General features: G+C 39.3%; 4 protein-coding genes and 1 long non-coding RNA gene across 7 annotated transcripts; 2 read left to right on the forward strand and 3 right to left on the reverse strand.

Annotated features, from left to right (window-relative positions):
- Window positions 1–9,138: 9,138 nt before the first annotated feature.
- LOC139561715 (endonuclease domain-containing 1 protein-like) lies at window positions 9,139–11,404 on the reverse strand. Its single transcript, XM_071378973.1, has 2 exons — window positions 11,012–11,404; window positions 9,139–10,803 (listed from the first exon to the last, which is right to left on the reverse strand). Exons 1-2 carry the CDS (start codon window positions 11,336–11,338, stop codon window positions 10,228–10,230), a joined length of 903 nt encoding a protein of 300 aa, XP_071235074.1. The 5' UTR covers window positions 11,339–11,404; the 3' UTR covers window positions 9,139–10,227.
- A 19,344-nt stretch (window positions 11,405–30,748) lies between these two features.
- LOC139561359 (endonuclease domain-containing 1 protein-like) lies at window positions 30,749–79,654 on the forward strand. 3 transcript variants are annotated; one of them, XM_071378390.1, is made up of 7 exons: window positions 30,749–30,969; window positions 31,385–31,486; window positions 31,910–32,262; window positions 35,852–35,972; window positions 75,444–75,564; window positions 77,951–78,207; window positions 78,772–79,654. In XM_071378390.1, exons 4-7 carry the CDS (start codon window positions 35,931–35,933, stop codon window positions 79,495–79,497), a joined length of 1,146 nt encoding a protein of 381 aa, XP_071234491.1. In that variant the 5' UTR covers window positions 30,749–30,969; window positions 31,385–31,486; window positions 31,910–32,262; window positions 35,852–35,930; the 3' UTR covers window positions 79,498–79,654. The 3 variants fall into 3 exon arrangements, with proteins under 3 accessions (XP_071234491.1, XP_071234490.1, XP_071234492.1); XM_071378389.1 differs by having other exon boundaries at window positions 30,749–31,486; window positions 35,910–35,972; XM_071378391.1 differs by lacking the exon at window positions 75,444–75,564 and having other exon boundaries at window positions 30,750–31,486; window positions 35,910–35,972.
- A 136-nt stretch (window positions 79,655–79,790) lies between these two features.
- On the reverse strand, window positions 79,791–80,646 carry LOC139561360 (uncharacterized). The gene is made up of 2 exons (XR_011672114.1): window positions 80,260–80,646; window positions 79,791–79,831 (listed from the first exon to the last, which is right to left on the reverse strand). It is a non-coding gene; the product is annotated as an uncharacterized lncRNA (long non-coding RNA).
- A 16,697-nt stretch (window positions 80,647–97,343) lies between these two features.
- LOC139561484 (endonuclease domain-containing 1 protein-like) lies at window positions 97,344–101,190 on the reverse strand. The gene is made up of 2 exons (XM_071378611.1): window positions 100,486–101,190; window positions 97,344–100,114 (listed from the first exon to the last, which is right to left on the reverse strand). Exons 1-2 carry the CDS (start codon window positions 100,810–100,812, stop codon window positions 99,542–99,544), a joined length of 900 nt encoding a protein of 299 aa, XP_071234712.1. The 5' UTR covers window positions 100,813–101,190; the 3' UTR covers window positions 97,344–99,541.
- A 12,610-nt stretch (window positions 101,191–113,800) lies between these two features.
- LOC139561514 (endonuclease domain-containing 1 protein-like) lies at window positions 113,801–124,460 on the forward strand. The gene is made up of 2 exons (XM_071378694.1): window positions 113,801–114,159; window positions 118,494–124,460. Exons 1-2 carry the CDS (start codon window positions 113,833–113,835, stop codon window positions 119,277–119,279), a joined length of 1,113 nt encoding a protein of 370 aa, XP_071234795.1. The 5' UTR covers window positions 113,801–113,832; the 3' UTR covers window positions 119,280–124,460.
- The last annotated feature ends 19,719 nt before the right edge of the window (window positions 124,461–144,179 follow it).

Consider the following 144,179-nt stretch of genomic DNA (forward strand, 5'->3'; position numbering starts at 1 on the left):
ATCGGCCTCAAGGCCTTCGTCAGAGCTTTGTGAGTGTTAGTCGTTTGCACCCTTATGTGGACATTGCATCGAATGGGGTTGGAGTCGAGGGGAAATAAACATGCGTTACCAAATATAACAATGTGCATTTCATAAGTATTCTAATAAAGTGTGTACATAAAACGTATTAAACACGTCTAGGACCGGACCTGGACGTTCTGCCCCGGACCTGGACGTTCTGCCCCCCCCCCCCCCCCCCAATGTGTTTGGGTCCATTTTTTTCTCAGCTAAAAGTCGGAGGAACAGAACATAATAGCAGCCCAATTAATAGTCCTCTGCTACAAATTAAACACCATTTTAACACATCTGGTTAGTCGGGTATATAATCAGTTCAATGTCAGTAAAATAGCCTTGTATTTTCAATCTGATTACATTGATAAAATCACCAATGGCCTGGATGTTCTGCCGCTCAGGACGAGACAAAAATAATTACATCTTAGACATCCTCATGGATCTAAACTTGGCACTTTCAAAAGTGACCTTTCCACCCAGACAGAGGCTCCACTGACGCAGAAAACTGTAAGCTTCAACCGCTGGCTTCTCGTCCCTTGTAAAACCCAACAACAGAAGTGCTTCACTAAAAGCTGCCTGTGATTAAACAAATATATTCTCTTTTCAGAAAGAGAAAAGCTCAATTAATAGGGACAGAATAGTAGAGTCAGGTTTTTTGTATCTCTTCGAATATTATAGGCTGCAGCTCAGCTTCAGATTGTCATAGAGAGGAATCAATATATCTCCATATGCATCGGAGTCCCGTCTTTCTCGGGCATTTCAGAGCTTGTTTCTACTATAAGACGTCACAGAGTTAAGCATTGTTATAGAACGCTTGATATAATCTGGATACGTTTTATGTATTTATTTACAAATATAAAGAAAACTATAGATATAGATACAGACACGGAGGTATTTAATCAGTACATGCAACAGTATTGTAGTATTTGTCTATACCGACATCTATGGAGGATAATTGTGTCCGTCAAACAGGAAGTCTTACCACTTATTTATTGGAGGATGAAGAAATAATCTCCAATTATCTGTGTAATTGTGTGTTTCTGACCGTTAACATGTTGGGTGGACGCGTGTACATATAGGAGGTTCCTTACCAGGCAGAAGGGAGTTTCACTTTAACCGCTGCATCGGAGAGTTACAATGTTGCTGTCACTATGTAACCTACTACCTACAGTAGGAAAACGAGTTTCTGATTAATAATATCACACCTGTTATCACACATGGGCCTCGTTATGAATGCATGGCGGCCGCGTTCTTGTCCAGCCAGAGAGCTGTCATCATCGGTGGAAGTGCATGGCTCGGACTCCTCCGGTTTGTCCTCTTCGCTGCTAGAATCAGCTAACGGGGGCTCGTCGTTCTCGGTGAATGAATGTCCTGTCCTCGTAGGCTTGTAATTCTCCACACCGGCTGATGGACATTGCTGCACACTGATACATTTCACCAGAGAATGTCTTTGGTTTAGAGATTGTGTCCTCACACAGACACTTAAACAAAATACAATTATTTATTTGGCAGATTCATTTATTAATGTTTCACAATAGTATAATCCCATATAAAGACACACCTCTCCATTCCTACCAAGGATAGTGTGAGTGAACTTTGGGAGAAGGGGGAATGGGGTGGGGGAGGGAACTGTAGCAGCACTATGAGCTGGTGGCTGGGGCGCCGCGGGCGGTGTAGTGACCGAACAGGGGCGCCGCGGGCGGTGTAGTGACCGAACAGGGGCGCCGCGGGCGGTGTAGTGACCGAACAAGGGCGACGGAGGGCGGTGTAGTGACCGAACAGGGGCGACGGAGGGCGGTGTAGTAACATGGGTGGTGTTTACCTACATAACACAACCCACATGGACATTTAATCATGAAGATAACATGGGTGGTGTTTACCTACATAACACAGCCCACATGGACATTTAATCATGTAGATAACATGGGTGGTGTTTACCTACATAACACAGCTCACATGGACATTTAATCATGTAGATAACATGGGTGGTGTTTACCTACATAACACAACCCACATGGACATTTAATCATATAGATAACATGGGTGGTGTTTACCTACATAACACAACCCACATGGACATTTAATCATGTAGATAACATGGGTGGTGTTTACCTACATAACACAGCCCACATGGACATTTAATCATGTAGATAACATGGGTGGTGTTTACCTACATAACACAACCCACATGGACATTTAATCATGTAGATAACATGGGTGGTGTTTACCTACATAACACAACCCACATGGACATTTAATCATGTAGATAACATGGGTGGTGTTTACCTACATAACACAGCCCACATGGACATTTAATCATGTAGATAACATGGGTGGTGTTTACCTACATAACACAACCCACATGGACATTTAATCATGTAGATAACATGGGTGGTGTTTACCTACATAACACAACCCACATGGACATTTAATCATGTAGATAACATGGGTGGTGTTTACCTACATAACACAACCCACATGGACATTTAATCATGTAGATAACATGGGTGGTGTTTACCTACATAACACAACCCACATGGACATTTAATCATGTAGATAACATGGGTGGTGTTTACCTACATAACACAACCCACATGGACATTTAATCATGTAGATAACATGGGTGGTGTTTACCTACATAACACAGCCCACATGGACATTTAATCATGTAGATAACATGGGTGGTGGAACACGTAATAATGTCATTTATTTGGAACCGTTCTCCTGTATGTGGGTGGCAGAAACGTTCACACTTCATCATATTGTTGCACTGGGCTCTACATCTGCATTTTTAGCTACCAATCAGAAGAGGGCGTTAAAGAGCCTGGCTCGGTTTCTTTTGTGGCTGGAGGTATGTGGTATAGGTATTTGGTATGTACCAATTTGTCGCGTAAATTGCGACCTCTCCTATATACAATACGGGGTGGGTTCTTCAATTTAACCGACCTCTCCTATATACAATACGGGTGGGTTCTTAAATTCAGCCGGCAGAGCAGGGTCCGATGATAAAACATGACAATGGTTCTTGACAGCATCTCCCTCTTTGCCCGAGTTCAAAGTCTATGTGGTGGTGAACATTACAGAGTTCTTTACCTCTAGTGGCTCTATGTTGTAGCAGTTCATCTGGTGTTTCCCCTAATGCCACATTAAGAGCTTCATCCACACATTGTGGAGAGGAGCCTCTTAGAAACGTATTGCACATCTCAGCTGCTGTTTCTACAGAGTCCTCTGTGGAGTGGCATATACCACGCAGTCTGAAACACTGGCTTCTTGGAAGTTCTCTGTTTAATGTCTCAGGGTGGAATCTGTCTCCCTGTAATATAGTATTGTCTCAGGGTGTAATCTGTCTCCCTGTAATAGAGTATTGTCTCAGGGTGAAATCTGTCTCCCTGTAATAGAGTATTGTCTCAGGGTGGAATCTGTCTCCCTGTAATAGAGTATTGTCTCAGGGTGGAATCTGTCTCCCTGTAATATAGTATTGTCTCAGGGTGGAATCTGTCTCCCTGTAATATAGTATTGTCTCAGGGTGGAATCTGTCTCCCTGTAATAGAGTATTGTCTCAGGGTGGAATCTGTCTCCCTGTAATATAGTATTGTCTCAGGGTGGAATCTGTCTCCCTGTAATATAGTATTGTCTCAGGGTGGAATCTGTCTCCCTGTAATATAGTATTGTTTCAGGGTGGAATCTGTCTCCCTGTAATATAGTATTGTCTCAGGGTGGAATCTGTCTCCCTGTAATATAGTATTGTCTCAGGGTGGAATCTGTCTCCCTGTAATATAGTATTGTCTCAGGGTGGAATCTGTCTCCCTGTAATAGAGTATTGTCTCAGGGTGGAATCTGTCTCCCTGTAATATAGTATTGTCTCAGGGTGGAATCTGTCTCCCTGTAATAGAGTATTGTCTCAGAGTGGAATCTGTCTCCCTGTAATATAGTATTGTCTCAGGGTGGAATCTGTCTCCCTGTAATATAGTATTGTCTCAGGGTGGAATCTGTCTCCCTGTAATAGAGTATTGTCTCAGAGTGGAATCTGTCTCCCTGTAATAGAGTATTGTCTCAGGGTGGAATCTGTCTCCCTGTAATAGAGTAATGTCTCAGGGTGGAATCTGTCTCCCTGTAATATAGTATTGTCTCAGGGTGGAATCTGTCTCCCTGTAATAGAGTATTGTCTCAGGGTGGAATCTGTCTCCCTGTAATAGAGTATTGTCTCAGAGTGGAATCTGTCTCCCTGTAATATAGTATTGTCTCAGGGTGGAATCTGTCTCCCTGTAATATAGTATTGTCTCAGGGTGGAATCTGTCTCCCTGTAATAGAGTAATGTCTCAGGGTGGAATCTGTCTCCCTGTAATATAGTATATTCTCAGGGTGGAATCTGTCTCCCTGTAATATAGTATTGTCTCAGAGTGGAATCTGTCTCCCTGTAATATAGTATTGTCTCAGGGTGGAATCTGTCTCCCTGTAATAGAGTAATGTCTCAGGGTGGAATCTGTCTCCCTGTAATATAGTATTGTCTCAGGGTGGAATCTGTCTCCCTGTAATATAGTATTGTCTCAGGGTGGAGTCTGTCTCCCTGTAATATAGTATTGTCTCAGGGTGGAGTCTGTCTCCCTGTAATAGAGTATTGTCTCAGGGTGGAATCTGTCTCCCTGTAATATAGTATTGTCTCAGGGTGGAGTCTGTCTCCCTGTAATATAGTATTGTCTCAGGGTGGAGTCTGTCTCCCTGTAATAGAGTATTGTCTCAGGGTGGAATCTGTCTCCCTGTAATATAGTATTGTCTCAGGGTGGAATCTGTCTCCCTGTAATATAGTATTGTCTCAGGGTGGAATCTGTCTCCCTGTAATATAGTATTGTCTCAGGGTGGAATCTGTCTCCCTGTAATAGAGTATTGTCTCAGGGTGGAATCTGTCTCCCTGTAATATAGTATTGTCTCAGGGTGGAATCTGTCTCCCTGTAATAGAGTATTGTCTCAGGGTGGAATCTGTCTCCCTGTAAAAGAGTATTGTCTCAGGGTGGAATCTGTCTCCCTGTAATAGAGTATTGTCTCAGGGTGGAATCTGTCTCCCTGTAATATAGTATTGTCTCAGGGTGGAATCTGTCTCCCTGTAATAGAGTATTGTCTCAGGGTGGAATCTGTCTCCCTGTGAAATAGTATTGTCTCAGGGTGGAATCTGTCTCCCTGTAACATAGTATTTCTGTCTGTTTGTTTTCTATACAGAGTTGTAAACAGGGTTCCATGTGATTTATCAATCCACATATCGAGGTAATGAACATGTCTAGTGTCACATTCAATAGTGAATTTAAGATTGGGGTCAATGTCATTGTGAAATGCCATGAATTCTGACAGATCTTTTCTGGTTCCTCCCGTTATGCAAAACATGTCCTCAATATATCAATACAACTTCCGGGTTTAATTCTAGAATGGATATTCAGTTTAATTATTAGTGGAACCAAAAGAGATGCTGGTTTCATTAACTAGTGGAACCAAAAGAGATGCTGGTTTTATTAACTAGTGGAACCAAAAGAGATGCTGGTTTTCATTAACTCGTGGAACCAAAACAGATGCCGGTTTTCATTAACTAGTGGAACCAAAAGAGATGCTGGTTTTCATTAACTAGTGGAACCAAAAGAGATGCTGGTTTTCATTAACTAGTGGAACCAAAAGAGATGCTGGTTTTCATTAACTAGTGGAACCAAAAGAGATGCTGGTTTTCATTAACTAGTGGAACCAAAAGTGATGCTGGTTTTATTAACTAGTGGAACCAAAAGAGATGCTGGTTTTATTAACTAGTGGAACCAAAAGAGATGCTGGTTTTCATTAACTAGTGGAACCAAAAGAGATGCTGGTTTTCATTAACCAGTGGAACCAAAAGTGATGCTGGTTTTATTAACTAGTGGAATAAAAGAGATGCTGGTTTTCATTAACTAGTGGAACCAAAAGAGATGCTGGTTTTCATTAACTAGTGGAACCAAAAGAGATGCTGGTTTTATTAACTAGTGGAACCAAAAGAGATGCTGGTTTTCATTAACTAGTGGAACCAAAAGAGATGCTGGTTTTCATTAACTAGTGGAACCAAAAGAGATTCTGGTTTCATTAACTAGTGGAACCAAAAGAGATGCTGGTTTTATTAATTAGTGGAACCAAAAGAGATGGTGGTTTTATTAACTAGTGGAACCAAAAGAGATGCTGGTTTTCATTAACTAGTGGAACCAAATGAGATGCTGGTTTTATTAACTAGTGGAACCAAAAGAGATGCTGGTTTTCATTAACTAGTGGAACCAAAAGAGATGCTGGTTTTATTAACTAATGGAACCAAAAGAGATGCTGGTTTTCATTAACTAGTGGAACCAAAAGTGATGCTGGTTTTCATTAACTAGTGGAACCAAAAGAGATGCTGGTTCTATTAACTAGTGGAACCAAAAGAGATGCTGGTTTTATTAACTAGTGGAACCAAAAGAGATGCTGGTTTTATTAACTAGTGGAACCAAACGAGATGCTGGTTTTCATTAACTAGTGGAACCAAAATATATGCTGGTTTTCATTAACTAGTGGAACCAAAAGAGATGCTGGTTTTCATTAACCTCAGTGTCAGGTCAGTGTCAGGGAAACTTTTGGTATTTATTTTTACAGCAGCTCAACCAGTGACACTTTGATGAGAAATAATAGTATTTATTGTTTGTGGACTTGGACAAAAGGGGAACATTTCCTGGTTCAAGTGTGGCTGAAAGTGGGATGAAAATTCTGACAATCTGTTTTTAGTCTGCTGGTTTAGCATAACTGAATGCAAATATGCAAATTATAAATGATATGGATAATAGATCTAAAACACAGATGATGGAGACTAATTGGAAATATATTTATCAATCAATCAATCAATTGAAACCTGTCCTGTTCACAGAGGTCATGGATTGGAGGTTTGATAACTGGAACAAGGCTGCCACCTGCTGGTGAGATGATTCTACAACACTGCTTGAAAATCATTTTTTCAAAATTTTGTTTAACTTTTATTTAACTAGGCAAGTCAGTAAAGAACAAATTCTTATTTACGACGACGGCCTACCCCGGCCAAACCTGGACGATGCTGGGCCAATTGTGCGCCACCCTATGGGACTCCCAATCACGGCAGGATGTGATGCAGCCTGGTAGCTTCTTGACCAGCTCCAGGTATGTTTAGAGACATGGTAGCTTCTTGACCAGCTCCAGGTATGTTTAGAGACATGGTAGCTTCTTGACCAGCTCCAGGTATGTTTTGAGACATGGTAGCTTCTTGACCAGCTCCAGGTATGTTTTGAGACATGGTAGCTTCTTGACCAGCTCCAGGTATGTTTTGAGACATGGTAGCTTCTTGACCAGCTCCAGGTATGTTTAGAGACATGGTAGCTTCTTGACCAGCTCCAGGTATGTTTTGAGACATGGTAGCTTCTTGACCAGCTCCAGGTATGATTTGAGTCATGGTACCTTCTTGACCAGCTCCAGGTTTGTTTTGAGACATGGTAGCTTCTTGACCAGCTCCAGGTATGTTTAGAGACATGGTAGCTTCTTGACTAGCTCCAGGTATGTTTTGAGACATGGTAAATCTTGACCAGGTCCAGGTATGTTTTGAGACATGGTAGTTTCTTGACCAGCTCCAGGTATGTTTTGAGACATGGTAGCTTCTTGACCAACTCCAGGTATGTTTTGAGACATGGTAGCTTCTTGACCAGCTCCAGGTATGTGTTGAGACATGGTAGCTTCTTGACCAGCTCCATGTATGTTTAGAGACATGGTAGCTTCTTGACCAGCTCCAGGTATGTTTTGAGACATGGTAGCTTCTTGACCAGCTCCAGGTATGTTTAGAGACATGGTAGCTTCTTGACCAGCTCCAGGTATGTTTAGAGACATGGTAGCTTCTTGACCAGCTCCAGGTATGTTTTGAGACATGGTAGCTTCTTGACCAGCTCCAGGTATGTTTAGAGACATGGTAGCTTCTTGACCAGCTCCAGGTATGTTTTGAGACATGGTAGCTTCTTGACCAGCTACAGGTATGTTTAGAGACATGGTAGCTTCTTGACCAGCTCCAGGTATGTTTTTAGACATGGTAGCTTCTTTACCAGCTCCAGGTATGTTTAGAGACATGGTAGCTTCTTGATCAGCTCCAGGTATGTTTAGACATGGTAGCTTCTCTACCAGCTCCAGGTATGTTTTGAGTCATGGTAGCTTCTTGACCAGCTCCAGGTATGTTTTGAGACATGGTAGCTTCTTGACCAGCTCCAGGTATGTTTTGAGACATGGTCGCTTCTTGACCAGCTCCAGGTATGTTTAGAGACATGGTAGCTTCTTGATCAGCTCCAGGTATTTTTAGACATGGTAGCTTCTCTACCAGCTCCAGGTATGTTTTGAGTCATGGTAGCTTCTTGACCAGCTCCAGGTATGTTTTGAGACATGGTAGCTTCTTGACCAGCTCCAGGTATGTTTAGAGACATGATAGCTTCTTGACCAGCTCCAGGTATGTTTTGAGACATGGTAGTTTCTTGACCAGCTCCAGGTATGTTTTGAGACATGGTAGCTTCTTGACCAGCTCCAGGTATGTTTTGAGACATGGTAGCTTCTTGACCAGCTCCAGGTATGTTTTGAGACATGGTAGCTTCTTGAACAGCTCCAGGTATGTTTAGAGACATGGTAGCTTCTTGACCAGCTCCAGGTATGTTTTGAGACATGGTAGCTTCTTGACCAGCTCCAGGTATGTTTAGAGACATGGTAGCTTCTTGATCAGCTCCAGGTATGTTTAGAGACATGATAGCTTCTTGACCAGCTCCAGGTATGTTTAGAGACATGGTAGCTTCTTGACCAGCTCTAGGTATGGTTAGAGACATGGTAGCTTCTTGACCAGCTCCAGGTATGTTTAGAGACATGGTAGCTAGCTGGTATGCTGGAGCTGGTTGGACACATAGTTATGGCAAAGTTTGAATGAATAACTGACAACTAAAATAGTGCTTTCAATAATTTATATGTTTAGCTCAAATAACGTGGTTTAATGTTGAATTGGAACATTTTGGAGTCACATGGTTACATTTAAACAGCATGAGAACAAAACACCAGACTCTCACAGGCTTCATTCATTATAAATGTTTATTCCTTCAGATGGGAAGAAGATGGATACATACAGTGATAGAATTACATTCAGAACATATAATAGTATCTCTATGGTAACAGTGATAGAATTACATTCAGAACATATAATAGTATCTCTATGGTAACAGTGATAGAATTACATTCAGAACATATAATAGTATCTCTATGGTAACAGTGATAGAATTACATTCAGAACATATAATAGTATCTCTATGGTAACAGTGATAGAATTACATTCAGAACATATAATAGTATCTCTATGGTAACAGTGATAGAATTACATTCAGAACATATAATAGTATCTCTATGGTAACAGTGATAGAATTACATTCAGAACATATAATAGTATCTCTATGGTAACAGTGATAGAATTACATTCAGAACATATAATAGTATCTCTATGGTAACAGTGATTAGAATTACATTCAGAACATATAATAGTATCTCTATGGTAACCGTGATAGAATTACATTCAGAACATATAATAGTATCTCTATGGTAACAGTGATAGAATTACATTCAGAACATATAATAGTATCTCTATGGTAACAGTGATAGAATGACATTCAGAACATATAATATTATCTCTTTTTATATTTGATAGAGTATAGACTATAGATATATATAGACTTAGAAGAGATGGACAGAGATGGGAGAGTATAGACTATAGATATATATAGACATAGAAGAGAAAAGTATTACAATTGAAAGTGTACATATGTTGACATGTAACCATTACAACCCTTACTACCATTATAACCCTCATTACCATTATAACCCTCATTACCATTATAACCCTCATTACCATTACAACCCTCATTACCATTATAACCCTCATTACCATTACAACCCTCATTACCATTACAACCCTCATTACCATTATAACCCTCATTACCATTATAACCCTGATAATCATTACTCTAACAGTAATGATAGTTTGTTGATATGGTGAGAGCATCTGGACCCAGATCACCCAAAGAACCTTCCAGAACTATTTCTCATGGAATTGTAAAGATTCCTCACTACGGAAGGAATTCTTCCAACTGGGTTGGGGGGGGAAGTGGTAGGTTAAGGACCTCTTGGACAATCTTTTGGGAACACCTTGACAGGACCATCTTTACCTTTGTGATATTTGTTCAACATGATTTCGAGTGCTCCCAAGGTTTCTGGTTTCAATGTTTTCCCCACGTCTTCCTTCTGGTTCCACCCCCAGTGTGCTTCAGCCATCCACCCTTTCTTCTTGTTGTTGTAACAGCAGTAGGCTGTCCACAGGAGATCTGGGATGTTCACTCGGTCGTTCAGTTTGTTCTTCGCACTGGGAACTGCTCCAGTCACCACATAGGCTTTTATCCCGTTGTTACTAATACAGTCCGTCTCAAGCTTTTCTCTGACATTTCTCTCCATATCATTCCAGCTGCCCCCGTTGAAGGTGCTGTCCTGGGGAACGATGTTGGTCAGGGTAAAGGTGGACGTCTGAGTATCAAGGTCATGAGCATGTGAACTTGGGAAGAGGTGACCTCTGCTCACATCTTTATAATCTGTTGGGTTTTTTCTTATTACTTTAGCATAGTCGTTGTTCCCAGACTGGTGGTCGTAAATGCCTCCTCCCATTTTCTCCATTTCAGTGTTCTTTTCCCCATTGAGCTGCAGAAAACAACAGTCATACAGTCATTCACTAGTTTTCTGTACAGTAACCTCTATTTTCAGGGGGGGGTTCACAATCCACAATCAAGATAATCAAGTCTCTACACCCTCCATAGTGGTAGTTCTATATTCTGTAACATAACTGTCTGTGATATATACCAGTAAACAAATACAAATGTTATGTTATATGAATAAACATTAGTCCTACCTGGGGCTCCATCATCCAGGTTTCATCTGGTCGACCCGGTATATAACCAGTGAAGGTGTAGGCTGAGAACACAGGGATCCTGTTGGTCGTGTCGTAGAGAGTTGCAAACCTGTAGAAGTTTTTGAACAACTGGCAGATCGGCTTGTAGCGGTTCTGATCCTTGACTATCCCATCATACAAAATACCTGGGAGATTTGGAGTTGTCTCCTCCAGGAAGAACTTCTTGCACTGCGGAACATCACTGAACTTCTCCACTACATGAGAGAGAGCAGGAGGAAGGAGAGAGAGGAGGAGGAGAATAGAGAGATGATTCAATGCCCCCATCATCACCTGAAGACTGTACACCACAGAGACAAAGATGAAGTTACAGAGACCAGTTGGTAGACTGGAGACTGTTGAGCTGAGTCAGGACTGACTGCTTTAAATATTTATTTCAGAGACTCCTCCTTCAGATGTCAAAACAGAAAGGGTTGATTTGCATAAACTCCTCTGTACGTTTCTACGGAAAATGCTGTAACTAATAAAATGTGACTCACCTCCTGTAGGTCTATTCCATGGGACTGACTCACCTCCTGTGATCACACCTCGGGGCCTTTTCACAAGAACCACCACAGACATTTTTATTTACTTCATCTGAATTAAACATTTGCCCTAAATCTGCCATTGAGAATGTCATGTCTTGACTTTTCCTAGATAAGTGTTTTAAAGAAATGGGGAGACTTGGGTATTTGTTTTTGATTCGAAGCTGTAGAGATCAGTCAGGAATTGAACTTCTAATTCATCCATTAAATGACCGGGTATGATGGTACATTGATCAGCCGTACAGTTTCAAGCTGTTATTTTTGCGTTCTTGCCCAAAGTGAACCTTAAACACATTGACATTGTTTGACCATGATTTCATAAACTAAATCTTAGCAGGACAAATCATTTTGAATGTTTTTAACCCTCTGCCCTTCCTTCTCCTGATGGTTGTCTGGCCAACTGATGATCAAATTCCCCAGATGAACCTTGACTTGTTAGTTTAATGCAGAATGAATGTACCCTCTCTGTTCTCCTAGATGCTGAACCCGGATGTAGTGACTGTGTACACAGAGTTTTTCTTCCTCTCTCATGATCTATCAATGCCTCAAGATGTCACTGAGTAAATATTATCTTACTGAATGAGGAACTCTTCTGTCATGATATCTGGGAGAAGGTGTGTCTGAAGTAAACAGAGCACCCGGCCTGCAAGCAGTCAACTTCCTTTTCAGTTTGTTTATTACATTGACCAGATCAACATGTACTTGGTTGTTTAAATGAGTCCTGTCTGGCATAATTATCTTACTTGCAAGCAGTCATTTGCTGACTTAGTGGCCTTGTGGGTAGAGTGTCCACCCTGGTAGGGGATTGGGGTTTGATCCCTGGTTGAGTCATACCAAAGACTGTAAATAATGGGACCAGATGCGTCTCTGCTTCAACATTAAGGAGATGATGGGGTACAAGGCCTTCTAACAGACTAGCTTCCTGTCCAGTACTTGTACATCAATCTGCTTCATGCTACAGAAACAAGAGGCTCTTGCCCTTTGGGCCGTTCTGGTTTCGGACAAGACTTACTGAAGTAGTCAGTTGACAATTAAAACGTTATTTCACTCATTTTGTTTCCAAAGAAACAGGTAAAGGTTGATCTTGTGAATTTGATGAATGAACTGAAATAAAATTGAAATAAATTAAGCTAAATGGTCAATTGACTTTTGAGGATTGTCTTTTGGAGAACAAAAACACACAAAATACAAAGACACAATTCTGGTGCTTCCACAGTGTTAGAATAACAATATTTCAGGAAGTAAAATGATGGTTCTACTTTAGAATGTGGAACACACAGCCAATAGGGAGGTTTGATTGCTACACATGATAAATAGTCACACCTGTTCCACATACAGAGGAGTTCATTATTTCAGGGAAACACACACACACACACACACACACACACACACACACACACACACACACACACACACACACACACAGCCCACCCCCCCTATACACACCGTGGAGTTGGAAGCAATGGGTCGTCCAAAGAGCACCACCGTTATGAATGATGCTGAATACCTAAATATCTGTTAGGAAGGTCGTTGTGAATGATACTGCAACACTCATGAAGGTGTTATGGCTGGTTACATAAAGGTGTTATTACTGGTTACATAAAGGTGTTATGACTGGTTACATAAAGGTGTTATGACTGGTTTCATAAAGGTGTTAGGACTGGTTTCATAAAGGTGTTATGACTGGTTTCATAAAGGTGTTAGGACTGGTTTCATAAAGGTGTTAGGACTGGTTTCATAAAGGTGTTAGGACTGGTTTCATAAAGGTGTTAGGACTGGTTTCATAAAGGTGTTAGGACTGGTTTCATAAAGGTATTAGGACTGGTTTCATAAAGGTGTTAGGACTGGTTTCATAAAGGTGTTAGGACTGGTTTCATAAAGGTGTTAGGACTGTTTTCATAAAGGTGTTATGACTGGTTTCCTAAAGGTGTTAGGACTGGTTTCATAAAGGTGTTAGGACTGGTTTCATAAAGGTGTTAGTACTGGTTTCATAAAGGTGTTAGGACTGGTTTCATAAAGGTGTTAGGACTGTTTTCATAAAGGTGTTAGGACTGGTTTCATAAAGGTGTTAGGACTGTTTTCATAAAGGTGTTATGACTGGTTTCATAAAGGTGTTATGGCTGGTTTCATAAAGGTGTTATGGCTGGTTTCATGAAGGTGTTATGGCTGGTTTCATGAAGGTGTTATGGCTGGTTTCATAAAGGTGTTAGGACTGGTTTCATAAAGGTGTTAGGACTGGAGGGAGGGCAGGGGGGAAAACAAACAAAATTATGTCAAAGGGAGTCCTCTTAACACACATGTTGATTGTGGTATTGAAATTCTAAAAACATCAGTGTATTAACCTCTAATTCCTCCCAATCCCGGATCCGGGAGCACCCCCATCAGTAAAAAAGCTGACTAACATAGCCTAGCATAGCGTCACAAGTAAATACTAGCATCTAAATATCATTAAATCACAAGTCCAAGACACCAGATGAAAGATACACATCTTGTGAATCCAGCCATCATTTCTGATTTTTAAAATGTTTTACAGGGAAGACACAATATGTAAATCTATTAGCTAACCACGTTAGCAAAAGACACCACTTTTTTTACTCCACCATTTTTTCCCTGCATAGGTAGCTATCACAAATTCGACCAAATAAAGGTATAAATAGCCACTAACCAAGAAACAACTTCATCAGATGACATAACATATTTATTGTATAGCATATGTTTTGTTAGAAAAATGTGCATATTTCAGGTATAAATCATAGTTTACCATTGCGGCCACCATCACAACTCTCACCAAAGCGACTAGAATAACTACAGAGAGCAACGTGAATTACCTAAATACTCATCATAAAACATTTCTGAAAAATACACAGCGTACAGCAAATTAAAGACAAACATCTTGTGAATCCAGCCAATATTTCAGATTTTTTAAGTGTTTTACAGCGAAAACACAATATAGCATTATATTAGCTTACCACAATAGCCAGAAACACAAGCCATTTACCAGCAGCAAAGGTTAGCGATCGTAACAAGCAAGCAAAAGATATCTAATTTTTGACTAACCTTCATAAACTTCTTCAGATGACAGTCCTGTAACATCATATTACACAATGCATATAGGGTTTGTTCGAAAATGTGCATATGTAGCGGCACAAATCGTGGTTATACAATGTGAGTAGTGGCCAAACTTCAAGCAATCTCTCCGGCGCCATCTTGGAGAGGCACCTAATCTAATCGATAACTATTCATAAACTTGACTAAAAAATACAGGTTGGACAGCAAATTAAAGATACATTAGTTCTTAATGCAACCGCTGTGTTAGATTTTTAAAATGAACGTTACTATGCATACAGCGTGCGCTAAAGCGAGACCGCACCGAAATTCATGGCGGAATTATTGTTTAACATTTGTCAACATAAATACGAATTAACAGCATAAAGACTTCTTACTATTTGCTGAGCTTCCATCAGAATCTTGGGCAAGGTGTCCTTTCTCCAGAACAATCGTCTTTTGGTTGAAAGATGTCCTCTTCTCCTGTAGAAATAGCAGCTAACGCTAGCCATGTGCCGGAGAGGTGTCCAACTAGCGATAGCGCGTGACAAAGAAATTCCAGAAAATCGCAATAAACTGATATAAACTGCTATAAGTCGGTTTAAATTAACTACCTTATGAAGTTTTTAAGACAAAAATCTAATTAAATCAGAGCCGGAGATATAGAACTGCTAAAACGAAAGCTTTTCAGGACGCCATTGTGATGTCCCTCCTGCGTCAGGCGCCCCGTTGAAAAGAACGGACCTTCCGTTCCAAGAGCTTTTATAGTGCCCCAGATGGTCCACTCCATTCAAATTCTCACCGCTTACTGACATCTAGGGGAAGGCGTATGCAGTGCATGTAGCCCCATAGCTTACATGGGAATTTATAAACTGACCCTAGAACAGAGACCTCGATTTCAGAAATCTCACTCCTTGACAGGAAGTGTGCTGCAGAATGAGTTCTGTTTCACTCAGAGCAATAATTCAAACGGTTTTAGAAACTAGAGAGTGTTTTCTATCCAATAGTAATAATAATATGCATATTGTACGAGCAAGAATTGAGTACGAGGCAGTTTAATTTGGGAACAAATTTTTACAAAGTCGAAATGGCGCCCCCCTATTGACAAGAAGTTTTAAAACACTCATAGAAAAAGTCCAGGAATGGGGACATGTCATTCTCAATGAGTCATGGACCATTATAATCTGAAATTAACATGAATTATATTAAAACGTCTGTGGTGGTTCTTGTTAAAAGGCCTGAAGGTCTGATTACCAGGCAGTTTCCATGGAATCGGCCGACAGTTACAGCAGTTTCCATGGAATCGGCCGACAGTTACAGCAGTTTCCATGGAATCGGCCGACAGTTACAGCAGTTTCTATGGAATCGGCCGACAGTTACAGCAGTTTCCATGGAATCGGCCGACAGTTACAGCAGTTTTCATGGAATCGGCCTGAAGTTACATCAGTTTATATGGAATAGACCTATAGTTACATCAGTTTATATGGAATAGACCTATAGTTACATCAGTTTATATGGAATAGGCCTATAGTTACATAAGTTTATATGGAATAGACCTATAGTTACATCAGCTTATATGGAAAATACCTATAGTTACATCAGTTTATATGGAATAGACCTATAGTTACATCAGTTTATATGGAATAGACCTATAGTTACATCAGTTTATATGGAATAGACCTATAGTTACATCAGTTTATATGGAATAGGCCTATAGTTACATAAGTTTATATGGAATAGACCTATAGTTACATCAGCTTATATGGAAAATACCTATAGTTACATCAGTTTATATGGAATAGACCTATAGTTACATCAGTTTATATGGAATAGACCTATAGTTACATCAGTTTATATGGAATAGGCCTATAGTTACATAAGTTTATATGGAATAGACCTATAGTTACATCAGCTTATATGGAAAATACCTATAGTTACATCAGTTTATATGGAATAGACCTATAGTTACATCAGTTTATATGGAATAGACCTATAGTTACATCAGTTTATATGGAATAGACCTATAGTTACATCAGTTTATATGGAATAGGCCTATAGTTACATAAGTTTATATGGAATAGACCTATAGTTACATCAGCTTATATGGAAAATACCTATAGTTACATCAGTTTATATGGAATAGACCTATAGTTACATCAGTTTATATGGAATAGACCTATAGTTACATCAGTTTATATAGAATAGACCTATAGTTACACCAGTTGATATGGAATAGACATATAGTTACACCAGTTTATATAGAATAGACCTATAGTTACAGCAGTTTATATGGAATAGACCTATAGTTACATCAGTTTATATGGAATAGGCCTAAAGTTAAAGCAGTTTATATGGAACAGGCCTAAAGTTACATCAGTTTATATGGAATAGACCTATAGTTATATCAGTTTATATGGAATAGACCTATAGTTACATCAGTTTATATGGAATAGGCCTATAGTTACATCAGTTACATGGAATAGACCTATAGTTACATCAGTTTATATGGAATAGACATATAGTTACATCAGTTTATCTGGAATAGACCTATAGTTACATCAGTTTATATGTAATAGACCTATAGTTACATCAGTTTATATGGAATAGACCTATAGTTACATCAGTTTATATGGAATAGGCCTATAGTTACATCAGTTTATATGTAATAGACCTATAGTTACATCAGTTTATATGGAATAGACCTATAGTTACATCAGTTTATATGGAATAGGCCTATAGTTATATCAGTTTATATGGAATAGACCTATAGTTACATCAGTTTATATGTAATAGACCTATAGTTACATCAGTTTATCTGGAATAGACCTATAGTTACATCAGTTTATATGTAATAGACCTATAGTTACATCAGTTTATATGGAATAGGCCTATAGTTACATCAGTTTATATGTAATAGACCTATAGTTACATCAGTTTATATGGAATAGACCTATAGTTACATCAGTTTATATGGAATAGGCCTATAGTTATATCAGTTTATATGGAATAGACCTATAGTTACATCAGTTTATATGGAATAGACCTATAGTTACACCAGTTTATATGGAATAGGCCTAAAGTTAAAGCAGTTTATATGGAATAGGCCTAAAGTTAAAGCAGTTTATATGGAACAGGCCTAAAGTTACATCAGTTTATATGGAATAGACCTATAGTTATATCAGTTTATATGGAATAGACCTATAGTTACATCAGTTTATATGGAATAGGACTATAGTTACATCAGTTTATATGTAATAGACCTAAAGATGGTATGAATAAAAAAATACAAAATAACTGTTGGTTGTCTTCTTTGTATGATCTTTTACCAGATCTATTGTGTTATATTCTCCTACATTCCTTTCACATGTCCACAAACTTCAAAGTGTTTCTTTTCAAATGGTACCAAGAATATGCATATTCTTGCTCCAGGGCCTGTGCTACAGACAGTTAGATTTGGGTATGTCATTTTAGGCAAACACGTTAAATAAAGGGGCGGCTCTTTAAGAGGTTTTAAAATGGGTTCATAGGTAAAATTATTAGTTCCCTGGGGTTATGGTCTTTGGGTAAATACACAAATGTGCTTTGTTCATTCTGCATATAAAAGTGAGGAAAGTTACTCCAAAGGGTTTATTGGAGTGTGGGTTTCTGTGAGGGTTATGTTGATAAATACATAATCTGTAACTCGTCTGAGAGATCATCAGTAGAATAAGGGAGTTATCATGGAAGGTGACGTCAGAATGCTTTAAGGCATGGGAGAGAATATCACCACAAGTGGGTGTGGATCTCAAACCCACCCTGACCGACTGAATAGTAAGGGACAACTGTGTCTGATGACCTGTGAACTGTATCTAAAAATAGACATGCTGAAATTATATTTGCTGGGAGAATAATGACTTAAAGGAATTGGGGTACTGACCTTTTATTACCAGGCCACTCATGAGAGAAAAACTGAGACAAAAGGGCTATTGGGAAAATAGATATTACTGGTAATGAAAGTTTTTGGTATAAATGTTAATTATTAAAGGGATGATGTGTATTGAATAGATAAGGTCAAATTTGAGTTAAAGTAAACACTAAGGACTGTTATCCTGAATATTGGATTGGAAAAAGTATTTAAAAAAGAACTGTTTAGTTATTTGGATATAGAACTGTTTAACGTTAATAGGCCTAGGGAAGCTCTGGAAACTAATCCTGAGACAAGGTGGTTGACAAAACTTACAGAACATTAGATTAAAGGTTTTTTTGTTTCTTTTTGTTTTATAATGTCATTGGAATTGTAATGATAAATTGTAATATTATAAGTAATTTAATTAAAGGTATAGTCTGTTGTGCGATGACACCCAAGGATGAAGAAGAAAGAGACCAACAATAACATTGGCATAGATTGAAACAGATGGACGTTTTCCCCAGGTTTAATTACATTACAAATAGTGGTAATTTATTGCAAAGGTGCAGTTATTATATTTTATTTTTCTCTTTTTCTTGTTTGGTCAATTTATTTGTTTTAAGGAACATATATTGTTCCAGAGGAGGGAATGATATAAATTGATTAAAATTGAATTGAGAATGTTTAAGTATGTATCAAACTATGGAAGGAAATTAGGAGTAGTGACTCATGTGTTATGGGTTAGAAAAACTGGGACTACATTGGGGATATGAGGGGACTCAGAAATGAAGGTTATGGTAGTGAAGGGGTGTTATTTCTAGAAACTATGTATAAAATTAGAGGAGATAACTCACAGAAAAGGAAAGACAGCTGGCTGTGTAAAATATAGGGACAATTCTAAAGTAAATAGAACAATTCACATACCTAGATTATGGTAAAAGTAATAAGTGGTGACATTTGGAACACTAGAGCAAAAGTTTAAGAAACTTATGACTTAGTTTTGTGAGGATTGGATATTCTTCCAACTGGAAGACACTTGACTGATTACATGTTATTTTACAGCAGTTGCTGAAGGGACCATCATTTGACTATCATTATGAATATTTCTGTGGCAGGAGGCCAGGTATTTGAGGCAGAATGTTTACATAGGGCTGTTATTTAAAAATTAAGATTTAGTGATCTTGCTATAAGAAGAAAGTCTGTTGTCAGGAAATAACCCATGTGTTAGTGTGTATGTCCTCAGGAAAAAACAGCCAGAAATGGAAGGGTTTGGGCTGCATTCTGGAGACTGAGTGTACATTAAGATACACCAGGCTGGTGGTATACTTCTTACAGCACTGCAGTGGTAAAGATCTTCATGTCTCTCTTTGGTGGGTACATAAGTCTCACGAGAAGTGAGGTCCAGCTGAATAATGGGTGAGCTTGAAAACACCATGACAGAGGACGTGGAACCAGAGAGAGAGAGAGAGAGAAAGACTAGATTCCACTATAGACATACTGGGTTGAGTTTGGGGGCTACTTGTTTTATTTGTTAAAACGTAATGGAGCGTTCAGTTGAATAGAAATGGTGCCGTACTGAACAACCAGCTGAAGAAACGAGGAGCGGGGAACGGTTGGGTTGTGGGGTCAAAATGCACCGTTTCCCTTTAAAAACGTCACTCAATGCTTCCAGCCACACCAGGCAGACCCCCTGGAAGGAGCACATTTATCTCAAAGTCTGATCAAGAAAGTACAAAAACATTTTGAGAGAACTTGTCGTTGAGCACAACTCATTCCACAACGTAGCAAACGTTCCAGCAAACTGAACGTACCCCTGGACACTAGAGCTGCCTTTACACAGACACACCAATTCTGATATTTTTTACACTATTTGGTATTTTGAACAATCAGATCAGCTCTCAAAAAGAGCAGATGTGAAACGATCTGATGTGAAACGATCTGATGTGATTGGTCAACAGATATCTGAATTGGGGGGCCTGTGTTAAAACAGCCCAATTTGACTGAGTGAAACAGAGAAAGAGGAAAGATTGAGTGAAATATAAAGAGGGATGGGAAGCCAAAATTCTAACTTGCTTTGTCATTACTGGTTTTTAACCTAAACATTCCTGAAATCTGATCATTACTTTCAATTGATTAGGGACCTGCTTTGTGTACTGAACAAGACTCATATTGTCTAACGATGATCACATTTTCAATCCCTGTTCAACCTCACTTGAACCAGGAAACACACATTTTAATCTTCCCCTTTTGTTCCAAGTTCAAAGACAACAAAGAGCCCCATTGTTGAGCTGCTGTCCACCAACAACTAAATGAAATAGATGTTTCTGCACTTCAGTGGAAGAAATAAAGACAGAGCTGATCCTCACTACCAGGGTAGCAGGTTAATGTCCACTACCTGCTGCTGACAGAGCTGATCCTCACTACCAGGGTAGCAGGTTAATGTCCACTACCTGCTGCTGACAGAGCTGATCCTCACTACCAGGGTAGCAGGTTAATGTCCACTACCTGCTGCTGACAGAGCTGATCCTCACTACCAGGGTAGCAGGTTAATGTCCACTACCTGCTGCTGACAGAGCTGATCCTCACTACCAGGGTAGCAGGTTAATGTCCACTACCTGCTGCTGACAGAGCTGATCCTCACTACCAGGGTAGCAGGTTAATGTCCACTACCTGCTGCTGACAGAGCTGATCCTCACTACCAGGGTAGCAAGTTAATGTCCACTACCTGCTGCTGACAGAGCTGATCCTCACTACCAGGGTAGCAGGTTAATGTCCACTACCTGCTGCTGACAGAGCTGATCCTCACTACCAGGGTAGCAAGTTAATGTCCACTACCTGCTGCTGACAGAGCTGATCCTCACTACCAGGGTAGCAGGTTAATGTCCACTACCTGCTGCTGACAGAGCTGATCCTCACTACCAGGGTAGCAGGTTAATGTCCACTACCTGCTGCTGACAGAGCTGATCCTCACTACCAGGGTAGCAGGTTAATGTCCACTACCTGCTGCTGACAGAAGGTCTATTCTCTTTCACAACACATTCAAATGTTATTTACTTATTTTTAATAAGAAGGATGAAATATAAATGTTATAATAACATTGGATTCACATGCAAAGTGAGTCTAGGCTAAGCAGTAAATAATTCAGATATTTGTTTCAAAATACATTTTGTAGGAAGTTGATCCTGAGATTAACATGATATATGTTATTGAATTATCACGTATGATGTCGATCACAGCTTGAATTTCAGATCAGGTCAAATCTAATATCAACACTTAAAACCAAATCAGCTACTGGGTTATATCTTTAAGAATCAATGGGTACAAATCATTCATTTAAAAGTCCAAATGGATACAACAATCACAGATTGACCCTTTAACAAGAGATATAGACTTAATACCATACAGAGTAAATTCATAAAAAATCCCAAAATACAATAAGCAGGGTAGTACAGTAGTCTACATTAAACAGGGTAGTACAGTAGTCTACATTAAACAGGGTAGTACAGTAGTCTACATTAAACAGGGCAGTATAGTAGTCTACATTAAACAGGGTAGTACAGTAGTCTACATTAAACAGGGTAGTACAGTAGTCTACATTAAACAGGGTAGTACAGTAGTCTACATTAAACAGGGTAGTACAGTAGTCTACATTAAACAGGGTAGTGCAGTAGTCTACATTAAACAGGGTAGTACAGTAGTCTACATTAAACAGGGTAGTTCAGTAGTCTACATTAAACAGGGTATTACAGTAGTCTACATTAAACAGGGTATTACAGTAGTCTACATTAAACAGGGTAGTACAGTAGTCTACATTCAACAGGGTAGGTCAGTAGTCTACATTAAACAGGGTAGTACAGTAGTCTACATTAAACAGGGTAGTACAGTAGTCTACATTAAACAGGGTAGTACAGTAGTCTACATTAAACAGGGCAGTACAGTAGTCTACATTAAACAGGTCAGGTCAGTAGTCTACTAAAGCAGGTCAGGTCAGTAGTTTACTAAAGCAGGTCAGGCCAGTAGTCTACTAAAGCAGGTCAGGTCAGTAGTCTGCTAAAGCAGGTCAGGTCAGTAGTCTACTACAGCAGGTCAGGTCAGTAGTCTACTAAAGCAGGTCAGTAGTCTACTAAAGCAGGTCAGGTCAGTAGTCTACTGTGCTAATAGTTCAGAAAGTATTGTCATTAATAGTGAATGTTGATCACAGTGTGAAACTCAGGTCAGACTAAACCAGGTGCATTATTACCTGCTTGACCTGATGATGTCACAGGTTCCTGGTGGTTATGTCACTACATCATCATCACCAGCACAGAAACAAATACAACAGGTAGGTAATAACCTTTGACCCCAACAGAGACACAGTCATCATCATAGACACAACGATCACGTACATCCCGATCCTTGAGGAGAAGCGCTCTCGGAATATCACCTTTTGGACACTGATCTGGGGGGTTATGGGTTAGTGGTAGGGAGTAGGGGGTAGTGGTAGGGTTAGGGGTTCAAATCAAATCAAATCAAATCAAATCAAATTGTATTAGTCACATACACATGGTTAGCAGATGTTAATGCGAGTGTAGCGAAATGCTTGTGCTTCTAGTTCCGACAATGCAGTAATAACCAACAAGTAATCTAACCTAACAATTCCACAACTACTACCTTACACACACACACAAGTGTAAAGGGATAAAGAATATGTACATAAAGATATATGAATGAGTGGTGGTACAGAACGGCATGGCAGATGCAGTAGATGGTATAGAGTACGGTATATACATATGAGATGAGTACTGTAGGGTTTGTAAACATAAAGTGGCATAGTTTAAAGTGGCTAGTGGTACATGTATTACATAAAGATGGCAAGATGCAGTAGATGATATAGAGTACAGTATATACATATGAGATGGGTAATGTAGGGTATGTAAACATTATATTAAGTGGCATTGTTTAAAGTGGCTAGTGGTACATTTTTACATAATTTCCATCAATTCCCATTTTTAAAGTGGCTGGAGTTGAGTCGGTATGTTGGCAGCGGCCGCTAAATGTTAGTGGTGGCTGTTTAACAGTCTGATGGCCTTGAGATAGAAGCTGTTTTTCAGTCTCTCGGTCCCTGCTTTGATGCACCTGTACTGACCTCGCCTTCTGGATGATAGCGGGGTGAACAGGCAGTGGCTTGGGTGGTTGTTGTCCTTGATGATCTTTATGGCCTTCCTGTGACATCGGGTGGTGTAGGTGTCCTGGAGGGCAGGTAGTTTGCCCCCGGTGATGCGTTCTGCAGACCTCACTACCCTCTGGAGAGCCTTACGGTTGTGGGCGGAGCAGTTGCCGTACCAGGCGGTGATACAGCCCGACAGGATGCTCTCGATTGTGCATCTGTAGAAGTTTGTGAGTGCTTTTGGTGACAAGCCGAATTTCTTCAGCCTCCTGAGGTTGAAGAGGCGCTGCTGCGCCTTCTTCACAACGCTGTCTGTGTGGGTGGACCAATTCAGTTTGTCCGTGATGTGTACACCGAGGAACTTAAAACTTTCCACCTTCTCCACTACTGACCCGTCGATGTGGATAGGGGGGTGCTCCCTCTGCTGTTTCCTGAAGTCCACAATCATCTCCTTTGTTTTGTTGACGTTGAGTGTGAGGTTATTTTCCTGACACCACACTCCGAGGGCCCTCACCTCCTCCCTGTAGGCCGTCTCGTCGTTGTTGGTAATCAAGCCTACCACTGTAGTGTCATCCGCAAACTTGATGATTGAGTTGGAGGCGTGCATGGCCACGCAGTCGTGGGTGAACAGGGAGTACAGGAGAGGGCTCAGAACGCACCCTTGTGGGGCCCCAGTGTTGAGGATCAGCGGGGTGGAGATGTTGTTACCTACCCTCACCACCTGGGGTCGGCCCGTCAGGAAGTCCAAGACCCAGTTGCACAGGGCGGGGTCGAGACCCAGGGTCTCGAGCTTGATGATGAGTTTGGAGGGTACTATGGTGTTAAATGCTGAGCTGTAATCGATGAACAGCATTCTCACATGGGTATTCCTCTTGTCCAGATGGGTTAGGGCAGTGTGCAGTGTGGTTGCGATTGCGTCGTCTGTGGACCTATTGGGTCGGTAAGCAAATTGGAGTGGGTCTAGGGTGTCCGGTAGGGTGGAGGTGATATGGTCCTTGACTAGTCTCTCAAAGCACTTCATGATGACGGAAGTGAGTGCTACGGGGCGGTAGTCGTTTAGCTCAGTTACCTTAGCTTTCTTGGGAACAGGAACAATGGTGGCCCTCTTGAAGCATGTGGGAACAGCAGACTGGGATAAGGATTGATTGAATATGTCCGTAAACACACCAGCCAGCTGGTCTGCGCATGCTCTGAGGACGCGGCTGGGAATGCCGTCTGGGCCTGCAGCCTTGCGAGGGTTAACACGTTTAAATGTTTTACTCACCTCGGCTGCAGTGAAGGAGAGCCCGCAGGTTTTGGTAGGGGGCCGTGTCAGTGGCACTGTATTGTCCTCAAAGCGGGCAAAAAAGTTGTTTAGCCTGTCTGGGAGCAAGACATCCTGGTCCGCGACGGGGCTGGTTTTCTTTTTGTAATCCGTGATTGACTGTAGACCCTGCCACATACCTCTTGTGTCTGAGCTGTTGAATTGCGACTCGATTTTGTCTCTGTACTGGGACTTAGCCTGTTTGATTGCCTTGCGGAGAGAATAGCTACACTGTTTGTATTCGGTCATGCTTCCGGTCACCTTGCCCTGGTTAAAAGCAGTGGTTCGCGCTTTCAGTTTCACGCGAATGCTGCCGTCAATCCACGGTTTCTGGTTTGGGGATGTTTTAATCGTTGCTGTGGGTACGACATCGTCAATGCACTTCCTAATGAACTCGCTCACCGAATCAGCATATTCGTCAATATTGTTGTTGGACGCGATGCGGAACATATTCCAATCCGCGTGATCGAAGCAGTCTTGAAGCGTGGATTCAGATTGGTCGGACCAGCGTTGAACAGACCTGAGCGCGGGAGCCTGTTGTTTGAGTTTCTGTTTGTAGGCTGGAATCAACAAAATGGAGTCGTGGTCAGCTTTTCCGAAAGGGGGGCGGGGGAGGGCCTTATATGCGTCGCGGAAATTAGTATAACAATGGTCTAGGGTTTTTCCAGCCCTGGTAGCACAATCGATATGCTGATAGAATTTAGGGAGTTTTGTTTTTAGATTAGCCTTGTTAAAATCCCCAGCTACGATGAATGCAGCCTCAGGGTGTGTGGTTTCCAGTTTACAAAGAGTCAGATAAAGTTCGTTCAGGGCCATCGATGTGTCTGCTTGGGGGGGAATATATACGGCTGTGATTATGATTGAAGAGAATTCCCTTGGTAGATAATGCGGTCGACATTTGATTGTGAGGAGTTCTAGATCAGGTGAACAGAATGACTTGAGTTCCTGTGTGTTGTTATGATGATCACACCACTTCTCGTTAATCATAAGGCATACCCCCCCGCCCCTCTTCTTACCGGAAAGATGTTTGTTTCTGTCGGCGCGATGCATGAAGAAACCAGCTGGCTGCACCGACTCCGTTAGCGTCCCTTGAGTTAGCCATGTTTCCGTGAAGCAGAGCACGTTGCAATCCCTGATGTCTCTCTGGAATGCTACCCGTGCTCGGATTTCATCAACCTTGTTGTCAAGAGACTGGACATTGGCGAGTAGTATGCTAGGGAGTGGAGCGCGATGTGCCCGTCTCCGAAGCCTGACCACGAGACCGCCTCGTTTGCCCCTTTTTCGGCGTCGCACAGGGTCGCCGGCTGGGATCAGATCCATTGTATTGGGTGGAAGGCAAAACACTGGATCCGTTTCGGGAAAGTCATATTCCTGGTAGGAACGATGATGAGTTGACGTTAATCGTATATTCAGTAGTTCCTCCCGACTGTATGTAATGAAACCTAAGATTACCTGGGGTACCGATGTAAGAAATAACACGTAAAAAAACAAAATACTGCATATTTTCCAAGGAACGCGAAGCGAGGCGGCCATCTCTTTTCGGCGCCGGAAGTCAAGTTAGTGGTAGGGTTAGGGGTTAGTGGTAGGGTTAAGGGTTAGTGGTAGGGAGTAGGGGGTAGTGGTAGGGTTAGGGGTTAGTGGTAGGGTTATGGGTTAGTGGTAGGGTTAGGGGTTAGTGGTAGGGTTAGGGGTAGTGGTAGGGAGTAGGGGGTAGTGGTAGGGTTAGGGGGTAGTGGTAGGGTTAGGGGGTAGTGGTAGGGTTAGGGGTTAGTGGTAGGGTTAGGGGTTAGTGGTAGGGAGTAGGGGGTAGTGGTAGGGTTAGGGGGTAGTGGTAGGGAGTAGGGGTTAGTGGTAGGGAGTAGGGGGTAGTGGTAGGGTTAGGGGTTAGTGGTAGGGTTAGGGTTAGGGGTTAGTGGTAGGGTTAGGGGTTAGTGGTAGGGTTAGGGGTTAGTGGTAGGGAGTAGGGGGTAGTGGTAGGGTTAGGGGTTAGTGGTAGGGTTAGGGGTTAGTGGTAGGGAGTAGGGGGTAGTGGTAGGGTTAGGGGGTAGTGGTAGGGTTAGGGGTTTGTGGTAGGGTTAGGGGTTAGTGGTAGGGTTAGGGGTTAGTGGTAGGGTTAGGGGTTAGTGGTAGGGAGTAGGCGTTAGTGGTAGGGTTAGGGGGTACTGGTATGGTTAGGGGATAGTGGTAGGGAGTAGGGGTTAGTGGTAGGGAGTAGGGGTTAGTGGTAGGGAGTAGGGGTTAGTGGTAGGGTTAGGGGTTAGTGGTAGGGTTAGGGGGTAGTGGTAGGGTTAGGGGTTAGTGGTAGGGTTAGGGGTTAGTGGTAGGGTTAGGGGGTAGTGGTAGGAAGTATTGGTTAGGGGTAGGGTTAGGGGGTAGTGGTAGGGTTAGGGGTGGACTGGACACCCCCACCATAATGATGGTTCAGCATGTTATTCAGGCTGTCCACAGGAGATCTGGGACTCTGTTGTTCAGATCGTTGTTGATGTTGTTGAGAACTCCTCCAGTCACCATAGACTGTTGTCTGGTCGTTAACATCCTTACAGTTCTTCACAAGAGCTTCTCTGACTCTCCATTTTGCACCATCTGCCTCGGTTGAAGGATCTTTCCTGTGGGGAACGGCGTTTGTCAGGGTGAACGTGGACTTCTTGGTATCATCATCATGTACTAACATGGGAAAAGGTGACCTCTGTCCATATCCATGTTGTTTTATTGTAGTCTGCATCCGCAGCCTGGTGGTCGACTCTTACACCTTTATAATCTACCTCCATGTCACCTTGACTCTTACACCTTTATAATCTACCTCCATGTCACCTTGACTCTTACACCTTTATAATCTACCTCCATGTCACGTTGACTCTTACACCTTTATAATCTACCTCCATGTCACGTTGACTCTTACACCTTTATAATCTACCTCCATTTCACGTTGACTCTTACACCTTTATAATCTACCTCCATGTCACGTTGACTCTTACACCTTTATAATCTACCTCCATGTCACGTTGACTCTTACACCTTTATAATCTACCTCCATGTCACGTTGACTCTTACACCTTTATAATCTACCTCCATGTCACGTTGACTCTTACACCTTTATAATCTACCTCCATGTCACGTTGACTCTTACACCTTTATAATCTACCTCCATGTCACGTTGACTCTTACACCTTTATAATCTACCTCCATGTCACGTTGACTCTTACACCTTTATAATCTACCTCCATGTCACGTTGGGCATTTATATCTTCAAGCTGCAGAAACATCAGTCAGACATTAAAACTTTTTTTTTAAAGTTCATACGTTTAACTCACACAAAAAGTCACAATTTCACAATCCAGACTTAAGATATGTTTCAAAAAGGAGTGTACATATTTGACAAGGCGGTTTTATGCGCTGACAGATGGAAGATGATAATTAGGAGTTTTTAAATTATGAGTCCTCACTGTCCGACGCCTAGTCAAGACCGAGACACTCAAAATGTGGTCTCGATACTGGACTCCGAGTACTACAACACTGGCTTGCACTAAACCAGGAAATGCAGTTATCGGGAGAATGTTATTGAATTGTGACTAGAAAAACAAATTTAGTTCACTTCAGAGAGTTTTCACTTATACAAAGTATCAGGAGTCGACTGTCAATCATCACCTCCCAAAATATTCCAATATCACGAATGAGTAGAATTAGACGAGAATGGATGAGAAACAGTCTTGGACAGATGGAAGCAAATGTATCCGACACCAAGACACTCATTATGTGGTCTGGAGACGGAACAGGAGTCCTACAACACTGCTTCATCACAATGTAAGATAAATGTGTTGGATACAAAACAAACCCTGGCATATTATAAAGGAGAACATGTCCAAATTAATTATATGCATGCATATCAAACAGGAATATATATTAAATGAATACATTATGTGGTAAAACCGTGTTGTGTTTGTGTGCACAGAGACAGAACCTCCCTATCAGAAAACACCTTTACTTGACATCATAAAATAAACATGACAACATAACTTAGGGTCGGCTCGATCCTTCTTCAGGGCGCCTCCTCGTATTCGGTTCCGTACCCCGGGAGCTTCTCGCCCTCCTCTCTTTTCCTCCCCCGCAGCGCTCCATTTAGGCGGCCTGCACGGCTGGTTGGTACTCTCCCCTAATTGCTGCCATCAGCGTCTCCATTCCGGGTACTCCCAGCAGAGGGAGCCAACGTCACGGCACGTACCTCCCCTCTATCACCAACCCCCGGGGCAGGAAAGAACACTTGTACACAGTGCAGTACCCTGGGACAGAAATCACCCACATCTGTATTTTACAATGAGCTTTATGAGTTATAATGAGCGGACAATTCTGCATGATAGAGAACAATGTGTGGATCTACTTCCATCTAACCACAGTGATGCTGCTGATTAAACTCCTGACTAACTCCTGGGAGAGGGTGATGTACCTGTTGGACCGGAGGTTCCCAACTTCTTTACATCTGTCTGGGTGATGGGGTGGGATGTGCTTCAACCTGAGGAGAACAGAAACATAAGGGGGGAATTAACCTTACTGCTCAAATGTCAGTGTTGGTTCAAGTTGCTGAGAACCTCCAACTACCTTTATTAATGTGCAATGGTTTTGTAAACAGTTTTGCATATTCATAGGCTTGATCAAGTTGTAGTCATTGTATGTAATCAGCTATACACTCGTGGTGGTGGAAAACGGTGTTTCATAAAGTAGGCATATCTTTCCGTTTTTATCCGCCTTCGACATTAAATCGAGTTCTGTAGAAAATCGACGCCTTGCAGCAGAATGTTTTCACGTACGAACCGGTCCACGGGGAATACGAATATAGACGGCTGCTTGCAATGCCTTTGGGTGGTAAGATGAAACAACTATATCGCCATCTGTATTGACTGATCATGTAATAATGTACAAATAACTTGGCTGGCTAACATGCCTAGATTGAACAGAGTACAGCTGGTTAGCTGCATTTCCAATGTTCCAAGTCGAAGATCGGTAGGATGGTCAGTTTTACGAGGGTATGTTTGGCAGCATGAGTGAAGGATGCTTTGTTGCGAAATAGGAAGCCGATTCTAGATTTAATTTTGGATTGGAGATGTTTAATGTGAGTCTGGAAGGAGAGTTTACAGTCTAACCAGACACCTAGGTATTAGTAGTTATCCACATATCTGAATTATTTTTTATAGATTTGCTACATTTGTCATTAGCTGACTAGCAAGTTCCTCAATTCAGGGTTAAAAAATGTCTGGGTCTTCACAATTGCCACATTGCTGACTTTATACTTGGTCAGTTTTGTTCATCTCTTAACAGCTGATATGCAGGAAGAGATCGCCTGCTAACTAGTTTTTGGATTCGATGCCAATTTAGCTTGGCTAGCGGGATGATAAAAAGCACTGACTCAACATTTGAATAGAAAATTCACATGAAAGTCATTTGTTGAGCATTTAAACAATTTGGTAAATAAATAAACGTAAATTTCAAAGATATTCGCTATGTTCGCTCTGGGACATTTTCTCCAATTCAGACATTTTTTTAAATTATTATTTCCGCTACTTGTCGCAAGGTGTTATGGGATAGCCTCCCCGGTGAAGGAGACATCGACGAGGCCTTCAAAATTAATAAAATAACGACACCTTAAATCAGCAGTTTAATTGGGATTAAAACACGCCAATTCTGACATATTGCCTTGAAGTTTTAGGTCTAAAAGAACCAGGGGAGAGACAAAATAAGGATGCTTCACGAATTTGCTATAATCTTTTGCGCATTATTTTCCTGTTTAAGGCCAACCGGATGTCTAGCCAGTCTCAACTAGCGATAATCCACCAATGGCAATGCGAGACAGTCTCAAAGAACCGTATCCAACCACGTGTGGTCCAATCATATTCGCCCTTTGACCTTAGCTCCGCCCCAAAAGCAAACGGCGGCCATGACACTTTCCCCTCATCGGATCATTGTTTACATCAAACGGAGAGTTACAGAGGAAGTATCTTTAATAAGGTTGGATGAAATGGATTGTAATCTTATTGCTACATCTGTGAAGTTGTAAGAAGAACGGAAAAGTGAATTGAAAACATTATACAGTTCTATCTCTGCAGTCATCTACCTATGATACCCGTAGCATTGGTTTGGTATCGGTAACTACCGGTACAATCAGCGGACACTTGTCTGCATTTTCAATACTATTTTTACGATCGTATCTATTTTAATGCATACTATCGCTTATATTCGTGCTTTGTTGTAAGTTGTAAGACGTCTGTGAAGTTGTGAAATAGTGTTTACGTGATGCAGGCTACAGTACAGTAACTTTAGCATGCTACTGTACAGTAGTTTATTTTCGGTTCCAGTGTATAACACAGTTTTATTCAACATGTATCAGTCATGGATTAGCTAATACATGTATTATGTTATCTAGTTTAATGGCGTAAAAATCGTGATATTTGCTGTTACGTACGTCTCTTGGAGGAGGGAACGCAACACCCTGCTACAACTCAACTCCCCGTGAAATGTGAAAAAGGTATGTGATCGTAGGTGCGGGGAAGGACGGCAGGGAAAAATACCTTGCATTTCAATCTACACATGAATATGGTTCTGCAATGTATTGCAATGTTAGGTAGGCTATTCAATTCCCTTGGCATTCTGCAAGCATGAATACTTTACAATAATGGAAGATATGCATTGTGTTAATCTTACTATTTGTCCATGTATTGAATGATACACAGCTTTCCATAAATGCAGTGTGGACTTTTTACAGATGAAACCCCTTCCATTATTACACTCCTTCCTGTATCTGTCATAAAGGCCTATGCATTCTTTGTCCTTTAGTTACACAACTAAATCTAGTATCTGTCACTTACCTTTCATGCTGTAGATCTGCTGTCATGGTGCTGAGAATGCTTAGTACTGTAGCTGTCACTTATGTATTCTCTGTATGTATTAGGTATGAACCCTTGGACGTACAGGTACCTCCAGCACTCCCTCCTGCCTCACTTTCAGCCCCTGTCCCTGGTGATCTACCCCAGGCCCCCTTGTATCCACCCCAGGCTTCTGAACTTGCCCCAGTGGGGTGAAGACCAGAAGAGGGTGATGTCCTTCCTGCCTCTCTCTCTCCCTTAAATGCAGCTGGTGATTCCAGAGAGCCGGCGGGCATCTCTCAACAAGAAGCAGCAGTGGATTGACCGGATGCTGTTTACCAGGAGCCTCCTACAGAGCTCACAGTCCATCACTGTCCTTTCCCCAGTGGGGTGAAGACCAGAAGAGGGTGATGTCCTTCCTGCCTCAGAATGTGCTGGGGTGAGTTTTTTCATAATAAATGAGCAGCTTAGAAATGGTAATTTAATATTTTCTTCTCTCATGATCTATCAATGTCTCAGGATGCCACTGGGTAAACATTATCTAACTGATTAACTTTTACGTGATGATATGTGGAAGAAGATGTGTCTGAAGTAAACAGAGGAACTGGCCTAGAGTTAGTCCTGTCTGGTATAATTAGTGTTCAAGACTGGACAAGGAGGGTTGGATAAACTCCTCTGTATGAAGATGTGTCCTGTCTGGTATAATTAGTGGTCAAGACTGGACAAGGAGGGTTGGATAAACTCCTCTCTATGAAGATGAGTCCTGTCTGGTATAATTAGTGGTCAAGACTGGACAAGGAGGGTTGGATAAACTCCTCTGTATGAAGATGTGTCCTGTCTGGTATAATTAGTGGTCAAGACTGGACAAGGAGGGTTGGATAAAGACCGTCAATATATTATTGTCAGGAAATACAATTCTTCAGGAAAGGGAATATGAACTAGAACTGGTGTGACAAATCAAATGTAAACCTACTGTCGTCCTACTTCCTGGGACTGGTGTGACAAATCAAATGTAAACCTGCTGTCGTCCTACTTCCTGGGACTGGTGTGACAAATCAAATGTAAACCTACTGTCGTCCTACTTCCTGGGACTGGTGTGACAAATCAAATGTAAACCTGCTGTCGTCCTACTTCCTGGGACTGGTGTGACAAATCAAATGTAAACCTACTGTCGTCCTACTTCCTGGGACTGGTGTGACAAATCAAATGTAAACCTACTGTAGGCCTACTACCTGGAACTGGTGTGACAAATCAAATGTAAACCTGCTGTCGTCCTACTTCCTGGGACTGGTGTGACAAATCAAATTTAAACCTGCTGTAGGCCTACTTCCTGGGACTGGTGACAAATCACATGTAAACCTGCTGTAGGTCTACTTCCTGGGACTGGTGACAAATCAAATGTAAACCTACTGTAGGTCTACTTCCTGGGACTGGTGTGACAAATCAGATGTAAACCTACTGTAGGTCTACTTCCTGGGACTGGTGACAAATCAAATGTAAACCTTCTGTAGGTCTACTTCCTGGAACTGGTGTGACAAATAAAATGTAAACCTACTGTAGGTCTACTTCCTGGGACTGGTGACAAATCAAATGTAAACCTACTGTAGGTCTACTTCCTGGGACTGGTGTGACAAATCAAATGTAAACCTACTGTAGGTCTACTTCCTGGGACTGGTGACAAATCAAATGTAAACCTACTGTAGGTCTACTTCCTGGGACTGGTGTGACAAATCAAATGTAAACCTACTGTAGGTCTACTTCCTGGGACTGGTGACAAATCAAATGTAAACCTACTGTAGGTCTACTTCCTGGGACTGGTGTGACAAATCAAATGTAAACCTGCTGTAGGTCTACTTCCTGGGACTGGTGACAAATCAAATGTAAACCTACTGTAGGTCTACTTCCTGGGACTGGTGACAAATCAAATGTAAACCTACTGTAGGTCTACTTCCTGGAACTGGTGTGACAAATCAAATGTAAACCTACTGTAGGTCTACTTCCTGGGACTGGTGTGACAAATCAAATGTAAACCTGCTGTAGGTCTACTTCCTGGGACTGGTGATAAATCAAATGTAAACCTACTGTCGTCCTACTTCCTGGGACTGGTGTGACAAATCAGATGTAAACCTACTGTAGGTCTACTTCCTGGGACTGGTGACAAATCAAATGTAAACCTACTGTCGTCCTACTTCCTGGGACTGGTGTGACAAATCAAATGTAAACCTACTGTAGGTCTACTTCCTGGAACTGGTGTGACAAATCAAATGTAAACCTACTGTAGGTCTACTTCCTGGGACTGGTGTGACAAATCAAATGTAAACCTACTGTAGGTCTACTTCCTGGGACTGGTGACAAATCAAATGTAAACCTACTGTAGGTCTACTTCCTGGGACTGGTGACAAATCAAATGTAAACCTTCTGTAGGTCTACTTCCTGGAACTGGTGTGACAAATCAAATGTAAACCTGCTGTAGGTCTACTTCCTGGAACTGGTGGTGATCAGACCTCCAGGCCTTTTAACAAGAACCATTACAGATGTGTTTGAGGAATTTAAAATAGGCCCTAACTCTGTCATTGTAAAAGTATTTTCCCCGACCCCATTTCTCCGACCCCATGCCCCCCTATTATACAACAGAAATGTGCACTTCTACTACCACAGTACCCAACCCTCTGATAAGTGTATTTAAACTACCACAGTACCCTCTGATATGTGTATTTATACTACCACAGTATCCTCTATGTGTATTTATACTACCACAGTACCCTCTGATATGTGTATTTATACTACCACAGTACCCTCTGATATGTGTATTTATACTACCACAGTACCCTCTGATATGTGTATTTATACTACCACAGTACCCTCTGATATGTGTATTTATACTACCACAGTACCCTCTGATATGTGTATTTATACTACCACAGCACCCTCTGATATGTGTATTTATACTACCACAGTACCCTCTGATATGTGTAGTTATACTACCACAGTACCCTCTGATATGTGTATTTATACTACCACAGCACCCTCTGATATGTGTATTTATACTACCACAGTACCCTCTGATATGTGTATTTATACTACCACAGTACCCTCTGATATGTGTATTTATACTACCACAGTACCCTCTGATATGTGTATTTATACTACCACAGTACCCTCTGATATGTGTATTTATACTACCACAGTACCCTCTGATATGTGTATTTATACCTCCACAGTACCCTCTGGTATGTGTATTTATACTTCCACAGTACCCTCTGATATGTGTATTTATACTACCACAGTACCCAACCCTCTGATATGTGTATTTATACTACCACAGTACCCTCTGATATGTGTATTTATACTACCACAGTACCCTCTGATATGTGTATTTATACCTCCACAGTACCCTCTGGTATGTGTATTTATACTTCCACAGTACCCTCTGATATGTGTATTTATACTACCACAGTACCCAACCCTCTGATATGTGTATTTATACTACCACAGTACCCTCTGATATGTGTATTTATACTACCACAGTACCTTCTGATATGTGTATTTATCCTACCACAGTACCTTCTGATATGTGTATTTATCCTACCACAGTACCCTCTGATATGTGTATTTATACTACCACAGTACCTTCTGATATGTGTATTTATACTACCACAGTACCTTCTGATATGTGTATTTATACTACCACAGTACCCTCTGATATGTGTATTTATAATACCACAGTACCCTCTGATATGTGTATTTATACTACCACAGTACCTTCTGATATGTGTTTTTATAATACCACAGTACCTTCTGATATGTGTATTTATACTACCACAGTACCCTCCGATATGTGTATTTATACTACCACAGTACCCTCTGATATGTGTATTTATTCTACCACAGTACCCAACCCTCAGATATGTGTATTTATACTACCACAGTTCCCTCTGATATGTGTATTTATACTACCACAGTACCCTCTGATATGTGTATTTATACTACCACAGTACCCTCTGATATGTGTATTTATACTACCACAGTACCCAACCAGGAGCCTCCTACAGAGCTCACAGTTCATCACTGTCCTTTCCCTGGTAGGGAGAAGACCAGAAGAGGGTGATGTCCTTCCTGTCTCCAAGTTCTGCCTCAAAATGTGCTGGGGTGAGTTTTTACACAATGAATGAGAAGCTTAGAAATGGTATTTTAATATTTTATTCTCTCATGATCTATAAATGTCTCAGATGCCACTGGGTAAACATTATCTTACTGAATGATGAACCTTGAAATAAAGGATTTCTATTGTTTCATGAAATAAGAAATTATTGATAGTATTTCATGTTATACAAGCCAACATTCAAGGCTACACTTTATGTAAACAATTATCAAATAAACGTCCACATCTTTAAATCACAACTACAAAGGTACATTTACAAGAAGTAAAATTGTGTGACCTGCTTCAGCTGTTTAACATTTTTATGGTCATTGAAGTAACATTTTGTTTTACTTAAGTGAAGCAGTTACTTTAAATATTATCCATGAAGGTAGGGTAGACTGGGGAACAAAGTAACACAGGGTCAGTTGTAACAGATAAATAAGTCCAATTAGAAACCAGGTAGAAATATCTTATTCAATGTGATAATGGTTGGTTAGTGTCTCTACATGACCAAGAGGTTTTGTTTAAATCCATTGATGACTTTTAGTTTTATTGAAGAAGAAAAAGGGTTTTGAGTCCCTGAAGTAAATATACTTGCTGCTTCTCTTTTTGTTAAATTATTGACCTGTGGAACATTCACCTACTGGGTCAATTGTAACATTTAATATCCGCCACTCGGTTGAATTGTAAATGACTGGTACGTCCTAGAAACATACATAGTGTGTAATGGTAGCTGAGATATGTATGTTTGTATAAAAATATTCATAATAAACTAAAGTCTAAAAGTGTTAGTTTGTTCTCCAGTCTCCTCTACTCTTACTGAGAAAAGGCCTCAACTGAAGAATCTACAGCTGCTGAGTCTGAGGTGTTAAACAGTCCAGTGCTGCTCTGACCACAGTGTTGTTAGGAACCACATTTTCTAACTCTACATACACAGCCTTGTGTCCGCTCTTACTGTGAACTACTTCAGTTTCTGGAAATATACTCAGCAGTTCTGAGTTCTGCCTCAGAATGTGCTGAGGTGAGTTTTTACATAATAAATGAGAAGCTTAGAAATGGTATTTTAATATATTCTTCTCTCATGATCTATGAATGTCTCAGGATGCCACTGGGTAAACATTATCTAACTAAATTATTAACTTTTATGAACTTTTCTGTGATATGTTGAAGAAGATGAGTTCTGTCTGGTATAATTAGTGGTCAAGACTGGACAAGGAGGGTTGGATAAACTCCTCTGTATGAAGATGAGTCCTGTCTGGTATAATTAGTGGTCAAGACTGGACAAGGAGGGTTGGATAAACTCCTCTGTATGAAGATGAGTCCTGTCTGGTATAATTAGTGGTCAAGACTGGACAAGGAGGGTTGGATAAACTCCTCTCTATGAAGATGAGTCCTGTCTGGTATAATTAGTGGTCAAGACTGGACAAGGAGGGTTGGATAAACTCCTCTGTATGAAGATGAGTCCTGTCTGGTATAAATAGTGGTCAAGACTGGACAAGGAGGGTTGGATAAACTCCTCTCTATGAAGATGAGTCCTGTCTGGTATAATTAGTGGTCAAGACTGGACAAGGAGGGTTGGATAAACTCCTCTCTATGAAGATGAGTCCTGTCTGGTATAATTAGTGGTCAAGACTGGACAAGGAGGGTTGGATAAAGACCGTCAATATATTATTGTCAGGAAATACAATTCTTCAGGAAAGGGAATATGAACTAGAACTGGTGTGACAAATCAAATGTAAACCTACTGTCGTCCTACTTCCTGGAACTGGTGTGACAAATCAAATGTAAACCTACTGTCAGTCTACTTCCTGGAACTGGTGTGACAAATCAAATGTAAACCTGCTGTCGTCCTACTTCCTGGGACTGGTGTGACAAATCAAATGTAAACCTACTGTAGGTCTACTACCTGGGACTGGTGTGACAAATCAAATGTAAACCTACTGTCGTCCTACTTCCTGGGACTGGTGTGACAAATCAGATGTAAACCTACTGTAGGTCTACTTCCTGGAACTGGTGGTGATCAGACCTCCAGGCCTTTTAACAAGAACCATCACAGACGTGTTTGAGGAATTTAAAATAGACCCGAACTCTGTCATTGTAAAAGTATTTTCCCGACCCCATTTCTCCGACCCCATGCCCCCCTATTATACAACAGAAATGTGCACTTCTACTACCACAGTACCCAACCCTCTGATATGTGTTTTTATACTACCACAGTACCCTCTGATATGTGTATTTATACTACCACAGTACCCTCTGATAAGTGTATTTATACTACCACAGTACCCTCTGATATGTGTATTTATACTACCACAGTACCCAACCCTCTGATAAGTGTATTTATACTACCACAGTACCCTCTGATATGTGTATTTATACTACCACAGTACCCTCTGATATGTGTACCCAACCCTCTGATATGTGTATTTATACTACCACAGTACCCTCTGATATGTTTATTTATACTACCACAGTACCCTCTGATGTGTGTATTTATAGTTCCACTGTACCCTCTGATGTGTGTATTTATACTACCACAGTACCCAACCCTCTGATAAGTGTGTATTTTACTACCACAGTACCCAACCCTCTGATATGTGTATATTTACTACCACAGTACCCAACCCTCTGATATGTGTATTTATACTACCACAGTACCCTCTGATATGTGTATTTATACTACCACAGTACCCAACCCTCTGATAAGTGTGTATTTATACTACCACAGTACCCAACCCTCTGATATGTGTATTTATACTACCACAGTACCCAACCCTCTGATATGTGTATTTATACTACCACAGTACCCAACCCTCTGATATGTGTATTTATACTACCACAGTACCCAACCCTCTGATATGTGTATTTATACTACCACAGTATCCAACCCTCTGATATGTGTATTTATACTACCAAAGTATCCAACCCTCTGATATGTGTATTTATACTACCACAGTATCCAACCCTCTGATATGTGTATTTATACTACCACAGTACCCTCTGATATGTGTATTTATACTACCACAATAGCCTCTGATATGTGTATTTATACTACCACAGTACCTTCTGATATGTGTATTTATACTACCACAGTACCTTCTGATATGTGTATTTATACTACCACAGTACCCTCTGATATGTGTATTTATACTACCACAGTACCTTCTGATATGTGTATTTATACTACCACAGTACCCTCTGATATGTGTACCCAACCCTCTGATATGTGTATTTATACTACCACAGTACCCTCTGATATGTTTATTTATACTACCACAGTACCCTCTGATATGTGTATTTATACTACCACAGTACCCTCTGATATGTGTATTTATACTACCACAGTACCCAACCCTTTGATATGTGTATTTATACTACCACAGTACCCAACCCTCTGATATGTGTATTTATACTACCACAGTACCCATCCCTCTGATATGTGTATTTATACTACCACAGTACCCTCTGATATGTGTATTTATACTACCACAGTACCCTCTGATATGTGTATTTATACTACCACAGTACCCAGCCATCTGATAAGTGTGTATTTTACTACCACAGTACCCAAACCTCTGATATGTGTATTTATACTACCACAGTACCCAACCCTCTGATATGTGTATTTATACTGCCACATTACCCAACCCTCTGATATGTGTATTTATACTACCACAGTACCCTCTGATGTGTGTATTTATACTACCACAGCACCCAACCCTCTGATAAGTGTGTATTTTACTACCACAGTACCCAACCCTCTGATATGTGTATTTATACTACCACAGTACCCAATCCTCTGATATGTGTATTTATACTACCACAGTACTCTCTGATATGTGTAGTTATACTACCACAGTACCAACCCTCTGATATGTGTATTTATACTACCACAGTACCCAACCCTCTGATATGTGTAATTATACTACCACAGTACCCAACCCTCTGATATGTGTATTTATACTACCACAGTACCCTCTTATATGTGTATTTATACTACCACAGTACCCTCTGATATGTGTATTTCTGCTACCACAGTACCCTCTGATATGTGTATTTATATTACCACAGTACCCTCTGATATGTGTATTTATATTACCACAGTACCCTCTGATATATATATTTATACTACCACAGTACCCTCTGATATGTGTGTTTATACTACCACAGTACCCTCTGATATGTGTATTTCTACTACCACAGTACCCACTGATATGTGTATTTATACTACCACAGTACCCAACCCTCTGATATGTGTATTTCTACTACCACAGTACCCAACCCTCTGATATGTGTATATTTATACTACCACAGTACCCTCTAATATGTGTATTTATACTACCACAGTACCCAGCCCTCTGATATGTGTATTTATACTACCACAGTACCCAACCCTCTGATATGTGTATTTATACTACCACAGCACCCAACCCTCTGATATGTGTATTTATACTACCACAGTACTCTCTGATATGTGTATTTATACTACCACAGTACCAACCCTCTGATATGTGTATTTAAACTACCACAGTACCCAATCCTCTGATATGTGTATTTATACTACCACAGTACTCTCTGATATGTGTATTTATACTACCACAGTACCCAATCCTCTGATATGTGTATTTATACTACCACAGTACTCTCTGATATGTGTATATATAATACCACAGTACCCAACCCTCTGATATGTGTATTTATACTACCACAGTACCCTCTGATATGTGTATTTATATTACCACAGTACCCTCTGATATATATATTTATACTACCACAGTACCCTCTGATATGTGTATTTATACTACCACAGTACCCTCTGATATGTGTATTTATACTACCACAGTACCCTCTGATATGTGTATTTATACTACCACAGTACCCAACCCTCTGATATGTGTATTTATACTACCACAGTACCCTCTGATATGTGTATTTATACTACCACAGTACCCTCTGATATGTGTATTTATACTACCACAGTACCCAACCCTCTGATATGTGTATTTATACTACCACAGTACCCAACCCTCTGATATGTGAATTTATACTACCACAGTACCCTCTGATATGTGTATTTATACTACCACAGTACCCTCTGATATGTGTATTTATACTACCACAGTACCCTCTGATGTGTATTTATACTACCACAGTACCCTCTGATATGTGTATTTATACTACCACAGTACCCTCTGATGTGTATTTATACTACCACAGTACCAACCCTCTGATATGTGTATTTAAACTACCACAGTACCCAACCCTCTGATATGTGTATATTTATACTACCACAGTACCCTCTGATATGCGTATTTATACTACCACAGTACCCAACCCTCTGATATGTGTATATTTATACTACCACAGTACCCTCTGATATGTGTATTTATACTACCACAGCACCCAACCCTCTGATAAGTGTGTATTTTACTACCACAGTACCCAACCCTCTGATATGTGTATTTATACTACCACAGTACCCAATCCTCTGATATGTGTATTTATACTACCACAGTACTCTCTGATATGTGTATTTATACTACCACAGTACCAACCCTCTGATATGTGTATTTAAACTACCACAGTACCCAACCCTCTGATATGTGTATTTATACTACCACAGTACCCTCTGATATGTGTATTTATATTACCACAGTACCCTCTGATATATATATTTATACTACCACAGTACCCTCTGATATGTGTATTTATACTACCACAGTACCCTCTGATATGTGTATTTATACTACCACAGTACCCTCTGATATGTGTATTTATACTACCACAGTACCCTCTGATATGTGTATTTATACTACCACAGTACCCTCTGATATGTGTATTTATACTACCACAGTAACCTCTGATATGTGTATTTATACTACCACAGTACCCTCTGATATGTGCATTTATACTACCACAGTACCCTCTGATATGTGTATTTATACTACCACAGTACCCAACCCTCTGATAAGTGTGTATTTATACTACCACAGTACCCTCTGAAATGTGCATTTATACTACCACAGTACCCTCTGATATGTGTATTTATACTACCACAGTACCCAACCCTCTGATATATGTATTTATACTACCACAGTACCCAACCCTCTGATATGTGTATTTATACTACCACAGTACCCAACCCTCTGATATGTGAATTTATACTACCACAGTACCCAACCCTCTGATATGTGTATTTATACTACCACAGTACCCTCTGATATGTGTATTTATACTACCACAGTACCCTCTGATGTGTATTTATACTACCACAGTTCCCTCTGATATGTGTATTTATACTACCACAGTTCCCTCTGATATGTGTATTTATACTACCACAGTTCCCTCTGATATGTGTATTTATACTACCACAGTACACTCTGATATGTTTATTTATACTACCACAGTAACCTCTGATATGTGTGTTTATACTACCACAGTACCCTCTGATATGTGTATTTATACTACCACAGTACCCTCTGATATGTGTATTTATACTACCACAGTACCCAACCCTCTGATAAGTGTGTATTTATACTACCACAGTACCCTCTGATATGTGTATTTATACTACCACAGTACCAACCCTCTGATATGTGTATTTAAACTACCACAGTACCCAACCCTCTGATATGTGTATTTATACTACCACAGTACCCTCTGATATGTGTATTTATACTACCACAGTACCCTCTGATATGTGTATTTATATTACCACAGTACCCTCTGATATATATATTTATACTACCACAGTACCCCCTGAAATTTGTATTTATACTACCACAGTACCCTCTGATATGTGTATTTATACTACCACAGTACCCTCTTATATGTGTATTTATACTACCACAGTACCCTCTGATATGTGTATTTATACTACCACAGTACCCTCTGATATGTGTATTTATACTACCACAGTAACCTCTGATGTGTATTTATACTACCACAGTACCCTCTGATATGTGTATTTATACTACCACAGTACCCAACCCTCTGATATGTGTATTTATACTATCACAGTACCCTCTGATATGTGTATTTATACTACCACAGTACCTTCTGATATGTGTATTTATACTACCACAGTACCCAACCCTCTGATATGTGTATTTATACTACCACAGTACCCAACCCTCTGATATGTGTATTTATACTACCACAGTACCCAACCCTCTGATATGTGAATTTATACTACCACAGTACCCAACCCTCTGATATGTGTATTTATACTACCACAGTACCCAACCCTCTGATATGTGTATTTATACTACCACAGTACCCTCTGATATGTGTATTTATACTACCACAGTACCCTCTGATATGTGTATTTATACTACCACAGTTCCCTCTGATATGTGTATTTATACTACCACAGTACCCTCTGATGTGTATTTATACTACCACAGTACCCTCTGATATGTGTATTATTACTACCACAGTACCCTCTGATATGTGTGTATTTATACTACCACAGTACCCTCTGATATGTGTATTTATACTACCACAGTACCCAACCCTCTGATAAGTGTGTATTTATACTACCACAGTACCCTCTGATATGTGTATTTATACTACCACAGTACCCTCTGATATGTGTATTTATACTACCACAGAACCCTCTGATATGTGTATTTATACTACCACAGTACCCTCTGATATGTGTATTTATACTACCACAGTACCCTCTGATATGTGTATTTATACTACCACAGTACCCTCTGATATGTGCATTTATACTACCACAGTACCCTCTGATATGTGTATTTATACTACCACAGTACCCAACCCTCTGATAAGTGTGTATTTATACTACCACAGTACCCTCTGAAATGTGCATTTATACTACCACAGTACCCTCTGATATGTGTATTTATACTACCACAGTACCCAACCCTCTGATATGTGTATTTATACTACCACAGTACCCAACCCTCTGATATGTGTATTTATACTACCACAGTACCCAACCCTCTGATATGTGAATTTATACTACCACAGTACCCAACCCTCTGATATGTGTATTTATACTACCACAGTACCCTCTGATATGTGTATTTATACTACCACAGTACCCTCTGATGTGTATTTATACTACCACAGTTCCCTCTGATATGTGTATTTATACTACCACAGTTCCCTCTGATATGTGTATTTATACTACCACAGTTCCCTCTGATATGTGTATTTATACTACCACAGTACACTCTGATATGTTTATTTATACTACCACAGTAACCTCTGATATGTGTGTTTATACTACCACAGTACCCTCTGATATGTGTATTTATACTACCACAGTACCCTCTGATATGTGTATTTATACTACCACAGTACCCAACCCTCTGATAAGTGTGTATTTATACTACCACAGTACCCTCTGATATGTGTATTTATACTACCACAGTACCAACCCTCTGATATGTGTATTTAAACTACCACAGTACCCAACCCTCTGATATGTGTATTTATACTACCACAGTACCCTCTGATATGTGTATTTATACTACCACAGTACCCTCTGATATGTGTATTTATATTACCACAGTACCCTCTGATATATATATTTATACTACCACAGTACCCCCTGAAATTTGTATTTATACTACCACAGTACCCTCTGATATGTGTATTTATACTACCACAGTACCCTCTTATATGTGTATTTATACTACCACAGTACCCTCTGATATGTGTATTTATACTACCACAGTACCCTCTGATATGTGTATTTATACTACCACAGTAACCTCTGATGTGTATTTATACTACCACAGTACCCTCTGATATGTGTATTTATACTACCACAGTACCCAACCCTCTGATATGTGTATTTATACTATCACAGTACCCTCTGATATGTGTATTTATACTACCACAGTACCTTCTGATATGTGTATTTATACTACCACAGTACCCAACCCTCTGATATGTGTATTTATACTACCACAGTACCCAACCCTCTGATATGTGTATTTATACTACCACAGTACCCAACCCTCTGATATGTGAATTTATACTACCACAGTACCCAACCCTCTGATATGTGTATTTATACTACCACAGTACCCAACCCTCTGATATGTGTATTTATACTACCACAGTACCCTCTGATATGTGTATTTATACTACCACAGTACCCTCTGATATGTGTATTTATACTACCACAGTTCCCTCTGATATGTGTATTTATACTACCACAGTACCCTCTGATGTGTATTTATACTACCACAGTACCCTCTGATATGTGTATTATTACTACCACAGTACCCTCTGATATGTGTGTATTTATACTACCACAGTACCCTCTGATATGTGTATTTATACTACCACAGTACCCAACCCTCTGATAAGTGTGTATTTATACTACCACAGTACCCTCTGATATGTGTATTTATACTACCACAGTACCCTCTGATATGTGTATTTATACTACCACAGAACCCTCTGATATGTGTATTTATACTACCACAGTACCCTCTGATATGTGTATTTATACTACCACAGTACCCTCTGATATGTGTATTTATACTACCACAGCACCCAACCCTCTGATAAGTGTGTATTTTACTACCACAGTACCCAACCCTCTGATATGTGTATTTATACTACCACAGTACCCAATCCTCTGATATGTGTATTTATACTACCACAGTACCCAATCCTCTGATATGTGTATTTATACTACCACAGTACTCTCTGATATGTGTATTTATACTACCACAGTACCCAACCCTCTGATATGTGTATTTATACTACCACAGTACCAACCCTCTGATATGTGTATTTAAACTACCACAGTACCCAACCCTCTGATATGTGTATTTATACTACCACAGTACCCTCTGATATGTGTATTTATACTACCACAGTACCCTCTGATATGTGTATTTATATTACCACAGTACCCTCTGATATATATATTTATACTACCACAGTACCCTCTGAAATGTGTATTTATACTACCACAGTACCCTCTGATATGTGTATTTATACTACCACAGTACCCTCTTATATGTGTATTTATACTACCACAGTACCCTCTGATATGTGTATTTATACTACCACAGTACCCTCTGATATGTGTATTTATACTACCACAGTAACCTCTGATATGTGTATTTATACTACCACAGTACCCTCTGATATGTGTATTTATACTACCACAGTACCCAACCCTCTGATATGTGTATTTATACTATCACAGTACCCTCTGATATGTGTATTTATACTACCACAGTACCTTCTGATATGTGTATTTATACTACCACAGTACCCAACCCTCTGATATGTGTATTTATACTACCACAGTACCCAACCCTCTGATATGTGTATTTATACTACCACAGTACCCAACCCTCTGATATGTGAATTTATACTACCACAGTACCCAACCCTCTGATATGTGTATTTATACTACCACAGTACCCAACCCTCTGATATGTGTATTTATACTACCACAGTACCCTCTGATATGTGTATTTATACTACCACAGTACCCTCTGATATGTGTATTTATACTACCACAGTTCCCTCTGATATGTGTATTTATACTACCACAGTACCCTCTGATGTGTATTTATACTACCACAGTACCCTCTGATATGTGTATTATTACTACCACAGTACCCTCTGATATGTGTGTATTTATACTACCACAGTACCCTCTGATATGTGTATTTATACTACCACAGTACCCAACCCTCTGATAAGTGTGTATTTATACTACCACAGTACCCTCTGATATGTGTATTTATACTACCACAGTACCCTCTGATATGTGTATTTATACTACCACAGAACCCTCTGATATGTGTATTTATACTACCACAGTACCCTCTGATATGTGTATTTATACTACCACAGTACCCTCTGATATGTGTATTTATACTACCACAGCACCCAACCCTCTGATAAGTGTGTATTTTACTACCACAGTACCCAACCCTCTGATATGTGTATTTATACTACCACAGTACCCAATCCTCTGATATGTGTATTTATACTACCACAGTACCAACCCTCTGATATGTGTATTTAAACTACCACAGTACCCAATCCTCTGATATGTGTATTTATACTACCACAGTACTCTCTGATATGTGTATTTATACTACCACAGTACCCAATCCTCTGATATGTGTATTTATACTACCACAGTACTCTCTGATATGTGTATATATAATACCACAGTACCCAACCCTCTGATATGTGTATTTATACTACCACAGTACCCTCTGATATGTGTATTTATATTACCACAGTACCCTCTGATATATATATTTATACTACCACAGTACCCTCTGATATGTGTATTTATACTACCACAGTACCCTCTGATATGTGTATTTATACTACCACAGTACCCTCTGATATGTGTATTTATACTACCACAGTACCCTCTGATATGTGTATTTATACTACCACAGTACCCAACCCTCTGATATGTGTATTTATACTACCACAGTACCCTCTGATATGTGTATTTATACTACCACAGTACCTTCTGATATGTGTATTTATACTACCACAGTACCCAACCCTCTGATATGTGTATTTATACTACCACAGTACCCAACCCTCTGATATGTGAATTTATACTACCACAGTACCCAACCCTCTGATATGTGTATTTATACTACCACAGTACCCTCTGATATGTGTATTTATACTACCACAGTACCCTCTGATGTGTATTTATACTACCACAGTACCCTCTGATATGTGTATTTATACTACCACAGTACCCTCTGATGTGTATTTATACTACCACAGTACCAACCCTCTGATATGTGTATTTAAACTACCACAGTACCCAACCCTCTGATATGTGTATATTTATACTACCACAGTACCCTCTGATATGCGTATTTATACTACCACAGTACCCAACCCTCTGATATGTGTATATTTATACTACCACAGTACCCTCTGATATGTGTATTTATACTACCACAGCACCCAACCCTCTGATAAGTGTGTATTTTACTACCACAGTACCCAACCCTCTGATATGTGTATTTATACTACCACAGTACCCAATCCTCTGATATGTGTATTTATACTACCACAGTACCCTCTGATATGTGTATTTATATTACCACAGTACCCTCTGATATATATATTTATACTACCACAGTACCCTCTGATATGTGTATTTATACTACCACAGTACCAAACCCTCTGATATGTGTATTTATACTACCACAGTACCCTCTGATATGTGTATTTATATTACCACAGTACCCTCTGATATATATATTTATACTACCACAGTACCCTCTGATATGTGTATTTATACTACCACAGTACCCTCTGATATGTGTATTTATACTACCACAGTACCCTCTGATATGTGTATTTATACTACCACAGTACCCTCTGATATGTGTATTTATACTACCACAGTACCCTCTGATATGTGTATTTATACTACCACAGTAACCTTTGATATGTGTATTTATACTACCACAGTACCCTCTGATATGTGTATTTATACTACCACAGTACCCTCTGATATGTGTATTTATACTACCACAGTACCCAACCCTCTGATAAGTGTGTATTTATACTACCACAGTACCCTCTGATATGTGTATTTATACTACCACAGTACCTTCTGATATGTGTATTTATACTACCACAGTACCCAACCCTCTGATATGTGTATTTATACTACCACAGTACCCAACCCTCTGATATGTGTATTTATACTACCACAGTACCCAACCCTCTGATATGTGAATTTATACTACCACAGTACCCAACCCTCTGATATGTGTATTTATACTACCACAGTACCCTCTGATATGTGTATTTATACTACCACAGTACCCTCTGATGTGTATTTATACTACCACAGTTCCCTCTGATATGTGTATTTATACTACCACAGTTCCCTCTGATATGTGTATTTATACTACCACAGTTCCCTCTGATATGTGTATTTATACTACCACAGTACACTCTGATATGTTTATTTATACTACCACAGTAACCTCTGATATGTGTGTTTATACTACCACAGTACCCTCTGATATGTGTATTTATACTACCACAGTACCCTCTGATATGTGTATTTATACTACCACAGTACCCTCTGATATGTGTATTTATACTACCACAGTACCCTCTGATATGTGTATTTATACTACCACAGTACCCTCTGATATGTGTATTTATACTACCACAGTACCCTCTGATATGTGTATTTATACTACCACAGTACCCTCTGATATGTGTATTTATACTACCACAGTAACCTTTGATATGTGTATTTATACTACCACAGTACCCTCTGATATGTGTATTTATACTACCACAGTACCCTCTGATATGTGTATTTATACTACCACAGTACCCAACCCTCTGATAAGTGTGTATTTATACTACCACAGTACCCTCTGATATGTGTATTTATACTACCACAGTACCTTCTGATATGTGTATTTATACTACCACAGTACCCAACCCTCTGATATGTGTATTTATACTACCACAGTACCCTCTGATATGTGTATTTATACTACCACAGTACCCTCTGATGTGTATTTATACTACCACAGTTCCCTCTGATATGTGTATTTATATTACCACAGTACCCTCTGATATATATATTTATACTACCACAGTACCCTCTGATATGTGTATTTATACTACCACAGTACCCAACCCTCTGATATGTGTATTTATACTACCACAGTACCCTCTGATATGTGTATTTATATTACCACAGTACCCTCTGATATATATATTTATACTACCACAGTACCCTCTGATATGTGTATTTATACTACCACAGTACCCTCTGATATGTGTATTTATACTACCACAGTACCCTCTGATATGTGTATTTATACTACCACAGTACCCTCTGATATGTGTATTTATACTACCACAGTACCCTCTGATATGTGTATTTATACTACCACAGTAACCTTTGATATGTGTATTTATACTACCACAGTACCCTCTGATATGTGTATTTATACTACCACAGTACCCTCTGATATGTGTATTTATACTACCACAGTACCCAACCCTCTGATAAGTGTGTATTTATACTACCACAGTACCCTCTGATATGTGTATTTATACTACCACAGTACCTTCTGATATGTGTATTTATACTACCACAGTACCCAACCCTCTGATATGTGTATTTATACTACCACAGTACCCAACCCTCTGATATGTGTATTTATACTACCACAGTACCCAACCCTCTGATATGTGAATTTATACTACCACAGTACCCAACCCTCTGATATGTGTATTTATACTACCACAGTACCCTCTGATATGTGTATTTATACTACCACAGTACCCTCTGATGTGTATTTATACTACCACAGTTCCCTCTGATATGTGTATTTATACTACCACAGTTCCCTCTGATATGTGTATTTATACTACCACAGTTCCCTCTGATATGTGTATTTATACTACCACAGTACACTCTGATATGTTTATTTATACTACCACAGTAACCTCTGATATGTGTGTTTATACTACCACAGTACCCTCTGATATGTGTATTTATACTACCACAGTACCCTCTGATATGTGTATTTATACTACCACAGTACCCTCTGATATGTGTATTTATACTACCACAGTACCCTCTGATATGTGTATTTATACTACCACAGTACCCTCTGATATGTGTATTTATACTACCACAGTACCCTCTGATATGTGTATTTATACTACCACAGTACCCTCTGATATGTGTATTTATACTACCACAGTAACCTTTGATATGTGTATTTATACTACCACAGTACCCTCTGATATGTGTATTTATACTACCACAGTACCCTCTGATATGTGTATTTATACTACCACAGTACCCAACCCTCTGATAAGTGTGTATTTATACTACCACAGTACCCTCTGATATGTGTATTTATACTACCACAGTACCTTCTGATATGTGTATTTATACTACCACAGTACCCAACCCTCTGATATGTGTATTTATACTACCACAGTACCCAACCCTCTGATATGTGTATTTATACTACCACAGTACCCAACCCTCTGATATGTGAATTTATACTACCACAGTACCCAACCCTCTGATATGTGTATTTATACTACCACAGTACCCTCTGATATGTGTATTTATACTACCACAGTACCCTCTGATGTGTATTTATACTACCACAGTTCCCTCTGATATGTGTATTTATACTACCACAGTTCCCTCTGATATGTGTATTTATACTACCACAGTTCCCTCTGATATGTGTATTTATACTACCACAGTACACTCTGATATGTTTATTTATACTACCACAGTAACCTCTGATATGTGTGTTTATACTACCACAGTACCCTCTGATATGTGTATTTATACTACCACAGTACCCTCTGATATGTGTATTTATACTACCACAGTACCCTCTGATATGTGTATTTATACTACCACAGTACCCAACCCTCTGATATGTGTATTTATACTACCACAGTACCCTCTGATATGTGTATTTATACTACCACAGTACCTTCTGATATGTGTATTTATACTACCACAGTACCCAACCCTCTGATATGTGTATTTATACTACCACAGTACCCAACCCTCTGATATGTGAATTTATACTACCACAGTACCCAACCCTCTGATATGTGTATTTATACTACCACAGTACCCTCTGATATGTGTATTTATACTACCACAGTACCCTCTGATGTGTATTTATACTACCACAGTACCCTCTGATATGTGTATTTATACTACCACAGTACCCTCTGATGTGTATTTATACTACCACAGTACCAACCCTCTGATATGTGTATTTAAACTACCACAGTACCCAACCCTCTGATATGTGTATATTTATACTACCACAGTACCCTCTGATATGCGTATTTATACTACCACAGTACCCAACCCTCTGATATGTGTATATTTATACTACCACAGTACCCTCTGATATGTGTATTTATACTACCACAGTACCCAACCCTCTGATATGTGTATTTATACTACCACAGTACCCAACCCTCTGATATGTGTATTTATACTACCACAGCACCCAACCCTCTGATAAGTGTGTATTTTACTACCACAGTACCCAACCCTCTGATATGTGTATTTATACTACCACAGTACCCAATCCTCTGATATGTGTATTTATACTACCACAGTACTCTCTGATATGTGTATTTATACTACCACAGTACCAACCCTCTGATATGTGTATTTAAACTACCACAGTACCCAACCCTCTGATATGTGTATTTATACTACCACAGTACCCTCTGATATGTGTATTTATATTACCACAGTACCCTCTGATATATATATTTATACTACCACAGTACCCTCTGATATGTGTATTTATACTACCACAGTACCCTCTGATATGTGTATTTATACTACCACAGTACCCTCTGATATGTGTATTTATACTACCACAGTACCCTCTGATATGTGTATTTATACTACCACAGTACCCTCTGATATGTGTATTTATACTACCACAGTAACCTCTGATATGTGTATTTATACTACCACAGTACCCTCTGATATGTGTATTTATACTACCACAGTACCCTCTGATATGTGTATTATACTACCACAGTACCCAACCCTCTGATAAGTGTGTATTTATACTACCACAGTACCCTCTGATATGTGTATTTATACTACCACAGTACCTTCTGATATGTGTATTTATACTACCACAGTACCCAACCCTCTGATATGTGTATTTATACTACCACAGTACCCAACCCTCTGATATGTGTATTTATACTACCACAGTACCCAACCCTCTGATATGTGAATTTATACTACCACAGTACCCAACCCTCTGATATGTGTATTTATACTACCACAGTACCCTCTGATATGTGTATTTATACTACCACAGTACCCTCTGATGTGTATTTATACTACCACAGTTCCCTCTGATATGTGTATTTATACTACCACAGTTCCCTCTGATATGTGTATTTATACTACCACAGTTCCCTCTGATATGTGTATTTATACTACCACAGTGCACTCTGATATGTTTATTTATACTACCACAGTAACCTCTGATATGTGTATTTATACTACCACAGTACCCTCTGATATGTGTATTTATACTACCACAGTACCTTCTGATATGTGTATTTATACTACCACAGTACCCAACCCTCTGATATGTGTATTTATACTACCACAGTACCCAACCCTCTGATATGTGAATTTATACTACCACAGTACCCAACCCTCTGATATGTGTATTTATACTACCACAGTACCCAACCCTCTGATATGTGTATTTATACTACCACAGTACCCTCTGATGTGTATTTATACTACCACAGTACCCTCTGATATGTGTATTTATACTACCACAGTACCCTCTGATGTGTATTTATACTACCACAGTACCAACCCTCTGATATGTGTATTTAAACTACCACAGTACCCAACCCTCTGATATGTGTATATTTATACTACCACAGTACCCTCTGATATGCGTATTTATACTACCACAGTACCCAACCCTCTGATATGTGTATATTTATACTACCACAGTACCCTCTGATATGTGTATTTATACTACCACAGTACCCAACCCTCTGATATGTGTATTTATACTACCACAGTACCCAACCCTCTGATATGTGTATTTATACTACCACAGCACCCAACCCTCTGATAAGTGTGTATTTTACTACCACAGTACCCAACCCTCTGATATGTGTATTTATACTACCACAGTACCCAATCCTCTGATATGTGTATTTATACTACCACAGTACTCTCTGATATGTGTATTTATACTACCACAGTACCAACCCTCTGATATGTGTATTTAAACTACCACAGTACCCAACCCTCTGATATGTGTATTTATACTACCACAGTACCCTCTGATATGTGTATTTATATTACCACAGTACCCTCTGATATATATATTTATACTACCACAGTACCCTCTGATATGTGTATTTATACTACCACAGTACCCTCTGATATGTGTATTTATACTACCACAGTACCCTCTGATATGTGTATTTATACTACCACAGTACCCTCTGATATGTGTATTTATACTACCACAGTACCCTCTGATATGTGTATTTATACTACCACAGTAACCTCTGATATGTGTATTTATACTACCACAGTACCCTCTGATATGTGTATTTATACTACCACAGTACCCTCTGATATGTGTATTATACTACCACAGTACCCAACCCTCTGATAAGTGTGTATTTATACTACCACAGTACCCTCTGATATGTGTATTTATACTACCACAGTACCTTCTGATATGTGTATTTATACTACCACAGTACCCAACCCTCTGATATGTGTATTTATACTACCACAGTACCCAACCCTCTGATATGTGTATTTATACTACCACAGTACCCAACCCTCTGATATGTGAATTTATACTACCACAGTACCCAACCCTCTGATATGTGTATTTATACTACCACAGTACCCTCTGATATGTGTATTTATACTACCACAGTACCCTCTGATGTGTATTTATACTACCACAGTTCCCTCTGATATGTGTATTTACACTACCACAGTTCCCTCTGATATGTGTATTTATACTACCACAGTTCCCTCTGATATGTGTATTTATACTACCACAGTACACTCTGATATGTTTATTTATACTACCACAGTAACCTCTGATATGTGTGTTTATACTACCACAGTACCCTCTGATATGTGTATTTATACTACCACAGTACCCTCTGATATGTGTATTTATACTACCACAGTACCCAACCCTCTGATAAGTGTGTATTTATACTACCACAGTACCCTCTGATATGTGTATTTATACTACCACAGTACCAACCCTCTGATATGTGTATTTAAACTACCACAGTACCCTCTGATATGTGTATTTATACTACCACAGTACCCTCTGATGTGTATTTATACTACCACAGTTCCCTCTGATATGTGTATTTATACTACCACAGTTCCCTCTGATATGTGTATTTATACTACCACAGTTCCCTCTGATATGTGTATTTATACTACCACAGTACACTCTGATATGTTTATTTATACTACCACAGTAACCTCTGATATGTGTGTTTATACTACCACAGTACCCTCTGATATGTGTATTTATACTACCACAGTACCCTCTGATATGTGTATTTATACTACCACAGTACCCTCTGATATGTGTATTTATACTACCACAGTACCCTCTGATATGTGTATTTATACTACCACAGTACCCTCTGATATGTGTATTTATACTACCACAGTACCCTCTGATATGTGTATTTATACTACCACAGTACCCTCTGATATGTGTATTTATACTACCACAGTAACCTTTGATATGTGTATTTATACTACCACAGTACCCTCTGATATGTGTATTTATACTACCACAGTACCCTCTGATATGTGTATTTATACTACCACAGTACCCAACCCTCTGATAAGTGTGTATTTATACTACCACAGTACCCTCTGATATGTGTATTTATACTACCACAGTACCTTCTGATATGTGTATTTATACTACCACAGTACCCAACCCTCTGATATGTGTATTTATACTACCACAGTACCCAACCCTCTGATATGTGTATTTATACTACCACAGTACCCAACCCTCTGATATGTGAATTTATACTACCACAGTACCCAACCCTCTGATATGTGTATTTATACTACCACAGTACCCTCTGATATGTGTATTTATACTACCACAGTACCCTCTGATGTGTATTTATACTACCACAGTTCCCTCTGATATGTGTATTTATACTACCACAGTTCCCTCTGATATGTGTATTTATACTACCACAGTTCCCTCTGATATGTGTATTTATACTACCACAGTACACTCTGATATGTTTATTTATACTACCACAGTAACCTCTGATATGTGTGTTTATACTACCACAGTACCCTCTGATATGTGTATTTATACTACCACAGTACCCTCTGATATGTGTATTTATACTACCACAGTACCCTCTGATATGTGTATTTATACTACCACAGTACCCAACCCTCTGATATGTGTATTTATACTACCACAGTACCCTCTGATATGTGTATTTATACTACCACAGTACCTTCTGATATGTGTATTTATACTACCACAGTACCCAACCCTCTGATATGTGTATTTATACTACCACAGTACCCAACCCTCTGATATGTGAATTTATACTACCACAGTACCCAACCCTCTGATATGTGTATTTATACTACCACAGTACCCTCTGATATGTGTATTTATACTACCACAGTACCCTCTGATGTGTATTTATACTACCACAGTACCCTCTGATATGTGTATTTATACTACCACAGTACCCTCTGATGTGTATTTATACTACCACAGTACCAACCCTCTGATATGTGTATTTAAACTACCACAGTACCCAACCCTCTGATATGTGTATATTTATACTACCACAGTACCCTCTGATATGCGTATTTATACTACCACAGTACCCAACCCTCTGATATGTGTGTATTTATACTACCACAGTACCCTCTGATATGTGTATTTATACTACCACAGTACCCAACCCTCTGATATGTGTATTTATACTACCACAGTACCCAACCCTCTGATATGTGTATTTATACTACCACAGCACCCAACCCTCTGATAAGTGTGTATTTTACTACCACAGTACCCAACCCTCTGATATGTGTATTTATACTACCACAGTACCCAATCCTCTGATATGTGTATTTATACTACCACAGTACTCTCTGATATGTGTATTTATACTACCACAGTACCAACCCTCTGATATGTGTATTTAAACTACCACAGTACCCAACCCTCTGATATGTGTATTTATACTACCACAGTACCCTCTGATATGTGTATTGATATTACCACAGTACCCTCTGATATATATATTTATACTACCATAGTACCCTCTGATATGTGTATTTATACTACCACAGTACCCTCTGATATGTGTATTTATACTACCACAGTACCCTCTGATATGTGTATTTATACTACCACAGTACCCTCTGATATGTGTATTTATACTACCACAGTACCCTCTGATATGTGTATTTATACTACCACAGTAACCTCTGATATGTGTATTTATACTACCACAGTACCCTCTGATATGTGTATTTATACTACCACAGTACCCTCTGATATGTGTATTATACTACCACAGTACCCAACCCTCTGATAAGTGTGTATTTATACTACCACAGTACCCTCTGATATGTGTATTTATACTACCACAGTACCTTCTGATATGTGTATTTATACTACCACAGTACCCAACCCTCTGATATGTGTATTTATACTACCACAGTACCCAACCCTCTGATATGTGTATTTATACTACCACAGTACCCAACCCTCTGATATGTGAATTTATACTACCACAGTACCCAACCCTCTGATATGTGTATTTATACTACCACAGTACCCTCTGATATGTGTATTTATACTACCACAGTACCCTCTGATGTGTATTTATACTACCACAGTTCCCTCTGATATGTGTATTTATACTACCACAGTTCCCTCTGATATGTGTATTTATACTACCACAGTTCCCTCTGATATGTGTATTTATACTACCACAGTACACTCTGATATGTTTATTTATACTACCACAGTAACCTCTGATATGTGTGTTTATACTACCACAGTACCCTCTGATATGTGTATTTATACTACCACAGTACCCTCTGATATGTGTATTTAAACTACCACAGTACCCAACCCTCTGATATGTGTATTTATACTACCACAGTACCCTCTGATATGTGTATTTATACTACCACAGTACCCTCTGATATGTGTATTTATATTACCACAGTACCCTCTGATATATATATTTATACTACCACAGTACCCTCTGAAATGTGTATTTATACTACCACAGTACCCTCTGATATGTGTATTTATACTACCACAGTACCCTCTTATATGTGTATTTATACTACCACAGTACCCTCTGATATGTGTATTTATACTACCACACTACCCTCTGATATGTGTATTTATACTACCACAGTAACCTCTGATATGTGTATTTATACTACCACAGTACCTTCTGATATGTGTATTTATACTACCACAGTACCCAACCCTCTGATATGTGTATTTATACTATCACAGTACCCTCTGATATGTGTATTTATACTACCACAGTACCTTCTGATATGTGTATTTATACTACCACAGTACCCAACCCTCTGATATGTGTATTTATACTACCACAGTACCCAACCCTCTGATATGTGTATTTATACTACCACAGTACCCAACCCTCTGATATGTGAATTTATACTACCACAGTACCCAACCCTCTGATATGTGTATTTATACTACCACAGTACCCAACCCTCTGATATGTGTATTTATACTACCACAGTACCCTCTGATATGTGTATTTATACTACCACAGTACCCTCTGATATGTGTATTTATACTACCACAGTTCCCTCTGATATGTGTATTTATACTACCACAGTACCCTCTGATGTGTATTTATACTACCACAGTACCCTCTGATATGTGTATTATTACTACCACAGTACCCTCTGATATGTGTGTATTTATACTACCACAGTACCCTCTGATATGTGTATTTATACTACCACAGTACCCAACCCTCTGATAAGTGTGTATTTATACTACCACAGTACCCTCTGATATGTGTATTTATACTACCACAGTACCCTCTGATATGTGTATTTATACTACCACAGAACCCTCTGATATGTGTATTTATACTACCACAGTACCCTCTGATATGTGTATTTATACTACCACAGTACCCTCTGATATGTGTATTTATACTACCACAGCACCCAACCCTCTGATAAGTGTGTATTTTACTACCACAGTACCCAACCCTCTGATATGTGTATTTATACTACCACAGTACCCAATCCTCTGATATGTGTATTTATACTACCACAGTACTCTCTGATATGTGTATTTATACTACCACAGTACCCAATCCTCTGATATGTGTATTTATACTACCACAGTACTCTCTGATATGTGTATATATAATACCACAGTACCCAACCCTCTGATATGTGTATTTATACTACCACAGTACCCTCTGATATGTGTATTTATATTACCACAGTACCCTCTGATATATATATATTTATACTACCACAGTACCCTCTGATATGTGTATTTATACTACCACAGTACCCTCTGATATGTGTATTTATACTACCACAGTACCCTCTGATATGTGTATTTATACTACCACAGTACCCAACCCTCTGATATGTGTATTTATACTACCACAGTACCCTCTGATATGTCTATTTATACTACCACAGTACCTTCTGATATGTGTATTTATACTACCACAGTACCCAACCCTCTGATATGTGTATTTATACTACCACAGTACCCAACCCTCTGATATGTGAATTTATACTACCACAGTACCCAACCCTCTGATATGTGTATTTATACTACCACAGTACCCTCTGATATGTGTATTTATACTACCACAGTACCCTCTGATGTGTATTTATACTACCACAGTACCCTCTGATGTGTATTTATACTACCACAGTACCCTCTGATATGTGTATTTATACTACCACAGTACCCTCTGATGTGTATTTATACTACCACAGTACCAACCCTCTGATATGTGTATTTAAACTACCACAGTACCCAACCCTCTGATATGTGTATATTTATACTACCACAGTACCCTCTGATATGTGTATTTATACTACCACAGTACCCAACCCTCTGATATGTGTATTTATACTACCACAGTACCCAACCCTCTGATATGTGTATTTATACTACCACAGCACCCAACCCTCTGATAAGTGTGTATTTTACTACCACAGTACCCAACCCTCTGATATGCGTATTTATACTACCACAGTACCCAATCCTCTGATATGTGTATTTATACTACCACAGTACTCTCTGATATGTGTATTTATACTACCACAGTACCAACCCTCTGATATGTGTATTTAAACTACCACAGTACCCAACCCTCTGATATGTGTATTTATACTACCACAGTACCCTCTGATATGTGTATTTATATTACCACAGTACCCTCTGATATATATATTTATACTACCACAGTACCCTCTGATATGTGTATTTATACTACCACAGTACCCTCTGATATGTGTATTTATACTACCACAGTACCCTCTGATATGTGTATTTATACTACCACAGTACCCTCTGATATGTGTATTTATACTACCACAGTACCCTCTGATATGTGTATTTATACTACCACAGTAACCTCTGATATGTGTATTTATACTACCACAGTACCCTCTGATATGTGTATTTATACTACCACAGTACCCTCTGATATGTGTATTTATACTACCACAGTACCCAACCCTCTGATAAGTGTGTATTTATACTACCACAGTACCCTCTGATATGTGTATTTATACTACCACAGTACCCTCTGATATGTGTATTTATACTACCACAGTACCCAACCCTCTGATATGTGTATTTATACTACCACAGTACCCTCTGATATGTGTATTTATACTACCACAGTACCCTCTGATATGTGTATTTATACTACCACAGTACCTTCTGATATGTGTATTTATACTACCACAGTACCCAACCCTCTGATATGTGTATTTATACTACCACAGTACCCAACCCTCTGATATGTGTATTTATACTACCACAGTACCCAACCCTCTGATATGTGAATTTATACTACCACAGTACCCAACCCTCTGATATGTGTATTTATACTACCACAGTACCCTTTGATATGTGTATTTATACTACCACAGTACCCTCTGATGTGTATTTATACTACCACAGTTCCCTCTGATATGTGTATTTATACTACCACAGTTCCCTCTGATATGTGTATTTATACTACCACAGTTCCCTCTGATATGTGTATTTATACTACCACAGTACACTCTGATATGTTTATTTATACTACCACAGTAACCTCTGATATGTGTGTTTATACTACCACAGTACCCTCTGATATGTGTATTTATACTACCACAGTACCCTCTGATATGTGTATTTATACTACCACAGTACCCAACCCTCTGATAAGTGTGTATTTATACTACCACAGTACCCTCTGATATGTGTATTTATACTACCACAGTACCAACCCTCTGATATGTGTATTTAAACTACCACAGTACCCAACCCTCTGATATGTGTATTTATACTACCACAGTACCCTCTGATATGTGTATTTATACTACCACAGTACCCTCTGATATGTGTATTTATATTACCACAGTACCCTCTGATATATATATTTATACTACCACAGTACCCTCTGAAATGTGTATTTATACTACCACAGTACCCTCTGATATGTGTATTTATACTACCACAGTACCCTCTGATGTGTATTTATACTACCACAGTACCCAACCCTCTGATATGTGTATTTATACTATCACAGTACCCTCTGATATGTGTATTTATACTACCACAGTACCTTCTGATATGTGTATTTATACTACCACAGTACCTTCTGATATGTGTATTTATACTACCACAGTACCCAACCCTCTGATATGTGTATTTATACTACCACAGTACCCAACCCTCTGATATGTGAATTTATACTACCACAGTACCCAACCCTCTGATATGTGTATTTATACTACCACAGTACCCACCCCTCTGATATGTGTATTTATACTACCACAGTACCCTCTGATATGTGTATTTATACTACCACAGTACCTTCTGATATGTGTATTTATACTACCACAGTACCCTCTGATATGTGTGTATTTATACTACCACAGTACCCTCTGATATGTGTATTTATACTACCACAGTACCCAACCCTCTGATAAGTGTGTATTTATACTACCACAGTACCCTCTGATATGTGTATTTATACTACCACAGTACCCTCTGATATGTGTATTTATACTACCACAGAACCCTCTGATATGTGTATTTATACTACCACAGTACCCTCTGATATGTGTATTTATACTACCACAGTTCCCTCTGATATGTGTATTTATACTACCACAGAACCCTCTGATATGTGTATTTATACTACCACAGTACCCTCTGATATGTGTATTTATACTACCACAGTACCCTCTGATATGTGTATTATACTACCACAGTACCCAACCCTCTGATAAGTGTGTATTTATACTACCACAGTACCCTCTGATATGTGTATTTATACTACCACAGTACCTTCTGATATGTGTATTTATACTACCACAGTACCCAACCCTCTGATATGTGTATTTATACTACCACAGTACCCAACCCTCTGATATGTGTATTTATACTACCACAGTACCCAACCCTCTGATATGTGAATTTATACTACCACAGTACCCAACCCTCTGATATGTGTATTTATACTACCACAGTACCCTCTGATATGTGTATTTATACTACCACAGTACCCTCTGATGTGTATTTATACTACCACAGTTCCCTCTGATATGTGTATTTATACTACCACAGTTCCCTCTGATATGTGTATTTATACTACCACAGTTCCCTCTGATATGTGTATTTATACTACCACAGTACACTCTGATATGTTTATTTATACTACCACAGTAACCTCTGATATGTGTGTTTATACTACCACAGTACCCTCTGATATGTGTATTTATACTACCACAGTACCCTCTGATATGTGTATTTATACTACCACAGTACCCAACCCTCTGATAAGTGTGTATTTATACTACCACAGTACCCTCTGATATGTATATTTATACTACCACAGTACCAACCCTCTGATATGTGTATTTAAACTACCACAGTACCCTCTGATATGTGTATTTATACTACCACAGTACCCTCTGATGTGTATTTATACTACCACAGTTCCCTCTGATATGTGTATTTATACTACCACAGTTCCCTCTGATATGTGTATTTATACTACCACAGTTCCCTCTGATATGTGTATTTATACTACCACAGTACACTCTGATATGTTTATTTATACTACCACAGTAACCTCTGATATGTGTGTTTATACTACCACAGTACCCTCTGATATGTGTATTTATACTACCACAGTACCCTCTGATATGTGTATTTATACTACCACAGTACCCTCTGATATGTGTATTTATACTACCACAGTACCCTCTGATATGTGTATTTATACTACCACAGTACCCTCTGATATGTGTATTTATACTACCACAGTACCCTCTGATATGTGTATTTATACTACCACAGTACCCTCTGATATGTGTATTTATACTACCACAGTAACCTTTGATATGTGTATTTATACTACCACAGTACCCTCTGATATGTGTATTTATACTACCACAGTACCCAACCCTCTGATAAGTGTGTATTTATACTACCACAGTACCCTCTGATATGTGTATTTATACTACCACAGTACCTTCTGATATGTGTATTTATACTACCACAGTACCCAACCCTCTGATATGTGTATTTATACTACCACAGTACCCAACCCTCTGATATGTGTATTTATACTACCACAGTACCCAACCCTCTGATATGTGAATTTATACTACCACAGTACCCAACCCTCTGATATGTGTATTTATACTACCACAGTACCCTCTGATATGTGTATTTATACTACCACAGTACCCTCTGATGTGTATTTATACTACCACAGTTCCCTCTGATATGTGTATTTATACTACCACAGTTCCCTCTGATATGTGTATTTATACTACCACAGTTCCCTCTGATATGTGTATTTATACTACCACAGTACACTCTGATATGTTTATTTATACTACCACAGTAACCTCTGATATGTGTGTTTATACTACCACAGTACCCTCTGATATGTGTATTTATACTACCACAGTACCCTCTGATATGTGTATTTATACTACCACAGTACCCTCTGATATGTGTATTTATACTACCACAGTACCCAACCCTCTGATATGTGTATTTATACTACCACAGTACCCAACCCTCTGATATGTGAATTTATACTACCACAGTACCCAACCCTCTGATATGTGTATTTATACTACCACAGTACCCTCTGATATGTGTATTTATACTACCACAGTACCCTCTGATGTGTATTTATACTACCACAGTACCCTCGGATATGTGTATTTATACTACCACAGTACCCTCTGATGTGTATTTATACTACCACAGTACCAACCCTCTGATATGTGTATTTAAACTACCACAGTACCCAACCCTCTGATATGTGTATATTTATACTACCACAGTACCCTCTGATATGCGTATTTATACTACCACAGTACCCAACCCTCTGATATGTGTATATTTATACTACCACAGTACCCTCTGATATGTGTGTATTTATACTACCACAGTACCCTCTGATATGTGTATTTATACTACCACAGTACCCAACCCTCTGATAAGTGTGTATTTATACTACCACAGTACCCTCTGATATGTGTATTTATACTACCACAGTACCCTCTGATATGTGTATTTATACTACCACAGAACCCTCTGATATGTGTATTTATACTACCACAGTACCCTCTGATATGTGTATTTATACTACCACAGTTCCCTCTGATATGTGTATTTATACTACCACAGAACCCTCTGATATGTGTATTTATACTACCACAGTACCCTCTGATATGTGTATTTATACTACCACAGTACCCTCTGATATGTGTATTATACTACCACAGTACCCAACCCTCTGATAAGTGTGTATTTATACTACCACAGTACCCTCTGATATGTGTATTTATACTACCACAGTACCTTCTGATATGTGTATTTATACTACCACAGTACCCAACCCTCTGATATGTGTATTTATACTACCACAGTACCCAACCCTCTGATATGTGTATTTATACTACCACAGTACCCAACCCTCTGATATGTGAATTTATACTACCACAGTACCCAACCCTCTGATATGTGTATTTATACTACCACAGTACCCTCTGATATGTGTATTTATACTACCACAGTACCCTCTGATGTGTATTTATACTACCACAGTTCCCTCTGATATGTGTATTTATACTACCACAGTTCCCTCTGATATGTGTATTTATACTACCACAGTTCCCTCTGATATGTGTATTTATACTACCACAGTACACTCTGATATGTTTATTTATACTACCACAGTAACCTCTGATATGTGTGTTTATACTACCACAGTACCCTCTGATATGTGTATTTATACTACCACAGTACCCTCTGATATGTGTATTTATACTACCACAGTACCCAACCCTCTGATAAGTGTGTATTTATACTACCACAGTACCCTCTGATATGTATATTTATACTACCACAGTACCAACCCTCTGATATGTGTATTTAAACTACCACAGTACCCTCTGATATGTGTATTTATACTACCACAGTACCCTCTGATGTGTATTTATACTACCACAGTTCCCTCTGATATGTGTATTTATACTACCACAGTTCCCTCTGATATGTGTATTTATACTACCACAGTTCCCTCTGATATGTGTATTTATACTACCACAGTACACTCTGATATGTTTATTTATACTACCACAGTAACCTCTGATATGTGTGTTTATACTACCACAGTACCCTCTGATATGTGTATTTATACTACCACAGTACCCTCTGATATGTGTATTTATACTACCACAGTACCCTCTGATATGTGTATTTATACTACCACAGTACCCTCTGATATGTGTATTTATACTACCACAGTACCCTCTGATATGTGTATTTATACTACCACAGTACCCTCTGATATGTGTATTTATACTACCACAGTACCCTCTGATATGTGTATTTATACTACCACAGTAACCTTTGATATGTGTATTTATACTACCACAGTACCCTCTGATATGTGTATTTATACTACCACAGTACCCAACCCTCTGATAAGTGTGTATTTATACTACCACAGTACCCTCTGATATGTGTATTTATACTACCACAGTACCTTCTGATATGTGTATTTATACTACCACAGTACCCAACCCTCTGATATGTGTATTTATACTACCACAGTACCCAACCCTCTGATATGTGTATTTATACTACCACAGTACCCAACCCTCTGATATGTGAATTTATACTACCACAGTACCCAACCCTCTGATATGTGTATTTATACTACCACAGTACCCTCTGATATGTGTATTTATACTACCACAGTACCCTCTGATGTGTATTTATACTACCACAGTTCCCTCTGATATGTGTATTTATACTACCACAGTTCCCTCTGATATGTGTATTTATACTACCACAGTTCCCTCTGATATGTGTATTTATACTACCACAGTACACTCTGATATGTTTATTTATACTACCACAGTAACCTCTGATATGTGTGTTTATACTACCACAGTACCCTCTGATATGTGTATTTATACTACCACAGTACCCTCTGATATGTGTATTTATACTACCACAGTACCCTCTGATATGTGTATTTATACTACCACAGTACCCAACCCTCTGATATGTGTATTTATACTACCACAGTACCCAACCCTCTGATATGTGAATTTATACTACCACAGTACCCAACCCTCTGATATGTGTATTTATACTACCACAGTACCCTCTGATATGTGTATTTATACTACCACAGTACCCTCTGATGTGTATTTATACTACCACAGTACCCTCGGATATGTGTATTTATACTACCACAGTACCCTCTGATGTGTATTTATACTACCACAGTACCAACCCTCTGATATGTGTATTTAAACTACCACAGTACCCAACCCTCTGATATGTGTATATTTATACTACCACAGTACCCTCTGATATGCGTATTTATACTACCACAGTACCCAACCCTCTGATATGTGTATATTTATACTACCACAGTACCCTCTGATATGTGTATTTATACTACCACAGTACCCAACCCTCTGATATGTGTATTTATACTACCACAGTACCCAACCCTCTGATATGTGTATTTATACTACCACAGCACCCAACCCTCTGATAAGTGTGTATTTTACTACCACAGTACCCAACCCTCTGATATGTGTATTTATACTACCACAGTACCCAATCCTCTGATATGTGTATTTATACTACCACAGTACTCTCTGATATGTGTATTTATACTACCACAGTACCAACCCTCTGATATGTGTATTTAAACTACCACAGTACCCAACCCTCTGATATGTGTATTTATACTACCACAGTACCCTCTGATATGTGTATTTATATTACCACAGTACCCTCTGATATATATATTTATACTACCACAGTACCCTCTGATATGTGTATTTATACTACCACAGTACCCTCTGATATGTGTATTTATACTACCACAGTACCCTCTGATATGTGTATTTATACTACCACAGTACCCTCTGATATGTGTATTTATACTACCACAGTACCCTCTGATATGTGTATTTATACTACCACAGTAACCTCTGATATGTGTATTTATACTACCACAGTACCCTCTGATATGTGTATTTATACTACCACAGTACCCTCTGATATGTGTATTATACTACCACAGTACCCAACCCTCTGATAAGTGTGTATTTATACTACCACAGTACCCTCTGATATGTGTATTTATACTACCACAGTACCTTCTGATATGTGTATTTATACTACCACAGTACCCAACCCTCTGATATGTGTATTTATACTACCACAGTACCCAACCCTCTGATATGTGTATTTATACTACCACAGTACCCAACCCTCTGATATGTGAATTTATACTACCACAGTACCCAACCCTCTGATATGTGTATTTATACTACCACAGTACCCTCTGATATGTGTATTTATACTACCACAGTACCCTCTGATGTGTATTTATACTACCACAGTTCCCTCTGATATGTGTATTTATACTACCACAGTTCCCTCTGATATGTGTATTTATACTACCACAGTTCCCTCTGATATGTGTATTTATACTACCACAGTACACTCTGATATGTTTATTTATACTACCACAGTAACCTCTGATATGTGTGTTTATACTACCACAGTACCCTCTGATATGTGTATTTATACTACCACAGTACCCTCTGATATGTGTATTTATACTACCACAGTACCAACCCTCTGATATGTGTATTTATACTACCACAGTACCCAACCCTCTGATATGTGTATTTATACTACCACAGTACCCTCTGATATGTGTATTTATACTACCACAGTACCCTCTGATATGTGTATTTATATTACCACAGTACCCTCTGATATATATATTTATACTACCACAGTACCCTCTGAAATGTGTAGTTATACTACCACAGTACCCTCTGATATGTGTATTTATACTACCACAGTACCCTCTTATATGTGTATTTATACTACCACAGTACCCTCTGATATGTGTATTTATACTACCACACTACCCTCTGATATGTGTATTTATACTACCACAGTAACCTCTGATATGTGTATTTATACTACCACAGTACCCTCTGATATGTGTATTTATACTACCACAGTACCCAACCCTCTGATATGTGTATTTATACTATCACAGTACCCTCTGATATGTGTATTTATACTACCACAGTACCTTCTGATATGTGTATTTATACTACCACAGTACCCAACCCTCTGATATGTGTATTTATACTACCACAGTACCCAACCCTCTGATATGTGTATTTATACTACCACAGTACCCAACCCTCTGATATGTGAATTTATACTACCACAGTACCCAACCCTCTGATATGTGTATTTATACTACCACAGTACCCAACCCTCTGATATGTGTATTTATACTACCACAGTTCCCTCTGATATGTGTATTTATACTACCACAGTACCCTCTGATGTGTATTTATACTACCACAGTACCCTCTGATATGTGTATTATTACTACCACAGTACCCTCTGATATGTGTGTATTTATACTACCACAGTACCCTCTGATATGTGTATTTATACTACCACAGTACCCAACCCTCTGATAAGTGTGTATTTATACTACCACAGTACCCTCTGATATGTGTATTTATACTACCACAGTACCCTCTGATATGTGTATTTATACTACCACAGAACCCTCTGATATGTGTATTTATACTACCACAGTACCCTCTGATATGTGTATTTATACTACCACAGTACCCTCTGATATGTGTATTTATACTACCACAGCACCCAACCCTCTGATAAGTGTGTATTTTACTACCACAGTACCCAACCCTCTGATATGTGTATTTATACTACCACAGTACTCTCTGATATGTGTATATATAATACCACACTACCCAATCCTCTGATATGTGTATTTATACTACCACAGTACTCTCTGATATGTGTATTTATACTACCACAGTACCCAATCCTCTGATATGTGTATTTATACTACCACAGTACTCTCTGATATGTGTATATATAATACCACAGTACCCAACCCTCTGATATGTGTATTTATACTACCACAGTACCCTCTGATATGTGTATTTATATTACCACAGTACCCTCTGATATATATATTTATACTACCACAGTACCCTCTGATATGTGTATTTATACTACCACAGTACCCTCTGATATGTGTATTTATACTACCACAGTACCCTCTGATATGTGTATTTATACTACCACAGTATCCAACCCTCTGATATGTGTATTTATACTACCACAGTACCCTCTGATATGTCTATTTATACTACCACAGTACCTTCTGATATGTGTATTTATACTACCACAGTACCCAACCCTCTGATATGTGTATTTATACTACCACCGTACCCAACCCTCTGATATGTGAATTTATACTACCACAGTACCCAACCCTCTGATATGTGTATTTATACTACCACAGTACCCTCTGATATGTGTATTTATACTACCACAGTACCCTCTGATGTGTATTTATACTACCACAGTACCCTCTGATGTGTATTTATACTACCACAGTACCCTCTGATATGTGTATTTATACTACCACAGTACCCTCTGATGTGTATTTATACTACCACAGTACCAACCCTCTGATATGTGTATTTAAACTACCACAGTACCCAACCCTCTGATATGTGTATATTTATACTACCACAGTACCCTCTGATATGCGTATTTATACTACCACAGTACCCAACCCTCTGATATGTGTATATTTATACTACCACAGTACCCTCTGATATGTGTATTTATACTACCACAGTACCCAACCCTCTGATATGTGTATTTATACTACCACAGTACCCAACCCTCTGATATGTGTATTTATACTACCACAGCACCCAACCCTCTGATATGTTTATTTATACTACCACAGTAACCTCTGATATGTGTGTTTATACTACCACAGTACCCTCTGATATGTGTATTTATACTACCACAGTACCCTCTGATATGTGTATTTATACTACCACAGTACCAACCCTCTGATATGTGTATTTAAACTACCACAGTACCCAACCCTCTGATATGTGTATTTATACTACCACAGTACCCTCTGATATGTGTATTTATACTACCACAGTACCCTCTGATATGTGTATTTATATTACCACAGTACCCTCTGATATATATATTTATACTACCACAGTACCCTCTGAAATGTGTAGTTATACTACCACAGTACCCTCTGATATGTGTATTTATACTACCACAGTACCCTCTTATATGTGTATTTATACTACCACAGTACCCTCTGATATGTGTATTTATACTACCACACTACCCTCTGATATGTGTATTTATACTACCACAGTAACCTCTGATATGTGTATTTATACTACCACAGTACCCTCTGATATGTGTATTTATACTACCACAGTACCCAACCCTCTGATATGTGTATTTATACTATCACAGTACCCTCTGATATGTGTATTTATACTACCACAGTACCTTCTGATATGTGTATTTATACTACCACAGTACCCAACCCTCTGATATGTGTATTTATACTACCACAGTACCCAACCCTCTGATATGTGTATTTATACTACCACAGTACCCAACCCTCTGATATGTGAATTTATACTACCACAGTACCCAACCCTCTGATATGTGTATTTATACTACCACAGTACCCAACCCTCTGATATGTGTATTTATACTACCACAGTTCCCTCTGATATGTGTATTTATACTACCACAGTACCCTCTGATGTGTATTTATACTACCACAGTACCCTCTGATATGTGTATTATTACTACCACAGTACCCTCTGATATGTGTGTATTTATACTACCACAGTACCCTCTGATATGTGTATTTATACTACCACAGTACCCAACCCTCTGATAAGTGTGTATTTATACTACCACAGTACCCTCTGATATGTGTATTTATACTACCACAGTACCCTCTGATATGTGTATTTATACTACCACAGAACCCTCTGATATGTGTATTTATACTACCACAGTACCCTCTGATATGTGTATTTATACTACCACAGTACCCTCTGATATGTGTATTTATACTACCACAGCACCCAACCCTCTGATAAGTGTGTATTTTACTACCACAGTACCCAACCCTCTGATATGTGTATTTATACTACCACAGTACTCTCTGATATGTGTATATATAATACCACACTACCCAATCCTCTGATATGTGTATTTATACTACCACAGTACTCTCTGATATGTGTATTTATACTACCACAGTACCCAATCCTCTGATATGTGTATTTATACTACCACAGTACTCTCTGATATGTGTATATATAATACCACAGTACCCAACCCTCTGATATGTGTATTTATACTACCACAGTACCCTCTGATATGTGTATTTATATTACCACAGTACCCTCTGATATATATATTTATACTACCACAGTACCCTCTGATATGTGTATTTATACTACCACAGTACCCTCTGATATGTGTATTTATACTACCACAGTACCCTCTGATATGTGTATTTATACTACCACAGTATCCAACCCTCTGATATGTGTATTTATACTACCACAGTACCCTCTGATATGTCTATTTATACTACCACAGTACCTTCTGATATGTGTATTTATACTACCACAGTACCCAACCCTCTGATATGTGTATTTATACTACCACCGTACCCAACCCTCTGATATGTGAATTTATACTACCACAGTACCCAACCCTCTGATATGTGTATTTATACTACCACAGTACCCTCTGATATGTGTATTTATACTACCACAGTACCCTCTGATGTGTATTTATACTACCACAGTACCCTCTGATGTGTATTTATACTACCACAGTACCCTCTGATATGTGTATTTATACTACCACAGTACCCTCTGATGTGTATTTATACTACCACAGTACCAACCCTCTGATATGTGTATTTAAACTACCACAGTACCCAACCCTCTGATATGTGTATATTTATACTACCACAGTACCCTCTGATATGCGTATTTATACTACCACAGTACCCAACCCTCTGATATGTGTATATTTATACTACCACAGTACCCTCTGATATGTGTATTTATACTACCACAGTACCCAACCCTCTGATATGTGTATTTATACTACCACAGTACCCAACCCTCTGATATGTGTATTTATACTACCACAGCACCCAACCCTCTGATAAGTGTGTATTTTACTACCACAGTACCCAACCCTCTGATATGCGTATTTATACTACCACAGTACCCAATCCTCTGATATGTGTATTTATACTACCACAGTACTCTCTGATATGTGTATTTATACTACCACAGTACCAACCCTCTGATATGTGTATTTAAACTACCACAGTACCCAACCCTCTGATATGTGTATTTATACTACCACAGTACCCTCTGATATGTGTATTTATATTACCACAGTACCCTCTGATATATATATTTATACTACCACAGTACCCTCTGATATGTGTATTTATACTACCACAGTACCCTCTGATATGTGTATTTATACTACCACAGTACCCTCTGATATGTGTATTTATACTACCACAGTACCCTCTGATATGTGTATTTATACTACCACAGTACCCTCTGATATGTGTATTTATACTACCACAGTAACCTCTGATATGTGTATTTATACTACCACAGTACCCTCTGATATGTGTATTTATACTACCACAGTACCCTCTGATATGTGTATTTATACTACCACAGTACCCAACCCTCTGATAAGTGTGTATTTATACTACCACAGTACCCTCTGATATGTGTATTTATACTACCACAGTACCCTCTGATATGTGTATTTATACTACCACAGTACCCAACCCTCTGATATGTGTATTTATACTACCACAGTACCCTCTGATATGTGTATTTATACTACCACAGTACCCTCTGATATGTGTATTTATACTACCACAGTACCTTCTGATATGTGTATTTATACTACCACAGTACCCAACCCTCTGATATGTGTATTTATACTACCACAGTACCCAACCCTCTGATATGTGTATTTATACTACCACAGTACCCAACCCTCTGATATGTGAATTTATACTACCACAGTACCCAACCCTCTGATATGTGTATTTATACTACCACAGTACCCTTTGATATGTGTATTTATACTACCACAGTACCCTCTGATGTGTATTTATACTACCACAGTTCCCTCTGATATGTGTATTTATACTACCACAGTTCCCTCTGATATGTGTATTTATACTACCACAGTTCCCTCTGATATGTGTATTTATACTACCACAGTACACTCTGATATGTTTATTTATACTACCACAGTAACCTCTGATATGTGTGTTTATACTACCACAGTACCCTCTGATATGTGTATTTATACTACCACAGTACCCTCTGATATGTGTATTTATACTACCACAGTACCCAACCCTCTGATAAGTGTGTATTTATACTACCACAGTACCCTCTGATATGTGTATTTATACTACCACAGTACCAACCCTCTGATATGTGTATTTAAACTACCACAGTACCCAACCCTCTGATATGTGTATTTATACTACCACAGTACCCTCTGATATGTGTATTTATACTACCACAGTACCCTCTGATATGTGTATTTATATTACCACAGTACCCTCTGATATATATATTTATACTACCACAGTACCCTCTGAAATGTGTATTTATACTACCACAGTACCCTCTGATATGTGTATTTATACTACCACAGTACCCTCTGATATGTGTATTTATACTACCACAGTACCCAACCCTCTGATATGTGTATTTATACTATCACAGTACCCTCTGATATGTGTTTTTATACTACCACAGTACCTTCTGATATGTGTATTTATACTACCACAGTACCCAACCCTCTGATATGTGTATTTATACTACCACAGTACCCAACCCTCTGATATGTGTATTTATACTACCACAGTACCCAACCCTCTGATATGTGAATTTATACTACCACAGTACCCAACCCTCTGATATGTGTATTTATACTACCGCAGTACCCACCCCTCTGATATGTGTATTTATACTACCACAGTACCCTCTGATATGTGTATTTATACTACCACAGTACCCTCTGATATGTGTATTTATACTACCACAGTACCCTCTGATATGTGTGTATTTATACTACCACAGTACCCTCTGATATGTGTATTTATACTACCACAGTACCCAACCCTCTGATAAGTGTGTATTTATACTACCACAGTACCCTCTGATATGTGTATTTATACTACCACAGTACCCTCTGATATGTGTATTTATACTACCACAGTTCCCTCTGATATGTGTATTTATACTACCACAGAACCCTCTGATATGTGTATTTATACTACCACAGTACCCTCTGATATGTTTATTTATACAACCACAGTACCCTCTGATGTGTGTATTTATACTACCACAGTACCCTCTGATATGTGTATTTATACTACCACAGTACCCAACCCTCTGATATGTGTATTTATACCTCCACAGTACCCTCTATGTGTATTTATACTACCACAGTACCCTCTGATATGTGTATTTATACTACCACAGTACCCTCTGATATGTATATTTATACTACCACAGTACCCAACCCTCTGATATGTGTATTTATACTAACACAGTACCCAACCCTCTGATATGTGTATTTATACTACCACAGTACCCTCTGATATGTGTATTTATACTACCACAGTACCCAACCCTCTGATATGTGTATTTATACTACCACAGTACCCAACCCTCTGATATGTGTATTTATACTACCACAGTACCCTCTGATATGTGTATTTATACTACCACAGTACCCTCTGATATGTGTATTTATACTACCACAGTACCCTCTGATATGTGTATTTATACTACCACAGTACCCAACCCTCTGATATGTGTATTTATACTACCACAGTACCCTCTGATATGTGTATTTATACTACCACAGTACCCAACCCTCTGATATGTGTATTTATACTACCACAGTACCCAACCCTCTGATATGTGTATTTATACTACCACAGTACCCTCTGATAAGTGTGTATTTATACTACCACAGTACCATCTGATATGTGTATTTATACTACCACAGTACCCTCTGATATGTGTATTTATACTACCACAGTACCCTCTGATATGTGTATTTATACTACCACAGTACCCAACCAGGAGCCTCCTACAGAGCTCACAGTTCATCACTGTCCTTTCCCTGGTGGGGAGAAGACCAGAAGAGGGTGATGTCCTTCCTGTCTCCAAGTTCTGCCTCAAAATGCGCTGGGGTGAGTTTTTACACAATGAATGAGAAGCTTAGAAATGGTATTTTAATATTTTATTCTCTCATGATCTATAAATGTCTCAGGATGCCACTGGGTAAACATTATCTTACTGAATGATGAACCTTGAAATAAAGGATTTCTATTGTTTCATGAAATAAGAAATTGATTGATAGTATTTCATGTTATACAAGCCAACATTCAAGGCTACACTTTATGTAAACAATTATCAAATAAACGTCCACATCTTTAAATCACAACTACAAAGGTAATTTTACAAGAAGTCGGTTGGGTAGTTTCTCTACATGACCGAGAGGTTTTGTTTAAATCCATTGATGACTTTTAGTTTTATTGAAGAAGAAAAAGGGTTTTGAGGCCCTGAAGTAAATATACTTGCTGCTTCTCTTTTTGTTAAATTATTGACCTGTGGAACATTCACCTACTGGGTCAATTGTAACATTTAATATCCGCCACTCGGTTGAATTGTAAACAACTGGTACTTCCTAGCAACATACTTAGTGTGTAATGGTAGCTGAGATATGTTGTTTGTATAAAAATATTATTAATAAACTGAAGTCTAAAAGTGTTAGTTTGTTCCCCATTCTCCTCTACTCTTACTGAGAAAAGGCCTCAACTGAAGAATCTACAGCTGCTGAGTCTGAGGTGTTAAACAGTCCAGTGCTGCTCTGACCACAGTGTTGTTAGGAACCACATTTTCTAACTCTACATACACAGCCTTGTGTCAACTCTTACTGTGAACTACTTCAGTTACTGGAAATAAACTCAGCAGTGTTCAGACCACAGAATACACCAAGTTGTACACAACGTCCTCCAACAACACCAGTAAATGAAACATCAATTAATTAATTAAACATCTTCCTCCGTTTCATTCAGTTGGACACATCTTCCTCCATTTCATTCAGTTGGACACATCTTCCTCCGTTTCATTCAGTTGGACACATCTTCCTCCGTTTCATTCAGTTGGACACATCTTCCTCCGTTTCATTCAGTTGGACACATCTTCCTCCGTTTCATTCAGTTGGACACATCTTCCTCCGTTTCATTCAGTTGGACACATCTTCCTCTGTTTCATTCAGTTGGACACATCTTCCTCCGTTTCATTCAGTTGGACACCTCTTCCTCTGTTTCATTCAGTTGGACACATCTTCCTCCATTTCATTTAGTTGTACACATCTTCCTCCGTTTCATTCAGTTGGACACATCTTCCTCCGTTTCATTCAGTTGGACACCTCTTCCTCCATTTCATTCAGTTGGACACATCATCCTCCATTTCATTTAGTTGGACACATCTTCCTCCATTTCATGCAGTTGGACACATCTTCCTACATTTCATTCAGTTGGACACATTTTCCTCCGTTTCATTCAGTTGACCACATCTCCCTCCATTTCATTCAGTTGTAATCATATCTGTAATGTATGTGAGGCCTTTGAGACCTCATACTAAATATGTTGACTTGCTGGTCAAGGGAAATGTAAGTGTTACTTCTTTGAGTTGCTGAGTCAGAGACGCTAAGCCTTGTGGGATATCACTGTTGTAATAGTGTAATGAGTATCTTCTGACAGACTCTATGCTGAGTAAAGTCATGTTTTTATCCTAAAACATTGTTCTACCAGAACCAAAGTGTGGATGCAGTCACTATTTAGAGCAGTCTAATCTCGTTAACCCAGAACTATAATCTTGTCTGATTAAGTTCTGGGTCCATACGTGTTAGAAACTACAGGTGAGTCACATGTTATTTGTTACAGCAGTTTCCGTGTGGTCCCGTGTGGCTCAGTTGGTAGAGCATGGCGCTTGCAACGCCAGGGTTGTGGGTTCATTCCCCACGGGGGGACCAGGATGAATATGTATGAACTTTCCAATTTGTAAGTCGCTCTGGATAAGAGCGTCTGCTAAATGACTTAAATGTAAATGTAAATGTAAATGAAACATACAGAGGGGTTTATGCAAATCAACCCTTTCTGTCTTGACATCTGAAGGAGGAGTCTCTGAAAACCTATATAAATCAGTCTGTCCTGACTCAGCTCAACAGTCTCTCCAGTCTACCAACTGGTCTCTGAAATAACTATTTAAAGCAGTCTGTCCTGACTCAGCTCAACAGTCTCCAGTCTACCAACTGGTCTCTGAAATAACTATTTAAAGCAGTCTGTCCTGACTCAGCTCAACAGTCTCCAGTCTACCAACTGGTCTCTGAAATAACTATTTAAAGCAGTCTGACCTGACTCAGATCAACAGTCTCCAGTCTACCAACTGGTCTCTGTAACTTCATCTTTGTCTCTGTGGTGTACAGTCTTCAGGTGATGATGGGGGTATTGAATCATCTCTCTACTCTCCTCCTTCTCTCTCTCCTTCCTCCTGCTCTCTCTCATGTAGTGGAGAAGTTCAGTGATGTTCCAGACTGTGAGAAGTTCTTCCTGGAGGGGACAACTCCAAATCCCCCAGGTATTTTGGTTGATGGGACAGTCCAGGACCAGAACCACTACAAGCTGATCTGCCAGTTGTACAACAACATCTACAGGTTTGCAACTCTCTACGACACGACCAACAGGATCCCTGTGTTCTCAGCCTACAGCTTCACTGATCTTCCTACAGACCGCAGACCAAGTCAACCCTGGATGATCGAGCCCCAGGTAGGACTAACGTTTTGTCATATAACATGTGTATTTGTTTACTGCTATAGACAAACAGTTTCTTTGAGACACGAATGTGTTGCAACCATTTTCAGCTTAAGTCTGGATTGCTATATTATGACTTCTTTTACGAGTTAATGTCTAAACTTGTTAAAGAGTTTTAATGTCTAAACGTGTTAATGTATAAACTTGTTGTTGAGTTGTAATGTCTAAACTTGTTAAAGAGTTGTAATGTCTAAACTAGTTAAAGAGTTGTAATGTCTAAACTAGTTAAAGAGTTGTAATGTCTCAACTAGTTAAAGAGTTGTAATTTCTAAACTAGTTAAAGAGTTGTAATGTCTAAACTAGTTAAAGAGTTGTAATTTCTAAACTAGTTAAAGAGTTGTAATGTCTAAACTAGTTAAAGAGTTGTAATGTCTAAACTAGTTATAGTTGTAATGTCTGAACTTGTTAAAGAGTTTTAATGTCTAAACTTGTTAAAGAGTTTTAATGTCTAAACTTGTTAAAGAGTTGTAATGTCTAAACTTGTTAAAGAGTTTTAATGTCTGACTGATGTTTCTGCAGCTTGAAGATAAAAATATAAAAGAGATGAAAACCCAACAAGAGTTGAAGATGCTTAATAATAAAACAGACATAAGAGTCGACCATCAGGCTGTGGACGCAGACTACAGTGCAACAATAAGTAGCATGGATCTGGACAGAGGTCACCTGTTCCCATGTCAAGCCGCACCTGATGATGCTACCGTGAGGTCCACTTTCACCCTGACAAACGCCGTTCCCCAGGAAAGAGGCTTCAACCGAGGCAGATGGTGTAAAATGGAGTGCAAAGTCAGAGTAGCTCTTATGAACTGTAAGAATAACAACGACAAGATAGAAGCCTATGTGGTGACTGGAGCAGTTCCCAACAACAACAACGTAATACTGAACAACAGAGTGAACATCCCATATCTCCTGTGGACAGCCTACTGCTGTTACAACAACAAGGACAAGAAGTGGATGGCCGGAGCATACTGGGGGGAGAACAAAAAGGACAATGGGAAAATATTGAACCTGGAAACCTTGGGAGCACTCGAAGTCAAGTTGAAGGAAAGCTACAATGTTGATGTCAAGGTGTTTCACGATAAATGTCCAAGAAAAGTTAATGTACAACAGGTTGAGAGTGTAGAAGAGGAGCCGGGGAAAAAGAGGGAAGGGAGCGGAGAGGGGAGCAATAAGATGGAGAGAACAACAGGGGAGTTAAAGGAATGTGATGATGAGGATGGATGTGATTGTGACTGTGATGAAAAGTAATGAGTTTTGTCCAGTGGTAATTCCCACAACTATTGAGTACACATTGGTTAAGTAATAAGGGGTAAATGGTTATAATAGGGTTATAATGGTTATAATAAGGGTTATAATGGTTATAATAAGGGTTATAATGGTTATAATAGGGTTATAATGGTTATAATAAGGGTTATAATGGTTATAATAAGGGTTATAATGGTTATAATAAGGGTTATTATTCTGCCCTTGAGTTGCGTTCCCATGCAAAACTAGACAGATAGCTAACAACTAAGTCTTCAATAAAACTCCCAAGGCGTAACTTTTCTTGAATGAATATATTGTAAACGTTTATGTTGTAAAACTGCAAAACACAGAAAAGAATATACTTTAGTATTCAATTCACACCAACATACTGTAGCTGTACATTATACATTTGAAGTTGCATGAATACAAAGCACGTGCTACGGTACCATGCATCTGGCATGATGCCAAACCATATAGCTAATTGCTTTCTCATATGGTAATTGACTAACTCCTTTCATTACTCTAATAATGTACAACCATCTATGTAGAATAACAAGGCATATTACACTAGAAACAGTAACAAAAATACAGTATTGTATATTTTACAATTCGTTTGCATGACGCACGAGCAAAGTAATACAGCTAACATCATACATGAAAGGCATTGCAATTTGTGAGTAAATGCAACCAACCAACATTGATATGTAAGAAACTCTATCAATAACAAGATTATCATCATTAGCTAAATGCTTGAATCGAACTTACAAACAAATATTTTCCAAGGCTGAAGCGTGACAAGAAATAACTACACTGAAAGACCTGCACCGTAGCGTTGTTTTTAGCTGCTTCTAAGCGTGCAGAACGAATTCTCTACTTCCTGTTTGTGTACACTCTAAGTACCAGAAAGCTCCACTAGGGGGCAAATAACATCATGGAACACAATGAAAATCCATTTTAACTATTGTAATAAAATAATCTGTTACCTTCTAACAGGATGGCAGCACAGTTATAATGGTTATAATAAGGGTTATAATGGTTATAATGGTTATAATAGGGTTATAATAGTTATAATAAGGGTTATAATAGTTATAATAAGGGTTATAATGGTTATAATAATGGTTATAATGGTTATAATAAGGGTTATAATGGTTATAATAAGGGTTATAATGGTTATAATAAGGGTTATAATGGTTATAATAAGGGTTATAATGGTTATAATAAGGGTTATAATGGTTATAATTAAACAAGTTTAAGGGTTATAAACATTAAAGACAAGCTCTGTTATTTTGGCGACTAAGAAAGTATATTTTAAACCTCCCACTTTGTGCTTGATGTATCAATGTGTCGTTCAAACATATAGAATCTATGAGCAGAATTACTCTTTCCCTACATTTCACCCCCCCTAGCAAATTGAGTCTTAGCCAATGAGCATCAGCCCCTCACATGTGAGTGAAAGCTAGTGTGGTGGCAGAATTTGTGTTGAACTGTTGTAACTTCTCACGGGACATGTTCTGTGTTGGACTGTGATGTCATGCCTTTCATAGAGTCCTGGTGTGTCTGTACCTTAAACACAAGGCCATTGTGTTCTGGAACTGTTGCTGGTATAAATAACTGTAACAATCTGATGGTATTATCACCTCCCACTATATAAGGGACATGGAACCATTTACTCAGGGGGTTCTTCCCTGTGAAATCACAATCATCTCCTCTGCAGCTGCTTGATTAAAGATCTTTCTATTCAATTAAAAAGTCTCTGCCTTCATCTTTGGATCTAATCTTCTACAACATTTGGTGCCGTGACCCAGATGGACTCAGACATCCCTCTGGCCACAACTTAAAGAAGATAAGAGACCTTATTAAAACATCTCTGTGACGGACTGTCTGTTGTCCAGCCGAGCATTAATGGTGAAAGACCTCTTGTCCTCCTCAGCCACAAAATGTTGGTGTTCAATTTGGCAGAACTATTTATTCACTATAATAATGAATCTAACCGGTTAACATGAATCAATGGGAGCACAGTGGTGTCTCCAATAGTAGGGATTGGTTTACCTATAATCACCTGAAATATACTGTTGGACCAGTATATTAGGAGGGATTGGTTTACCTATAATCACCTGAAATATACTGTTGGACCAGTATATTAGGAGGGATTGGTTTACCTATAATCACCTGAAATATACTGTTGGACCAGTGTATTAGGAGGGATTGGTTTACCTATAATCACCTGAAATATACTGTTGGACCAGTATATTAGGAGGGATTGGTTTACCTATAATCACCTGAAATATACTGTTGGACCAGTATATTAGGAGGGATTGGTTTACCTATAATCACCTGAAATATACTGTTGGACCAGAATATTAGGAGGGATTGGTTTACCTATAATCACCTGAAATATACTGTTGGACCAGTATATTAGGAGGGATTGGTTTACCTATAATCACCTGAAATATACTGTTGGACCAGTATATTAGGAGGGATTGGTTTACCTATAATCACCTGAAATATACTGTTGGACCAGTGTATTAGGAGGGATTGGTTTACCTATAATCACCTGAAATATACTGTTGGACCAGTATATTAGGAGGGATTGGTTTACCTATAATCACCTGAAATATACTGTTGGACCAGAATATTAGGAGGGATTGGTTTACCTATAATCACCTGAAATATACTGTTGGACCAGTATATTAGGAGGGATTGGTTTACCTATAATCACCTGAAATATACTGTTGTACCAGTATATTAGGAGGGATTGGTTTACCTATAATCACCTGAAATATACTGTTGGACCAGTATATTGGGAGGGATTGGTTTACCTATAATCACCTGAAATATACTGTTGGACCAGTATATTAGGAGGGATTGGTTTACCTATAATCACCTGAAATATACTGTTGGACCAGTATATTAGGAGGGATTGGTTTACCTATAATCACCTGAAATATACTGTTGGACCAGTATATTAGGAGGGATTGGTTTACCTATAATCACCTGAAATATACTGTTGGACCAGTATATTAGGAGGGATTGGTTTACCTATAATCACCTGAAATATACTGTTGGACCAGTATATTAGGAGGTATTGGTTTACCTATAATCACCTGAAATATACTGTTGGACCAGTATATTAGGAGGGATTGGTTTACCTATAATCACCTGAAATATACTGTTGGACCAGTATATTAGGAGGGATTGGTTTACCTATAATCACCTGAAATATACTGTTGGACCAGTATATTAGGAGGGATTGGTTTACCTATAATCACCTGAAATATACTGTTGGACCAGTATATTAGGAGGGATTGGTTTACCTATAATCACCTGAAATATACTGTTGGACCAGTATATTAGTAGGGATTGGTTTACCTATAATCACCTGAAATATACTGTTGGACCAGTATATTAGGAGGTATTGGTTTACCTATAATCACCTGAAATATACTGTTGGACCAGTATATTAGGAGGGATTGGTTTACCTATAATCACCTGAAATATACTGTTGGACCAGTATATTAGGAGGGATTGGTTTACCTATAATGACCTGAAATATACTGTTGGACCAGTATATTAGCAGGAATTGGATAGCCTACATTTGAATACTGCAGGCAGGAAGTGGATAGCCTGCAGGTAGGAAGTGGATAGCCTGCAGGTAGGAAGTGGATAGCCTACATTTGAATACTGTAAGCAGGAAGTGGATAGCCTGCAGGTAGGAAGTGGATAGCCTACAGTATTATAATACTGTATAGATAATCAGTTTGCAAACACAAGGGTTACCAAGTTGTATGTGTGTATAATGGGTTATTAGAGATGTGATGTCATTATACGGGTCTAAGAAGACTATTAGATAATACGGGTCTAAGAAGACTGTTAGATAATACGGGTCTAAGAAGACTATTAGATAATACGGGTCTAAGAAGACTATTAGATAATACGGGTCTAAGAAGACTATTAGATAATACGGGTCTAAGAAGACTATTAGATAATACGGGTCTAAGAAGACTATTAGATAATACGGGTCTAAGAAGTCTATTAGATAATACGGGTCTAAGAAGACTATTAGATAATACGGGTCTAAGAAGACTATTAGATAATACGGGTCTAAGAAGACTATTAGATAATACGGGTCTAAGAAGACTATTAGATAATACGGGTCTAAGAAGACTATTAGATAATACGGGTCTAAGAAGACTATTAGATAATACGGGTCTAAGAAGACTATTAGATAATACGGGTCTAAGAAGACTATTAGATAATACGGGTCTAAGAAGACTATTAGATAATACGGGTCTAAGAAGACTATTAGATAATACGGGTCTAAGAAGACTATTAGATAATACGGGTCTAAGAAGACTATTAGATGATACGGGTCTAAGAAGACTATTAGATGATACGGGTCTAAGAAGACTATTAGATAATACGGGTCTAAGAAGACTATTAGATAATACGGGTCTAAGAAGACTATTAGATAATACGGGTCTAAGAAGACTATTAGATGATACGGGTCTAAGAAGACTATTAGATAATACGGGTCTAAGAAGACTATTAGATAATACGGGTCTAAGAAGACTATTAGATGATACGGGTTTAAGAAGACTATTAGATGATACGGGTCTAAGAAGACTATTAGATAATACGGGTCTAAGAAGACTATTAGATAATACGGGTCTAAGAAGACTATTAGATAATACGGGTCTAAGAAGACTATTAGATGATACGGGTCTAAGAAGACTATTAGATGATACGGGTCTAAGAAGACTATTAGATAATACGGGTCTAAGAAGACTATTAGATAATACGGGTCTAAGAAGACTATTAGATAATACGGGTCTAAGAAGACTATTAGATAATACGGGTCTAAGAAGACTATTAGATAATACGGGTCTAAGAAGACTATTAGATAATACGGGTCTAAGAAGACTATTAGATAATACGGGTCTAAGAAGACTATTAGATAATACGGGTCTAAGAAGACTATTAGATAATACGGGTCTAAGAAGACTATTAGATAATACGGGTCTAAGAAGACTATTAGATAATACGGGTCTAAGAAGACTATTAGATAATACGGGTCTAAGAAGACTATTAGATAATACGGGTCTAAGAAGACTATTAGATAATACGGGTCTAAGAAGACTATTAGATAATACGGGTCTAAGAAGACTATTAGATAATACGGGTCTAAGAAGACTATTAGATAATACGGGTCTAAGAAGACTATTAGATAATACGGGTCTAACAAGACTATTAGATAATACGGGTCTAAGAAGACTATTAGATAATACGGGTCTAAGAAGACTATTAGATAATACGGGTCTAAGAAGACTATTAGATAATACGGGTCTAAGAAGACTATTAGATAATACGGGTCTAAGAAGACTATTAGATAATACGGGTCTAAGAAGACTATTAGATAATACGGGTCTAAGAAGACTATTAGATAATACGGGTCTAAGAAGACTATTAGATAATACGGGTCTAAGAAGACTATTAGATAATACGGGTCTAAGAAGACTATTAGATAATACGGGTCTAAGAAGACTATTAGATAATACGGGTCTAAGAAGACTATTAGATAATACGGGTCTAAGAAGACTATTAGATAATACGGGTCTAAGAAGACTATTAGATAATACGGGTCTAAGAAGACTATTAGATAATACGGGTCTAAGAAGACTATTAGATAATACGGGTCTAAGAAGACTATTAGATAATACGGGTCTAAGAAGACTATTAGATAATACGGGTCTAAGAAGACTATTAGATAATACGGGTCTAAGAAGACTATTAGATAATACGGGTCTAAGAAGACTATTAGATAATACGGGTCTAAGAAGACTATTAGATAATACGGGTCTAAGAAGACTATTAGATAATACGGGTCTAAGAAGGCTATTAGAAAGCCCGGGTAATAAACCCAGTAAGTGTCTTGCTGGAGGTGCTGATCCAGAGGGGAAAATACAACTCCAGCACCAACACGTAGTGTGGAGGATGAATCAGAATTAGTTGGGTAACATAGATAAATAAGATGTTTTATTTACATAATATGCTTATGTGAGATACCTGTCATTAGAATGTCTCCCTTTGGACTATACTGTTGGCAGTTGCACTTTTCCCTTCTCAGCTAGGGAAAAGTCACTTGGGGCCCAGAGAGGGGAGAGGTCAGGCTTGTGAGAGGGGTGTATCTTGGCTATAAAAGATCTTGGTATTCTTTTGTAGGCACTCTCAGAATTCATTATAGACACTGTATTGATCTGAGAGTCAAAGGGCGATTTTGAAGCTCACATATAATTAAAGATGGTATTTAAGTATAACTCTGACTGGTGTGTGGTTTGTAACTCTCCTCATTTGGTAATACAGGTAATTGCCACGACAGTAGACGTACATAGTTGATGTAAAAAGTGTTCTGAGAAATATTCAGGATATATTCCCTTATGGATCATTTGACAAGGTAAACCACTGTATGACTGTCTAAAGGGTGTCAGACAAAGATTTGGAGCATTTTCTAAGCTTTTAAAACAGCTTCCAACAAAACATATTATCGCCAAGTTAATCAGAGCCTTCATCCAGAATGAAAGGAAAACCACCCAGATAATACATGTTGAAACAAAACCCATGTCCTGTTTCATAGGACCGATGAATGTTGAACATCATTTTCTGTAATACATGTTGAAACAAAAGCCATGTCCTGTTTCATAGGACCGATGAATGTTGAACATCATTTTCTGTAATACATGTTGAAACAAAAGCCATGTCCTGTTTCATAGGACCGATGAATGTTGAACATCATTTTCTGTAATACATGTTGAAACAAAAGCCATGTCCTGTTTCATAGGACCGATGAATGTTGAACATCATTTTCTGTAATACATGTTGAAACAAAAGCCATGTCCTGTTTCATAGGACCGATGAATGTTGAACATCATTTTCTGTAATCACCCGCTTAACCGTTTAACTTGCTACGTCGAGACCGGTTAACTGAACTGAAGGCTACAATTTACTGTACTCAAGATGGAGTTTTCGTTGACATCCCAACAATGAAGTTCTAACCCAATTAGCGAGTAGGCACATTTTAACCACTCCCCAAGATGGAGTGGGAAACTGTCTCTCTCTCTGTCAATCCCAGAACTGGGCAATTCCAGTCCTCGGGTGCCTGATTGGTGTTACACTTTCCCCCCATCCACCCCATCTAGCAAACACACCTGGTCTATCCTGTCTCAGGTGACTCATAATGGACAGAGCACTCCAATGACAGTGGACTGATAGGCAGTGCCAGCCCAGTTATAATACATGTTGATCCGAGAAAGAAACTAGACTTGAGAGCTACAATACCTTAAATGAGAGGCTGCCATCTGGTGTTTGGGTTAAAGATAAGCTTGCTGTGGACCCATTGATAAGCCACCAGTGAAAGTGAGTGGTATTCACTGAACTCAGGCTGTAAAGGACACAGTGGGAAAATTTGGAACAGAGGTATGAATAATTGAAAAAGACAAGTTTTTGACGATTACCAACTACTATGTCTTATTAACTTGATAGTGTGAATAACACCAGTGACTTAAGGAGGAAGGTAATGTCATCTAAAACAATAATCTGTTTCCAGTACGTGGAACACTGTCCAAAATGTAAATAGATCCCAGTAAACGTTCTGAGGACCAGGACTATAAAAAAAGGAAAAAGCTGATAAGCCAGCAGCAACTTTTTGAAAGACCGAGTGGATTTGTTAAGTGACTAAGATACCGTAGAAGAGTGTTGAAAACAGCATATACATATGAGATGAGTAATGCCAGATATATGTAAACATTATTAAAGTGGCCAGTGATTCGTAATCTATGTCTATAGGCAGGAGCCTCTAATGTGCTTGTGATGGCTGTTTAACAGTCTGATGGCCTTGAGATAGAAGCTGTTTTTCAGTCTCTTGGTCCCAGCTTGATGCACCTGTACTGACCTTGCCTTCTGGATGGTAGCAGGGTGAAGAGGCAGTGGCTCGGGTGGTTGATGTTTTGTTGACGTTGGGTGAGAGGTTGTTTCCCAGGCATCACACTCCCAGAGCCCTCACCTCCTCCCTGTAGGCCGTCTCATCATCGTTGGTAATCAAGCCTACTACTGTTGTGTCATCTGCAAACTTGATGATTGAGTAGGAGGCGTGCTTGGCCACGCAGTAATGGGTGAACAGGGAGTACAGGAGGGGGTTGAGCACGCACCCTTGTGGTGCCCCAGTGTTGAAGATCAGCGGAGTGGAGGTGATGTTTCCTACCTTCACCACCTGGGGACGGCCCGTCAGGAAGTCCTCAAAGCGTGCAAAGAACGTCTCATGTCTGAGATGTTGAATTGCGACTCCACTTTATCTCTATAATGATGTTTAGCTGGGTTTGATTGCCTTGTGAAGTGAATAACTGCACTGTTTATACTCTGCCATATCACCAGTCTCCTTGCCATAGTTAAATGTGGTGGTTCGGGCTTTCAGTTTCACCCAACCGCTCCCCGTTTCTTCAGCTGGTTGTTCAGTACAGAACCATTTCTATTCAACTGAACGCTCCATTACGTTTTAATGTACTGAACATACTATTTAGTTATGTACTGAACATACTATTTAGTTTAATGTACTGAACATACTATTTAGTTTAATGTACTGAACATACTATTTAGTTTAATGTACTGAACATACTATTTAGTTTAATGTACTGAACATACTATTTAGTTTAATGTACTGAACATACTATTTAGTTTAATGTACTGAACATACTATTTAGTTTAATGTACTGAACATACTATTTAGTTTTAATGTACTGAACATACTATTTAGTTATGTACTGAACATACTATTTAGTTTAATGTATTGAACATACTATTTAGTTTAATGTACTGAACATACTATTTAGTTTAATGTACTGAACATACTATTTAGTTATGTACTGAACATACTATTTAGTTTAATGTACTGAACATACTATTTAGTTTAATGTACTGAACATACTATTTAGTTTAATGTACTGAACATACTATTTAGTTTTAATGTACTGAACATACTATTTAGTTTAATGTACTGAACATACTATTTAGTTTTAATGTACTGAACATACTATTTAGTTTAAAGTACTGAACATACTATTTAGTTTAATGTACTGAACGCAGCCCTGCATTGTCTGGAATAATAACCATTCTTAGTGTTTGTGTCCCAAATGGCACCCTATTCCTTATGTAGTGCAGGTCCTGGTCTAAAGTAGTGCACTACATAGGGAATAGTGGTTCAAATAGGCCCTGGTCTAAAGTAGTGCACTACATAGGGAATAGTGGTTCAAATAGGCCCTGGTCTAAAGTAGTGCACTACATAGGGAATAATGGTTCAAATAGGTCCTGGTCTAAAGTAGTGCACTACATAGGGAATAATGGTCAAATAGGTCCTGGTCTAAAGTAGTGCACTACATAGGGAATAATGGTCAAATAGGTCCTGGTCTAAAGTAGTGCACTACATAGGGAATAATGGTCAAATAGGTCCTGGTCTAAAGTAGTGCACTACATAGGGAATAATGGTTCAAATAGGCCCTGGTCTAAAGTAGTGCACTACATAAGGAATAGGGTTCAAATAGGCCCTGGTCTAAAGTAGTGCACTACATAGGGAATAGTGGTCAAATAGGTCCTGGTCTAAAGTAGAGCACTACATAAGGAATAGGGTTCAAATAGGCCCTGGTCTAAAGTAGAGCACTACATAAGGAATAATGGTCAAACAGGTCCTGGTCTAAAGTAGTGCACTACATAGGGAATAATGGTTCAAATAGGCCCTGGTCTAAAGTAGTGCACTACATAGGGAATAGGGTTCAAATAGGTCCTGGTCTAAAGTAGTGCACTACATAGGGAATAATGGTCAAATAGGCCCTGGTCTAAAGTAGTGCACTACATAGGGAATAATGGTCAAATAGGCCCTGGTCTAAAGTAGTGCACTACATAGGGAATAGGGTTCCATATGGGATGAAGCAATACATCACTGACCTGGGAGAAAACATGGAGAACCCTGTACTCACCATGTTACCAATCTGTCACCAATCACTTTGCTGATCCATCAGAAACCAATAAATATCTCCAGGTCTGTTGAACAAAGTGATTTTCATTGTAACTGGGGTCATGCTGACACACACACACACACACACACACACACACACACACACACACACACACACACACACACACACACTTTCTGCAGTGATTGTCATTATAATGTAATTTATTTATGTATTTATTTTCTATTGTACAGAGTTGTCTACTGTTGTCTGTCGCCCCCCAGTGGTTCTTTGTTGTAAGAACGAACTTATTTCCGTCCCAAATGGTACCCTATTGTAGTGCACTATAAAAGGAATAGGGGGCCATTAGGGACGTATTTAACTGGAATATGTTGTTGCACTACGTCTCTTTTCAGAAAGAGAAAAGCTCAATTAATAGGGACAGGATAGTAGAGTCAGTTTTTTTGTATCTCTTCGAATATTATAAGCTGCAGTTCAGCTTCAGATTGTCATAGAGAGGAATCAATATATCTCCATATGCATCGGAGTCCCGTCTTTCTCGGCATTTCAGAGCTTGTTTCTACCATAAGACGTCACAGAGTTACGCATTGTTATAGAACGCTTGATATCATCTCGATACGTTTTATGTATTTATTTACAAATATAAAGAAAACAATAGATATCATTTTTGCTATTTTCTTTAACAAAGGGTACGTGATACCCTCAGTCAATTCAAGCCCTGGTTTTAGTCAAACACACCAAGCCCTTCCCAGACACGGAGGTATTTAATCAGAACCAAACACACCAAGCCCTTCCCAGACACGGAGGTATTTAATCAGAACCAAACACACCAAGCCCTTCCCAGACACGGAGGTATTTAATCAGAACCAAACACACCAAGCCCTTCCCAGACACGGAGGTATTTAATGAGTACATGCGGCAGTATTGTAGTATTTGTCTATACCGACATCTATGGAGGATAATTGTGTCCGTCAAACACCAAGTCTTACAACTTATTTATAAGAAGAAGAAATAATCTCCAATGATCTGTGTAATTGTGTGTTTCTGACCGTTAACATGTTGGGTGGACGCGTGTACATATAGGAGGTTCCTGACCAGGCAGAAGGGAGTTTCACTTTAACCGCTGCATCGGAGAGTTACAATGTTGCTGTCACTATGTAACCTACTACCTACAGTAGAAAAAGGAGTTTCTGATTAATAATATCACAACTGTTATCACACATGGTACGACCCCATAATTGTTACAATTACAATAAAAAATAACACTTTTATATAACATATTTAACATATATTGTAATATTCATGTAGAACTGTAAAACACAGTAAGATCATTTGAGCTTTGGAAACAAGCGCGTTCATAAATGCATGGTGGGCCTCGTTATAAATGGGTGGGCCTCGTTATAAATGGGTGGGCCTCGTTATAAATGGGTGGGCCTCGTTATAAATGGGTGGGCCTCGTTATAAATGCATGGTGGGCCTCGTTATAAATGGGTGGGCCTCGTTATAAATGCATGGTGGGCCTTGTTATAAATGCATGGTGGGCCTCGTTATAAATGGGTGGGCCTCGTTATAAATGGGTGGGCCTCGTTATAAATGGGTGGGCCTCGTTATAAATGGGTGGGCCTCGTTATAAATGGGTGGGCCTCGTTATAAAGGGGTGGGCGTCGTTATAAATGGGTGGGCCTCGTTATAAATGGGTGGGCCTCGTTATAAATGGGTGGGCCTCGTTATAAATGGGTGGGCCTCGTTATAAATGGGTGGGCCTCGTTATGAATGCATGGTGGGCCTCGTTATAAATGGGTGGGCCTCGTTATAAATGGGTGGGCCTCGTTATAAATGGGTGGGCCTCGTTATAAATGGGTGGGCCTCGTTATAAATGGGTGGGCCTCGTTATAAATGCATGGTGGGCCTCGATATAAATGGGTGGGCCTCGTTATAAATTTATGGTGGGCCTCGATATAAATGGGTGGGCATCGTTATAAATGGGTGGGCCTCGTTATAAATGCATGGTGGGCCTCGTTATAAATGGGTGGGCCTCGTTATAAATGCATGGTGGGCCTCGTTATAAATGGGTGGGCCTCGTTATAAATGGGTGGGCCTATTTTTAAATGGGTGGGCGTCGTTATAAATGGGTGGGCCTCGTTATAAATGGGTGGGCCTCGTTATAAATGGGTGGGCCTCGTTATAAATGCATGGTTGGCCTCGTTATAAATGCATGGTGGGCCTCGTTATAAATGCATGGTGGGCCTCGTTATAAATGGGTGGGCCTCGTTATAAATGGGTGGGCCTCGTTATAAATGGGTGGGCCTCGTTATAAATGGGTGGGCCTCGTTATAAATGGGTGGGCCTCGTTATAAAGGGGTGGGCGTCGTTATAAATGGGTGGGCCTCGTTATAAATGGGTGGGCCTCGTTATAAATGGGTGGGCCTCGTTATAAATGGGTGGGCCTCGTTATAAATGCATGGTGGGCCTCGTTATAAATGGGTGGGCCTCGTTATAAATGGGTGGGCCTCGTTATAAATGCATGGTGGGCCTCGTTATAAATGGGTGGGCCTCGTTATAAATGGGTGGGCCTCGTTATAAATGGGTGGGCCTCGTTATAAATGGGTGGGCCTCGTTATAAATGGGTGAGCCTCGTTATAAATGGGTGGCGGCCTCGTTTCGCTGGAGCAGTGTAAAATAAGCTTTCTGTAAATGACCCAGCCTTAACGAATTTTGTTTATTTCCATATTGAATTTGATTGTCCAACATCATCATGTATTTATTGTGTAGAGTGGCCTCTTTCCTCTGCTGTGGTGCTGCATTGCAGTCAGCGATGTTTTCTCTCGGTAGCTGTCCAGGGTCCTGAAATCAAATCATGTGAGTTTGCTTGGACACCAGCCTGATCTCCAGCTCCTTCCACCTCTGGAAACTATCTGGGTGGTCATGTGACTTCTCATGAGAGGCTGAGGAGGTGGCACTGATTCTTCCAGTCCCTGGTTCCATCCCTGACCAGCGCAGATTTGCACACGTGTGAAACAAGTTTGCAACAAAAACAGAAGTCTGCATCGTTTTGCTTGGAATAGACTAGCCTTGGTCTCTCCACTCTCTCCCCGTTCGCCATCCTCCTATTGTAGTTGGCCACCGAAAACTTTCGTTGCCCCTCATCTCTTGGTAAATTCCCCTCCTTATCCTGATGTGGCCCAGCCTGCACTAACATATCCCGTAAAGATCCATTCATATATTCTGGCCACTCACCGGGATCTTCTATGATTTTTGTCTGGGAGTCGGATTTAGCAGCAGCACCACCACTGTCACCGGGGACGGGGAGCGACGAATCTGAGTCTGGGTCCAAGATAGTAGGGTCTTCGCCGGCATTGTTTGGAGGTGTAGCTAGGCCTGGTGCGACCACCTGTTCTTGTCCAGCCAGAGAGCTGTCATCATCGGTGGAAGTGCATGGCTCGGACTCCTCCGGTTTGTCCTCTTCGCTGCTAGAATCAGCTAACGGGGGCTTGTCGTTCTCGGTGAATGAATGTCCTGTCCTCGTAGGCTTGTAATTCTCCACACCGGCTGATGGACATTGCTGCACACTGATACATTTCACCAGAGAATTTCTTTGGTTTAGAGATTGTGTCCTCACACAGACACTTAAACAAAATACAATCATTTATTTGGCAGATTCATTTATTAATGTTTCACAATTGGATAATCCCATATAAAGACACACCTCACCATTCCTACCAAGGATAGTGTGAGTGAACTTCGGGAGAAGGGGGAATGGGGTGGGGGAGGGAACTGTAGCAGCACTATGAGCTGGTGGCTGGGGCGCCGCGGGCGGTGTAGTGACCGAACAGGGGCGCCGGAGGGCGTCAGACAATTGTCAAAATATCGTCTCAAATTCAGGTGCTGCCACAGGCGACGGTCTAATGGGAGGGCTGGCCCTGAACACGTCTGTAAACCCACAATGAGGACATCAAGTAAGTTTTCATAAATCATTGGGTTCCGTTCAAGAAGAAACGTCAGAGTAGTCTGAAGTGGAGGCATTAATTCATGGTGACATTTACAACATAACATGCATGGACATTTCATCATTAAGACCTTTAGGGAATCATGTCTGGAGGGTGAAAACCCCCAAACATTCTCATTAGCTCAGTGTTATATCACCTCCCCTGTCTGATATCTTGACTTTCTCTCTGTCACACAACCTAAAGGTATTAATGTCATGTTGTAGGTCATTACAATGTACTGGGACTGGATAATCCCTGTCGTTACTCCTGATTCAACTTTTATGTTCACAAATTCTCTGAGATAACGAGAGGTTTTACCTCCATAACACAACCCACATGGACATTTAATCATGTAGATAACATGGGTGGTGTTTACCTACATAACACAACCCACATGGACATTTAATCATGTAGATAACATGGGTGGTGTTTACCTACATAACACAACCCACATGGACATTTAATCATGTAGATAACATGGGTGGTGTTTACCTACATAACACAGCCCACATGGACATTTAATCATGTAGATAACATGGGTGGTGTTTACCTACATAACACAACCCACATGGACATTTAATCATGTAGATAACATGGGTGGTGTTAACCTACATAACACAACCCACATGGGCATTTAATCATGTAGATAACATGGGTGGTGTTAACCTACATAACACAACCCACATGGACATTTAATCATGTAGATAACATGGGTGGTGTTTACCTACATAACACAACCCACATGGACATTTAATCATGTAGATAACATGGGTGGTGTTTACCTACATAACACAGCCCACATGGACATTTAATCATGTAGATAACATGGGTGGTGTTTACCTACATAACACAACCCACATGGACATTTAATCATGTAGATAACATGGGTGGTGTTTACCTACATAACACAACCCACATGGACATTTAATCATGTAGATAACATGGGTGGTGTTTACCTACATAACACAACCCACATGGACATTTCATCATGTAGATAACATGGGTGGTGGAGCACGTAATAATGTCATTTATTTGGAACCGTTCTCCTGTATGTGGGTGGCAGAAACGTTCACACTTCATCATATTGTTGCACTGGGCTCAGCATCTGCATTTATAGCTACAAATCAGAAGAGGGCGTAAAAGAGCCTGGCTCGTTTTCTTTTGTGGCTGGAAGTTTGGTATGTACCAATTTGTCACGTAAATTGCGACCTCTCCTATATACAATATGGGTGGGTTCTTCAATTTACCCGACCTCTCCTATATACAGTAAGTGGTGGGTTCGTAAATTCAGCTGGCAACGCTGGGTCCGATAAAACATGACAATGGTTCTTGACAGCATCTCCCACTTTGTGCGAGTTCAAAGTCTATGTGGTGGTGAACATTACAGAGTTCTTTACCTCTAGTGGCTCTTTGTTGTATCAGTTCATCTGGTGTTTCCCCTAATGCCACATTAAGAGCTTCATCCACACATTGTGGAGAGGAGCCTCTTAGAAACATATTGCACATCTCAGCTGCTGTTTCTACAGAGTCCTCTGTGGAGAGACATATACCACGCAGTCTGAAACACTGGCTTCTTGGAAGTTCTCTTTTTAATGTCTCAGGGGGGAATCTGTCTCCCTGTAATAGAGTATTGTCTCAGGGTGGAATCTGTCTCCCTGGAATAGAGTATTGTCTCAGGGTGGAATCTGTCTCCCTGTAATAGAGTATTGTCTCAGGGTGGAATCTGTCTCCCTGTAATATAGTATTGTCTCAGGGTGGAATCTGTCTCCCTGTAATATAGTATTGTCTCAGGGTGGAATCTGTCTCCCTGTAATATAGTATTGTCTCAGGGTGGAATCTGTCTCCCTGTAATAGAGTATTGTCTCAGGGTGGAATCTGTCTCCCTGTAATAGAGTATTGTCTCAGGGTGGAATCTGTCTCCCTGTAATATAGTATTGTCTCAGGGTGGAATCTGTCTCCCTGTAATAGAGTATAACTGTCCGTTTGTTTTCTATAAAGAGTTGTAAACAGAGATGCTGGTTTCATTAACTAGTGGAACCAAAAGAGATGCTGGTTTTATTAACTAGTGGAACCAAAAGAGATGCTGGTTTTCATTAATCAGTGGAACCAAAAGAGATAATGTTTTTATTAACTAGTGGAACCAAAAGAGATGTTTGTTTTCATTAACTAGTGGAACCAAAAGAGATGCTGGTTTTATTAACTAGTGGAACCAAAAGAGATGCTGGTTTCATTATCTAGTGGAACCAAAAGAGATGTTTGTTTTCATTAACTAGTGGAACCAAAAGAGATGGTGGTTTTATTAACTAGTGGAACCAAAAGAGATGCTGGTTTTATTAACTAGTGGAACCAAAAGAGATGCTGGTTTCATTAACTAGTTTAACTAAAAGTGATGCTGGTTTTATTAACTAGTGGAACCAAAAGAGATGCTGGTTTCATTAACTAGTGGAACCAAAAGAGATGCTGGTTTTCATTAACTAGTGGAACCAAAAGAGATGCTGGTTTTCATTAACTAGTGGAACCAAAAGAGATGCTGGTTTTATTAACTAGTGGAACCAAAAGAGATGCTGGTTTTATTAACTAGTTGAACTAAAAGTGATGCTTGTTTTATTAACTAGTGGAACCAAAAGAGATGCTGGTTTCATTAACTAGTGGAACCAAAAGAGATGCTGGTTTCATTAACTAGTGGAACCAAAAGAGATGCTGGTTTCATTAACTAGTGGAACCAAAAGAGATGCTGGTTTCATTAACTAGTGGAACCAAAAGAGATGTTTGTTTTCATTAACTAGTGGAACCAAAAGAGATGCTGGTTTTATTAACTAGTGGAACCAAAAGAGATGCTGGTTTTCATTAACTACTGGAACCAAAAGAGATGTTTGTTTTCATTAACTAGTGGAACCAAAAGAGATGGTGGTTTTATTAACTAGTGGAACCAAAAGAGATGCTGGTTTTATTAACTAGTGGAACCAAAAGAGATGCTGGTTTCATTAACTAGTTTAACTAAAAGTGATGCTGGTTTTATTAACGAGTGGAACCAAAAGAGATGCTGGTTTCATTAACTAGTGGAACCAAAAGAGATGCTGGTTTTCATTAACTAGTGGAACCAAAAGAGATGCTGGTTTTCATTAACTAGTGGAACCAAAAGAGATGCTGGTTTTATTAACTAGTGGAACCAAAAGAGATGCTGGTTTTATTAACTAGTTGAACTAAAAGTGATGCTTGTTTTATTAACTAGTGGAACCAAAAGAGATGCTGGTTTTATTAACTAGTGGAACCAAAAGAGATGCTGGTTTCATTAACTAGTGGAACCAAAAGAGATGCTGGTTTCATTAACTAGTGGAACCAAAAGAGATGCTGGTTTCATTAACTAGTGGAACCAAAAGAGATGCTGGTTTTCATCAACTAGTGGAACCAAAAGAGATGCTGGTTTCATTAACTAGTGGAACCAAAAGAGATGCTGGTTTTCATTAACTAGTGGAACCAAAAGAGATGCTGGTTTTCATTAACTAGTGGAACCAAAAGAGATGCTGGTTTTATTAACTAGTGGAACCAAAAGAGATGGTGGTTTTCATTAACTAGTGGAACCAAAAGAGATGCTGGTTTTCATTAACTAGTGGAACCAAAAGAGATGCTGGTTTCATTAACTAGTTGAACTAAAAGTGATGCTGGTTTTATTAACTAGTGGAACCAAAAGAGATGCTGGTTTTATTAACTAGTGGAACCAAAAGAGATGCTGTTTTCATTAACTAGTGGAACCAAAAGACTGGAATTGAAATGGAATTGATCTCAACCCTGCTGTAAGCATAATTATTAACATTAACAATGGTAATGGCAGCACATCATCAAGGAATTAAACTGTATATTATTTATTAAAACAGAATTCTGTTCCCTTACATACTTTTTATATTTGATATAAACAGAGAAGAGATGGACAGAGGGAAGAGAAGAGTATAGAATATAGATATATATAGACATAGAAGAGATGGGTAGAGAGTGGAGAGAAGAGTATAGAATATAGATACAGTGGGGAGAACAAGTATTTGATACACTGCCGATTTTGCAGGTTTTCCTACTTACAAAGCATGTAGAGGTCTGTAATTTTTATCATAGGTACACTTCAACTATGAGAGACGGAATCTAAAACAAAAATCCAGAAAATCACATTGTATGATTTTTAAGTAATTAATTTGCATTTTATTGCATGACATAAGTATTTGATACATCAGAAAAGCAGAACTTAATATTTGGTACAGAAACCTTTGTTTGCAATTACAGAGATCATACGTTTCCTGTAGTTCTTGACTAGGTTTGCACACACTGCAGCAGGGATTTTGGCCCACTCCTCCCTACAGATCTTCTCCAGATCCTTCAGGTTTCGGGGCTGTCGCTGGGCAATACAGACGTTCAGCTCCCTCCAAAGATTTTCTATTGGGTTCAGGTCTGGAGACTGGCTAGGCCACTCCAGGACCTTGAGATGCTTCTTACGGAGCCACTCCTTAGTTGCCATGGCTGTGTGCTTCGTGTCGTTGTCATGCTGGAAGACCCAGCCACGACCCATCTTCAATGCTCTTACTGAGGGATGGAGGTTGTTGGCCAAGATCTCGCGATACATGGCCCCATCCATCCTCCCCTCAATACGGTGCAGTCGTCCTGTCCCCTTTGCAGAAAAGCATCCCCAAAGAATGATGTTTCCACCTTCATGCTTCACGGTTGGGATGGTGTTCTTGGGGTTGTACTCATACTTCTTCTTCCTCCAAACACGGTGAGTGGAGTTAGACCAAAAAGCTCTATTTTTGTCTCATCAGACCACATGACCTTCTCCCATTCCTCCTCTGGATCATCCAGATGGTCATTGGCAAACTTCAGACAGGCCTGGACATGCACTGGCTTAAGCAGGGGGACCTTGCGTGCGCTGCAGGATTTTAATCCATGACGGCGTAGTGTGTTACTAATGGTTTTCTTTGAGACTGTGGTCCCAGCTCTCTTCAGGTCATTGACCAGGTCCTGCCGTGTAGTTCTGGGCTGATCCCTCACCTTCCTCATGATCATTGATGCCCCACGAGGTGAAATCTTGCATGGAGCCCCAGACCGAGGGTGATTGACCGTCATCTTGAACTTCTTCCATTTTCTAATAATTGCGCCAACAGTTGTTTCCTTCTCACCAAGCTGCTTGCCTATTGTCCTGTAGCCCATCCCAGCCTTGTGCAGGTCTACAATTTTATCCCTGATGTCCTTACACAGCTCTCTGGTCTTGGCCATTGTGGAGAGGTTGGAATCTGTTTGATTGAGTGTGTGGACAGGTGTCTTTTATACAGGTAACGAGTTCAAACAGGTGCAGTTAATACAGGTAATGAGTGGAGAACAGGAGGGCTTCTTAAATAAAAACTAACAGGTCTGTGAGAGCCGGAATTCTTACTGGTTGGTAGGTGATCAAATACTTATGTCATGCAATAAAATGCAAATTAATTATTTAAAAATCATACAATGTGATTTTCTGGATTTTTGTTTTAGATTCCGTCTCTCACAGTTGAAGTGTACCTATGATAAAAATTACAGACCTCTACATGCTTTGTAAGTAGGAAAACCTGCAAAATCGGCAGTGTATCAAATACTTGTTCTCCCCACTGTATATATAGACATAGAAGAGATGGACAGAGAGGGGAGAGAAGAGTATAGACTATAGATATATAGACATAGAAGATATGGACAGAGGGAAGAGAAGACTATAGACTATAGATATATATAGACATAGAAGAGAAAAGTATTACAATTGAAAGTGTACATATGTTGACATGTAACCATTGTAACCCTCACTACCATTATAACCCTCGTTACCATTACAACCCTCATTACCATTACCATTACAACCCTCATTACCATTATAACCCTGATAATCATTACTCTAACAGTAATGATAGTTTGTTGATATGGTGAGAGCATCTGTACCCAGATCATCCAAAGAACCTTCCAGAACTATTTCTCATGGAATTGTAAAGATTCCTCACTACGGAAGGAATTCTTCCAACTGGGTTAGGAGGAAGTGGTAGGTTAAGGACCTCTTGGACAATCTTCTGGGAACACCTTGACAGGACCATCTTTACCTTTGTAATATCTGTTCAACATGATTTCGAGTGCTCCCAAGGTTTGTTGATCCAATGCCCCCGTCCCCTCCTTGTTCTCCCCCCAGTATGCTCCGGCCATCCACTTCTTGTTCTTCATGTACTTCTTGTTTTCACAGCAGAAGGCTGTCCACATGAGATACGGGATGTTCACTCGGTTGTTCAGTTTGGTTTTGTTGTTGTTGGGAACTGCTCCAGTCACCACATAGGCTTTTATCTGGTCGTTAGCATCCTTACAGTTATTCACAAGAGTTCCTCTGACATTTCTCTCCATTTCTTTCCAGCTGCCATCGTTGAAGGTGATGTCCTGGGGAACGATGTTGGTCAGGGTAAAGGTGGACTTCTGAGTATCAAGGTCATGAGCATGTGAACTTGGGAAGAGGTGACCTTTGTTCACTTTATATTCTGAGATTTTATAGTCATTTTGCTCAGCCTGGTGTTCGTATCTGCCTCCCTCTTGTATCTGCATTTCAGTGCGGTTTATGTTTTTCTTCCCGTCGAGCTGCAGGAAACAATCATTCATTTACAAGTTTTCTGTACAATAAACCCTCTTTTCTGTACAATAAACCCTCTATTCTGTACAAAAAAAACTATTTTCTGAACAAAGAAAAACCTTTTATGTACAATAAACCCTCTTTTTATGTACAATAAACCCTCTTTTCTGTACAATAAACCCCCTTTTCTGTACAATAAACCCTCTTTTCTGTACAATAAACCCTCTATTTTTGGGTGGGGGGGGGGGTTCACAATCAAGATAATCAAGTCTCTATACCCTCCATAGTGGTAGTTCTATATTCTGTAACATAACTGTCTGTGATGTACAGCAGTAAACAAATACACATGTTATGTTATATGAAAAAACATTAGTCCTACCTGGGGCTCTATCATCCAGGGATCATCTGGTCGACCCGTTGTATAACCAGTGAAGGTGTAGGCTGAGAACACAGGGATCCTGTTGGTCGTGTCGTAGAGAGTAGCAAACCTGTAGATGTTGTTGTACTTCTGGCAAATCGGCTTGTAGCGGCCCTCGTTCTTGAATATCCCATCATACAAAATACCTGGGAGATTTGGAGTTGTTCCCTGCATGAAGAAATTCTTGCACTGTGGAACATCACTGAACTTCTTCACTACATGAGAGAGAGCAGGAGGAAGGAGAGAGAGAAGGAGGAGAGTAGAGAGATGATTCAATACCCCCATCATCACCTGAAGACTGTACACCACAGAGACAAAGATGAAGTTACAGAGACCAGTTGGTAGACTGGAGACTGTTGAGCTGAGTCAGGACAGACTGATTTAAATAGTTATTTCAGAGACCAGTTGGTAGACTGAAGACTGTTGATCTGAGTCAGGACAGACTGCTTTAAATAGGTTTTCAGAGACTCCTCCTTCAGATGTCAAGACAGACAGAGTTGATTTGCATAAACTCCTCTGTTTGTTTCCATGGAAACTGCTGTAACAAATAACATGTGACTCACCTACTGTAGTTTCTAACACGTATGGAACCAGAACTTAATCACACAAGATTATAGTTCTGGGTTAACGAGATTAGACTGCTCTAAATAGTGACTGCATCCACACTTTGGTTCTGGTAGAACAACGTTTTAGGATAAAAACATGACTTAACTCAGCATAGAGTCTGTTAGAAGATACACATCACACTATTACAACAGTGGGACTGTTCTGGAATTACGGTTGCTGAGATCACATTCATTAATATCCCACAAGGCTTAGCGACTCTGAATCAGCAACTCAAAGAAGTAAACTTGCATTTCCCTTGACCAGCAAGTCAACTTATTTAGCATGAAGTCTCAAAGGCCTCACATACATTACAGACATGTGTCCAACTGAATGAAACGGAGGAAGATGTGTCCAACTGAATGAAACGGAGGAAGATGTGTCCAACTGAATGAAACGGAGGAAGATGTGTCCAACTGAATGAAATGGAGGAAGATGTGTCCAACTGAATGAAACGGAGGAAGATGTGTCCAACTGAATGAAATGGAGGAAGATGTGTCCAACTGAATGAAACGGAGGAAGATGTGTCCAACTGAATGAAACGGAGGAAGATGTGTCCAACTGAATGAAACGGAGGAAGATGTGTCCAACTGAATGAAACGGAGGAAGATGTGTCCAACTGAATGAAACGGAGGAAGATGTGTCCAACTGAATGAAATGGAGGAAGATGTGTCCAACTGAATGAAACGGAGGAAGATGTGTCCAACTGAATGAAACGGAGGAAGATGTGTCCAACTGAATGAAACGGAGGAAGATGTGTCCAACTGAATGAAACGGAGGAAGATGTGTCCAACTGAATGAAACGGAGGAAGATGTGTCCAACTGAATGAAACGGAGGAAGATGTGTCCAACTGAATGAAACGGAGGAAGATGTGTCCAACTGAATGAAACGGAGGAAGATGTGTCCAACTGAATGAAACGGAGGAAGATGTGTCCAACTGAATGAAACAGAGGAAGATGTGTCCAACTGAATGAAACGGAGGAAGATGTGTCCAACTGAATGAAACGGAGGAAGATGTGTCCAACTGAATGAAACGGAGGAAAATGTGTCCAACTGAATGAAACGGAGGAAGATGTATCCAACTGAATGAAACGGAGGAAAGAGAGAATAAAGTAAATGTCACACGTCAAAATGTTGATTTATGACCCTATGTCATGATGACGTGTGCATGCCCATATTTGGGCTTCCGGTCAGGACATCCTGGTGGGGCAGGGGGTAGGAAGTGACCATGTGTTTGGGCATCCTGTTCCTGTTTCTCACAGTTTATAGTTTCAAAATAGTTTTTTTATAGTGTCTTTGAAGTTGTCATGATGTTTGATGTCTAGTGTCCTGTTTGGAACGGGGTGGGGGGGAATGAACATTTCAAAGAGTAAGCATTTCAAAGAGTAAGGCCCCCCTATTGTATTGCCCTCCGGGTTGTTGTCTATGAAACACGAATGTCCTGGGGTATTGGGCTTTGCAGACGCCTTATAAAGCCCCAGAACAATACATGCGTAAGACTGTACATGATAACCCCCGGAATATTAAACAAAAATGACACCTATGCCAATTTCCGGTATGTTATGCGCGTCTTGTCATGAACCCAGTGACCAAAGCATTGAGAAAGTTCTGTGTGAAGCTCCAGAATGTTTTAAAGGAGTTTTGGGTACGAGTGAGGGACATATGTCTTACATATTCCAGCCGGAGGATTCTACGGTAAAGATCTTCAACGCCAGTGGCCCCAAACCCCTTTATCAGGCAAAACCTGGGAGTTTTTCTCCTGCTCTGGGGATGAGAGAATGGCTAAAGATTAGGCTGGCGCTCTGTAAAATTGAACAGGCCCTGAGTGGTACAAATGTGCCAGGATATGCGTTGGAAGAACAGGTCTGTGGCCGCAGTGATCTGAAGGCCCTAAGAATCGCTTCAATGGCCTATAGCCCTGACAACAAAGTGACAATTTTAGCCTGTGAACTTTATGATGGTGCTAATGCTACAAAGTCTGTCAATTCTCCTGTATCTTCCAGAGCATGCAAAGATGTAAACTTTTTTATTCCTGTGTTTAGTTTTAAATGGTTGGATTATCCGATTTTCATAACTCTTATGAATAAGCTGGACAGTCTTTTCCAAAATGGTGAACAGTTAAAGCGCTGGCCTCGGCTGTCCTTGAGCCAGGACCTAAAGGCCCGACGTATTATCTACCCCTGGAGTGAAAACTTAAGGCGTTTTGAGGGACCTTGCAAGAGAGCCAGGCAGTTTGATGGTGACTTGGACACTGATAATGGTGGTTGGCTACACCAGGCCCCTGGATCTGTAAGAAAGGCAACGTAAAATACCTTAATTATGAACGGCTATAAAATGTATGTACTAAATATTTTGAATTAAATAAATGTTTTTAAAAGCCGAATCTCACCACGTCATGAACTCTCTCGTTTGTTCACTCTTAGCGCAGTCTGTCCCTGAGAAAAAACTTTCGGAAAAAGCCATGTGCTCGCGTGTGTGTGCGTGCGTGTGCTGGAGTGTGTGTGTGTGTGTGTGTGTGTGTGTGTGTGTTAGAAACAAGGGCCCTTCGCATTGTGGACATTTCAAGCTTTCAACAACAATAAAACAGCCATCTAAATAATGTTTCTAGGCCTAACACACTGTTGAGTTTCCTATTTAGTTGTCTTTATATGTACGTGCACCGAGCTTCCAGGTGGCGCCATCCTATGGTTGTTCGGTGCATGTACACCGGGGAGATTAGAACCCCAAAGAAAGACCCTAAAGGTCATTTCAGGTTCAGGGTGTAATAACTTTAGTGAAACCGCATTTCACACCATGTACAGACATAGAGAGCCAACACATAAAGGTGTAACAGGGATGAATGGATATTCAATGTACAACAGTAGTCTTCTGTAACAAGCAATACGTGTTAAATATGGGCCACAGTCAATCATGACAGCCTCTTTAGGAAAGGCCTTTACTTATGACTTTTTGCAACTATAGGGGGTGCTGTTCCGCATTAGCATTTTTTGGTCTCCAAATTAAACTGCCTCGTGCTCAATTCTTGATCGTACAATATGCATATTATTGTTATTATTGGATAGAAAACACTCTCTAGTTTCTATAGCCGTTGGAATTTTGTCTCTGAGTGGTACAGAACTACTTCTACAGCACTTTTCCTGACAGGGAGTCAGATTTCAGAAATTTTGACCCCTGATCTGGGGTCGGTTTTAAGGTGCCTGTAAATGCTATGGAGAAACCGACACTGCCTACGTCTTCCTCTGGGTGTCAGTACGTCATGACGCTTTGAATGGAGTCGATTGCGCAATCAGAACCACTATAAAACAACAAAACGTGGAAGTACCGTTCTTTCACTTCATGCGTCTTACGCAAGATGGACATCGGACTTGCCTCCTTCCAAATGGTTGTTTAGCCAGTAATATTTCTCCGGTCATGTTTTTACTCGTTATAGTTGTTAAAAACATCATAATGTAGTTAATTTGAACCGTTTTATAGCAATTTATATCCGTTTAGTGCGATTTTGAGGAATTTCTTTGTCGTGCACTTTGAAGCTTTGGGCACGTTTCGGGGTCTCGGTCGATGTTAGTGGACATTTCGAAGGACAGAGGACATCTATCGACCAAAAGAAGATTAGACCCAAGAAAGGATACATTGCCCAAGAATCTGATGGAAAATCACCTCATAGTAAGAAATATTTAATATGATAAATCGTTGTTCTGTCTAAATATTTTAAACGCATATTCCGCCATTTTGTTTGTTATCGCTTCACTTGGCGAACCCTGTATTGCACAGTAAGGATAATTTTAGAAATGTAAATCAGCGGTTGCATTAAGAACTAATTTGTCTTTCGATTCCTGTCAACCCTGTATTTTTTAGTCAAGTATATGATTAGCTTTCGATTAAACTAGATCACTCTGAGGCTTGATTTGCTACTATTTTCATTGTATAACCACGGTTTTGTATGGCTAAATATGCACATTTTCGAACAAACTCTATATGTATGTTGTAAAATGATGTTACAGGAGTGTCATCGGAAGAATTCTGAGAAGGTTAGTGAAAAAATTAATATATTTTGCCGATGATTACGTTATCGCTCTCTTTGGCTTGAATCGATGCTCTGGTAACGTTTGCACATGTGGTATGCTAACTTATCGATTTATTGTGTTTTCGCTGTAAAACGCTTAGAAAATCTGAAATATTGTCTGAAATCACAAGATCTGTGTCTTTCCATTGCTATGCTTTGTCTATTTTTATGAAATGTTTTATGATGAGTAAATTGGTCATACACGTTGCTCTCTGTAGTAATTCTAGTCGAGTTGTGATGGTCGGTGCAATTGTAAACTGTGATTTCTACCTGAAATATGCACATTTTTCTAACAAAACCTATCCTATACCATAAATATGTTATCAGACTGTCATCTGATGAGGTTTTTTCTTGGTTAGTGGCTATCAATATCTTTATTTGGCCGAATTGGTGATAGCTAGTGGTGGAGAGAAAAAATGGTGGACAAAGAAAAATGGTGTATTTTGCTAACGTGGTTCGCTAATAGATTTACATATTGTGTCTTCCCTGTAAAACATTTTAAAAAACAGAAATGATGGGTTTATTCACAAGATCTGTATCTTTCATCTGGTGTCTTGGACTTGTGATTTAATGATATTTAGATGCTACTATCTACTTGTGAAGCTATGCTAGCTATGCTAATCAGTGTGTGGGGGGGGGTGGGGGGTGATCCCGGACCCGGGGTAGAGGCTCGTGAAAGGTTAAACAGATTCATTTTCTACACATCTTATTCATTAATGCTGTGGGATAAATCAGGTGTTTCTAGGTGGGCTTAAACAAATCTACAGTGAAACAAAAGTGTACATTTTACACATATGTTTATTGACTTTTAAAAAGACCACTGGAACATGGCCGATATAGTGGAGATGCATGCTACACAAATCTGCTAGTGGATATTCAATGTACAACAATAGTCTTAGGTAACAAGCAATACGTGTTAAATATGGGCCACAGTCAATCATGACAGCCTCTTTATGAAAGGCCTTTACTTATGACTTAAACAGATTCATTTTCTACCCATCTTATTCATTAAAGCTGTGGGCATACCCCAGGATTTACATGCCGGACGGATTATCTACCCATGGAGGGAAAACTTACGGAGCTTTGAGGGAGTGTGCAAGCGTCTTAGCGATCGGATAATGGTCAGGGCTAACCAGGACCTATATCTGTAAGAAAGGCATAGTAAAATACATTAATTATGAAATTACCTTTATGATCTTTCTTATCCCCTATTACTTTTGAGTTCTAATCTCCCGCGTAAGGCTTACTAGTTATGTCGAATGTTAGGAAGCCCTGTTGGTTGTAACAAAAACCATACATAAAAAATACATTTGACCCCCAGCTTTTCACATACTGGGTCATTTTTATTTAGCCTGTTGTATGTCTCCAGCCACTTGGAGGCTCGGTGCATCTACATAGAAAAAGTACCAAATTCAACCATTGGGTGGATGGTAACTAAAAAATAATGGCAGGGCATGTAGTCATGTTAAGATTTTCATTGTTTTCTTGTCAGAGTTTTATGGTTTTGCATATGTCTGTGCATTCTTGGATGTCGTGATAGGTTTGAGGATCAGATCAAGCCTATTGGTATTCTTGATCATTTATTGTCCCCCCCCCCCCCCAAAAAAAAAGACCCACAACTGTTCTGGGTTAATTCCCTAGCTGTTTGCATGGCTTGGTAGTGTATTAGCCTGGTATGAGGCAAGATAAATAATACAATTTAAGTAAAGTATAAAATAAACCGTATTATCCTAAATTGCTAAATTAATTTTAAAAAATCACATCAACATCATAATCTTTCAAAATGTACCTGTTTTCCATATAGAATGCCATGTATACTGATTGTATTACACCTTGTTGTGTTCTGTCTTAGTGATTGTTCTTTAGTAAATAGGAAACTCTACAGTGTGTTAGTCCGAGAAACATTATTTGTGATATTGTAACAACAGTTTTTAACGTTGGTAATTGTATAAAATATATATCTTTGCATGTTTGAATTAAAGCTCCTTTAAAATGTTTTCATCACGGCCCGGTAAACACATTCTTGTAAGTTGTCTACGCTGCCATTTCTGGGTATGTCTCGCATGTAACATAATAATACTAAAGATTCTAATCCTTTTTTATATTACTTTTTATAATAATACAAATCTGTCAACCAAATATATTTCTGAAAACCCCTTTTTGCATCTTCAATGGTTGTCACATTGTGTTTTACAGATACCCTGTCTATAAAATCTAAGACCTATCAACACTCAGGAGTCACTGTCCTTTCTCTTGTCTTTTTCATAGCCTGACAGAGAGAGAGAAAGAGTAATATTACACACTTAAATAATAGCTCATCATTCACACACATACCGCCCTGTCTTCATAGTTGTTCATAGTTTATTATCATAGTTTGATCATAGTTTTGTCATAGCTTCTAATTATCGTTTCTAATCACAGATTGAATATAGTTTGCCATGGTTTCTAATCATACTTTCTGGTCTGAGAGGTCTGATTTAATAAGCGGTTCAAGTAGACCCTAAGGGAGCAGAAGCTATTGTTTACAAACAGTATGAATAAAAACAATGTTTCATTGTATAAATAGCCTTCATTTTTAAAAACATACCTGTAAATGCCTAGAATTAATACCAATCATTCTTAGATAATATATATATATACAAACATCACCTCTAATATTCAACTCCCCTTCAAAAAAGTTCCATGAGGAAGGAAAGATTCACCGACTATCGTTTTATCTGTCCTGGTCTGCTGGCTTGTGTTTGGAGTTGGGTTAAGGCCTTCAGTACAAGCCCGCAGAATTGTCTCTGTTTCATCTGCTCTTCCGTAGTCGGGTGGGGGGACTTACGCCGAAAATAGTGTATTAGTGAATGGGCCACGTAAAGGACCGGACGCAGTTTGCTTCTGAGAATCCCCGTCTAACTCTGTCGGTTCCCAATCCATTATGCCCTGTAGCCTCTGGGTATCATACAGACGTTAGATAATGTTAACATGTATTTATACGAAATAGATACATTTTAACTTATAAGAATACGTCCATTTAACATATGGCCTAAAAAATATATTTAAAAAACAAATTATAATGATAATTATTGTCCTTCTGTTTCTGAATATCTGTAAAAATCGTTGTCTTCCTGTTTTAGAATAGCATGACTGAATGTTGTTTCAGCCTCGGAGTTTTCCTTAACCTGTTTTCTGCCCATCACAAACAACCGCAAATCAGAGACTTCCGAAATGTCATTTGAAGCGGGGAAATCGTCCGAATTCAATGTTTTACTCTTCATGTTCCGGGGGTACCCCTTCCGTTTCGATCATGTCCTCCAGGGTTGGATTCAATGTTTTACTCTTCATGTTCCGGGGGTACCCCTTCCGTTTCGATCATGTCCTCCAGGGTTGTATGATTTTCGATGTCGGGTGTACATTTTAGCATAAAAAATACATACAGTTGACATATAGATATCTCGTAAAATTCTGTGTCCATCCGTTGCTCTTCGGAATTCCATTCTAATGAAGGCGGTTCCATATCATTTATCCCCGGGATGCAGTTGGCTTAATGTTGCATATCCTGCCAACGTTTTAAATTACATGAATATGTGCATTTGACTTAAATAAAATAATAATTGTTGTCATCGGTTAAAACCCTTATAAAACTCCTGTTTAATATTACTATAACATTCACAATGTTCAAACAATTCCCCGCAACAACCAAATCTAATATACAGCATATATATATTTTTTTTTTTATTTCAAGAACTCACCTTCAGAAAGATCCATTAGGAGGTTTTCCCAGATTATCTTTTTAACGGGTCAGTCCGATAACAATTCTGGGGATGCTGTAGGGTAAGTTTGTAGCGGAGCTAAAACGAGGCTAACAGTGGACCTGTTGTCAATAGCGTTTTGTGCCCCTAACTAGAGAAAGTACTGAATGATTTTACAGAGCATTGTGGTTGACGTTTTTTCGGGCTATACCCCTGGTATATTTGACTCCTAAGGTATTTGGTTCAAACAAAGTGATTGGGGTGTCTAAACATTATGACCCTTTTGATATTCTACATCCTCCGGGGGGCTAGCACCTCGATGCTGGGGGGCCGGTCTAGACATCGCTGGGCTGATTGACTTTTTAGCCCCCACATCCTCTGGGGTGGGGGTGATCTAAATTAGGTTTTGAAAGGCCTTTGTGTTTAGGATGCGTAAGACACAGACAACCTTTTTGTTGGGGGTTAGGCCTCTGTTTTCCAGGATATTGTAAACCTTGGTTTCAAACGACCCCTGCATAGAGAGAGAGAGAGAGAGAGAGAGAGAGAGAGAGAGAGAGAGAGAGAGAGAGAGAGAGAGAGAGAGAGAGAGAGAGAGAGAGAGAGAGAGAGAGAGAGAGAGAGAGAGAGAGAGAGAGAGAGAGAGAGAGAGAGAGAGAGAGAGAGAGAGAGAGAGAGAGAGAGAGAGAGAGAGAGCCTTGAGCGCAACCGCATAGCCATTTATGAACACACACCCCGCCCCGTTTTCTTTGTTTTGAAACACACACACACATCCACTACCGCACACGCACGCACACACACGCGCGCACATGGCTTTTTCCGCTAGTTTTTTTCTCCGGGGGCATGCTTGGTGATAGAAGGAAAGGACTTATTCCTATCGTTAGAAGGTGAGATACAATTTTAAAACCATTTATTTAATTCAAAATATTTAGTACATACAGTTTATAGCCGTTCATAATTAATGTATTTTACTATGCCTTTCTTACAGATATAGGTCCTGGTTACCCCTGACCATTATCCGATCGCTAAAACGCTTGCACACTCCCTCAAAGCTCCGTAAATTTTCCCTCCATGGGTAGATAATCCGTCCGGCATGTAAATCCTGGGGTATGCCCACAGCTTTAATGAATAAGATGGGTAGAAAATGAATCTGTTTAAGTCATAAGTAAAGGCCTTTCCTAAAGAGGCTGTCATGATTGACTGTGGCCCATATTTAACACGTATTGCTTGTTACAGAAGACTACTGTTGTACATTGAATATCCATTCATCCCTGTTACACCTTTATGTGTTGGCTCTCTATGTCTGTACATAGGGTGAAATGCGGTTTCACTAAAGTTATTACACCCTGAACCTGAAATGACCTTTAGGGTCTTTCTTTGGGGTTCTAATCTCCCCGGTTTACATGCACCGAACAACCATAGGATGGCGCCACCTGGAAGCTCGGTGCACGTACATATAAAGACAACTAAATAGGAAACTCAACAGTGTGTTAGGCCTAGAAACATTATTTAGATGGCTGTTTTATTGTTGTTGAAAGCTTGAAATGTCCACAATGCGAAGGGCCCTTGTTTCTAACACACACACACACACACACACACACACACACACACTCCAGCACACGCACGCACACACACGCGAGCACATGGCTTTTTCCGAAAGTTTTTTCTCAGGGCCAGACTGCGCTAAGAGTGAACAAACGAGAGAGTTCATGACGTGGTGAGATTCGGCTTTTAAAAACATTTATTTAATTCAAAATATTTAGTACATACATTTTATAGCCGTTCATAATTAAGGTATTTTACGTTGCCTTTCTTACAGATCCCGGGGCCTGGTGTAGCCAACCACCATTATCAGTGTCCAAGTCACCATCATACTGCCTGGCTCTCTTGCAAGGTCCTTCAAAACGCTGTAAGTTTTCACTCCAGGGGTAGATAATACGTCGGGCCTTTAGGTCCTGGCTCAAGGACAGCCGCGGCCAGCGCTTTAACTGTTCACGATTTTGGAAAAGACTCTCCAGCTTATTCATAAGGGTTATGAAAATCGGATAATCCAACCATTTAAAACTAAACACAGGAATAAAAAAGTTTACATCTTTGCATGCTCTGGAAGATACAGGAGAATTGACAGACTTTGTAGCATTAGCCCCATCATAAAGTTCACAGGCTAAAATTGTCACTTTGTTGTCAGGGTTAGGCCAGCTATAGGCCATTGAAGCGATTCTTAGGGCCTTCAGATCACTGCGGCCGCAGACCTGTTCTTCCAACGCATATCCTGGCACATTTGTACCACTCAGGGCCTGTTCAATTTTACAGAGCGCCAGCCTGATCTTTAGCCATTCTCTCATCCCCAGAGCAGGAGAAAAACTCCCAGGTTTTGCCTGATAAAGGGGTTTGGGGCCACTGGCGTTGAAGATATTTACCGTAGAATCCTCCGGCTGGAATATGTAAGACATATGTCCCTCACTCGTACCCAAAACTCCTTTAAAACATGCTGGAGCTTCACACAGAACTTCCTCAATGCTTTGGTCACTGGGTTCATGACAAGACGCGCATAACATACCGAAAATTGGCATAGGTGTCATTTTTGTTTAATATTCCGGGGGTTATCATGTACAGTCTTACGCATGTATTGTTCTGGGGCTTTATAAGGCGTCTGCAAAGCCCAATACCCCAGGACATTCGTGTTTCATAGACAACAACCCGGAGGGCAATAAAATAGGGGGGGCCTTACTCTTTGAAATGCTTACTCTTTGAAATGTTCATTCCCCCCCACCCCGTTCCAAACAGGACACTAGACATCAAACATCATGACAACTTCAAAGACACTATAAAAAAAACTATTTTCAAACTATAAACCGTGAGAAACAGGAACAGGATGCCCAAACACATGGTCACTTCCTACCCCCCACCCCACCAGGATGTCCTGACCGGAAGCCCAAATATGGGCATGCACACGTCATCATGACATAGGGTCATAAATCAACATTTTGACGTGTGACATCTACTTTATTCTCTCTTTCCTCCGTTTCATTCAGTTGGACACATCTTCCTCCATTTCATTGAGTTGGACACATCTTCCTCCGTTTCATTCAGTTGGACACATCTTCCTCCGTTTCATTCAGTTGGACACATCTTCCTCCATTTCATTCAGTTGGACACATCTTCCTCCGTTTCATTCAATTAGACACATCTTCCTCCGTTTCATTCAGTTGGACACATCTTCCTCCGTTTCATTCAGTTGGACACATTTTCCTCCGTTTCATTCAGTTGGACACAACTTCCTCCGTTTCATTCAGTTGGACACATCTTCCTCCGTTTCATTCAGTTGGACACATCTTCCTCCGTTTCATTCAGTTGGACACATCTTCCTCCGTTTCATTCAGTTGGACACATCTTCCTCCGTTTCATTCAGTTGGACACATCTTCCTCCGTTTCATTCAGTTGGACACGTCTTCCTCCGTTTCATTCAGTTGGACACATCTTCCTCCGTTTCATTCAGTTGGACACATCTTCCTCCGTTTCATTCAGTTGGACACATCTTCCTCCGTTTCATTCAGTTGGACACATCTTCCTCCGTTTCATTCAGTTGGACACATCCTCCTCCGTTTCATTCAGTTGGACACATCTTCCTCCGTTTCATTCAGTTGGACACATCTTCCTCCGTTTCATTTAGATGTAAACATCTTCCTCCGTTTAATTCAGTTGGACACACCTTCCTCCGTTTCATTCAGTTGGACACATCTTCCTCCGTTTCATTTAGATGTAAACATCTTCCTCCGTTTAATTCAGTTGGACACATCTTCCTCCGTTTCATTCAGTTGGACACATCTTCCTCCGTTTCATTTAGATGTAAACATCTTCCTCCGTTTCATTCAGTTGGACACATCTTCCTCCGTTTCATTCAGTTGGACACATCTTCCTCCGTTTCATTCAGTTGGACACATCTTCCTCCGTTTCATTCAGTTGGACACATCTTCCTCCGTTTCATTCAGTTGGACACATCTTCCTCCGTTTCATTCAGTTGGACACATCTTCCTCCGTTTCATTCAGTTGGACACATCTTCCTCCGTTTCATTCAGTTGGACACATCTTCCTCCGTTTCATTTAGATGTAAACATCTTCCTCCGTTTAATTCAGTTGGACACATCTTCCTCCGTTTCATTCAGTTGGACACATCTTCCTCCGTTTCATTCAGTTGGACACATCTTCCTCCGTTTCATTCAGTTGTACACATCTTCCTCCGTTTCATTCAGTTGGACACATCTTCCTCCGTTTCATTCAGTTGTAATCATATCTGTAATGTATGTGAGGCCTTTGAGACCTCATACTAAATATGTAGACTTGCTGGTTAAGGGAAATGCAAGTGTTACTTCTTTTGAGTTGCTGAGTCAGAGGCGCTAAGCCTTGTGGGATATTAATGAATGTGAACTCAGCAACCGTAATTCCAGAACAGTCCCACTGTTGTAATAGTGGGATGTGTATCTTCTGACAGACTCTATGCTGAGTAAAGTCATGTTTTTATCCTAAAACGTTTTTCTACCAGAACCAAAGTGTGGATGCAGTCACTATTTAGAGCAGTCTAATCTCATTAACCCAGAACTATAATCTTGTGTGATTAAGTTCTGGGTCCATAAGTGTTAGAAACTACAGTAGGTGAGTCACATGTTATTTGTTACAGCAGTTTCCATGGAAACAACATACAGAGTGGTTTATGCAAATCAACCCTTTCTGTCTTGACATCTGAAGGAGGAGTCTCTGAAAACCTATTTAAATCAGCCCAACAGTCTCCAGTCTACCAACTGGTCTCTGAAATAACTATTTAAATCAGTCTGTCCTGACTCAGCTCAACAGTCTCCAGTCTACCAACAGTCTTCATCTTTGTCTCTGTGGTGTACAGTCTTCAGGTGATGATGGGGGTATTGAATCATCTCTCTACTCTCCTCCTTCTCTCTCTCCTTCCTCCTGCTCTCTCTCATGTAGTGGATAAGTTCAGTGATGTTCCACGGTGCCAGAAGTTCTTCCTGGAGGGGACAACTCCAAATCTCCCAGGTATTTTGGTTGGTGGGAAAGTCCAGGACCAGAACCGCTACAAGCCGATCTGCCAGTTGTTCAACAACATCTACAGGTTTGCAACTCTCTACGACACGACCAACAGGATCCCTGTGTTCTCAGCCTACACCTTCACTGGTAATACATCGGGTCGACCAAGTCAGTCCTGGATGATAGAGCCTCAGGTAGTTCTAATCTCTATTCATTCAACATGTGTATTTGTTTACAGCTCTAGACGTACAGTATCTTTGAGACAATAATGCACCTTTGGTTCATCCACACTTTCAGCTTAAGTCTGGATTGTTAAATTGTGATTTTCTTTACAAGTTAACGTCTAAACTAGTTAAAGAGTTGTAATGTCTGAACTAGTTAAAGAGTTGTAATGTCTAAACTAGTTAAAGAGTTGTAATGTCTAAACTAGTTAAAGAGTTGTAATGTCTAAACTAGTTAAAGAGTTGTAATTTCTAAACTAGTTAAAGAGTTGTAATGTCTAAACTAGTTAAAGAGTTGTAATGTCTAAACCAGTTAAAGAGTTGTAATGTCTAAACTAGTTAAAGAGTTGTAATGTCTAAACTAGTTAAAGAGTTGTAATGTCTAAACTAGTTAAAGAGTTGTAATGTCTAAACTAGTTAAAGAGTTGTAATGTCTAAACTAGTTAGAGTTGTAATGTCTAATCTAGTTAAAGAGTTGTAATGTCTGAACTAGTTAAAGAGTTGTAATGTCTAAACTTGTTAAAGAGTTGTAATGTCTAAACTAGTTAAAGAGTTGTAATGTCTAAACTAGTTAAAGAGTTGTAATGTCTAAACTAGTTAAAGAGTTGTAATGTCTAAACTAGTTAAAGAGTTGTAATGTCTAAACTAGTTAAAGAGTTGTAATGTCTAAACTAGTTAAAGAGTTGTAATGTCTAAACTAGTTAAAGAGTTTTAATGTCTAAACTAGTTAAAGAGTTGTAATGTCTAAACTAGTTAAAGAGTTGTAATGTCTAAACTAGTTAAAGAGTTGTAATGTCTAAACTTGTTAAAGAGTTGTAATGTCTAAACTAGTTAAAGAGTTGTAATGTCTAAACTAGTTAAAGAGTTGTAATGTCTAAACTAGTTAAAGAGTTGTAATGTCTAAACTAGTTAAAGAGTTGTAATGTCTAAACTAGTTAAAGAGTTGTAATGTCTAAACTAGTTAAAGAGTTGTAATGTCTAAACTAGTTAAAGAGTTGTAATGTCTAAACTAGTTAAAGAGTTGTAATGTCTAAACTAGTTAAAGAGTTGTAATGTCTAAACTAGTTAAAGAGTTGTAATGTCTAAACTAGTTAAAGAGTTGTAATGTCTAAACTAGTTAAAGAGTTGTAATGTCTAAACTTGTTAAAGAGTTGTAATGTCTAAACTAGTTAAAGAGTTGTAATGTCTAAACTAGTTAAAGAGTTGTAATGTCTAAACTAGTTAAAGAGTTGTAATGTCTAAACTAGTTAAAGAGTTGTAATGTCTAAACTAGTTAAAGAGTTGTAGTGTCTAAACTAGTTACAGAGTTGTAATGTCTAAACTAGTTAAAGAGTTGTAATGTCTAAACTAGTTAAAGAGTTGTAATGTCTAAACTAGTTAAAGAGTTGTAATGTCTAAACTAGTTAAAGAGTTGTAATGTCTAAACTAGTTAAAGAGTTGTAATGTCTAAACTAGTTACAGAGTTGTAATGTCTAAACTAGTTAGAGTTGTAATGTCTAAACTAGTTAAAGAGTTGTAATGTCTAAACTAGTTAAAGAGTTGTAATGTCTAAACTAGTTAAAGAGTTGTAATGTCTAAACTAGTTAAAGAGTTGTAATGTCTAAACTAGTTAAAGAGTTGTAATGTCTAAACTTGTTAAAGAGTTGTAATGTCTAAACTAGTTAAAGAGTTGTAATGTCTAAACTAGTTAAAGAGTTGTAATGTCTAAACTAGTTAGAGTTGTAATGTCTAAACTTGTTAAAGAGTTGTAATGTCTAAACTAGTTAAAGAGTTGTAATGTCTAAACTAGTTAAAGAGTTGTAATGTCTAAACTAGTTAAAGAGTTGTAATGTCTAAACTAGTTAGAGTTGTAATGTCTAAACTAGTTAAAGAGTTGTAATGTCTAAACTAGTTAAAGAGTTGTAATGTCTAAACTAGTTAGAGTTGTAATGTCTAAACTAGTTAAAGAGTTGTAATGTCTAAACTAGTTAAAGAGTTGTAATGTCTAAACTAGTTAAAGAGTTGTAATGTCTAAACTAGTTAAAGAGTTGTAATGTCTAAACTAGTTAAAGAGTTTTAATGTCTAAACTAGTTAAAGAGTTGTAATGTCTAAACTAGTTAAAGAGTTGTAATGTCTAAACTAGTTAAAGAGTTGTAATGTCTAAACTAGTTAAAGAGTTTTAATGTCTAAACTAGTTAAAGAGTTTTAATGTCTAAACTAGTTAAAGAGTTGTAATGTCTAAACTAGTTAAAGAGTTTTAATGTCTAAACTAGTTAAAGAGTTTTAATGTCTAAACTAGTTAAAGAGTTGTAATGTCTAAACTAGTTAAAGAGTTTTAATGTCTAAACTAGTTAAAGAGTTGTAATGTCTAAACTAGTTAAAGAGTTGTAATGTCTAAACTAGTTAAAGAGTTGTAATGTCTAAACTAGTTAAAGAGTTGTAATGTCTAAACTAGTTAAAGAGTTGTAATGTCTAAACTAGTTAAAGAGTTGTAATGTCTAAACTAGTTAAAGAGTTGTCATGTCTAAACTAGTTAAAGAGTTGTAATGTCTAAACTAGTTAAAGAGTTGTAATGTCTGAACTAGTTAAAGAGTTGTAATGTCTGAACTAGTTAAAGAGTTGTAATGTCTAAACTAGTTAAAGAGTTGTAATGTCTAAACTAGTTAGAGTTGTAATGTCTAAACTAGTTAAAGAGTTGTAATGTCTAAACTAGTTAAAGAGTTGTAATGTCTAAACTAGTTAAAAAGTTGTAATGTCTAAACTAGTTAAAGAGTTGTAATGTCTAAACTAGTTAAAGAGTTTTAATGTCTAAACTAGTTAAAGAGTTGTAATGTCTAAACTAGTTAAAGAGTTGTAATGTCTAAACTAGTTAAAGAGTTGTAATGTCTAAACTTGTTAAAGAGTTGTAATGTCTAAACTAGTTACAGAGTTGTAATGTCTAAACTAGTTAGAGTTGTAATGTCTAAACTAGTTAAAGAGTTGTAATGTCTAAACTAGTTAAAGAGTTGTAATGTCTAAACTAGTTAAAGAGTTGTAATGTCTAAACTTGTTAAAGAGTTGTAATGTCTAAACTAGTTAAAGAGTTGTAATGTCTAAACTAGTTAAAGAGTTTTAATGTCTAAACTAGTTAAAGAGTTTTAATGTCTAAACTAGTTAAAGAGTTGTAATGTCTAAACTAGTTAATGAGTTTTAATGTCTAAACTAGTTAAAGAGTTTTAATGTCTAAACTAGTTAAAGAGTTGTAATGTCTAAACTAGTTAAAGAGTTGTAATGTCTAAACTAGTTAAAGAGTTGTAATGTCTAAACTAGTTAAAGAGTTGTAATGTCTAAACTAGTTAAAGAGTTGTAATGTCTGAACTAGTTAAAGAGTTGTAATGTCTAAACTAGTTAAAGAGTTGTAATGTCTAAACTAGTTAGAGTTGTAATGTCTAAACTTGTTAAAGAGTTGTAATGTCTAAACTAGTTAAAGAGTTGTAATGTCTAAACTAGTTAAAGAGTTGTAATGTCTAAACTAGTTAAAGAGTTGTAATGTCTAAACTAGTTAAAGAGTTGTAATGTCTAAACTAGTTAAAGAGTTGTAATGTCTAAACTAGTTAAAGAGTTTTAATGTCTAAACTAGTTAAAGAGTTGTAATGTCTAAACTAGTTACAGAGTTGTAATGTCTAAACTAGTTAAAGAGTTGTAATGTCTAAACTTGTTAAAGAGTTGTAATGTCTAAACTAGTTAAAGAGTTGTAATGTCTAAACTAGTTAAAGAGTTGTAATGTCTAAACTAGTTACAGAGTTGTAATGTCTAAACTAGTTAGAGTTGTAATGTCTAAACTAGTTAGAGTTGTAATGTCTAAACTTGTTAAAGAGTTGTAATGTCTAAACTAGTTAAAGAGTTGTAATGTCTAAACTAGTTAAAGAGTTGTAATGTCTAAACTAGTTAAAGAGTTGTAATCTCTAAACTAGTTAAAGAGTTGTAATGTCTAAACTAGTTAAAGAGTTGTAATGTCTAAACTTGTTAAAGAGTTTTAATGTCTGAACTAGTTAAAGAGTTGTAATGTCTAAACTTGTTAAAGAGTTGTAATGTCTAAACTAGTTAAAGAGTTGTAATGTCTAAACTAGTTAAAGAGTTGTAATGTCTAAACTTGTTAAAGAGTTGTAATGTCTAAACTAGTTAAAGAGTTGTAATGTCTAAACTAGTTAAAGAGTTGTAATGTCTGAACTAGTTAAAGAGTTGTAATGTCTAAACTAGTTAAAGAGTTTTAATGTCTAAACTAGTTAAAGAGTTGTAATGTCTAAACTTGTTAAAGAGTTTTAATGTCTGACTGATGTTTCTGCAGCTTGAAGATATAAATAACCAACGTGACATGAAGGTGGATAATAAAGCTGTCACACACAACTTCCAGGCTGCGGACGCAGACTACGACAAAAACAAGATGAAAATGGACAGAGGTCACCTATTCCCATGTTCGCACGTACCTGATGATGAAACCATGAGGTCCACTTTCACCCTGACAAACGCCGTTCCCCAGGACAGCTCCTTCAACAGAGGCAGATGGTGCAAAATGGAGTGCAACGTCAGAAAATATATTGTGGAGAACTGCAAGAATAACAACAAGATAGAGGCCTATGTGGTGACTGGAGCAGTTCCCAACATCACCAACAAACTGAACAACAGAGTGAACATCCCAGATATCATGTGGACAGCCTACTGCTGTAAAAACAACCTGGGACAGTGGGTGGCCGGAGCACACTGGGGGGAGAACAAAAAAATAAATACAATCCAACCCGTGAAACGGAAATATCCAGGTCAGACCTCAAATACAGGGATGCACGACATGTTGAACAAGTCAGGTGATGACGGTGGTGGTGTCCAGGTGATCCCAGATCAGACCTCAAATAGCTTGGTAGGGCTGTATGACAAGCTGAACAAGCGTTATGGTGATGGTGTCCAGCTGTTCCCAGATCAGTGTCCAAAAGGTGATATTCCGAGAGCGCTTCTCCTCAAGGTTGGGGGGGATGAACAGGATCATTGTGAATATGATGACTGTGTCTGTTCCTCTGTGGGGGTCAAAGGTTATTACCTACCTGTTGTATTTGTTTCTGTGCTGGTGATGATGATGTAGTGACATAACCACCAGGAACCTGTGACATCATCAGGTCAAGCAGGTAATAATGGACCTGGTTTAGTCTGACCTGAGTTTCACGCTGTGATCAACATTCACTTTTAATGACAATACTTTCTGAACTATCAGCACAGTACTGTACTACCCTGTTTAATGTAGACTAATGTACTACCCTGTTTAATGTAGACTACTGTCCTACCCTGTTTAATGTAGACTACTGTACTACCCTGTTTAATGTAGACTACTGAACTACCCTGTTTAATGTAGACTACTGTCCTACCCTGTTTAATGTAGACTACTGTACTACCCTGTTTAATGTAGACTACTGTACTACCCTGTTTAATGTAGACTACTGTACTGCCCTGTTTAATGTAGACTACTGTACTGCCCTGTTTAATGTAGACTACTGTACTACCCTGTTTAATGTAGACTACTGTACTACCCTGTTTAATGTAGACTACTGTACTACCCTGTTTAATGTAGACTACTGTACTACCCTGTTTAATATAGACTACTGTACTACCATGTTTAATGTAGACTACTGTACTATCCTGTTTAATGTAGACTACTGTACTACCCTGTTTAATGTAGACTACTGTACTGCCCTGTTTCATGTAGACTACCGTACAACCCTGTTTCATGTAGACTACTGTACTACCCTGTTTAATGTAGACTACTGTACTACCCTGTTTCATGTAGACTACTGTACTACCCTGTTTCATGTAGACTAATGTACTACCCTGTTTCATGTAGACTACTGTACTACCCTGTTTAATGTAGACTACGGTACTACCCTGTTTAATGTAGACTACTGTACTACCCTGTTTAATGTAGACTACTGTACTACCCTGTTTAATGTAGATTACTGTACTACCCTGTTTAATGTAGACTACTGAACTACCCTGTTTCATGTAGACTACTGTACTACCCTGTTTCATGTAGACTACTGTACTACCCTGTTTAATGTAGACTACTGTACTACCCTGTTTAATGTAGTCTACTGTACCACCCGGTTTAATGTAGACTACTGTACTACCCTGTTTAATGTAGACTACTGTACCACCCGGTTTAATGTAGACTACTGTACTACCCTGTTTAACGTAGACTACTGTACTACCCTGTTTAACGTAGACTACTGTACTACCCTGTTTAACGTAGACTACTGTACTACCCTGTTTAACGTAGACTACTGTACTGCCCTGTTTAATGTAGACTACTGTACTGCCCTGTTTAATGTAGACTACTGTACTACCCTGTTTAATGTAGACTACTGTACTACCCTGTTTAATGTAGACTACTGTACTACCCTGTTTAATATAGACTACTGTACTACCCTGTTTAATGTAGACTACTGTACTATCCTGTTTAATGTAGACTACTGTACTACCCTGTTTAGTGTAGACTACTGTACCACCCTGTTTAATGTAGGCTAATGTACTACCCTGTTTAATGTAGACTACTGTACTGCCCTGTTTAATGTAGACTACTGTACAACCCTGTTTCATGTAGACTACTGTACTACCCTGTTTAATGTAGACTACTGTACTACCCTGTTTAATGTAGACTACTGCACTACCCTGTTTCATGTAGACTACTGTACTACCCTGTTTAATGTAGACTACTGTACAACCCTGTTTCATGTAGACTACTGTACTACCCTGTTTAATGTAGAATCCTGTACTACCCTTTTTCATGTAGACTACTGTACTACCCTGTTTCATGTAGACTACTGTACTACCCTGTTTCATGTAGACTACTGTACTACCCTGTTTAATGTAGACTACGGTACTACCCTGTTTAATGTAGACTACTGTACTACCCTGTTTAATGTAGACTACTGTACTACCCTGTTTAATGTAGACTACTGTACTACCCTGTTTAATGTAGACTACTGAACTACCCTGTTTAATGTAGACTACTGTACTACCCTGTTTCATGTAGACTACTGTACTACCCTGTTTAATGTAGACTACTGTACTACCCTGTTTAATGTAGTCTACTGTACCACCCGGTTTAATGTAGACTACTGTACTACCCTGTTTAATGTAGACTACTGTACCACCCGGTTTAATGTAGACTACTGTACTACCCTGTTTAACGTAGACTACTGTACTACCCTGTTTAATGTAGACTACTGTACTACCCTGTTTAACGTAGACTACTGTACTACCCTGTTTAACGTAGACTACTGTACTGCCCTGTTTAATGTAGACTACTGTACTGCCCTGTTTAATGTAGACTACTGTACTACCCTGTTTAATGTAGACTACTGTACTACCCTGTTTAATGTAGACTACTGTACTACCCTGTTTAGTGTAGACTACTGTACCACCCTGTTTAATGTAGGCTAATGTACTACCCTGTTTAATGTAGACTACTGTACTGCCCTGTTTAATGTAGACTACTGTACAACCCTGTTTCATGTAGACTACTGTACTACCCTGTTTAATGTAGACTACTGTACTACCCTGTTTAATGTAGACTACTGCACTACCCTGTTTCATGTAGACTACTGTACTACCCTGTTTAATGTAGACTACTGTACTACCCTGTTTAATGTAGACTACTGTACTACCCTGTTTAGTGTAGACTACTGTACCACCCTGTTTAATGTAGACTACTGTACTACCCTGTTTAATGTAGACTACTGTACTACCCTGTTTAATGTAGACTACTGTACTACCCTGTTTAATGTAGACTACTGTACTACCCTGTTTAACGTAGACTACTGTACTACCCTGTTTAACGTAGACTACTGTACTGCCCTGTTTAATGTAGACTACTGTACTGCCCTGTTTAATGTAGACTACTGTACTACCCTGTTTAATGTAGACTACTGTACTACCCTGTTTAATGTAGACTACTGTACTACCCTGTTTAATGTAGACTACTGTACTATCCTGTTTAATGTAGACTACTGTACTACCCTGTTTAGTGTAGACTACTGTACCACCCTGTTTAATGTAGGCTAATGTACTACCCTGTTTAATGTAGACTACTGTACTGCCCTGTTTAATGTAGACTACTGTACAACCCTGTTTCATGTAGACTACTGTACTACCCTGTTTAATGTAGACTACTGTACTACCCTGTTTAATGTAGACTACTGTACTACCCTGTTTCATGTAGACTACTGTACTACCCTGTTTCATGTAGACTACTGTACTACCCTGTTTAATGTAGACTACTGTACTACCCTGTTTAATGTAGACTACTGTACTACCCTGTTTAATGTAGACTACTGTACTACCCTGTTTAATATAGACTACTGTACTACCCTGTTTAATGTAGACTACTGTACTATCCTGTTTAATGTAGACTACTGTACTACCCTGTTTAGTGTAGACTACTGTACCACCCTGTTTAATGTAGGCTAATGTACTACCCTGTTTAATGTAGACTACTGTACTGCCCTGTTTAATGTAGACTACTGTACAACCCTGTTTCATGTAGACTACTGTACTACCCTGTTTAATGTAGACTACTGTACTACCCTGTTTATTGTAGACTACTGCACTACCCTGTTTCATGTAGACTACTGTACTACCCTGTTTAATGTAGACTACTGTACTACCCTGTTTAATGTAGACTACTGTACTACCCTGTTTAGTGTAGACTACTGTACCACCCTGTTTAATGTAGACTACTGTACTACCCTGTTTAATGTAGACTACTGTACTACCCTGTTTAATGTAGACTACTGTACTACCCTGTTTAATGTAGACTACTGTACTACCCTGTTTAACGTAGACTACTGTACTACCCTGTTTAACGTAGACTACTGTACTGCCCTGTTTAATGTAGACTACTGTACTGCCCTGTTTAATGTAGACTACTGTACTACCCTGTTTAATGTAGACTACTGTACTACCCTGTTTAATGTAGACTACTGTACTACCCTGTTTAATATAGACTACTGTACTACCCTGTTTAATGTAGACTACTGTACTATCCTGTTTAATGTAGACTACTGTACTACCCTGTTTAGTGTAGACTACTGTACCACCCTGTTTAATGTAGGCTAATGTACTACCCTGTTTAATGTAGACTACTGTACTGCCCTGTTTAATGTAGACTACTGTACAACCCTGTTTCATGTAGACTACTGTACTACCCTGTTTAATGTAGACTACTGTACTACCCTGTTTAATGTAGACTACTGTACTACCCTGTTTCATGTAGACTACTGTACTACCCTGTTTCATGTAGACTACTGTACTACCCTGTTTAATGTAGACTACTGTACTACCCTGTTTAATGTAGACTACTGTACTACCCTGTTTAGTGTAGACTACTGTACCACCCTGTTTAATGTAGACTACTGTACTACCCTGTTTAATGTAGACTACTGTACTACCCTGTTTAATGTAGACTACTGTACTATCCTGTTTAATGTAGACTACTGTACTACCCTGTTTAATGTAGACTACTGTACCACCCTGTTTAATGTAGACTACTGTACTACCCTGTTTAATGTAGACTACTGTACTACCCTGTTTAATGTAGACTACTGTACTACCCTGTTTAAAGTAGACTACTGTACTACCCTGTTTAATGTAGACTACTGACCTGACCTGTTTAATGTAGACTACTGACCTGACCTGCTTTAGTAGACTACTGACCTGCTTTAGTAGACTACTGACCTGACCTGCTTTAGTAGACTACTGACCTGCTGTAGTAGATTCACTCTGTATATTGCTTCTACAGCTGCATTGCTTGCTGTTTGGGGTTTTAGGCTGGGTTTCTGTACAGCACTTCGAGATATTAGCTGATGTACGAAGGGCTATATAAAATAAACTTGATTTGATTTGATGATTTGATATATTATTTGTAATGCTTTTTCTCTTGTTAAAGGGTCAATCTGTGATTGTTGTATCCATTTGGACTTTTAAATGAATGATTTGTACCCATTGATTCTTAAAGATATAACCGAGTAGCTGATTTGGTTTTGAATGTTGAGATTAGATTTGACCTGATCTGAAATTCAAGATGTGATCGACATCATACGTGATAATTCAATAACATATATCATGTTAATCTCAGGATCAACTTCCTACAAAATGTATTTTGAAACAAATATCTGAAATATTTACTGCTTAGCCTAGACTCACTTTGCATATGATTACAATGTTATTGTAACATTTATATTTCATCCTTCTTATTAAAAATAAGTAAATAACATTTGAATGTGTTGTGAAAAGAGAATATACCTTCTGTCAGCAGCAGGTAGTGGACATTAACCTGCTACCCTGGTAGTGAGGATCAGCTCTGTCAGCAGCAGGTAGTGGACATTAATCTGCTACCCTGGTAGTGAGGATCAGCTCTGTCAGCAGCAGGTAGTGGACATTAACCTGCTACCCTGGTAGTGAGGATCAGCTCTGTCAGCAGCAGGTAGTGGACATTAACCTGCTACCCTGGTAGTGAGGATCAGCTCTGTCAGCAGCAGGTTGTGGACATTAACCTGCTACCCTGGTAGTGAGGATCAGCTCTGTCAGCAGCAGGTAGTGGACATTAACCTGCTACCCTGGTAGTGAGGATCAGCTCTGTCAGCAGCAGGTAGTGGACATTAACCTGCTACCCTGGTAGTGAGGATCAGCTCTGTCAGCAGCAGGTAGTGGACATTAACCTGCTACCCTGGTAGTGAGGATCAGCTCTGTCAGCAGCAGGTAGTGGACATTAACCTGCTACCCTGGTAGTGAGGATCAGCTCTGTCAGCAGCAGGTAGTGGACATTAACCTGCTACCCTGGTAGTGAAAATCAAAAATCGTGTAAAAAATATCAGAATTGGTCTGTCTGTGTAAACGCAGCTCTAGTGTCCTACACACAACTCACCAGGGGTACGTTCAGTGTGCTGGAACGTTTGCGACGTTGTGGAATGGTTTGTGGTCCTACACACAGCTCACCAGGGGTACGTTCAGTGTGCTGGAACGTTTGCGACGTTGTGGAATGGTTTGTGGTCCTACACACAGCTCACCAGGTGTACGTTCAGTTCGCTGGAACGTTTGCTACGTTGTGGAATGGTTTGTGCTCAATGACAAGTTTTCTCAAAATGTTATTGTACTTTCTTGATCAGACTTTGAGATAAATTTGCTCCATTCAGGGGGTCTGCCTGGTGTGGCTGGAAGCATTGAGGGACGTATTTAAAGGGAGTCTGCCTGTTGTGGCTGGAAGCATTGAGGGACGTATTTAAAGGGAGACTGCCTGGTGTGGCTGGAAGCATTGAGGGACGTATTTAAAGGGAGTCTGCCTGGTGTGGCTGGAAGCATTGAGGGACGTATTTAAAGGGAGACTGCCTGGTGTGGCTGGAAGCATTGAGGGACGTATTTAAAGGGAGACTGCCTGGTGTGGCTGGAAGCATTGAGGGACGTATTTAAAGGGAGTCTGCCTGGTGTGGCTGGAAGCATTGAGGGACGTATTTAAAGGGAGACTGCCTGGTGTGGCTGGAAGCATTGAGGGACGTATTTAAAGGGAAACGGTGCATTTTGACCCCACGACCCAACCGCTCCCCGTTTCTTCAGCTGGTTGTTCAGTACAGCACCATTTCTATTCAACTAAACGCTCCATTAGGTTTTAATGTACTGAACATACTATTTAGTTTAATATACTGAACATACTATTTAGTTTAATGTACTGAACATACTATTTAGTTTAATGTACTGAACATACTATTTAGTTTAATCTACTGAACATACTATTTAGTTTAATGTACTGAACATACTATTTAGTTTAATGTACTGAACATACTATTTAGTTTAATGTACTGAACATACTATTTAGTTTAATGTACTGAACATACTATTTAGTTTTAATATACTGAACATACTATTTAGTTTAATGTACTGAACATACTATTTAGTTTAATGTACTGAACATACTATTTAGTTTAATGTACTGAACATACTATTTAGTTTAATGTACTGAACATACTATTTAGTTATGTACTGAACATACTATTTAGTTTAATGTACTGAACATACTATTTAGTTTAATGTACTGAACATACTATTTAGTTTAATGTACTGAACATACTATTAGGGCGTCTGCCTGGTGTGGCTGGAAGCATTGAGGGACGTATTTTTAATGTACTGAACATACTATTTAGTTTAATGTACTGAACATACTATTTAGTTTAATGTACTGAACATACTATTTAGTTTAATGTACTGAACATACTATTTAGTTTAATGTACTGAACATACTATTTAGTTTAATGTACTGAACATACTATTTAGTTTAATGTACTGAACATACTATTAAGTTTAATGTACTCAACATACTATTTAGTTTAATGTACTGAACGCAGCCCTGCATTGTCTGGAATAATAACCATTCTTAGTGTCTGTGTCCCAAATGGCACCCTATTCCTTATGTAGTGCAGGTCCTGGTCTAAAGTAGAGCACTACATAGGGAATAATGGTCAAATAGGCCCTGGTCTAATGTAGTGCACTACATAGGGAATAATGGTCAAATAGGCCCTGGTCTAAAGTAGTCCACTACATAGGGAATAGGGTTCAAATAGGTCCTGGTCTAAAGTAGTGCACTACATAGGGAATAGGGTTTAAATAGGCCCTGGTATAAAGTAGTGCACTACATAGGGAATAGGGTTCAAATAGGCCCTGGTCTAAAGTAGTGCACTACATAGGGAATATGATTCAAATAGGTCCTGGTCTAAAGTAGCGCACTACATAGGGAATAATGGTCAAATTGGCCCTGGTCTAAAGTAGTGCACTACATAGGGAATAATGGTCAAATAGGCTCTGGTCTAAAGTAGTGCACTACATAGGGAATAGGGTTCCATTTGGGATGGAGCAATACATCACTGACCTGGGAGAAAACATGGAGAACCCTGTACTCACCATGTTACCAATCTGTCACCAATCACTTTGCTGATCCATCAGAAACCAATAAATATCTCCAGGTCTGTTGAACAAAGTGATTTTCATTGTAACTGGGGTCATACTGACACACAGGCACAGACAGACAGACAGACAGACTTTCTGCGATGATTGTCATTATAATGTAATTTATTTATGTATTTATTTTCTGTTGTACAGAGTTGTCTACTGTTGTCTGTCGCCCCCCAGTGGTTCTTTGTTGTAAGAACGAACTTAATTCCGTCCCAAATGGGACCCTATTGTAGTGCACTATAAAGGGAATAGGGGACCATTAGGGACGTATCTAACTGGAATATGTTGTTGCACTACGTCCTAATGATTAGCTCTGGTCCAGGGTGTGACGTGCATCTTGATGGTGCTGAACCGTCTTGATGGATATAACACCCTGGACCAGAGCTACGTAACAATCCACAGCTGGAGAATAAGTCCTGTTATCTGATATTCTGAATAATGTAGTATTTTATACGTTGTTAAACTGATACAAAAGGAGAAACCCGCACACTGCTCTTGCTAGTATCACTGCTCTTTATTCAGCTTTCCGTATCGGCCTCAAGGCCTTCGTCAGAGCTTTGTGAGTGTTAGTCGTTTGCACCCTTATGTAGACATTGCATCGAATGGGGTTGGAGTCGAGGGGAAATAAACATGTGTTACCAAATATAACAATGTGCATTTCATAAGTATTCTAATAAAGTGTGTACATAAAACGTATTAAACACGTCCAGGGCCAGACCTGCCCCGGACCTTGACGTTCTGCCCCGGACCTGGACGTTCTGCCCCCCCCCCCCCCCCAATGTGTTTGGGTCCATTTTTTTCTCAGCTAAAAGTCGGAGGAACAGAACATAATAGCAGCCCAATTAATAGTCCTCTGCTACAAATTAAACACCATTTTAACACATCTGGTTAGTAGGGTATATAATCAGTTCAATGTCAGTAAAATAGCCTTGTATTTTCAATCTGATTACATTGATAAAATCACCAGTCGCCTGGTTGTTCTGCCGCCCAGGACGAGACAAAAATAATTACATCTTAGACATCCTCATGGATCTAAACTTGGCACTTTCAAAGTGACCTTTCCACCCAGACAGAGGATCTACTGATGCAGAAAACTGTAAGCTTCAACCGCTGGCTTCTCGTCCCTTGTAAAACCCAACAACAGAAGTGCTTCACTAAAAGCTGCCTGGGTTTAAACAAATATATTCTCTTTTCAGAAAGAGAAAAGCTCAATTAAAAGGGACAGAATAGTAGAGTCAGTTTTTTTGTATCTCTTCGAATATTATAGGCTGCAGCTCAGCTTCAGATTGTCATAGAGAGGAATCAATATATCTCCATATGCATCGGAGTCCCGTCTTTCTCGGGCATTTCAGAGCTTGTTTCTACCATAAGACGTCACAGAGTTAAAACCTTTCATTGCTACTAACCCCGGATCCGGGAGCACCCCCCACCCCCCACACACTGATTAGCATAGATAGCATAGCTTCAGAAGTAGATAGTAGCATCTAAATATCATTAAATCACAAGTCCAAGACACCAGATGAAAGATACAGATCTTGTGAATAAAGCCACCATTTCAGATTTTTAAAATGTTTTACAGGGAAGACAAAATATGTAAATCTATTAGCTAAACACGTTAGCAAAATACACCACTATTCTAACTCCATCAGTTTCTTACTCCTTCAGGTGCTATCACCAATTCGGCTCAACTAAGATATTGATAGCCAATAACCTATAAAAAAAACCATCAGATGACAGTCTGATAACATATTCATGGTATAGGATAGTTTTTGTTAGAAAAAAGTGCATATTTCAGGTAGAAATCACAGTTTACAATTGCACCGACCATCACAAATCCACTAGAATTACTAGATAGAGCAACGTGTATGACCAATTTACTCATCATAAAACATTTCATAAAAATAGACAAAGCATAGCAATGGAAAGACCCAGTTCTTGTGATTTCAGACCATATTTCAGATTTTCTAAGCGTTTTTCAGCGAAAACACAATAAATCGATAAGTTAGCATACTACATGTTCCAACGTTACCAGAGCATCGATTCCAGCCAAAGAGCGCTATAACGTAACCACCGCCAAAAGATATTAATTTTTTCACTAACCTTCTCAGAATTCTTCCGATGACACTCCTGTAACATCATTTTACAACATACATATACAGTTTGTTCGAAAAGGTGCATATTTAGCCATACAAAACCGTGGTTACACAATGAAAATACTAGGAAATCAAGCCTCAATATGTCTGACGTCATCTATCAGAGTGATCTAGTTTAATTAAAAGCTAATCATATACTTGACTAAAAAATACAGGGTTGACAGGAATCGAAAGACAAATTAGTTCTTAATGCAACCGCTGATTTACATTTTTAAAATTATCCTTACTTTTCAATACAGGGTTGGCCAAGTGAAGCTATACCAAACAAAATGGCGATATATGCGTTTAAAATATTTCGACAGAAACACGGTTTATCATATTAAATATTGCTTACTTTGAGCTGATCTTCCATCATATTCTTGGGCAATGTATCCTTTCTATGTTATAAACGTCTTTTGGTCGATAGATGTCCTCTGTCCTTCGAAATGTCCATCACCAACGACCGACACTCTAAAACGTGTCCAAACTTTCAGAGTGCACGACAAAGAAATTCCTCAAAATCGCACTAAACGGATATAAATTGATATAAAACGGTTAAAATTCACTACATTATGATGTTTTTAACAACTATAACGACTGAAAACATGACCGGAGAAATACTGCTGGTTAGAAAACGATTTGGAACGAGGCAGGTCCGATGTCCTTTACGCTTCAGGCGCACGTTGAGAAAGGGTGGTCTCTGTACATTTTCGTCTTTTATAATGGCTGTGAACGTCCCATCGATTCCATTGAAAACGTGATGACGTACAGACACCCAGAGGAAGACGTAGGCAGTGTCGGTTTCTTCATAGCATTCACTGTCGCCTTAAAAACAGACCCCAGATCAGAGGTAAAAATTTCTGAAATCTGAACCCTGTCATGAAAAGTGCTGTAGAAATTGTTCTGTACCACTCAGAGACAAAATTTCAACTCCTATAGAAACTATAGACTGTTTTCTATCCAATAATAACAATAATATGCATATTGTACGATCAAGAATTTAGCACGAGGCAGTTTAATTTGGAGACACAAATATGCTAATGCGGAACAGCACCCCCTATAGTTGCAAGAAGTTTTAAGCATTGTTATAGAACGCTTGATATCATCTGGATACGTTTTATGTATTTATTTAAAATATAAAGAAAACAATAGATATATAATTTTTGCTATTTTCTTTAACAAAGGATACGTGATACCCTCAGTCAATTCAAGCCCTGGTTTTAGTCAAACACACCAAGCCCTTCCCAGACACGGAGGTATTTAATCAGAACCAAACACACCAAGCCCTTCCCAGACACGGAGGTATTTAATCAGAACCAAACACACCAAGCCCTTCCCAGACACGGAGGTATTTAATCAGAACCAAACACACCAAGCCCTTCCCAGACACGGAGGTATTTAATGAGTACATGCGGCAGTATTGTAGTATTTGTCTATACCGACATCTATGGAGGATAATTGTGTCCGTCAAACAGGAAGTCTTACCACTTATTTATAAGAAGAAGAAATAATCTCCAATGATCTGTGTAATTGTGTGTTTCTGACCGTTAACATGTTGGGTGGACGCGTGTACATATAGGAGGTTCCTGACCAGGCAGAAGGGAGTTTCACTTTAACCGCTGCATCGGAGAGTTACAATGTTGCTGTCACTATGTAACCTACTACCTACAGTAGAAAAAGGAGTTTCTGATTAATAATATCACAACTGTTATCACACATGGTACGACCCCATAATTGTTACAATTACAATAAAAAATAACACTTTTATATAACATATTTAACATATATTGTAATATTCATGTAGAACTGTAAAACAGAGTAAGATCATTTGAGCTTTGGAAACAAGCGCGTTCATAAATGCATGGTGGGCCTCGTTATAAATGCATGGTGGGCCTCGTTATAAATGGGTGGGCCTCGTTATAAATGGGTGGGCCTCGTTATAAATGGGTGGGCCTCGTTATAAATGGGTGGGCCTCGTTATAAATGCATGGTGGGCCTCGTTATAAATGGGTGGGCCTCGTTATAAATGCATGGTGGGCCTCGTTATAAATGCATGGTGGGCCTCGTTATAAATGGGTGGGCCTCGTTATAAATGGGTGGGCCTCGTTATGAATGCATGGTGGGCCTCGTTATAAATGGGTGGGCCTTGTTATGAATGCATGGTGGGCCTCGTTATAAATGGGTGGGCCTCGTTATAAATGGGTGGGCCTCGTTATGAATGCATGGTGGGCCTCGTTATAAATGGGTGGGCCTCGTTATAAATGGGTGGGCCTTGTTATAAATGCATGGTGGGCGTCGTTATAAATGGGTGGGCCTCGTTATAAATGGGTGGACGTCGTTATAAATGCATGGTGGGCCTGGTTATAAATGCATGGTGGGCCTCGTTATAAATGCATGGCGGCCTCGTTTCGCTGGAGCAGTGTAAAATAAGCTTTCTGTCAATGACCCAGCTTTAACGAATTTCGTGTATTTCCATATCGAATGTGAATGTCCAACATCATCATGTATTTATTGTGTAGAGTGGCCTCTTTCCTCTGCTGTGGTGCTGCATTGCAGTCAGCGATGTTTTCTCTCGGTAGCTGTCCAGGGTCCTGAAATCTCTTTCTTCTTTCATTGGAATAGACAAGTCTTGGTCTCTCCACTCTCTCCCCGCCATCCTCCTATTGTAGTTGGCCACCGAAAACTTTCGTTGCCCCTCATCTCTTGGGAAATTCCCCTCCTTAGGTTAGGCTACTGTCTTAATCACTAACGTTAACAGGTTAGGTTAGGCTACTGTCTTAATCACTAACGTTAACAGGTTAGTTAGGCTACTGTCTTAATCACTAACGTTAACAGGTTAGTTAGGCTACTGTCTTAATTAATCACTAACGTTAACAGGTTAGGTTAGGCTACTGTCTTAATCACTAAAGTTAACAGGTTAGTTAGGCTACTGTCTTAATCACTAATCGTCTTCCTCACAAACACACAAAAAAAAAATACAATCATTTATTTGGCAGATTTATTTATTCATGTTTAACAATTGGATAATCCCATATGAAGACACACATCACCATAGCTACCAAGGATAGTGTGAGTGAACTTCGGGAGAAGGGGGAATGGGGTGGGGGAGGGAACTGTAGCAGCACTATGAGCTGGTGGCTGGGGCGCCGCGGGCGGTGTAGTGACCGAACAGGGGCGACGGAGGGCGCCAGACAATTGTCAAAATATCGCCTCAAATTCAAGTGCTGCCACAGGCGACGGTCTAATGGGAGGGCTGGCCCTGAACACGTCTGTTAACCCACAATGAGGACATCAAGTAAGTTTTCATTAATCATTGGGTTCCGTTCAAGAAGAAACGTCAGGGTAGTCTGAAGTGGAGGCATTAATTAATGTTGACATTTACAACATAACATGCATGGACATTTCATCATTAAGACCTTTAGGGAATCATGTCTGGAGGGTGAAAACCCCCAAACATTCTCATTAGCTCAGTGTTATATCACCTCCCCTGTCTGATATCTTGACTTTCTCTCTGTCACACAACCTAAAGGTATCAATGTCATGTTGTAGGTCATTACAATGTACTGCGACTGGATAATCCCTGTCGTTACTCCTGATTGAACTTTTATGTTCACTAATTCTCTGAGATAACGAGAGGTTTTACCTCCATAACACAACCCACATGGACATTTAATCATGTAGATAACATGGGTGGTGTTTACCTACATAACACAACCCACATGGACATTTAATCACGTAGATAACATGGGTGGTGTTTACCTACATAACACAACCCACATGGACATTTAATCATGTAGATAACATGGGTGGTGTTTACCTACATAACACAACCCACATGGACATTTAATCATGTAGATAACATGGGTGGTGTTTACCTACATAACACAACCCACATGGACATTTAATCATGTAGATAACATGGGTGGTGTTTACCTACATAACACAACCCACATGGACATTTAATCATGTAGATAACATGGGTGGTGTTTACCTACATAACACAACCCACATGGACATTTAATCATGTAGATAACATGGGTGGTGTTTACCTCCATAACACAACCCACATGGACATTTAATCATGTAGATAACATGGGTGGTGTTTACCTACATAACACAACCCACATGGACATTTAATCATGTAGATAACATGGGTGGTGTTTACCTACATAACACAGCCCACATGGACATTTAATCATGTAGATAACATGGGTGGTGTTTACCTACATAACACAACCCACATGGACATTTAATCATGTAGATAACATGGGTAGTGTTTACCTACATAACACAGCCCACATGGACATTTAATCATGTAGATAACATGGGTGGTGTTTACCTACATAACACAACCCACATGGACATTTAATCATGTAGATAACATGGGTGGTGTTTACCTACATAACACAGCCCACATGGACATTTAATCATGTAGATAACATGGGTGGTGTTTACCTACATAACACAACCCACATGGACATTTAATCATGTAGATAACATGGGTGGTGTTTACCTACATAACACAGCCCACATGGACATTTAATCATGTAGATAACATGGGTGGTGGAGCACGTAATAATGTCATTTATTTGGAACCGTTCTCCTGTTTGTGGGTGGCAGAAACGTTCACACTTCATCATATTGTTGCACTGGGCTCAGCATCTGCATTTATAGCTACCAATCAGAAGAGGGCGTAAAAGAGCCTGGCTCGTTTTCTTTTGTGGCTGGAAGTTTGGCATGGACCAATTTGTTGCGTAAATTGCGACCTCTCCTTTATACAATATATAATAATATATACAATACATCGAGGTAACATCGAGGTAACGAACACTTCTAGTGTCACATTCAATAGTGAATTTAAGATTGGGGTCAATGTCATTGTGAAATGCCATAAAGTCTGACAGATCTTTTCTGGTTCCTCTCCTTATGCAAAACATGTCCTCAATATATCAATACACCTTCCGGGTTTAATTCTAGAATGGATATTCAGTTTAATTATTTACTAGTGGAACCAAAAGAGATGCTGGTTTAATTAACTAGTGGAACCAAAAGAGATGCTGGTTTTATTAACTAGTGGAACCAAAAGAGATGCTGATTTTCATTAACTAGTGGAACCAAAAGAGATGCTGATTTTCATTAACTAGTGGAACCAAAAGAGATGCTGGATTTATTAACTAGTGGAACCAAAAGAGATGCTGGTTTCATTAACTAGTGGAACCAAAAGAGATGCTGATTTTCATTAACTAGTGGAACCAAAAGAGATGCTGGTTTTATTAACTAGTGGAACCAAAAGAGATGCTGGTTTTCATTAACTAGTGGAAACAAAAGAGATGCTGGTTTTCATTAACTAGTGGAACCAAAAGAGATGCTGGTTTTCATTAACTAGTGGAACCAAAAGAGATGCTGATTTTCATTAACTAGTGGAACCAAAAGAGATGCTGGTTTTATTAACTAGTGGAACCAAAAGAGATGCTGGTTTTCATTAACTAGTGGAACCAAAAGAGATGCTGGTTTTCATTAACTAGTGGAACCAAAAGAGATGCTGGTTTTCATTAACTATTGGAACCAAAAGAGATGCTGGTTTTATTAACTAGTGGAACCAAAATAGAAGTGTTACTGGTTTTCATTGGCCTTCACTGACTCGTAGTATACCGTGTCACAAACTACCCTTGAAGTGTTAACAGTATGAAGGAGTGAGCTAACCTCTGTGTCAAGCAGAGAGAGACCAGAAGATGTTGACCCGGGTTGCTCCTACAGACAGTGAGTCACGTGTCCGTGGCTTGCCATATAAAGCAGGCAGACAGGCATCAAGGCATTCAGTTACTGTTCAGTTGAACATTAGAAGGATCAAAACGAGTTGCCTAAGTGACGTAGAGCGTGGTGTGATTGTCGGTGCCAGGTGCACCGGTTCCAGTATCTCAGAAACGGACGGCTTTTCATGCACGCCAGTGTCTCGGGTTTACCGAGAACGGTGCTACAAACAGAAAACATCAGGTCAGCAGCAAATAACCGCGCAGTACAACAGTGGTGTGTAGAACGACATCTTGGAACGCACAACTCGTCGGTCTTCATCACAGATGGGTTTGTAGCAGACGACCAAACCGGGTTCCTATCAGCTTAAAACAAGAAGAAGCTGCTCCAGTGGGACACCATCACCAACACTGGACATTTGAGGAGTGGAAAAACATTGCCTGGTCCGACAAATCCTGGTTCATGTTGCGTCATGCTGATGGCAGAGTCAGGATTTGGCGTCCATCCTGCCTGGTATCAATCTAGGCAATCTAGGAATCTAGGCAGAGGTAAATTAATCCAAAAACAAAATATGTATTTTATTATATATATATATATATCAATCAATCAATTGAAACCCATCCTCTGTTCACAGAGCTCATGGAGTGGAAGTTTGAAAACTGAAACAAGGCTGCCACCTGCTGGTGAGATGAGTGTTGAACACTACTTTAACACAGGGAGAGATGAGAGAGGAGGGAGAGATGAGAGAGGAGGGAGAGATGAGAGAGGAGGGAGAGATGAGAGAGGAGGGAGAGATGAGGGAGAGATGAGAGAGAGATGAGAGAGGAGGGAGAGATGAGGGAGAGATGAGAGAGGAGGGAGAGAGATGAGAGAGAGATGAGAGAGATGAGAGGAGGGAGAGAGATGAGAGGAGGGAGAGAGATGAGAGAGAGATGAGAGGGAGAGAGCAGTGAGAGAGGGAGTGATGGAGTGAGAGGTATATTTTTAGACATGGTAGCTGTTATGCTGGACGGAATGATGTGGTAGTTGGTATGGTCAGTCTGTCTCTCTTGCCTCAGCGTCAGGTCAGTCTGTCTCTCTAACCTCAGCGTCAGGTCAGTCTGTCTCTCTTACCTCAGCGTCAGGTCAGTCTGTCTCTCTTACCTCAGCGTCAGGTCAGTCTGTCTCTCTTACCTCAGCGTCAGGTCAGTCTGTCTCTCTTACCTCAGCGTCAGGTCAGTCTGTCTCTCTTACCTCAGCGTCAGGTCAGTCTGTCTCTCTTACCTCAGCGTCAGGTCAGTCTGTCTCTCTTACCTCAGCGTCAGGTCAGTCTGTCTCTCTTACCTCAGCGTCAGGTCAGTCTGTATCTCTTGCCTCAGCGTCAGGTCAGTCTGTATCTCTTGCCTCAGCGTCAGGTCAGTCTGTCTCTCTTACCTCAGCGTCAGGTCAGTCTGTCTCACTTACCTCAGCGTCAGGTCAGTCTGTCTCTCTTACCTCAGCGTCAGGTCAGTCTGTCTCTCTTACCTCAGCGTCAGGTCAGTCTGTCTCTCTTACCTCAGCGTCAGGTCAGTCTGTCTCTCTTACCTCAGCGTCAGGTCAGTCTGTCTCTCTTACCTCAGCGTCAGGTCAGTCTGTCTCTCTTACCTCAGCGTCAGGTCAGTCTGTCTCTCTTACCTCAGCGTCAGGTCAGTCTGTCTCTCTAACCTCAGCGTCAGGTCAGTCTGTCTCTCTGACCTCAGCGTCAGGTCAGTCTGTCTCTCTTACCTCAGCGTCAGGTCAGTCTGTCTCTCTTACCTCAGCGTCAGGTCAGTCTGTCTCTCTTACCTCAGCGTCAGGTCAGTCTGTCTCTCTTACTTCAGTGTCAGGTCAGTCTGTCTCTCTTACCTCAGCGTCAGGTCAGTCTGTCTCTCTTACCTCAGCGTCAGGTCAGTCTGTCTCTCTTACCTCAGCGTCAGGTCAGTCTGTCTCTCTACCTCAGCGTCAGGTCAGTCTGTCTCTCTTACCTCAGCGTCAGGTCAGTCTGTCTCTCTTACCTCAGCGTCAGGTCAGTCTGTCTCTCTTACCTCAGCGTCAGGTCAGTCTGTCTCTCTTACCTCAGCGTCAGGTCAGTCTGTCTCTCTACCTCAGCGTCAGGTCAGTCTGTCTCTCTTACCTCAGCGTCAGGTCAGTCTGTCTCTCTTACCTCAGCGTCAGGTCAGTCTGTCTCTCTTACCTCAGCGTCAGGTCAGTCTGTCTCTCTTACCTCAGCGTCAGGTCAGTCTGTCTCTCTTACCTCAGCGTCAGGTCAGTCTGTCTCTCTTACCTCAGCGTCAGGTCAGTCTGTCTCTCTTACCTCAGCGTCAGGTCAGTCTGTCTCTCTTACCTCAGCGTCAGGTCAGTCTGTCTCTCTTACCTCAGCGTCAGGTCAGTCTGTCTCTCTAACCTCAGCGTCAGGTCAGTCTGTCTCTCTTACCTCAGCGTCAGGTCAGTCTGTCTCTCTTACCTCAGCGTCAGGTCAGTCTGTCTCTCTTACCTCAGCGTCAGGTCAGTCTGTCTCTCTAACCTCAGCGTCAGGTCAGTCTGTCTCTCTAACCTCAGCGTCAGGTCAGTCTGTCTCTCTTACCTCAGCGTCAGGTGTGTCTTTTTATTTTAACCTTTATTTAACTCGGCAAGTCAGTTAAGAACAAATTCTTATTTTCAATGACGGCCTAGGAACAGTGGGTTAACCACCTAGTCCAGGAGCAGAATGACACATTTTTACACTGTCAGTTGAGAGATTCAATCTTGCAACCTTTTGGTTTCTAGTCCAGCACTCCAACCACTAGGCTACCTGCCTCCTCTAACCACTAGGCTACCTGCCTCCTCCAACCACTAGGCTACCTGCCGCCCCTTCAGTTGCCTTCCACTGAATGCAGGGAAACATTTGGTAATTATTTTTACAGCAGCTCAACCAGTGACATTTTGATGAGAAATAATAGTATTTATTGTTTGTGGACTTGGACAAAAGGGGAACATTTCCTGGTTCAAGTATGGCTGAAAGTGGGATGAAAATTCTGACAATCTGTTTTTAGTCTGCTGGTTTAGCATAACTGAATGCAAATATGCTAATTATCAATGATATGGATAATAGATCTAAAACACAGATGATGGAGACTAATTGGAAATATATTTATCAATCAATCAATCAATTGAAACCTGTCCTGTTCACAGAGGTCATGGATTGGAGGTTTGATAACTGGAACAAGGCTGCCACCTGCTGGTGAGATGATTCTACAACACTGCTTGAAAATCCTTTTTACATTTTTTTATTTAACCTTTATTTAACTAGGCAAGTCAGTAAAGAACAAATTCTTATTTACAATGACGGCCTACCCCGGCCAAACCTGGACGATGCTGGGCCAATTGTGCGCCACCCTGTGGGACTCCCAATCACGGTCATGATCATCAATCAATCATGATGATTCTAGAACACTGTTTGAAAATCCTTCTTGACCAGCTCCAGGTATGTTTAGAGACAGGGTAGCTTCTTGACCAGCTCCAGGTATGTTTTGAGACATGGTAGCTTCTTGACCAGCTCCAGGTATGTTTAGAGACATGGTAGCTTCTTGACCAGCTCCAGGTATGTTTAGAGACATGGTAGCTTCTTGACCAGCTCCAGGTATGTTTTGAGACATGGTAGCTTCTTGACCAGCTCCAGGTATGTTTAGAGACATGGTAGCTTCTTGACCAGCTCCAGGTATGTTTTGAGACATGGTAGCTTCTTGACCAGCTCCAGGTATGTTTAGAGACATGGTAGCTTCTTGACCAGCTCCAGGTATGTTTAGAGACATGGTAGCTTCTTGACCAGCTCCAGGTATGTTTAGAGACATGGTAGCTTCTTGACCAGCTCCAGGTATGTTTTGAGACATGGTAGCTTCTTGACCAGCTCCAGGTATGTTTAGAGACATGGTAGCTTCTTGACCAGCTCCAGGTATGTTTAGAGACATGGTAGCTTCTTGACCAGCTCCAGGTATGTTTAGAGACGTGGTAGCTTCTTGACCAGCTCCAGGTATGTTTAGAGACATGGTAGCTTCTTGACCAGCTCCAGGTATGTTTAGAGACATGGTAGCTTCTTGACCAGCTCCAGGTATGTTTAGAGACATGGTAGCTTCTTGACCAGCTCCAGGTATGTTTTGAGACATGGTAGCTTCTTGACCAGCTCCAGGTATGTTTTGAGACATGGTAGCTTCTTGACCAGCTCCAGGTATGTTTAGAGACATGGTAGCTTCTTGACCAGCTCCAGGTATGTTTAGAGACATGGTAGCTTCTTGACCAGCTCCAGGTATGTTTTGAGACATGGTAGCTTCTTGACCAGCTCCAGGTATGTTTAGAGACATGGTAGCTTCTTGACCAGCTCCAAGTATGTTTTGAGACATGGTAGCTTCTTGACCAGTTCCAGGTATGTTTTGAGACATGGTAGCTTCTTGACCAGCTCCAGGTATGTTTAGAGACATGGTAGCTTCTTGACCAGCTCCAGGTATGTTTAGAGACATTGTAGCTTCTTGACCAGCTCCAGGTATGTTTTGAGACATGGTAGCTTCTTGACCAGCTCCAGGTATGTTTTGAGACATGGTAGCTTCTTGACCAGCTCCAGGTATGTTTTGAGACATGGTAGCTTCTTGACCAGCTCCAGGTATGTTTTGAGACATGGTAGCTTCTTGACCAGCTCCAGGTATGTTTAGAGACATGGTAGCTTCTTGACCAGCTCCAGGTATGTTTAGAGACATGGTAGCTTCTTGACCAGCTCCAGGTATGTTTTGAGACATGGTAGCTTCTTGACCAGCTCCAGGTATGTTTAGAGACATGGTAGCTTCTTGACCAGCTCCAAGTATGTTTTGAGACATGGTAGCTTCTTGACCAGTTCCAGGTATGTTTTGAGACATGGTAGCTTCTTGACCAGCTCCAGGTATGTTTAGAGACATGGTAGCTTCTTGACCAGCTCCAGGTATGTTTAGAGACATGGTAGCTTCTTGACCAGCTCCAGGTATGTTTTGAGACATGGTAGCTTCTTGACCAGCTCCAGGTATGTTTTGAGACATGGTAGCTTCTTGACCAGCTCCAGGTATGTTTAGAGACATGGTAGCTTCTTGACCAGCTCCAGGTATGTTTAGAGACATGGTAGCTTCTTGACCAGCTCCAGGTATGTTTTGAGACATGGTAGCTTCTTGACCAGCTCCAGGTATGTTTAGAGACATGGTAGCTTCTTGACCAGCTCCAGGTATGTTTAGAGACATGGTAGCTTCTTGACCAGCTCCAGGTATGTTTAGAGACATGGTAGCTTCTTGACCAGCTCCAGGTATGTTTTGAGACATGGTAGCTAGCTGGTATGCTGGACTGGCTGGACTGCTTGGACACGTAGTTATGGCAAAGTTTGAATGAAACTGACAACTAAAATAGTACTTTCAATAATGTATATTTTTAACTCAAATAACGTGGTTTAATGTTGAATTGGAGCATTTTGGAGTCACATGGTTACATTTAAACAGCATGAGAACAAAACACCAGACTCTCACAGGCTTCATTCATTATAGATGTTTATTCCTTCAGATGGGAAGAAGATGGATACATACAGTGATAGAATGACATTCAGAACATATAATAGTATCTCCATGGTAACAGTGATAGAATTACATTCAGAATATATAATAGTATCTCTATGGTAACAGTGATAGAATTACATTCAGAACATATAATAGTATATCTATGGTAACAGTGATAGAATTACATTCAGAACATATAATAGTATCTCTATGGTAACAGTGATAGAATTACATTCAGAATATATAATAGTATCTCTATGGTAACAGTGATAGAATTACATTCAGAACATATAATAGTATATCTATGGTAACAGTGATAGAACTACATTCAGAACATATAATAGTATCTCTATGGTAACAGTGATAGAATTACATTCAGAACATATAATATTATCTCTATGGTAACAGTGATAGAATTACATTCAGAACATATAATAGTATCTCTATGGTAACAGTGATAGAATTACATTCAGAACATATAATAGTATCTCTATGGTAACAGTGATAGAATTACATTCAGAACATATAATAGTATCTCTATGGTAACAGTGATAGAATTACATTCAGAACATATAATAGTATCTCTATGGTAACAGTGATAGAATTACATTCAGAACATATAATAGTATCTCTATGGTAACAGTGATAGAATTACATTCAGAACATATAATAGTATCTCTATGGTAACAGTGATAGAATTACATTCAGAACATATAATAGTATCTCTATGGTAACAGTGATATAATTACATTCAGAACATATAATAGTATCTCTATGGTAACAGTGATAGAATTACATTCAGAACATATAATAGTATCTCTATGGTAACAGTGATAGAATTACATTCAGAACATATAATAGTATCTCTATGGTAACAGTGATAGAATTACATTCAGAACATATAATAGTATCTCTATGGTAACAGTGATAGAATTACATTCAGAACATATAATAGTATCTCTATGGTAACAGTGATAGAATTACATTCAGAACATATAATAGTATCTCTATGGTAACAGTGATAGAATTACATTCAGAACATATAATAGTATCTCTATGGTAACAGTGATAGAATTACATTCAGAACATATAATAGTATCTCTATGGTAACAGTGATAGAATTACATTCAGAACATATAATAGTATCTCTATGGTAACAGTGATAGAATTACATTCAGAACATATAATAGTATCTCCATGGTAACAGTGATAGAATGACATTCAGAACATATAATAGTATCTCTATGGTAACAGTGATAGAATTACATTCAGAACATATAATAGTATCTCTATGGTAACAGTGATAGAATTACATTCAGAACATATAATAGTATCTCTATGGTAACAGTGATAGAATTACATTCAGAACATATAATAGTATCTCTATGGTAACAGTGATAGAATACATTCAGAACATATAATAGTATCTCTATGGTAACAGTGATAGAATTACATTCAGAACATATAATAGTATCTCTATGGTAACAGTGATAGAATTACATTCAGAACATATAATAGTATCTCTATGGTAACAGTGATAGAATTACATTCAGAACATATAATAGTATCTCTATGGTAACAGTGATAGAATTACATTCAGAACATATAATAGTATCTCTATGGTAACAGTGATAGAATTACATTCAGAACATATAATAGTATCTCTATGGTAACAGTGATAGAATTACATTCAGAACATATAATAGTATCTCTATGGTAACAGTGATAGAATTACATTCAGAACATATAATAGTATCTCTATGGTAACAGTGATAGAATTACATTCAGAACATATAATAGTATCTCTATGGTAACAGTGATAGAATTACATTCAGAACATATAATAGTATCTCTATGGTAACAGTGATAGAATTACATTCAGAACATATAACAGTATCTCTTTTTATATTTGATAGAGTATAGACTATAGATATATAGACATAGAAGAGATTGACAGAGAGGGGAGAGAAGAGTATAGAATATAGATATAAATAGACATAGAAGAGATGGACAGAGAGGGAAGAAGAGTATAGACTATAGATATATATAGACATAGAAGAGTATAGACTATAGATATATATAGACATAGAATAGATGGGTAGAGAGGGGAGAGAAGAGTATAGAATATAGATATATAGACATAGAAGAGATGGACAGAGAGGGAAGAGAAGAGTATATACTATAGATATATATGGACATAGAAGAGAAAAGTATTACAATTGAAAGTGTACATATGTTGACATGTAACCATTATAACCCTCATTACCATTACAACCCTCATTACCATTATAACCCTCATTACCATTATAACCCTCATTACCATTATAACCCTCATTACCATTACAACCCTCATTACCATTATAACCCTCATTACCATTGTAACCCTCGTTACCATTATAACCCTCATTACCATTATAACCCTCATTACCATTACAACCCTCATTACCATTATAACCCTCACTACCATTACAACCTTCATTACCATTACAACCCTCATTACCATTATAACCCTCATTACCATTATAACCCTCATTACCATTACAACCCTCATTACCATTACAACCCTCATTACCATTATAACCCTGATAATCATTAGTCTAACAGTAATGATAGTTTGTTGATATGGTGTGAGCACCTGTACCCAGATCACCCAAAGAACCTTCCAGAACTATTTCTCATGGAATTGTAAAGATTCCTCACTACGGAAGGAATTCTTCCAACTAGGTTAGGAGGAAGTGGTAGGTTTAGGACCTCTTGGACAATCTTCTGGGAACACCTTGGTACCATCTGTGTGATATTTCTTCAACATTTCTTCGAGTGCTCCCAAGGTTTCTGGTTTCAATGTTTTCCCCTCGTCTTCCTTCTGGTTCCTCCCCCAGTGTGCTTCAGCCATCCACTCTTTCTTCTTGTCGTTGTAACAGCAGAAGGCTGTCCACAGGAGCTCTGGGATGTTCACTCTGTTGTTCAGTGTGTTCTTCTTACTGGGAACTGCTCCAGTCACCACATAGGCTTCTATCTTCCCGTTGTTATTAATACAGTCCGTCTCAAGCTTTTCTCTGACCTTTTTCTCCATTTCATTCCAGCTGCCCCCGTTGAAGGACACCACCTGGGGAACGATGTTGGTCAGGGTAAAGGTGGACTCCTGAGTTTCCAGGTCATGAGCATGTGAATTTGGGAAGAGGTGACCCCTGTTCACACCTTTATAATCTGTTGGGTCTTGGCCATGACCATAGTCGTTGTTATCAGCCTGGTTTTTGTACTGGACTACTCCAATTTTCTGCATTTCAGGGTTGTTATTTTTCTCTTCGAGCTGCAGGAAACAACAGTCATACAGTCATTCACTAGTTCTGTACAGTAAAACCTCTATTTTCAGGGGGGGGGTCACAATCCACAATCAAGACAATCTAGTCTCTATACCCTCCATAGTGGTAGTTCTATATTCTGTAACATAACTGTCTGTGATATATACCAGTAAACAAATACAAATGTTATGTTATATGACAAACATTAGTCCTACCTGGGGCTCTATCATCCAGGGTTCATCTGGTCTGCGGTCTGTAGGAGGACCAGTGA

Source organism: Salvelinus alpinus, chromosome 31 (genome assembly GCF_045679555.1).
Source record: "Salvelinus alpinus chromosome 31, SLU_Salpinus.1, whole genome shotgun sequence".
Classification (NCBI taxonomy): Eukaryota; Metazoa; Chordata; class Actinopteri; order Salmoniformes; family Salmonidae; genus Salvelinus; species Salvelinus alpinus.

Bases quoted from the DNA above. Each gene is read 5' to 3' on its own strand.
- LOC139561715 (XM_071378973.1), bottom strand. From the start codon at position 11,338: ATGATGGGGGCATTGAATCATCTCTCTATTCTCCTCCTCCTCTCTCTC. The intron at 10,804-11,011 runs GTAGGACTAATG...TGTTTTCTGCAG, and splicing joins CCTGGATGATGGAGCCCCAG to CTCAATGGGGAAAAGAACAC.
- LOC139561359 (XM_071378389.1), top strand. From the start codon at position 35,931: ATGTCCTTCCTGTCTCCAAGTTCTGCCTCAAAATGTGCTGGG. The intron at 35,973-75,443 runs GTGAGTTTTTAC...ATACTACCACAG, and splicing joins CTGCCTCAAAATGTGCTGGG to TACCCAACCAGGAGCCTCCT. The intron at 75,565-77,950 runs GTGAGTTTTTAC...TCTCTCATGTAG, and splicing joins CTGCCTCAAAATGCGCTGGG to TGGAGAAGTTCAGTGATGTT.
- LOC139561484 (XM_071378611.1), bottom strand. From the start codon at position 100,812: ATGATGGGGGTATTGAATCATCTCTCTACTCTCCTCCTTCTCTCTCTC. The intron at 100,115-100,485 runs GTAGGACTAATG...TGTTTCCTGCAG, and splicing joins CCTGGATGATAGAGCCCCAG to CTCGACGGGAAGAAAAACAT.
- LOC139561514 (XM_071378694.1), top strand. From the start codon at position 113,833: ATGATGGGGGTATTGAATCATCTCTCTACTCTCCTCCTTCTCTCTCTC. The intron at 114,160-118,493 runs GTAGTTCTAATC...ATGTTTCTGCAG, and splicing joins CCTGGATGATAGAGCCTCAG to CTTGAAGATATAAATAACCA.